Source organism: Onychomys torridus, chromosome 23 (genome assembly GCF_903995425.1).
Source record: "Onychomys torridus chromosome 23, mOncTor1.1, whole genome shotgun sequence".
Lineage (NCBI taxonomy): Eukaryota > Metazoa > Chordata > Mammalia > Rodentia > Cricetidae > Onychomys > Onychomys torridus.
Genome location: NC_050465.1, coordinates 43,563,635 through 43,684,842, shown reverse-complemented (window position 1 = coordinate 43,684,842; position 121,208 = coordinate 43,563,635). Strand labels below are relative to the sequence as shown.

Below are 121,208 nucleotides of genomic sequence, written 5' to 3'. Positions count from 1 at the left end.
TAACCAATGAGCGGTCTCCTTAGCCCCTTACTTGATTTTATAAGGACAATAAAAGGCCTTTGGCTAGATATGTATGTCACTTTTATTTTAATTTGTATTAAAATGTTTAAAACACACAAAAAAACACGAAATAGCAAACATCTGTTATTTTCTGTCACTCAGAACTGAGCACGCGTGCCTCCTTTCTCATCCTTTCTTATCCGGTGGAATCATGGGGCGGGGGGGGGGGGGGGGGGGGGGAGGTGGGGGGAATGGTGGCCAGCAAGCTTTGTGCTCCCTTGTAATCTTCTATTCCCTACTTACTATTCTCCCAGTTCCCTCTTGACTCCCAGTAATTTATCTAAGTTGAAGCCATACTTTTTAAATGACTGGGACTTTGACTATTGACTGATAAGTTACCTAGTGACTTATCATCTCATAACTTGGGAGGCAGAGGCAGGAGGATCAGGCATTCAGAGCCACTCGTGGCTGGCTATATGAAATTTTGTCTAAAAAAACAAAGACATAGGCTAATAAATATCTTTCTTTAGATTTAAAGAACCCAGGATGTCTGGTACTCTTCATATAACATCAGAATCTTACCCTTTTTTTGTTTTATTTATGAATTTTTATTTGTATTTACTTTTTATTTTTTTACTATGTACACAATGTTCTGCCTGCACACCAGGAGAGGGCGCCAGATCTCACTATAGATGGTTCTGAGCCACCATGTGGTTGCTGGGAATTCAACACAGGGGGGTGGGTAGGGGGGTGGGGGGGGGGGTGACCTGGGGTGTGGTTAATACACGGTGACACTCCGCTGGAGAAAACTGATTTTCCCTTTCTCGGCAGGTATCAATTACACATAGCTTCTTGGTTAGGTGGGACTTTGTGTCCACATCCCCTTCTCAGTGCCGGGATTTTGTGTGTTTTGAGCCTATGCGGTTCCTGTGCATATTGCCAAAGCCTTTGTGAATTCACATGTGTCTCAGTCCTATTGCGTTTTAAAGATTTCCTTGGAGTTACCCACTACCTTCGTCTCTTACAGGCTTCTGTCTCCTCCATAGATCCCTGAGCCTTGATGGGAGGGATGTGATGAAGACATCCCATTTAGAGCTGAGGGCGACACAATTTCTCTCTCTCCATACTGTCCTGTTGTGGTTCTCTGTATTAATTCCCATCTATTGCAAAAAGAAGCTTCTCTGACGAGGCTTGAGTGAGGTACTGGTCTATGGGCAATAACTCATTAGGAGTCATTTTGTTACTTTGTTCTTTTAGTAGAATAACAGTAGTAGATTTTTTTCCCCAGGGTTCCTGACCTGTCCGGTCTCAGGTCCTTGGCCACTTTAGCAATGCCATGTGTGGGATCTCTCACATGGAGCGGGCCTCCAATCCAATCAAAAAGTGGTTGGTCCCTCCTCTAACATTTATGCTGCGATTGTACCAGTATATATTGCAGGCAGGTCACTGTTGTAGGTCATGGGATAGTAAGGCCAACATTATTTAGGATCTTGTGTCTTAGCAGTTTGGTCCCATTCCTAAATCTTAAATGCCCCACACTAAAATAAAATAAAATAAATCCGCTTATTTCCTAAAAAAAAAAGCAATTTGGGGGCAAGAAAATGGCTTGCTGTCAAGCCTAACCACCTCAGCGCTGCCCATGGAATGTGGTAGAGGGGGACAGAGAAGGAAAGAGAAGTTGTCTTCCGATCATCAGGGCATGTGTGCCCCCACACATAAAGGTAATAAAAAAAAAAACTAAAAGTAAGCCTTTAACCTTTAAACCCTATTGTAAATTGCACCAGAAACCATGTGACTTGAGGGCTGGGCCAGACCTCCCAGATAGTGAACCTTTTCCCCTGCCCCCAAAGACCTAAGATGGATTCCTAGAACCTTTGTAAAGGTGAAAAGAACCCACTCCATCAAGGTAGCCTCTGACCTTCACACACGTGCCATGCCATACGCACACCAGTGCATACGTGGAACACACAAATAAGAAGTAAAAATGTAAAGTATGTAACTTAGAAAGGAAAAGGATGTAGATCCACAGAAAGACAGTAAGGCGTGACTGCCTCACTCTTTCCATGAGCATCTGTCTCTACTCACCTCTGTTCTTACAATTATGGCAAAATGTATTTTAACCTCAGCCTCCCAAATAGCTGGGGTTCTAGGCCTGTGCCCACCAGATCCAGCTCAAAATTTTAATACACTCATTCACTCATACATATTATTATTTTTCTTAGTTTCAAGGTTTGTTTCTCATCCTTACGAAGTTCTTACAAACCATACTTGGATAACGAACATTTAACAGAGTATTTATGTCCTGTTTTCTATAGGAGAGAAAGCTCTGAAGACAAAAATGTTGTGCCCAGAACTTCTGAATAATATAAAGAGTCCCCCTGCCCCCACAAAAAAATCTAGTGACATACCGTCCCCAAATTCATCTTATGAACCCCATCAAGATTTTACCACATCATACTTAGTCTGAGAGTGACTCCATCTTGTTATAAATACACCTTTCTTCTACCATAAAGTCACAGACTCAAAGTTCTATAGAAACTTAGCTATTCCCCCATATTCTTTTTTTTTTTTTTTTTTTTTTTTTAAATATGGAATGCAGCCAGGTAGAGGTGGCACACGCTTTTAATCCTAGCACTTAGGAGACAGAGCCAGGCAGATCTCTGTGAGTTCAAGGCCAGCCTGGTCTACAGAGTGAGATCCAGGACAGGCACCAAAACTACACAGAGAAACCCTGTCTCAACCCCCCCCCCAAAATGGAGCAATTCACGAATTTGTGTGTCATCCTTGTGCAGGTCCCTGCTAACCTTCTCTGTATCGTTCCAATTTTTATATGTGCTGCCGAAGCGAACACTTCCTCCTTATTCTTAATGTAGAGTTGTGTACTGTTAAGATTTCATCGTATTTTCCTGTTGCTCTATATCTTCTCTCTTTTTTATTTTTGAGACAGAGTCTCACTATGTAGCCCTGGCTGGCCCAGAACTCACAGTGAGTGATCCATCTGCCTCCCCCTCTTCAAGTGCTGGGACTAAAGGTATGTATGCACCGTGAACCATCACACCTGGTTTGCTCTCTCCCTCCCTCCCTCCCTCCCTCCCTCCCTCCCTCCCTCCCTTCCTCTCTCTCTCTCTGAATGAATGTATATATAATTTTTATTTTGCTGTAAATGTGTGTCTGTGTGTGTGCACACATGTATGTGGCTACCCGAGGAGGCCACGTCAGACCCCATGGAACTAGAGTTACAGCTGTTTGTGACACGTCTGGTGTGGTGTGGCTGCTGGGAACCAAACTCAGGTCCTCTAGAAAAGCAGCAAGTGGTCTTAACTTTGGAACCACCTTTCCAGCCCCAGCCTTCTATTTTCTAAGAGATTAAAAAATCCTTTCGATAATTTTTAAAATTTCCAGCTCATCACAGAAATGTTACATTCTGACTTTAGGGTTTCCTCCAAGAAATTTCCAAGGCAGTTGACATAAAATAAGGACATTACCCAATACAATGTTGAAATTCTGCCTACTCTCACTGGTGAAAGCACATTTGATGGGAAGGTTGTCCACACCAGGAGCTATCACAAGCCTGGAGGGGTTAAACTTTCTCGCTTTCACAACTGAATCCTAGTTCTCTGAGAAGGGCAAACAGGTGTCTTTTCCAACAAAGGACCATTTATCTACAAGGCCCTTAAGTTCAGGGTCGAGGGAGAGAACAAACACGGGGTCAAAGTCATCCTCACAGTGTCTCGAGGACAAACCCAGCAGCCCCCTGCTGAGTCACGTCCAAGCTTGTGCAGATGTGACCAGGAATGATAAAACTGAACGTCAGCCAATTAGAAATACACTAATGTAACTGCTGCTTGCTTAGCCAATTATGTAGCTGACCCTGAAACTCCCCTTAGCTGTGCTTAAAATGAGCCTGCACAGCCCTCTCGGGTCGTCGCCATTTCGCACAGGTGAAGGACCCCCTCATGCCTGCGGGTATGATAAACGTTCTTTATCCTGTTTGAGTCTGGGGTCTTCCTTCAGCATTTCCTCAGACCCTACAAGCCTGCTCAAGAATGGTACCACTAACTAGATAAGTAGGACAAATTTCACAAGCCAGCGTGGAGCCAGATCTTTCTAGGACGGAATGAGCTTAAAAATCAGTTCCTAAAACATTTTTCAACTTTTGTAGTCAACTTTTCTCCTTATCCCACAAACATACATTATCTTTACTCCAATGTTTGTTTTTTTTTTGTTTTGTTTGTTTGGTTTTTTTTTTTTTCCAATGTGGTCAGTCAGCTCCAAAAAAGGCGGTGTCCGGGAGCTTGCCTGGGGCTGTCTTCTGTTTTCGTAGAAGCCTGGTCTCCTAATGCAATTGTTCCCAGTATTGCACTTTGAGGTTTTCTGGCTGAAGTACCCAGATCTCATCCATTTACTCCATGACATCCAAAAATGCTTTCAGTGATTCTGATGCTGCCAAAAAAAAAAAAAAAAAAAAAAACCTGACTATGAATGCGTATTAGGAAGCCCCATGGCGTCCAGGAAACAGACAATGGAGCTGTGTCTTAGGGTTACCATCGCTGCGATGAAACATGATCAAAAGCAACTTTGGGAAGAAAGGGTATGTTTGGCTTGGATGTCCCGAATCACAGATTGCTGAGGGAAGCCAAGGCAGGAACTCTTCCCCACCCCCACCCCACAGACAGGATTTCTCTATGTAGCTTTGCGCCTTTCCTGAAATTCACTTGGTAGCCAGCCTGGCAACCATCTTTTACTAAGGTTATAAAAATCTGTTCAGATTAACAAAAGCTAACTTAGAGATTTACACCTAGGTACTTATGTCTTTTTTGTTGCTGTTTTTTTGAGACAGGATTTCTCCATGTAGTTTTGGTGCCTGTCCTGGATCTCGCTTTGTAGCCCAGGCTGGCCTCAAACTCTCAGAGATGCACCTGGCTCGGCCTCCCAAGTGCTGGGATTAAAGGCGTGCACCACCACCGCCTAGCTGGAGGAACTCAAACTGGGCGGGAATTTAGAGGCTGATACAGAGGCGGCGAAGGGGTGCTGCTTACTGGCTTGCTCAGCCTGCTTTCTTTTAGAATCCAGGACCACCATCCCAGGGATGGCTCCACCCACAATGGGCTGGACCCTCCCCCATCGATCACTAATTAAGAAAATGCCCTACAGGCCTGCCTACCGCCTGATTTTAGGGAGTCAATTTCTCAATTTTAGGGAGTCAATTTCTCAATTTTCTTCCATTTCTTATTGTGAATTCAGCACCTAGGACAGTGTCTGACCAACAGAGGTTCTCCTTATCTGTTGGGTAACACCGCCTCATCTAAAAACATAGTCTTACTGCTGAAGACGTCTATTGTTTCTTTACCTGGATATTCAGTGTAAGGGTTTCTAGCATACATCTTCCACTTATGTGGAGGTTTGAGTCAACTGAGACTCTTCATAGTCTGGACTCACCATTCCCAAGGCATCTGTCCTTCCCAGTGTTCAGCCATCGAATGAGAAAAGTGTGAAGGAAGTACACCTGCATCTTGAAAGTTGTGTCTTAAGAATGATACAATACACCTCCACATGCATCTCCCCAGTGAAAACTACCCATTCAGTCACAGGACAGCCATAGGCGAGAAGAACTTTGTCTCCAGCTTGGTAGCTAGCTACTGCTCAAAACCATTCCACAGTATGGAAAGTGAACAATACCAGTGAGCAGTTAGCTCTCTCTGCCACAGTGCTTAAACACTTACTGTATGTGTATGAATGGATGAAGAAGGTCTCTGGGACTGCCTAGTTCTTTAGAAATGTAACAGCAGGCAAATCTCAGGGGATGGAGCTTGAATACAGCCCACCCAATCACTGATGGCTCTGTTGATACTTATGCTACAGCAAGCTGGAGGACCAGGTAGCAGTGTGTCCTCTGTCGGCTGGGCCATCGGAAGCCAAAAACAATATTTAGCAGAGTCAGAATCTTTGCACAGAGGTCCTGAGAGGCCACTGCATGATCCCGTGAAGGTGACGCCTAAGTTGCAACAGAGACCCAGGATACTAGAGGTAAGAGTCATGAGCTGTCCACCCAAGAAAGCCTCGCACATGAAGTGGAGCCAGTGAGAGAAAGAGAGACTCTGTGTTACAACGGCAACAGTGAAGGGTCGGAGTTACCTAAGCCCTTTGGAACAGAGATGCATCCATTCCATTCTAAGTCTCAGCTGCCAGATGTGACACCACAGGGTGTCTGCTCTGCCAGGTTCGGGTTTTCTTTGATCTGATCTTTCCTTGCTACATCCCCTTTCTTACTTTTCAAAATGTGAGTGTATACTCTGTGTGTGTTGGTAGTACACACTTTGGTTTTTGATTTTACAGAGTGTCTTAGAATAGACCCGGAAATTTTGAGTTTTAAACGGTGTTAGGATTTTGTGTTGGGGATCTCCAGCTCCGGGCCCCATTCCATACCCCGCCCTCAGTGGGCCAAGCCCCGGCGCCCTGGAGCTGCCCTCCCCAGACCCCACCGAGAGAAAGCTCCACCCATGGAGGTCTGGCCCATAGACTCCCCCCCCCCCCAAGGTTTCCCCTTGTGGCTTCTCCTCTTTCCAGGGGCAACCTGGGAAGGTTTTGCTCAGATTAAACCTGGATTTATTCACTCACTCTGATCTGACTTCTTGCATGGGCGGAGTTAGTTACCACTGGGGGATTTTTACTTATCTCTTTGGAAGTTGGACAAGATGCATTTTGCAACAAGAAATGGCTGCAAGTGTCAGGGTAAAAGGTGAAATGTTGCAGTTTGGATGTGAAATGTCACCATAGGCTCATGTATTTGAAGACTTGCGATTCAGCTGGTAGCCTGGTGGGAAGGTTGTTTCTCATGAGGAGATGGAGTCTTGCTGTGGAAAGTGTTATCACTGGAAGCAAGCTCTGAGGCTTTACAGCTCGGCCCCATTTCCTGTTCACCCTTTGCTTCCTCAGTGTGAGTGAATTATGACCAGCAAGCCTCTCTCTCCTTCTCTATCTATGGCCGTGTCTTCCTTACCGTGGTCAGCTGTGTCCCACTGGAACTGCAGCCAGATGAAACCCATTCTCCCTGAAGTTGCTTTTGACAGGGTGTTTATATCACAGCAACAGAAAAGTACCCAACACCCTCCTACCAGATAACTAAAATCCAGATCTGCAAAGTCTATTAAACAATCCTCGGATATTGGGTATCAGGCAATGGGGGGGCAGTGACCTTGACAGAGGTCCATAACCACCCTAGCTTGCTGTCTGCAAAGAGTTTCTAGGTCATCTCAAGGAGGAAGAACAGAAATAAGTCTGAGTGTCTTCCTCCTTGGAAGAGACAAACAAAGTCCAGGGAGGCCAAGGTAGCTAGAGTTTGCAGGGCAAAGTACCAGAGGGGACAGTACTGTAAAACAGATAATGCTAGGAATCTGCAAGTCACCCCCACACGCTCAGCCGAGTGCCGATCAGTGCCTATGACGAAGAGAAGAACCACATGCTGGGAGAGAGGCACCAGTTTTCAAAGCTCACACAGGGACAGGAATAGTTTAAGTCTGTGCCAAACAGAATAAAAAATCCTAACATTCATGGACCTCTTCAAAGCAGGGAAACATTAGCCCCAGATGGAAGTGGATTCTGGCCCTTATAGCAAAGCCTAAACATATGAAAGATCATATAAGAGACTTAGCTGCATTTAAGAATAAAGCTAAACAAAGTTATAGAAATAAAAAAAAAATACAGCACATAAGGTAAATTTACAATGGCAAGTGTTTAACTTAAAATTATGAAAGTATAAAGAATAGGTAAGGAAAATATGAGCCATAATGAAGAATGCAACCAACCAATAGAATTAGGCTCAGAAATCCACAGACAATAAAATTAGTATATAGAAATGTTAAAAACAGATGGTCAAAGGGGGCTCCTTAGGGATGTGGAGGAAGGTAATACAGAGAGAGGTGGATAGAGAGTAAAGGGGAATTGCAAAATACAAGTGGGCTAGGGACCTGGGAAGGAGGGAGGTAAATACAGGAGAAAGAGGGAGATGGGTAAAATAACAAGAGGAATATCTGAAAAAGAAACAAGGACTTAAACTATTGACTAAAAAATTAGAATGCGTGTAATTCAGTATATAAATATACATAGTCTTAACAAACTTTTTTCATCTGAGCTGGTAATGCTCCCTCCAAGAGCCAAAGACCACCTAACAAAAAACCCATTACCAGATATGAGAAGCCCTCTTTTGAGTTGTTGGCCAAGACTGTCTAAGAGATTTCCCTAAGCATAACAGCCTTCTCCTGTTGTCACAGGTTGCTCCCGAGAGGTGGAAGGTAAGTCCCTATTGCCAAAGACATTATGCCCTTTTGAAACAGGGCCCAGAGAACCTTGAGTTGAAACTGCCCTGAATGCCCCCCCCCAGGACTAGTTTCATGGTATCAGAGGTGCTATGCAAGCTTCTGAATGGAGGAAACCCACAGTCCTGCCCAGCTATTATGAACCACATCAGTGACCAGCATGGCACAATAACCCTGTAGGTTCAGTAATGGAGCACATACCTCCATGGAAAACAACAGCTCTCTAACTGAACTTAAGATATGCTCAACAAAAGGGATGCCATGCCTGGTAATGGAAACCTAGCTAACTAGTCAGAGCTAGTGAAATCACTGTTATTGGAGGAGAAATTACAACCACTAATTTACTAACCCAATGTAAACCCTAACAACAATCTATAAACATTCTCTTCACACCCACAAATAAGTGTAGTCTTCACCCTCATCTGTTGCAAGCCACAAGAATATATTATAGAGATTTAGCTGTATCCAATAAAACTATACCTAGAAAGGTCAAGGAATTTTTCTAGAGGGAAGCCATTTATCAGGGAATATTTGGTGTTATTCGGCTTTTAATATATCAGATGTCTTCTGCTATAAATTTCTTGTGTGCTCATATACTACTAGGCCATATGGCAAACAGTATAAGCTTCTCAGACCTACTGGTGATCTACTGGGTAACACCTCTACAGAGCCTAGGAGACAGTCAGACTGTAGATGTATAGCTTTGTTTCTTGTGCAAATGAAGCTCAGACCATCCCTTGCCTTCAGGCCTAGTGGTATTCCAGAGCTATTGACTCAAGACAAAAGAGTTTTCTGCATAACCAGGTTCAGTAAAGACTGGAGCAGAATTCCTGGTCTGGTCAGAGAGAAGAGAGGAAGGCAGGGTTGGGGATTTAGCTCAGTGGTAAGAGTGCTTGCCTAGCAAGCGCAAGGCCCTGGGTTCCATCCTCAGCTCCAAAAAAAAAGAAAGAAAGAAAGAAAAAGAAAAAAAAGAAAAGAAAAGAAAAAAAATAGAGAGAGAGAAAGGAAGGCAAAGTTTCTGTAAATGGTAAGGCAGACTGGCTCCGGCCAAGGAGTGAGGAGCCAGGAAAAGTTTTGCAGACTGTAGGTGGACTGGAATCAGGTCAGGAGAGGAGAAGAGGAAGGAAAGATGGAGGACGAAGGAACAGAGGATGGAGATGAGATGAAGAGCTTAAGAGCTTAGTTATTACTAGGGCTATGAGAGGACAGAAAAAGAAGGAACAGAGAGGAACTGAGTGTCAGAATGGAGATGAAGCTGTGTAGATAGGAGTCTGTTATAGAGAAATAAAGTAAATGTGCAAAAAAGCATGGTGTATATAGATTCTTTTCCCTCAGATAACCCCATGCCGGACATAGCATCTTCCCCAGGACTCTGGGAAGGATTTTCTCAGGGCAGGCCCATGGAAAAATTCCAGTACTCATCAAGGAAACTTCTCTTTGCAACAGATAGAGACTAATATAGAAAACCACAACCAATCAAAATGCAGTTGCGGTTCAGTCCCAGTGGTAGATACATCTACAAAATACTCATGCACCTAAGGCTCAAGGGACACTGTGGGAGAAGAGGTGGGAAGATTGTAAGACTCAGGGGGTCAGGGAGCTTGCTGTGAATTGTGCCTCCTAGTAACATCTGAAGCTGCACACATAAAATCTCACCAACATGACTGCCCAAACAGGAGCTGAACCAAGATGGCACCAAAGAACGTGTCAAACTGGACAGGGAAAAGCAGGACTTGTCCAGCTGGACAGAGAGGCAACTGAGTAAAGCTGAGAGCCAACCTCGGTAAGTTGACTTCTGATCTCCATGTACACACCATGCCACACAACACTACCCCTATGTACACAACATATATTTGCATACATACACATACAATAGATAGATACATAGATGATAGATAGATAGATAGATAGATAGATAGAGATGATAGATCAATAGATGATAGATGATAGGTAGGTAGATAGATAGATTGATAGATAGATAGATGATAGATGTAATTTAAAAAGGAAAATTAAAGGTGGAGAGCAATAGAGGAGGACTCATGCATGACATCAACCTCTGTCTCCAATTTTATACACAGACATGTGCACGCATACCCATGCATACATCATACACACAATAAAGTAAAATAAAATTCTAGATGTAATTACTGTGCTTGAGATGAAAATGCATTGCATGAACTTAACAGCAGATTGGAAATTGAGGAAGAAAATATGAGTGAACCTGAATAGAGACCATTCAAAATGAAACTAGAGAGAAAGAGACAGAAGATCAAAATAAACAGAACACCAGAAAAGGGGCAACACAATGTTACTAGACTAATGTCTGTACAAGTAAAGTTCCTGGAGGAGGGCATGAAGGGACAAAATAAATACTTGAATAATAATGTTTGAAAGGGTATGAATCAGCTGAAAACTGTAAACCCATAGATCAAAGAAACTCAATGATTGCCCAGCACAAAAAAGCCATAAATGGAGGAACACCAAAAAACATGGTGGTCAACTGCTTAATGACGCTGACATGTTGAGCAGATTAAGCACATTAATAATAACCTCTGAGTCACCCATGATGTGCCCCGGAAAGAAAGCAATGCCCTTCTTCTTGGAGTCATTTAACCAAGAGTGAGCCCCGATTTGAGTTCTCTGCCTCGATTTCCCCGTGTCTTCTCTCCTTCCCTGTCTGTCTGCTGTATAAGTCCAAATCTGTGCCAGCCTGAATGCTGACTTGTTGATCTGTCCTTGCGTCTGTCTACGGAAATGTGTCTGTGTGTATGTCTGTCCCTAACAAAGGGTTTGGCTCTCTCTTTTATTGACCAGCACAGATATCATCACATGGGGGAAGGAATGAGAGATACTTTATAGAAATCTTTAACAGAATTTTATAAGGGATGAAGTCACTGGTTCCAACTGACCCAGATAACAAGCCGTATTACAAATATCATTGTTTATCAAGCAATGTACATGGACTGCTTTCGTCATTTATGGTGGATATTAATTTATAAGGCCACTCCCAGCCTATTTGTTGTTTTCAGCAGATGGTAGAATAACACACATGCAAACATTATGCATTACTCTTGGATCAGAGGCATGGAAGAGTAGATAAGATTACAGGTATGCATTAACTTAGGTTGTAAATGTTGATTACATGGGAAATCCAAGACAAGCAAGGTTGCTTATTACATTGTTCTCTCTCAAAAGCAGGTTAAGCAAACAGGCTGAGCACATAGTAGGATGTGGGGCGTTCACCCACCAACCCCATAGCTCCCCAGAGTTTTCTTGAGTGTGAGCAGCAGGAATATTAGATAGAAGGATTTATAGTGCAGAGACAAACAGATAGAAAATAAAAGACAGCCACGAGAGAGCCTGGAACCTATTCCAATGGGCCCTGACTGTCTCTGCCCCAGGGTATTTATAGAGACACCAAGGGGTGGAGCAAAAGGCCTCCTCCCCCAGCAAAGCCAAGTGCAGACCATCTCAGACACCTGCACTCAGGCCCGTGGGCCTAATCATCCTCTATGTGGACCTGCTGGGTAAAGAACCTGAAAAGGGGCTCCCACAGTAGGACAGCAGCCTTAAGTCTTACCCGACCTCAAGGTGTATTTTTAACTTTAGCTGTGAGTTCCAGAAAATGTTCCAGTCTCTTAGAATGCAGGAGACATTTTTTTATCACAATGTATTGCCACAATATGTCCCTGGACAAGACTGACCTATCAATCAGTCTTGGAATTTTCCCTTTGGCCAAAGCCTGACTGAACTAAAGACACAACAGCCCTGGAACTTTGCCAACACACCAAGTTTCTCGTCCACACCACTACGGACTCTTTAAGACAACCTTTGACACCGACACCTGGCTTCCAGCAATAGGCCACAGCCTCTGTCACCAGCCGCCCTCCGATGGCCCGCTATTGGCTGTTCGGGCTTGTTTTCTTTGCCTGCCCGGCACTGTGATGGATCTCTTGAATTCTAATCCATGCTTACATCCTTGCACAACCTGCTTTGCACAATCCGTTTGGACAGGATTTTCTGGCTTTGGCTCTCAGCACTTTCTCTTGACACGATTTGACAAGAACCCTTTGTCCCAGATCTCCATACTTATTTACAACAGACTTAACCATTCACCTTTCCTACTAGCTTTCCTGTGAAAAATTTCCAGAAGTGACTTAAAAATTCTGACTGTGTATCCGCATTCTAAACAAGGCCTCGGTCCACTTGACTGCCCTGCTGGGTTCACCAAGCTGAGAATTTCAGTTGCACTTTCTTTTATAAACTAGAAGCCTGAATTGAAATACAGATTCTCTCACATCAAATACGACTTATGAGCATTAAGTATGTATGCTTGCTACCCCAGTCCACATGGAGCAGGAACAAATAGTAACAGGGCATTTTTGTGCAAGCTGAATAAAGTATTTTGGGGTGCCTTTTGTGGTCTTTGAATGTATTCTTCTAGTGTCAGTAAAAACAATCCTCCCACACACTCTGGTTTATGACCATATAACCCTTTATTAAAATCACTCAGATATATGCCAGCTACCCACCATGGTCACACATCAGTAGAAAGTCTCGGCATCATGGCCTATATGCAAAACCCAGAACTAAACCACTGCCTTGCTGCCTTAGTAGTCGCAAAGGAAGGGCCAGTCCAAGAGATCCTAGAACAGAATCTTCCTCTTATTTGGTGGGCTTCACTATCCAGGGTGAGTGAGAAGGAAGGGGTTAGAAATTAACATGAGCCAAGCGGTGGTGGCACACACCTTTAATCCCAGCACTCAGGAGGCAGAGGCAGGCGGATCTCTGAGTTCGAGGCCAGCCTGGTCTACAGAGAGAGTTCCAGGACAGCAAAGACTAAACAGAGAAACTCTGTCTTGAAAAACAAAAACAAAACAAAACAAACAAACAAACAAACAAAAAAGAAAAGAAATGAAACTCTCTGGCCTGTGCCTCAAGGAGTTGACAATCTAGAGGTGAGAGAACAGTGAAGCACAGCAAAATGGGAGCAACCATAAATCAAGTCCAAGTATCTCAATAGGGGTGAGAAGAGGTGGGGCTTTAACATTTATGGCAGGAATCGGGTCCCACTAAAGTGAAGAGGGGTTGGGGAGGTAGCCTGGGATTTCAGCCAGTCCCCGGATGTTGCGCATTGGCCCCCTGTGGTGCTGTAGTTCCGTCTCTATGGTTTCTGGCTTAGCAAGCCAATGTCTCACTCACTATCTCTTGTAGCCTATGGAGGCCTCAGGCCCTTGAGCAAAGACAATTCTGCCAGAAAATTTGCATGACCAGGGCATCTCTACCCCATTGCTAGTCAGCCATGTGTGCACATGGCTAATTGGCTTTAGTGTGTTTTAGAGTTATGCTTTCTTATTCTGACCACTAATAGATTGACCTGCAAAGATAATGGAACGGGGAAAGAATGGTATCAAAAAAAGGAGAGGGAATCAATGCATTATTGGGGTATTAACAATTGTTTGACCAGATGGAGTTTTTAAAACCAGAAGTGGTAGCCCAGGCCTATAATCTCACCAACTGGGAGGCCAAGGAAGGAAGACGGTGAGTAGTGAGTTCAAATTCAGTCTCAGCTACTCAATGAGCTGGTGTATGAAAAAAATAAAGATTGATGTGAATGGGATGGAAAGGAAACATTATATTTTTTAAAAAAGATTTTATTAGTATACAAGCTAGAAGAGAGCACCAGATCTCATTACAAGTGGTTGTGAGCCACCATGTGGTTGCTGGGAATTGAACTCAGGACCTCTGAAAGCTGAAAGAGCAGCCAGTGCTCTTAACTGCTGAGCCATCTCTCCAGCATCAGGAGTTTGGGGTCACCCTTGGCTACAGAGTGAGTTTGAGGCCAGCTAGGCTACATGAGACCGTGTCTCAGTCCTCTGCCTCTCACTCTCCCCACAAACAACCGAACCTCAGAGCCCAGTTCAGACCTCGAGCCTGTCATCCTAAAACTTGGGCAGTTGAGACAATGGAGCTTGAGACAAGCCTGGACTCTGTTTCACAGGAAGGAGGAAAGAGAAGAGAGAAGGAAGAAGAAAGAAAAAGAAGAATGGGGGGGAAGAAGAGAAGCATGGTGAAAAGTGGGGAGGGGAAGGGGGGAGGGGAGAGGAAAGGGGAGGGGAAGAGGAAAGGGGAGGGGAAGAGGAAAGGGGGAGGGGAAGAGGAAGAATCATCAAATTTCCCCGAGTCAAACCACAATTTCAGATTCATGTTCCTGGAAAAGACTGGTTGATAAAATATACTTTGTGTGGAAATAATTTCTCTGAGGCTCACTAGGTAGCGCAAATCCCACCAATAGCATCAGAAGAAAAAGAGAGAGTAACAGCCTTGTGCTGGAATGCAAATGTCCAGAGAAGAGAGATATGCATGCTCATTGACCTGTCCCAAGCGCAGTGAATGATGCTGGCACATGTGAAGTGCTCAATAAATATCTGTGACGTGAATGAGCGAAGTTCAAGGAAACTGTGCTGAAATGTTCGTGTCTGTTCTAGTTGGGATTCCGGGAGTCTCCTTGATTCTGAGGTTGGAAGAAGTTGGGCACATATGTCCCACTGTTTGCATCTCAGTTTCCGTTTCTGAGCATCTGGACAACTCCAAAAACAACAGGGCTGGCAAGGTAGTTAGAGGCACTTTCTGCAAATCCTGAGTTCCTTTTCCAGGACTCCTGGGAGAAATGACCCTCAAAAATGAGCTCCACACAATTTTGTCTCTCTCTCTCTCTCACACACACACACACACCTACTACTACCACTACCACCTCCAACAAAGAACAGCATGTTAAAAGAGAAATTTTTATTACCTGCAAATGCTGTGGATGGAGTCATTGGCTGGAATTAGCATAAACTGTTCCAGACCCATGATGGCCAGTGGTTTTTAGCATTAATGAGCAGGGGGGAGTCATATCATGGGTCAATGTGTAGGCCTGGCTCAGTTGTAATGTCCTTGCCATTGGATTGCCGGGCAGTGGTGGCACATGTCTTTAATCCCAGCACTTGGGAGGCAGAGGCAAGGAGATCTCTGAGTTCAAAGCCAGCCTGGTCTATAGAGTGAGTTACAGGATAGCCAGTCTATACCTACACAAAGAAACCCTGCCTCAAAACAAACAAAAAGAAAGGTAAAGAAATGCTCCCTGACTCTGCAATCTACTCCCAAGACATCACCATAGGCCCTTTGTGATCTTATGTATAGCCACAAATCAGTGAATTCTCCATTATTAGATACGGGAGTTGCAAATTTTTTCTCACTGAAATTATGTAGTGTTTAGGGGTTACATTTCAGTTTCTGATGGTGTCTCGTCTGATTACACTACCCAGTTTTAAGCGTTTACATCCTGTCCGGGCCCTCATGCTGCGGTGTTTGGTTACTATCCCATGGTGTCTCGGGTCCAGGTGACACACCGCCTGTGACCCCGAATCTTCTTTAGCAAGGTGGCTTCATCTGTAGTGACAGAGGCACTATTTTTAGGACTGTATTGCTATGGTTACTGTGAACCACGGAGTTGGCCTTCAGGATTATGTCCCTGAACAGTTAGCATTTGCCATGGAAATTTTGAAACAAGATAATTCGAAATTTAAATATATATGTATATATTTAGTACAAGAACTGTAATCATACAAAACATTTGATCGAGCATGTGATTCAATTAGATACATAACTAAAAGTTTTTTAACCTCCTTGTTACTCTAAAAAAGGAAAAATGCCTGAGTAGTATATTTTAAAAAAGGACATTTAAAAAGATGTTTGATTGATTATCAAATCAGCAGAAAACATCAGGTGCTTTTCTTGTTTCCAAATTCAGCTGCAACTGAGTAATTAAATATAAAGTCATGCAGACAGTGGTGGCATCTGCCTTTAATGCCAGCACTGGGGAAGCAGAGGCAGGTGGATCTCTGTGAGTTCGAGGTCAGCCTGGTCTATAGAGTGAGTTCCAGGACAGACAGGACTGTTACACAGAGAAACCCTGTCTCAAAAAAACCAAAAATAAATAGAAAGTCATGACACATTTATAGTAACTATTAAACCCTTTCTTTATTAACTTACATAATAAATTATACTGCTTGTATAACTTGGAAAGGCCTAAATACAGAGTATTTTCTTTTAGACATAATTTGTCTTGAGGAGCTGGGTTTGGCCTATGACTAAGAATTATTCCTTCAGGTTTTTTTTTTTTTTTTTTTTTTTTTTTTTTTTTTTTTTTAAGACAGGATTTCTCTATATAACAGCTCTGGCTCTCCTGGAACTCACTCTGTAGACCAGGCTGGCCTCTGCCTCCCAAGTGCTGGGATTAAAGGTGTGTGCCACCACAGCCTGGCCTTCCTTCAGTTTCAAAATAAAGCATGGCAACATAAGATATTTCAAAGGACACAGGACCCGATTTACATCTTAAGGGTACATAATGCTCTTATTTTGCAATGTGCACTCCCAGAAACAGAAGTCTTTAGTAACAGCTGTAATTCTTTCCAGTTAGTTTTGTAACTTGTGGGAAATTTCAAAAGAATTACTTCATTCTGTTGCATGTGAGCTTAAACAGAAACACATACAGGTCTTGAAATACGGGATTTCTTTCTTTTTCTTTCTTTCTTTCTTTCTTTCTTTCTTTCTTTCTTTCTTTCTTTCTTTCTTTCTTTCTTTCTTTCTTTCTTTCTTTCTTTCTTTCTCTTTCTTCCTTTCTTTTTTTTTCCACTAGTAAGGCCCTGTTTAACATTGCTCATACATAGCAAAGGTAATTCACTCTAATAGAGTCTAAAGCATTAACAATCCTTAAATGAGTTCATATTTTATAAGTTAATGTTATCAAACACATAAATGTAGAAATGGAAGGCAAGATATAGATGAAGTGTGGTTTTAAAGGCCTTTATAATTATGCTAATTCTGTGCTGCTGTTAGCAAAGTTACCAAATCAGTACACTCCTGGGACAAGGTTCCCTGTACTGACAGCTGCTCCAAGTCCATATTTCTGTCTTCTTGATACTTTGGAGGGGAGGAAATGGTTTTCCCGTGATGAGACTTCACACACAATGCTGCTGACAGAGTCTATAGTTGTGGTATTTTCGTTTGCTTTTTCTTATGTTGTTGGTATTAGCTTCAGTCAGTGGTTTCTTTGTGAAATTCTCTTTAAGCTGCTCAGGTACTTAAGGAAGGTTAGTTATTTAAAACTTGTGGATTATAAATTCCACAAGCCTAGCACACACAAAGTGCAGCCTGTAGCAATTTTCTGAATGACCTTTGTATTCTTTGGAGGTTAGAACACCTCTCCCTCAAGAGGTCTTTCTAAATTCTGTGTAATTACTTTTATCCAGTTTGTGAGAGAATACCCCATTTTTTTGTTTATTAAATCTCAGTCTGGTGGCACAGGGTTGTAATCCCAGGTACTTGGGAGACTGTGGCAGAAGACCATAAGACCAGCCCAGGTTACAGGAGTTCAAGGCCAGCCTAGACAACCTACTGAGGCTCTATCTTAAAATAAAAAAGAGAATGAGGCACTGGGCTCAATCCCCAGTGCTGAAAAGGAAATCAGCCAGATTTAATTCATCAGCAATAAACATGAAGATAAGCCAGGCGGTGGTGGCACACCTCTTTAATACCAGCCCTAAGTAGGCAGAGGCAGGTGGATCTCTGTGAGTTCGAGGCCAGCCTGGTCTACAGAGTGAGATCCAGAACAGGCACCAAAACTACACAAAGAAACCCTCTCCTGAAAAACCAAAACAAACCAAAACAAAAAAACATGAAGATAAGTATGATTAGAAGTTCAAGTGCTTTCTCCTTCCATTTCAGTGTGTGGCCTTCTTTGTCCTGTAACCGTAATAGACAATGTAGCATGGTGTGTCTATGGGCTCTCAAGTCAGACCTGCATTCAAAATCTAACTTCACACTTACTAGCCAAATTGCTTTGGGTTCTGTTACTTCCATTCTATGGACTTGTCCCACATACAAAGTAGGTCTAATAACATATTATCATGCCTGGTGCTTATTTATGAGGCTAGGTTCATGTAATTAGCAATACTTGAATGTTCTTTAATTGTTATTTGAGAAACAAAAACCACATGAAATGCATACTAGTTTACATAATGGCCACATATAGGACAACAGGAGTTGGAATGCTTTGTAGGTACTAGGGAATTAAAGTAATAAATTCCAAATTCAGGAAACAGAAGAAAAATTTCAATCTTTACTTTCAGCAAAAATTATAGTAGATTAAAAAAAGAAGTTATAAAAATGACAAAAAAAAAAAAATGGCTGGGCAGTGGTGGCACACGCCTTTGATCCCAGCACTTGGGAGGCAGAGGCAGACAGATCTCTGTGAGTTCGAGGCCAGCCTGGTCTAGAGAGCGAGTTCCAGGACAGGCAGAGAAACCCTGTCTCAAACCCCCTCTTAAAAAACGTTGTCATTTTTACTTTCAGTCCTCCACTGTCTTTTTGTAAGACAGATCATCGCCAGGCTGGGTGGGTGAGGGTAGGTGAGTGTTGGTCAGGGGCAAAGCCCTAGGTCCAATCCTCAGCATTACTAAAAACCAGAACTGCAGACGTTCATGGAAGGAGATGACCCAAATGACTTTGTATCTATTTCAAATGTTTGCACTTTGGGGTAATTGTGCATTCACTTCCTGGGTTAGGTAGAGGAAATCAAAGACAATCTTGCTGGGTGTGATGGCATCTTCCTGTGATCTCAGTACTCAGGAAGCAGGGGCAGGAAGGTGGCCAAAAGTACAAGACCTTAATCAAACCATAACTAAACAAAATGAACAAAGAAAGCAGGGTCAGTTTAATCAGAACTACCAAATTGATTGTCTTAAAGATGTGTATAGAAAGCCGGGCGGTGGTGGCGCACGCCTGTAATCCCAGCACTTGGGAGGCAGAGGCAGGTGGAGATTCTGTGAGTTTGAGGCCAGCCTGGGCTACAGAGCTAGTCCAGGACAGGCTCCAAAGCTACAGAGAAATCCTGTCTCGGAAAAACGAAGAAAAAAAAAAAAAAGATGTGTATAAAATGTCTTTATTGTTGAAACTCTCTAGGCCTGCTAGTGACATCCTCCCTTCTCCCCTTCTTCCCTCCCTCCCCCTCTCTCTCTGTCTCATATTGCTCATGTGTGTCTTGCCCCTCCTGCCCACCCCTACACATCTGTCTCACATGCAGTTCTCAAACTGTGGTATTGATTATCTCATTTTTCTTTGGTTACTTTTTACATTCCCTAGACGTCTGTGCTGGTTAGATTTATCAACCTGACATAAACTATCATCTTCTGAGAAGAGGGAGCCTCAGCTAAAGAGTTGCCTCCATCAGATTGGCCTTTGGGTGGGCCTGTGGTACATTTTCTTGGTTGATGATTAATGTGGGTGGGCATAGTCACTGTGGATGGTGCCACCCTGGGCTGGTGGTCCTTGGTTGTATAAGAAAGCAAGCCGAGCTAGCCATGGGGAGTAAACCATGTTCTCCATGGCTTCTGCTTCAGTTCCTGGCTCCTTCCTTGAGTTCCCGACCTGATTTCCCTCAGTGATGAACTGTTATCTGAAACTAGAAGATGAAATAAACCCTTTCCTGCCCAAGTTTTTTTGGTCAATGTTTTATCACAGCCACAAAGAAGCTAACTAAAACTGCTTCTTCTTCTTCTTTTTTTTTTTTTTTTTTTGGCATTTTAATTGTGCTGCCAGTTTCCAAATAACAGGCAGTTTTTCAGAGGTTAATTATTAGTCTAATTTCTATGTAGTGTGAGAGTATATATTGTATGATTTCAGCTTTGGCTTTTTGTTTGTTTTCGCAGAGCCGCATGTGACTCCAATCATCTTTACTGAGCCTGGTTTCATGGCCTGGAATCTAATCAGTTATGGTAAACGTCCCTCATACTCTGGGAATGTGTGCTCTGCTTCTGTTCCAGGGTTCTATAAATATTACATCAAGCTGGGCGCTAGTGTTGCTCAAGACTCTGTAGCCCTGTTTTCTGCTTGTTCTATCAGTTACATCAGTTACGGAAAAGGGAGTGTCAGCAGCTGCCACTGAGGCTCTCTTCCCTTCAGCCTGGTTCATTGGCTTCAGCCCCTTTGAAGCTCGGCATAGGTATTTAAGATTATATAGGGACCAGTACCTTTGAAGGCAGTCTTCCTTCCTTCCTTCCTTCCTTCCTTCCTTCCTTCCTTCCTTCCTTCCTTCCTTCCTTCCTCCCTCCCTCCCTCCCTCCCTCCCTCCCTCCCTCCCTCCCTCTCTCTCTCTCTCTCTCTCTCTCTCTCTCTCTCTCTCTCTCTCTCTTTCTTCCAGACAGGGTCTCACTGCATTCCCAAGGCTGGCTTCCAACTCTCTCTATCCCTGCTTCTGCCTCTCAAGTGGTTAGAACTACGGGAACACAGCACTGTGCTCAACTTGTCTTGTGTGTGTGTATGCACACCTGTGTGTTGATGTATGTACCTGCACATGTACACTCGGAGGCCAGAGGTTGGGTGTCTCCCACTATCACTGTACCTTATTTATTTACTTTTTTGAGACAGGGTCTCTCACTGAAGCTGGAGCTTACTGTTTGGATGTGACTGGCTGACCAGCAAGGCCCCAGGATCCATCCCATGCCCCAGCACTGCGTAAGGAACATGCACAACCGTGCCTGTTTTTTCTTGGGTGCTGGATATCCAAACTCAGGTCCTCAAGCTTGTGCAGCAATTTCGTCATCACCCCAGTCCAGAATTTATCTTTTAATTGGCATGTTTTAAACTTTGGACCAATTCCAGCACTGGGGAGGCAGAAGCAGGTAGATCTCTGTGAGTCAGAGGCGAGCCTAGATTACAGTGAGTCCTTGTCTTAATCAATTAACTTTGGACCACATACTCTCAGTGTGATTATCAAGGAGTTAATCATCTTATTTCTAGGGACCACAGTGTTTGTTTCTTTCCCTTTATTCTCTACACTGTATTTTTCTTTCTAATGTAATTTTTAAATTAAATTATAAATTTAAGTGATAAAACATCAACATTATATAAATTTATGGGTGTTATGCAATGTTTTGATACATTTGCATTGTGTAATGTTTAGACATTACACATTTTCATCAAGTAAAATAACAGTTCATTATTTAATCTCAAATTGTGACATATTCATCATGTAAAATGATTCACTCATTAACATTCACATAATACAGTGCAAATTTATATTTCTTGTGTTATAATTATTTTTTATCAAGGATACGATGATCAAATTCAACCCATGATAGCAGATTATATTGATAATTAGAATATTAAATCAACAAATGTATTTTTCTTTTTGTTTTTCAAGACAGGGTTTCTCTGTGTAGTTTTGGTACCTGTCCTGGATCTCACTCTGTAGACCAGGCTGGCCTCAAACTCATAGAGATCCGCCTGGCTCTGCCTCCCGAGTGCTGGGATTAAAGCGCCACCACCGCTTGGCTAACAAATGTATTTTTTAAAGTAAATCCAATCTATTGTTCTTCAAAAGCTGTTTAAAGTAGGCCAGAGACAGACTGGATCCTGGATCCTTGCTGGCCAGTCAGTCAAGCTCAAACATTACAGAGACATGGGCTTCAAAGACAAAAGCTGCTTTCTTGAAAATAATCATTGCTGTTAGCTGTCCTAATCAATATGCAGTGGGCTGAATGTTCGGGTCCCCCTAAAAATAGGTTGACACTTAATTCCACTGTGATGGTATTTGTTAAGTCTCAAACCCTGGGAAAATGGGAGAGAATAGTCAGAGGCAGGGGCATCTGGTCATGTCCACTCTGGACTCTCCCAGGTGTCCCTGCCTCTGGCTATACCTCCCTTGTATCTACAATAAACTTTCTTCTCCATCATACCTAGATGCAGTCATGTCCGAATTTCCTTTTTATTTCTTTTTTTCATTCATCTGGTGCCAAAACCTGGGACCAGTCATGTCTTTTCTTTTTAATTTTTTTTTTTTCATTCAGTATTTAGAGGCAGAGGCCTTTGGGAGATTAGCTTATGAGGGCAGAGATGTCGTGAATAGAATTAGTTCCTTATTAAGAAAGGGCCAGAGTGAACACATTACCCCCAACCCTCAGTACAAGAATCCACCTTCTATAAACAAGAAAACCAGCCATCACCAACAAAGTGACTGGGCTAGCAATTAACTGCAGTTCCTTTCTTTCTTTCTTTTTAATGATTATTTTATCTTCATTGGTGTTTTTGCTTGCATGTGTCTGTGTGAGGGTGTCAGATCCCCTGGAACTGGAGTTACAGTTGTGAGCTGCCATGTGGGTGCTGGGAATTGAACTCAGGTCCCCTGAAGAGCAGCCAGTGCTCTTAACTGCTGAGCATCTCCCCAGCCCCCTCAAGTGCAGTGTCTAATGATTCTATTTTACCATTTGAATTTCATTGGAAATTTTGCCTCAGTTAGGATTGCTCATTCTGACTTTAATTAGCTTGAGTACTCAAGAAAATAATGTATCTTCTCAATAAACTGTTTTAAATCTTTTTTTTTTTTTAACATTTTTTTTTAAATGTTTGGGTGTTTTGCTGGCATGTATGTCTGTGTACCATGTGCATGCCTGGTGCCCACAGAGGCCAGAAGAGGGTGTTGAGCCTCCTGTAATCTGGAGACATCATATGGGTGCTGGGACTCAAACCCAGGACCTCTGGAAGAGCAGACAAAGATCTTAACTGCTGAGCCATCTCTCCAGCCTCTTTTATTGTTGTTGTTGTTTTTCAAGACAGCTCTGGCTGTCCTGGAACTCACTTTATAGATCAGTTTGGTCTTGAACTCAGATCCACCTGCCTCTGTCTCCTAAGTGCTGGAATTAAAGGCATGTGCTACCACTGTCCAGCTCTTTCCAGGCTCTTAATCTTAACTAGTGACTTAGAATGTTAAAGATTTAACATGGGGAAAATGTCCAATTTATTAAAAAGTATCAAGGTTTTTCCTCAACATGGCAACAGTGAGGATTAAGAAAATAGGATTAATAAAGAAAAATGAACATGATGCATAGGGATTATCAAGCAGAAAGTGGATGGAGGTATGTCCCTCTAAACAGCAAGACCAACTCCAATTTGAACCTGGAGGCAGATAGCTGAGGAAGAAGAGAGAGGTCCTACCCGAACTGGACCCTACATGCTACGAGATGGACCTGCCAAGCAAGATGTGGCCACTGTTATCCAATCACTTTGTTTGGATTTGAGGCCTGCTCCAAAGGAGGGAATTCAGGCTTGGGACTGTAAGCCAGTCCATGGCTCAGGAGGTCACAGGCCCCAGGAGAGAACCTACTACCACTGTTTTTCTAAAGGGTCACTTGGTCGAACTGCCTTTTAAATATCTATGCTTAACCCACAGAGACAGCTGACCAGTGCTAGTTGGAGCTCACTGACTCTGGACTGACAGCTCAGGAACCTGCATGGGACCGAACTAGGCCTGCTGAATGTGGGTGACAGCTATGTGACTTGATCTGTTTGTGGGGTCCCTGGCAGCAGGACCAGGACTTATCCCAGGTGCATGAACTGGCTTCTTGGAGCCCGTTCCCTGTGGTGGGATACCTTGCTCAGCCTTGATACAATGGGGAGGGGCTAGGCTCTCCTTCAACTTGGTATGCCAGACTTTGTTGACTACCATGGGAGGCCTTACCCACTCTGAGGAGTGGATGGGGGTAGAGTGGGAGGGAGGGGGAACTGGGGTTGGTATGTAAAATGGAAAAAAAATTAATAAATATTTTTAAAAAAAGAAAAGTTATGCCCTAATAATGCTAAAAAAATATTTATGCTTGTACTCATAGATTATCTTTCCTCTCAACCCTCGCCAGAGCTTTCTTTGTGGCCAGCAGTAACCAATATAAAGACTACTAATTGGTCAAAATGCTGAGAATAAATAACCATTGAGTGCTCAGGCCAGAACGGGAGGGACATCTCTATCAAACACTCGACAGACAGACAGACAGACACTCAGGGAATATCACAGACAGGGGACAGAAGGAATGTCGGAATAGGACAGGAAAGAGTGCCATGAAACGCTGTCTTCTGGACGTGACATGACTGATGCATTGTGGTTACCTACAAGACTCAGGCAGCCACCATTCCATCATGGATGCTGGAGGCCTGTGAGGCTCTAACTATAGCCACCGATGGCTTACTTGGGGAGAGAGTCATGTTTCTTTGTGGGGGGGGGGGGGGGGGGGGAGAGGAGTGGTGTTATGTGCTGCTGGAAAATTATTGAAGCTCCAGTAGACAACTCCACATCTATGCACATACACGCTAACTGGAGTCAAGTCATTAAAAAAAGCCCTCTTAGAACACACCCATTTCTTAGTTAGATTTATAGTAGCTGCCTGTTACACGCAGAATACACTGCTGCTGGTACCTCCAACACCCACCATTCCAAACATATCTAATATATATATAATGTATATGTGTGTATGTGTGTGCACATATTTATTTATTTTTTGAGACAGCATCACTATGTAGCTTAAGCTGGCTTTGAATTCATGATCCTTCCTCTTCAGCTTTCCAAGTGCTGGGATTATAGGTACATACAGTAAATTTTTCTTTCTAATTTTATTTAAGAGTTACAAAACAAAACAAAGTTTTTCCTTACTTTATTAAACCATTCTTTCAAGGACAATCATATATATAGTCAAGGATGCTAGTGTGAGGAAATCTTAGGTTTATGAGAGACATCACACGGTAATTCCAGGTGCTGTCTTCAGTGATGCTTCTTATCATCATTTGGAGAGGCCAGGAAATACTCAGCCCCTAGAGCTACCACAAATGCAGCAAATCCCCATTTGAACCCTTTGAATAACACGCTCATGAAGGAGACATTTTCTGCAAAGCCACCCATGTATCTCCAAGCCTCATTGCTGGAAAAGAGAAGAAAATTATAATCACATGCAATTCTCATTAATTCACTGAGCCAAATATATTTGATTTTCTTCTTTCTTAAATACTGAAATGCTACATTAGTATCTTTTGTTCTTGTAGTTTTGTTTTTTTGAGACAGGGTCTCATTATGTAGCCTGGCTGTCCTGGAACTCACTTTAGACCAAGCTGGCCTCACAGTGATCTCCCTGCCTCTGTGTCCCAAGTGCTGGGATTAAAGGTGTGAGCCACTGATTCCAGCATTGTTTTCTTTGTCTGGTTTCAGAAACAGGGCTCTCTCTATGGGCCAAGTGGGCCTCCAACTTGTGGCAATACTCCTGCTTCAGCCTCCTGAGCGCTAAGGCTTGAACCACCACACCTGGTTCAGAGCAAGAGTATTTAATACTAGGTCACAGTAGGAATATTTCTGTGGCAGAGGACAATTAAGAATGTGTGACCACATTTCAAATATAAACTATAAAGATGTGCCCTGTTCAGAGCTGACTGCTATCTACCTTACGGTAGTGTCGTGGGTATGAAGCATGCTAGCGTACAGTTCAGAGCTGACTGCTATCCACCTTGCGTTAGTGCTGTGGGTATGAGGCATGCTAGCGTACAGTGCATTTTAGCACAGAGGGATGCCCCCTGATGTGAGTACTGCTCTCCAAGAGGCTGCAGCTTTCCTTGTTACACAGCCCGAGCTTCAGAAGATGGCCCTCCTGCTCTGGTTCCTTCTGACTATGCTGAACAGAGAGGGAGACAGAAAGCTGTGCTATAGGGACAAATGTCTTCTTGCATAGATAATCTAAATTAGTGGGGGAAAAATCACTTTATAGGGGGAAAAGAAGAGTAACTCAAAAAAATGCCTCTAGTGCCTCACTAGAAAATATGGAAACAGATCAAGCTAGTTTAGAAGACAAAACCACACAAAGATGTTAGAAGTAGCTCTGGCTGTGGAGCTCTGGAACTCTGGAACTGGACCAGGCTGGCCTGGAACTCACAGCTCACAGCCATCAGCATGCCTGTGTCTCCTGAGTGCTGGGATTAAAGACGTGTGCCACCATACTGGGTCTGTTGCGCATTCTGAACAAAATTTTAGGAAATTAAAACCAGTAATGTACAAACAAAAAGTAATTTATCATAAAGAAATAGCAAGATTGGTTTAGTATTTGGAAATCAGTACAAGTAACTCACCACATTAACGGGGGGAAAAAAAAAAAGCTATCACCAACCCCTCAGTAGATCAGATCACCCAACGCTAATAACAAGCACGGGGTGCTGGCAAGTCGTTCCAGTCCAGCTAAGGAGGATGAACCAGAACAAGCTGGGACGATATGGCAAGACTGATTTTAAAAAAGAAAGGAAACGTGGGAGTGACAGCAGCATATACCTATAAGCCCAGAAGCTGAAAGACACAAGATTACTGTTCAGGATCTGCCTGAGCTACTTAGTGAGACCTGGGGGCAAAACCACTGGGGGGGGGGTAAAGAAGACTCTTCGGTTTCTTTTTCCATGTTACCTCTCAGAATAATGCAATAAAAGAGTAACGTTGACAGTCTGAGAAAGACAAAGTGAGGCTGTCTCTGTAGACAAAATGATCACTATTCAACAGGGGTTTCCCTGTGGAGCTTTGCGCCTTTCCTGGAACTTACTTGGTAGCCCAGGCTGGCCTCGAACTCACAGAGATCCACCTGCCTCTGCCTCCTGAGGGCTGGGATTAAAGGCGTGCGCCACCACTGCCCAGCTCAATGAAAAATTTAAAGCACATACAAAAAGATTTATTAGGGCAAAAATTTAGCTAAATAATGAATGGAATATAAAGTCAGTATGTGAAAATTAATTACAATCTTAATTGTCAACAACACAGCTAGAAATTGAGATTTAAAATACAACTTGATAGTATCAGAAATATGAATAAATTCAACAAAATGTTCAAGATATGTATAAAATTCAAGAAAATAATGCTTAAAAGTTCAAAAAGTAATAAATCACATGTGTTCTAAAAGACTCATTTTTTTTTTTTTTTTTTTGAGCTGAGGATCGAACCCAGGGCTAAACCCCCAACCCCAAGACTCATTATTATAAAGGCATAAATTATCTCCAAACTGATGTGAGTTCAATGAAACATGGAAAAGGTTCACATTGAACATTTTTGTGAAATAGTGAATTAGGTCCCAATTAAAATCCAAGTTGGCTATTTGTAGAAACTGATGAGCACATACTAAAATTTATAGGAAAAAAAAAATGACCCAGAATAGCTAAACCAATGAAAGGTAATTGGAGATCTTATACTATCCTATTAAAGATTGTGGTATTGGACCTAAGTGCAGACACACAGAACAGAGAGACGAGACAGAGTCCAGAAATAGACCACATAGATATGGTCTATTGATTTTTGACATATTTATCAAAGTAATTCAACTGGGAATAATCTTTTAATAAATGGTCTGAACCAACTGGATATCCACAGATAATATTTGCCTTCCCTTCTTTCTTCAAATGAAACAAAGACTAACTCAGGGTGCTAGAGAGAGAGCCCCTTAGTGAAGGGGAGCTGCACTTCAAGAGGACCCAGGCTGGATTCACAGCACTCACAAGGAGTCTGTAACCCTTGTCTCAGGACCCAGCACCCTCATCTGATCTCTCCAGGCAAGACACACATATTGTGGAATATTATTTATGATGTGTTACAGTTGATTATACTGTGGAACGTTTCTTTTTTTCTTTTTCAAGACAAGGTTTCTCTGTGGAGCTTTGCGCCTTTCCTAGAACTCACTCTGTAGCCCAGGCTGGCCTCGAACTCATAGAGATCCACTTGCCTCTGCCTCCCAAGTGCTGGGATTAAAGGCGTGCGCCACCACTGCCCAGCTGAAACATTTCTTTTAATGATGCAAAATTTGTGTTGCATTCCATTATGTTGCATTTGTTTAACTCTGTGAAGCTGTGTTACTTTGCCTGTCTTAACCCCGATGGTCTAATAAAGAGCTGAACGGCCAATATCGAGGCAGGAGAGAGAAATAGGCGGGGCTGGCAGGCAGAAAGGATAGATAGGAGAAATCAGAAGAAGGATCAAGAACAAGGAGAGGAGGATGCTGGGGCCAGCCACCCAGCCACCCAGCCAGACACGGAGTAAGAGTTAAAGTGAGATACACAGAAGTAGAAAAGGAAAAAGCCCAGAGGCTAAAGGTAGACGGGATAATGTAAGTCACGGAGAGCTGGCTACAAACAAGCCAAGCTAAGGCCCAGCATTCATAAGAAATAATAAGTTTCCATGTGTATTATTTATTTGGGAGTTGGGTGGTGGGCCCCCCAAAAAAGTATAGGGCCAAAAAAGTAAAATAACAGCCAATCACACACATGTGGTGCACAGACATACATGCAGGCAAAATACCCATACATATAAAGGTAAATGAATTTTTTTTTTTGTAAATGAAAAAAATTAACTCAAAGTGATTCACCATACCTCAGTTCAGGAAAACTTTAAGTGGAGTGTGATGATACATGCCTGCAAACCCAGTACTTAGGAGACTAAGACAGGACAACCAAGAGTCTGAGCCTGGTGTGGGTTATATACTTAACTGCTTGAAAAGGATTAACAAAATCTTCTAGAAAATATAGGATAAAATCCTAGATGACATGCAAAAGTAATAGTGGCAAAAGGACAAAATACTTAACTGGGAATTTACTGAAATATAAAACACTAGGGAAATGAAAAGATGGGTTATATACTGACGTATACTCTGGGAAAACATTATAAAGAACTGTTACAACTCACAACAAGAGGTCAAAAGACCTGAGGATACGTTGCACCAAAAACCAGATACACACACAAAATAATTTACATGACCATCAGCGTTCATGGAAGGGAGTGATGATGCCACACCAAAGCTCTGCTGACGGATTTACCAGAAGGGCTTCGTCTCTTTGACAGTTTTTTAAGATTGGCTCTTATGTAGTTCAGGCTGGCCTCAATGTGATATATAATAGCTGAGGATGGCCTTATAATTCCAATCCTCCTGCATCCCCTTTCAAAGGCTGAGAGTACAGGCATGCACAACCATGCCTGGGGTTAGAAGGGCTGAAGTTAAAAACTGAAAACACTAAGTACTGATGAGACCATTAAGCAACTGAAATTCTCATCCACTGATGCTAGGAATGGGAAGCAGTACCACCACTTTAGGAAATGGTTTGCAGTTTTATAAAGAGACCCATACATTTATGAGATAACCCAGAAATCCCACTCTTAGGTGTTTATCCAAGAGAAATGAAAATAAATGTCCAGACAGATTTGTGAACAGCTGTAGCAACTTTACTCAAAAAAAGAACCAAGAGCTGGAAATAATTTTAATAACTACTGTAGAAAACAAAACATGTGGCTCACACCTTTAGTCCCCGCACTTGGGAAGCAGAGGCAGGCAGATATCTGAGTTTGAGGCCAGCCTGGGCTACACAGAGAAACCCTGTCTCAAAAAACCAAAATCAACTAACAAACCAAACAAAAACAAGTGTAAAAAGTATTATGTTGGGCTGCAAAAGATAGGCTTTCTAGAATGGGTTTTATCTCTTGGTACTTAAAAAACAAAGCCAATAGAAGAGAAAACTCAGCTCTCGCTTCTCCCGGAAATCAACAACTTTAAAAGAAAGGCTAGGATGAAGGACACACCCCCAGGATGCTAACGTAGCACGTATTAGTAAGGAAAAACTAGAGACAGAAGCAGAGCAGGAGTTGTCAGGAGCCAGGACTTGGCAGCAGCTGCAAAAGGCACAAAGTTTCTGGGCTATCAGAAATATTCTGCATGATTTCAGTAGTGATTCCATAATTGCCCATTTATAAAAACTAGCAAAATTATAATGAGTTAACTTTAAAATGGGTGAATTGTACTGGACACAAATAAAGCTAAGAAGCTGTTTTTCACTGGGCGGTGGTGGCACGCACCTTTGATCCCAGCACTGGAGAAGCAGAGGCAGGTGAATCTCTGTGAGTTCAAGGCCAGCCTGGTCTACAGAATTCTAGGATAGCCAAGGCTACAGAAACCCTTTCTTGAAAAACAAAAAGCCATTTTTCAGTATATGAAATGGAACAAGATACTAACTCTCTAAACTCATAAACCACTAGATTCGGGCCAGCGAGATGCCTCAGCCGGTAAAGGTACTGGCTGTGAAGACAACATGCATTTTACCCCCAGGACTCACATGGTGGAAGAAGAGGCTTCCCTTGAATTGTCTCTATCTGCACGCTTGCACCATGGCAGAATCATGCCAGCCTCCCTGTCACAGTATACACAGAAATAAAAGTAGCTTCAAAACAAGATGTTTCTAGACTCATCTTACCGAGCCCACGGATCCCTGAGCCCTCGTGCAGCAAGCTTCTTCTGGACTGTTTCTAATGGTGTCCCTTCTATTTTCCACTGTCTGTAATCTGGCAGTACCAATTTATCATGACCATGACCATGACCATGTCCATGTCCGTGATCGTGTCCATGCCCAGCTGCCATGTCTATAGGAAAAAAGTAAAAGAAGAGAGACAGAGGTTGTAGATATCCAAGAGCCAAATCTGATGTTTACATTTCAAGTTCAAGAAATGTTCTGAAAAAAGATAAAATACCTGAAAATTCTGAGTAGAAAGCTTTTATAAAAGTATACTGTTATCACTTGGGAAGAAGAGGCAGGTGGAGCTCTGTGAGTTCCGGGCCAACCAGGGCTACATAGTGAGACCTTGTCTCAAAAAAACAAACCACCAAAAAAAGTATACTATTACATAATTAGTGTATGCTCACAGTTAGGAAATACAGATATACAAAATATGGAAATGAAAACAGTGAGTAATCCCACCACTCAGATATCCGCTTACTACTTATTGTAACAGTAACACTTACTGAGCCTTTATGTGCCAGGTACATGAAACTTTATAGGTATTAACTGTACTGCTTCCTAAACAACTTTGAATTTAAATAAAAAATACAGATTTTTTTTCCTAGACCTGGTGGCTCACAAGTTTAATCCCAGAGGCAGAGGCAAGCAGATCTCTGAGTTCTTCTAGGATAGCCTGGTCTACATAGTGAATTTCAGAACAGCCAGGACTATGTAGAGAGACTCTGTCTCACAAAACAAACAAATGGAAAAAAAAAAAAAACAAAACCAAAAAACAACAACCAAATCAAAACAGAATAAAAAACAAGCAAACCACTTTTTATAGATGAAGACAATGAGACTTTAAGCAGTAACTTCCTGAAGATAAGAAGACAGTCAATGCTGTAATTAGCATTTCAAGGTTGCATGTTAGTCTCAGAAGCCTTCTCCTAAAAATACCTAGATAACTCCTCCCTACCTTTCGTCTGTTTTTCAAGATAGGGTTTCTCTGGATAGCTCTGGCTGTCCTGGAACTCAGTCCCAGAGATCCTCCTGCCTCTGCCTCTGGAGTGCGTGGATTACTGTTATTTCAAAATAGCCATAAGTCAAACAATAAAATCTCAAATGTTTGATGGGAGAGTTTAAAATGATCATTTTTGAACCACTAATAGCTATAAAAGAGAATCACTTCATCTTTCTGGACTTCCATTTCTTCACATAACAAGGATTAAAAACAAACAAAAAAAACCAACCTTGCAATACTGAAAAATGCAGAGAACACACCGTAGCGTGCCTTCCATTTTCACATCCAAGTGGTAAGCTACGACTGAGCACAATTGTTCTGAAAAACCTGGCATGACCCAGAAATAGAACATTTGCTGGGTCTGGTGGCACATGCCTTTAAACGTTGCGATGGGGAGTGTGTGTGTGTGGGGGTGGATCTCTGAGTTCGAGGCCAGCCTGGTCTACAGAGCAAGTTCCAGGACAGCCAGGGCTACACAGGGCTACACAAAGAAATCCTGTCTCTAGGGTTCCTCTAAAAAATTCAAATACCTACAGCCACCAGTTCCTCTCTTGGATCTGTGTCCTCTTGTTAGGTAGCCACTAACATTTAGAAAGTGGCTATGCAGCTAAGGAACTAGGAATTTTAATTAATTTAAATTTCAAAGTAAATTCTTCTTTAAAAGATGTGTGTGTGTGTGTGTGTGTGTGTGTGTGTGTGTGTGTGTGTGTGTGTGACATGCATGGGAGCAAGGCCAGAGAGTTTTGAGTTCCCTGGAGCTGAAGTAATAAAATGGTGATTGTGAGCTGTCTGGTGTGGGTGCTAAGAACTGAACTCAGGTCCTCTAGAAGAGTAGCAAATATCAAAGCAAATTCTAAAATCAATTATAAGAAAATACTAAAGTGTCTTTGGAATTATCTGCGTGTATGAATATATTTTTCAACCTTATAAAACTTATAAAATACAAACACAGACCCAGTATTTATATTTATGACAATACACATGTATATACTATATATAAAGTACAAAAAAATTTAAGACAGTATGAAATGTAGAATAGTTCATTAATGATAGAGTGTGTGCGCGCATAAATATGTATGTATCCCCTGCAAGACAGGGTTTCTTTGTGTAGCCCTGGCTGTTCCAGAACTTGATCTGTAGACCAGGCTGGTGTTGAACTCAGAGATCCATCTGCCTCTGCCTCCTAAGTGCTAGCACTAAAGGCATGTGCTACACGTACTACCATGCTTGGCTTCCCAGTACATCTTTAAATGAGGATATGTTCAATATATTAGATGATATTGTTTTTACTTTTGGTATCAGCTAGAAAATTTACTATAATGGGGCTTCCATTATATTTCTATTGGACATCATTACTTGAAAGAAATTTCTGTATGTATATGACAAGGAATATGTTTTATCAGACTTTTTTTTCTGAATGAAACACATAATTTTATCACTGGGGTAGGCGCCACCCCATCTTACAAGAACACTGTTTCATTTATTTGAGACAGTCTTACCTAATTCAGTCTGACCTCAAACTTGGTAGGTAGTCAAGGATGACTTTGAACTCTCAATCCTTCTCTCTCTCTCTCCCCCAAGTGCTAGGAGCACAAGCCCAGTTCCTATTTTTAAAAGAATCTTTATTTAAAGCCTTATTTATTTGTGTGTGTATGTGCCCACATAAAGGTCGGAGGACAACTTAAAGAAACTCATACGACGGGGAAAATGAGTTATACTGCATTGGGGACTCAACGACAGAAAATTACTTCACTTCTAGAACTACTCATTTAAGAACAGTAAAGAAATAAATTCAACAAAGAACGAACATATAATTATAGAGAATGTAAACGCTCTCTGCTCATGTCAGAAGTCAACTTATTAGTTAGACGATGATCAACCTCCGCTAAAGGTGGCTTGTTCTACCACAGGAAGTGTTGACTTACTTTTTCCCTAAGGAATGTTACTTCCACTACATGTAATTTTACAGTTTACCAGGGGCTTTCGAGTATATCACTCCGATTTTCCTCACTCAAAATCTGAGGTGACCATAGAAACATAAGAAACATAAGAAAACAAAGGCAAATGAAATGCTATTACTTTAGGACCCCAATCCTCAACCCTAGGAATATGCAATAGGACATGATTTTGTGAGGCATCCGTTGGAATCTTTCTAGTTTAAGTATTGTCGGATCGGGGGCTGGTCTTTATCCAAATACAACCCCCAAAGCCAGGAGGCGAGGAGGCAGTTGCATGTGGTAGCAGCGGCGGCGGGGGATGGGGGTGAGGGGGCATCTCTGGGATTTAACCACTTCTGCAGCTCTCAAGGCATCCTCCATCCGCCTCCGCTCAGCTTGGCGGCGGCGCTCCCCTCCTCCCGGTCTGAGCTGCTCCCTCTCCGCACACTCCCTTCTGCACTTCCCTGAATACAGTCTAGATTATTCCTAACCCAGAGGTCTCCCACCAAACTCCCTAAATTACCTGACAGCAATCTGACCTCTCAGGACACTCAATGTTCAACCTTCCAGCTGGAGCCAACCGGAAACGGACGTTGTCTCCTCGAGTTCCTTACGGCAGGAAAGCGGAGGAGATCTTAAGCGTTCCGGTCCGGGCGCAAGGCTCCCAGCCAAGGTAGACACGACCTGAGGGAGACTGGAAGTTGGTATTGTTTCCCACGCTTTTGCAGCCGGAAGCCGACTGAGCTAGGAGGCGCTGAGGAGAAGGGTAGGGAAGCGGTGTTTTTCCTTGCTCCCCGGCGGAATCTTTAGGTGGCGCACCGAGGGGGCGGGCCAAGGCCTCGGCGCAGCCAATGAGAGCGGCTGTTATTAAGCGCGTGGGCCCACTCAATGAGAGGGCTGGTTGTTATGCTGCAGTTGGCAGGCTGCTGCGGGAGGCGGTGGCGGTAGGAAGAAGCCTGAAGCTGCGGGGTGACAGGTAGGCGGCGGTGCCGTCTTCGGGGGGGCCGTGCACAGTGCCGGGGGAAGAGGGTTTTCTTCTCCGGCTGCGGACGCGGTAGCCGGGAGCTGACGAAGGTGCGCTGGCGAGGCGGCAGCCGGACGGCTGGCGGATCCCGAGCCCTGCAGACCTGGTAGCAAGCTCGCGAGGGTCGTGAGCCGAAGGCGGCTGCCGAGGCGGGTTGGGGCTGAGTGTTGTGGGGCGACTTGGGGGCCTAGCAAGGGCGTGGGGGTGTCGGGGGCGCGGGCTGAGGCGGGAGCAAGGCACAGGTCGTGACGGCTGAAGGAATCTCTTGCAGGAAGCCTCGGGCCAGAGAAGGGCACCTGAGTGAAATCCTAGGGCTTGCTCTCAGGGCCGTTTCCTGGGATGGGGAGCGGTACGGAGAATTAAAGATAGGTATTGGTGGTCAGGTCTAGAAACTAGTGGCTGTACATTATGTAACCCTTGGCGATGATCGTCCCAAACAACTCCACCGACCCTCGTGGAAAAGAGGAGCTCTTGCTGCCCGTTGACACCTCTGAACACTTTCTTGTTATTGTTGTCTTCAGGGTGTTCTCTTCCCAGGCAGGCAGGCTCTGTAGGAGGAGGACGACGGCATGAAGGCAAGAGTAGTCACGAAGCGCTCATCCCAAATAAGGACTTGGGTTGAGAAAGGACACGACGTTAGCTTGAGATGATCGCCTTGTAGTACACGAATTTGCTGCTTTGCAGCGCAAAACTGATAGAATGTTTAACCTCCAGACAAGTGGAGAGAGCCTGATAAATCTATAGAGGAAGGTAAATGCAAACTAGAAGAGGAACGGTAAATTAGTTGGTAGACAACTTGCCCCCAATGTTTGGGTGCTAAGGACTGCGAAAATAAGATGGGAGTCTAAACAAAGGATTGTCATCTTTTAAGTGATTTGCTTTGTTAAGTCTGAGAAGCTAGTTGTGAGTTGTTTCTTGGATGTAAAAAATAAGGTCTTTGAATGTCTTAGACTTAGATAAAAATGTATTTGCAATTTAGAGAGTATTTTGTTTTGAGAAGTCTTTTAAATTCGCGGTTTGAATGGTAAAATACAGTACCAAGAGAAACAAACTCCTGTTGGCGTGTATTGTGGAAAGGCATTTGCTTTTGTAACTCAGTGGAAAACTAACCTTAAAAGATTGGAAAATATTTTAAAAAGCAGCACTATAAATTACTGACATGTAAGCTGCTTGAGATGCTGCCTTCAAGTTAGAAGATGAGGATAAATGTAGTATCAGGAAGTGTCTTTCTGGGCTTGTTTTTGAACTACATGTCAGGAAAACTTTCTAAGATCTGATTTTTTTTCCCTGCTTTTGGTCATTTATGTTAGTACATATAAAATGAGAATTTTGGTTTTTTTTTTTCTCTCAGAATATCATTTGAAAGGAAATGGTTAGTTAGAATTTGTTTTGAAATGTCCAGTGCACTGAGGTATTTGTTAGTGCTTTAAGTAAAATTTAAAAATATTTGTGTTTCATTCCTTGTCTTTTGTCTTTTTACAAGAATAATGCTATCTTAGTCACAGAGAATACTCATTTTTTTTGCTTTAGGTGAAATGCTTTAATGCTTTACATACCTGGAAACAAATCTTTGCCTTTAGATAGGTTGATTTAAGAGAGAGTGTGTGTTTCTGTGTGTTTCTCTTATGTAACCAGCCTACTCTAGCTATCTTAGAGAACTAATGGCTGATTTTCAGTGGCCAGTAGGTGTCATTGTAGAATGCCAGAAATCGAACAGGCAGTAGGGAATTACCAAATAGTGTAAGAAACACTATCCCAAATTATCATCTAATAGTGTCGGGATGATTATTTATAAATCATAAGAGAATGTGATTTCTGTGTCGGAGCTGTTTGTAATTTGAAACATTGGTTGTAAGGAAATATTGCTTGCTTCAAAATGGATCTTGAAAGTTTTGTTTTTTAATATAACTCTTAAGTTGTCTTTTTTTTTTTTTTTTTTTTTTTTTTTTGCCAATCTCACTATGTAGACCAGGCAGGCCTTAAACTCACAAGTATCCACCCACCTCTGCCTCCTAAGTACGGGGGTTAAGGCCTGTGCCACCACAGCCAGTCCCCAAAGCTGTCTTAATAGGCAGTATGGACTTGTTCCATTGCTGTTAGGAAACAGCTTTGACGTCTTATTGTCAAATACAGTGTAGTATATTAAGTTCTAGAATGAGTCTCATCCTGACTAAGCTTTATTATAGAAAAACACAGTACTACATAATTAAAAACTAAAATGATAAAACATGGGCAGAAGCCTCAACCAAGTTGTATTGTCGGCTACACCAAGCAGTATTTTGCCGTTCTTTTAACGACAGAGCAACATAATTTTTGTGTGCCTTTGTTTCCTTTCCCAACCCCAGAATAGTTTCCTTTTACATTTTTACCTGGTTAGACCATGTACTTTTTCCCATTACAGGAACTGAATACTTCTCAGTGTCTAAAATGTAATATAGTGGATTCTGGCACAGAAATCTGTGAAGATAGTTTACACCTACTGTTTATACAGTTCTCTGCTGCCACAGCCTTCTGATGAACTTGCCCCTTATCTAGCTCTGTTTCTTATGCATGCTGTTAATATAGTACTTTCAAAAAGGGATCTCCAGGACCCACATGAATGCCAGACGGGTGTTGGTGGCCAGTCCATAATCCCAGCACTTAGGAGGCAGAGGCGGAATCACCAGTGCAAGCTGGCTATTGGACTAATCAGACTGGTAAGCTTTGGGTTCAGCTGAGCATGCCTCGGTGTATATAAGGTGGAGAATGGATGAGGAAGACAGTGGTATCAACCTCTGGCCTTCATGTGCATACTCATCTGCCCATGTGTGCACCCACACACAGCAGCCACACACCACATACATACACACAGTACACACAAAAGACTCCGACCTACTTTGAGAATTCTCTGTGAAGATAAAGGCATCTCAAAAATAGTCCAGAAGGTTTTTTTAGTTTTTAAAAAAGGGGACACACGCATACATTTTATCTATGCTTCCCTTTAGAATCTTGGTATAAAGGAGGTAGATGCATTTTGCAAGGAAAAAGAAATCCCTGAATGATTTGGTTTATATCTGGCCTTCACTTTAGAATCTTTGCTCCAGTTCCGCTTCTGTCACTTGGTGGTATGAGCCAGTAACAGGCGCTTTAGCTGAATGAACCAGCTGCCAAATCTCCCAGTAGTTTAGAGCTCAATAAACTGTTTTCATTTAATGTCACAGCTAGGGCAGCTTTTCCAGCCAAAGATAAAGATGTGCTGACTGGTTTGGTTTAAATTAGTTTTTACTTGGCACTTAACTGTTTTCCATAAGTCAAGCAATATTCGTCCACAAATTAGCCCTATACTAATTCATTTGCACAGATAGTTACTCATTTTGTTTTCCTCGTATCAGAAAGCCATAGTGTCCTTGAATTAAATTAAAATTGGGAAATAAGTTTAGCCTGGTGGGGTGGCAGTGCACAACTTTAATTCAGGCACTTGGGAGGCAACAGCAGGAGGATTGAGTTCAAGGCCAGCCTGGGCTACACAGAGAAACCCTGTCTCAAAAAAAAAAAAATTTAATTAATTAATTTAATTTAATTAAAAAAAGAATTGCACGTTTACTTGATTAAACAGTTTTCAGTGGAACTTTGGTATAATTATGTAGATTGATATATGAGCAGTATTCACTCAATAATATGTAGCAAACTTAGAATTGCAAATCTTTTGACCTTAACATGGGTCAAGTTTAGAAATTCATGGACTTTAGAACTAATGTTTCGAGATTTGGCTGTTTGGAGACAAGTGTGACAAGAAGTAAATGGGAAGGAGTGTAAATCCAGATATGTGATATATAAAGTGGTGTCATTTAAGTATTCACAAAATTATAATAATTTTTAGGTTTGAGGATTAGCTGCTAGAATATGGTAAAGAGCACAAACATTGACTGGTAAAGATGGGTCACCGAATAGTCATTTTGTTATAGAGTAACTGTAGACTTCAGAAAATTTAAGTAAGTTAATTCATTGTCCATCACATGACTCTCCCCTCCCCCCCTTTTGAGACAGGTATTACTGTGTGGCTCTGGCTGGGTGTGATGAATTCATAAATATCCTCCCCTTTCCAGAGTGCTGGGATCACGGGTGGCACTAACCACACCTAGCTGTATTTTCTCTTTTATCATCTTTTTAATGTACCAAAGCTAGAATCCTGATGTTATCTTTTTGTTGTTTGCTTTTCTGGGTTATTTTGAGATAGGGATTCACTAGTAGTCCAAGCTGGGTTTGCCTTTGCCTTCCGAATGGTGGAATTATAAGCGTGCTTCATACTTGGTTTTGTAATGTTTCCTTTAACATTTTATTAATAAGACTGGAAGTGTAGCTCTGTCGGGTAGAATGTTTGGCTAGGTTCAGTCCCTAGTTACTTCATAAACCAGACATAGGAGCATACACCTGTGACCCAAGAGTTTAGCTGCAGCAGGTCTGAGGTCATCTCATCCTAGGCTACATGAGACCTCGTCTCAAAATCAATCAAGAAACAAAACATTCCAGATTTTATTTATATATCTCTTCCTTAAGTCATCCTTGGGTCTTTGAAAAATAATTAGTCTGTGTGTGCACACATGCTTTTGGCAGGGATGTGTGTGTGGTCAGAGGACAGCTTTGAAGTTCTCTCCCCAGGGGTTCTAGGGGACCAAACTCAGGCTTACATGACAAGCACTTTCTACCCTCTGAGACATCTCGGAGATATCCTTGGTTGGTTCTGTTGGCTTCTTTGATTTTATCATTTACTTAGTTTTGAGTCAGGATCTCATGTTCTGAACACTGGCCTTGAACTCCTGGTCTTGCCTCAATTTCTCAAGTGCTGGGATTACAGCTATGTGCCGTCAAACCCAGCTATTTTATCTTTTTAAAAAAGTATTTCTTTAGCTGGGCAGTGGTGGCACATGCCTTTAATCCCAGCACTTGAGGGACAGAGGCAAGGAGATCTCTGTGAGATCAAGGCCCACCTGGTCTTTAGAGAGAGTTCCAGGACAGACAGGGCTACACAGAGAAACCCTGTCTTCTTGTGTAGCAGGAATCTTAAAAGTTCTTACTAATAAAAACAAACCTGAGGCCAGTTATTGGGGTGAAAGCTGGAAGATCAGAGAAACAGAACAAGCCACTGCTACCTCGCCTCACCAGTTCCTCAGCTGATCCTGTTTCCTCAGACTGGAAGCTTCTGTGTCCTCATCCAGAATGAATCTCAGCTGAACTGTTGCCTCAAAAGCCTGGAAGCTTAACCAGCCAACATTTGGCTTCTAGTTTCTGGTCTTCACCTTATATATCTTTCTCTTTCTGCCATCACTCCCTGGGATTAAAGGCATGTGTCACCATGCCTGGCTGTTTCTAATGTGGCATTGAACTTACAGAGATCCAACGGGATTTCTGCCCCTGGAATGCTAGGATTAAAGGTGTGAGTGCCACCATTTTCTAGCCTCTGTATCTAGTGGCTGTCTGTTCTCTGAGCCCAGATAAATTTATTAGGGTGCACAGTATTTTGGGGAACACAATACCACCACATCCTTGTCTTAAAAAAAAGCACTTTGTTTATTTTGTGTATATTTGTATGTGTGGCTCACATGTGTGGAGGTCAGAGCCACTTTTGGGGAGTTGGTCCTCTCTTTTTACCATATGGGTTCTGAGGATAGAGCTTAGCTGGTCAGACTTAGTGCTTAGCACCTTTACCCACCAAACCATCCCATCTGCCTCATTTTGATTTTTTTTGTTGTTGTTGTTGTGGTTTTTTTTTTTGTTTGTTTGTTTGTTTTGTTTTTTTTTTCAAGACAGGGTTTCTCTGTGTAGCTTTGGAGCCTTTCCTGGAACTCACTCTGTAGCCCAGGCAGGCCTTGAACTCAAGAGATCTGCCTGCCTCTGCCCCCCCCCCAACCCCCAGTGCTGGGACTAATGGTGTGCACCACCACCGCCTGGCTTCATTTTGGTTTTTTAATCGGCACATAGTTATATATACTTATGGGGTACTGTGTGATGTTTTAGTATATACATATATACTACATGCATACATTATGTAACATTCAAATCGAGGTGACCTTTCTCCTCCAGTATTTGTCTTTTGTATATATGTGGTGAGAACATTGAACATCCTAGCTTCTTTGAAATATAGATGACTGCGGTTATCTGCACTCACCTCACTATGAACAGCATCAGAATTGTAACTGACATTTTCCTGTCCCTCCCTTGTAATTCCCCAACCTCTTGTAACCACTGCTTTACTCTCTGTTTCCATGAAGTCCAGTTTTTAAGATTCTGTGTAAGAGTGAGATGGTGTGATATTTGTCTTTCTGGAACTAACATTTAACATAATGTACTGCAGGTTCATCCATGTTGTCACTGATGACAAGATTTCATCCTTTAACCCAGTAATACTCTACTATATGTAGGACACATTTTCTTTATTCATTCAGCAGCTGGTAGACATTTAAGCTGGTGTGCTGGTGTCTCAATACTGATTTCTCCCCCTTTGGATCTATACCCAGTACTGGACTTACCGGATTGTCAGCTGGTCTTTTATTAAAGACAATGAAACTTTGCACATTTTTATTTTATAATGTTGTATTATGTAATCCTTTGTGTAGGTCTGTGGGTTAAGCCACAGAGGGACCAGGTTGTTTTCCATTTTCTTTAAGAATAAGAAACAGCCCAGAGGCGAGGGATGTAGTTTGGTAGTAGAATATTAGCATGGCTGCAAGGCCCTGGGCCAGTGTGAACAGTGGCCAAAAGAAAATCCAGAAACAACATCATCACTGTAAGGATTTATGAAAAGCTTCGCTAAGCCACGAGATAAGAATTTGAAGACGTTGGGCTGTCAAGATGGCTCAGTGGATGAAGGCTGTCTCCTGCAAGCCTGTGGTTCTGAGCTCAGTCCCCAAAACCCACATCGGGGTGGAAAGAGACTCAGTTCCTGAAAGTTGTTCTCTTATCTCCACACACACTCCATACACATACCACACACAAAAATAAATAATTGTAAAAATAGTTTAAAGTTTAAAATACAAGTGCAAAGACATTAAAGGGAAAGTATGAAGGATTTGTTCAAGATTTCTATGAATTAGAAAAATGGGATAATGAGAATCAGCCTTAACTCTTGCTATATCAGCATTTCTTCAAGTTTAAATCTGAGTCAGTTTTTCTCTTTTTAAAGAAGTAGTACAACTTTTGAACAGCTTTTTAAATTTTTACAGTTTATTTTATGTTTATGGGTGCCTATCTGGGTACTGTGTGCGTGCATGTGATGTCCATGGTGGCCAGCAGGGGGCGTCAGATCCCCTGGAACTGGTGAGAGTTGTGAGTGGCCATGTGAGTGGGGGATCCAACACAACTAGTGTTCCTAACTGCTAAGCCATCTCTCCAGCCCCTTTTCAATAACAAGTTTTATTTCCCTGATTCTGATTGTCGTGCAGTTCTGTTTCTCTGGAAACAGTTTTGTGAGCTATGTTACTTTTCTGTGCTGTAACCTGCAGTACTGTGGTGTGACAGCTGTCCTCGGTGTACTGGACTCCCCACCCACCCGCTTAGCTGAACTGAAACTGTGCTGTGCCCTCAGAGGGGGGAGGCTCTTCAGTCTCACGTCCTCCTTGCCTCCCAGACAGCAGAAACATCTGACGCTCGATCTGCATTACACTGAGACTCCTCTAAAGTGGGGAGGTGTCGAGCACCACTGCTTTGTTGTTAAAGTCATTGTCTTCCTTACCAGTTGGGAATTGCATTTTGGTAGCTAAAAACAGATAAATAACCTCCGCTTAGCCAGAGGTGGTGGCTCACACCTTTAATCCGAGTGCTCGGGAGGCAGAGGCAGGCGGATCTCTGAGTTGGAGGACAAGCAGCCAGGGATACACAGGGAAATCCTATCTCAAAAAAACCAAAAAAAAAAAAAACAAAAGTTTGCTTTATTTAAATTCTTAAAAATCAGAAATGGACAGTGTAGGAACGATGCACCTCAGGCTTGTCAGGGACTCAGGCTCCTTTGTTTTTCTTTGTCCTTTTGTCCCTGTTCAGTATGTGTCTTCCATTCGCAAGGTCACCTAGTGATACTAGCTGACCAGTTCTAGGCAGAAGAAAGAAAAACAAAGTGCACACATTCATTTTTCAGAAACAGCTTTAGAAACCCTATGCAGAACTTCTTTGATTTTTTTTTTAAATTTTTTGTTTTGTTTTGTTTATTTTGAGACAGGGTTTCTCTGTGTTGCTTTGGAGCCTGTCCTGGAACTCACTCTGTAGACCAGGCTGACCTCAAACTCACGGAGATCTGCCTGCCTCTGCCTCCAGAGTGCTGGGATTACAGGTGTGCGCCACCACCATCTGGCACTTTGATTTTTAACAAGTGGAACTCAGTCTTTTGTTACACACAATTGCAAATGAAGTTTAAAGGTGGCACACACCTGTAATCCCAGCACTTGGGAGGCAGAGCCAGGAGGATCTCTGTGAGTTCGAGGCCAGCCTGGTCTACAGAGCAAGATCCAGGGAAGGCACAAAGCTACACAGAGAAACCCTGTCTCGTGGGAGTGCGGGGGGGATGGCTTTCATCGAGTATATAGACTAGATCTGTGGGCTCAGGGATAGGGCACCATGTGTGTATAAACTAGTAATCTTTTTCATGCTTGCTGCTTTTCCTCTTTACTGTGTCGTTGACTGCCCAGCCATTGCTGTGATTCACTTAATAAGAATAAACCACTCTTTACTGTGTCATTGACTGCCCAGCCATTGCTGTGAAGCTATTCACTTAGTAAGAGTAAACTACTCTTTACTGTGTCGTTGACTGCCCAGCCATTGCTGTGATTCACTTAATAAGAATAAACCACTCTTTACTGTGTCGTTGACTGCCCAGCCATTGCTGTGATTCACTTAATAAGAATAAACCACTCTTTACTGTGTCGTTGACTGCCCAGCCATTGCTGTGAAGCTATTCACTTAGTAAGAATAAACTATTAACTGTATACTTGATCTGAAGACCTAGAAATGCAAACCCAACAGAAAACTCGCTCTGCTCTAGAGAAGTTGTAGTTTAATAATAGGACTTATACACAAGTTTCTGACATGACAAAGTATTAAGTTTTAGGTCTACTGGGAATAGCTACCACTATGCCTTTGTGTACCACATCAGTTTTTACAAGGTGTAAGAAGGAGAGGAGGAGGTGATCTTTTTGGAGGGGCATTATTGAATGGAAAGAAATGAACTTTTTCATGTTCTAAGGTAGAGGAAGAAGGCTGTTCCTCAACCCAGGGAAGAAGGGGTCCTAAGAGTCACTCTCTTTTATTTTATGTGCCTCCAACATTTGTCCTCTGATTTGATGTCTGCTCACCAACTGATCCTAGATGTTACCTTTCTCAAGAGTGCATACTGGTACACCACCTAATATAAGCATTCTCTGTTTCAAGAGACTCATCTTTATCAGTGTTATCCAGAAAAACAACCACCAATAGAGGATGCTGTGTGCGATTCATTATGAAATTGATTAGAAACTGGCTCATATGACTAACTTAACCAGTCTCAAGAAACTGCAAGAGAAGTTGGTAAGCAGCTCAACAGAGTTAATGTAGTTCCTTGCAGTGTCCAAATGCCTATAAGCCGAGATGAAGTGATTTTACACCAAAATTATCTGGCTTGAGACCCAGAAAGGGCAGAAGTTTGACCCCCAAAACAAGAAAATACTGATGTCCTAGAGGAAAGGCATATTTGGGCAGGAAGAACACTCTTACACGGGGAAGGTTTAGCACTTTTGTTCTATTTGGGCCTTCAACTGATTGTGTGAAACCCACCCCCAGTAAAGGAAATCTGTCTCTCTTGGTCTACAGGTAGATAACTGTCGTCCACAGTAACCTTAAAGAAACAACTAGGGGTTGGGGATTTAGCTGAGTGGTAGAGTGCTTGTCTAGGAAGCACAAGGCCCTGGGTTCGATCCTCAGCTCAAAAAAGGAAAAAAAAAAAAGAAACAATTAGGGTAATGTTGGTCTAACTATATGGGTAAATGAGAATAGAAATACTCTTATCCAGGACAGGACACAAATGTACCATGAAACAGTAATGAACACAAATGATATTTTAATGTCTCTAATAACTATTAACTCAACAGTGAAAATACCTGTGATTTCTGTAGTAGTTTTTGTTTGTTTGTTTGTTTTGTTTTGTTTTTTTGGTTTTTCAAGACAAGGTTTCTCTGTAGCTTTGGAGCCTGTCCTGGACTAGCTCTGTAGACCAGGCTGGCCTCGAACTCACAGAGATCCACCTGCCTCTGCCTCCCAAGTGCTGGGATTACAGGTGTGTGCCACCACCGCCTGGCGTTGTAGAATATTGTAAGGTGTGTCACTTTTGTTCATGTTGCATTGTTGAACTCTGTGAAGCTGTGTTACTGTGACTGTGTGAAAAACCTTATGGTCTAATAAAGAACTGGCTAATAGCGAGGCAGGAGAGAGGATAGGCAGGGCTGGCAGGCAGAGAGAATATATAGAAGGAGAAATCTAGGAGAAGAAAAAGAAGTAGCCAGAGAAGGAGGAGGACTCCAGGGGCCAGCCACCCAGCTACACAACCAGACACAGAGTAAGATTTACAGAAGTAAGAAAACGGGAAAAGCAAGAGGGAAGAGGTAGATGGGATAATTTGAAGTTAAGGAAAGCTACCTAGAAACAATTCAAGCTAAGGCCAGGCATTTATAATTAAGAATAAGCCTCCATGAGTAATTAATTTATTTGGGAACTGGGTGGTGGGCCCCCAAGAGAGCCGAAGAGTAAAACGAACAACATATTTCTATTAAGTATCCAAATCACAGAAAATTTTGTGCTCCCATGTACATTCATAATATAATAGGAATATAAGTCTTAGTTGCACATTGATCAAAGAATTAGAACTTTGTTCTTTTTGAGGTATTATGGATTCTCTTCACAGCCCTGGACCCCAGGTTGACAGTTGTTGGGGTGGGAGTGGAAGGCTGCATGGATAGAGGGAGCTTGGTAAGGGGGTTTTCACTGGAGCGTTGAAAGAAGAGTAGGGTAGCCAGCTCATAGTGGAAGGCATTCCCAAGAGCAGAAGAGCTGGGTACTACCATTCCCAGCTTGCCTTGGGCTCCTTTGAAAACTGGCAGCCCTCTGGGTTCTTTGGAAAATGTGAGGAAGCAGCACACTAACATGACTTGTGTTGTTTCTAGAATCTAAGCTGGCCTGTCAGGGAGCTTCTGTTCTGTTCTTTCGTTATCGTAACAGGGTGCCTGGCAAGAACCCGTGAAGGAAGGAGGGTTGTTTGGCTCAGTTTAAGGTAGAGCAGAGCTGCAGGTTCGAGGCCAGCCTAGGCTAGAGAGTGAAAGACCCTGTCTAGTGAGGAAAAACAGTCCTTAGAGTCTATATTGACAAAGTTGACTCACTATCTACTAATTATGTGACCTTGGGAAATGACTTAGTTTCTCAGTGCCTGTTTCCTCATCTGTGAAATCGGGATAATAACAGTTACAGAGGATTACTGTATATAGGTAGATTATGTAAAATGTCTGAAATAACACCAGTATGTTGGCTAGTTTCATGTCTGCTTGACATAAGATAGAGTCACTGGGGAGAAGGGAGGCTCAGTTGAGAAAATGCCTCCAGAAAATTGGGCTGTAAGCAAGCTTGTAGGGCATTTTCTTAATTAGTGATTGGTGTAGGAGGGCCTGGCCCACGTGGGTGGGACCACTCTTGGACAGGTGGTCCTGGGTGTTCAAAGCAGGCTGAGTAAGCCATGCGGAGCATGTCAGTAAGCAGCACTCTTCCATACCCCTGCATCAGCTCCTGCCTCCAGGTTCCTGCCCTGACTTCCTTCAGCGATGAACTAGACATGGAAGCCAAACAAACCCTTTCCCCTCAAGTTGCTTTGATCATGGTGTTTCATCACAGCAACAGTAACCCTAACTGGGACAGCCAGTACAGTATATGCTATAAAGTACTAGCTAGTAAAAATAAGCCCTCAAATAATGTATAAGTCTTAAAGGAGAAAATTTAGGCTGAGTATATATAAAACCTTAGAGGTTAGAGAGATAGCTCAGGGGTTGAGAGCACTGACTCTTCTTCCAAAGGACCTGGGTTCAATTCCCAGCACCCACATGGCAGCTCATTAGAGTCTGTAACTCCAGTTCCAGGGGACTCTGACTTTCTTCTGGTCTCTGCTGGCCCTGCACACATGTGCTTCACAGGCATACATGCACACAAAATGCTCATATACTTACAAAAGAAAAATAATAAATCTAAAACCTTAGAATAGGGAAGAAATTCATTAAATATACTGTAAGAGGATGGTCTGATTAGTTCTTTTCTTAATTTGTTGTTATAAACTTTTTCTTTTCCGAGACAAGGTTTCTCTGTGTAGTTTGGAGCCTGTCCTGTATCTCACTCTGTAGACCAGGCTGGCCTTGAACTCACAGAGATCCGCCTATCTCTGCCTCAGTGTTGGGATTAAAGGTGTGCGCCACCACTGCCCAGCAAGGTGGTAAATTTTATATGTGTATTATGCTACAATAAAAATGGAGGGGAAACACAAAAAGGAAAATGTCAATTAGCTTATATATCCTTACCTTAAGAAAGCTTGTTTTGAATTGTGTCTGTTAACTAGGTATGGGTGGGTTAAAATTTTTAGAGTTTAAAATGCGGTCAAATCCAGAGACTACCTTTTCTCATTCTGTTCTTTGAATATCAGCTTCTTTAAATGTTTATTGTTCAAAGGTTTATTCTAAGTTCAGCATATTTTCTTGGCATTTATTTTTACACCTTGGTGATTAATTGTGTCTATATTACATAAACATACTATATACCTAGCATGTTTATATAGGTCTTTCTGAATGGAATATCACCTTCTAGACTCTTGGAAATTTGTGTGGACATCTCATCTCTAGGACACCCCCCCCCCTTTTTGAACTAGGGTCTCTTGTAGCTGAGAATGACGTTGAACTGATCTTAGTGCTGGGCTTGTAGGCATGGGGCACCACACCCAGCTCATTCTCCAGCTTTTCTTGTTAATGTTTTTTGTTTCCCAAATGTTTGTTTCATTTGTTTTCCCAGGACTTCAGGGAACCCTGATATTGGCTAAACTCCAGGTCAGTGCCAAGCAATGATAGCTTTGTAGGTGGGATCTTCCAGGACATTACATCCTCTGGGAATGAAGCCTTGAAGGCACTTTAGCCCTGGGTGTCCTTCAGTGGCTGCCCCCTGTGATTTTCACTGTGATTGTAGGCTGTTCTCAGAGCTGTTGTGGAGCACAGGAATAGGGCAGATTGAAACTCTACAAAGCTCTCTGTTCTTTCACCCCCTACCTCCCAACCTCCCATGTGTAGGGGATATGGATGTGATGCATGTGTGCATAGCATGTCTGATTCATGAGGCTGCTGGTCCTCACCTTCCCCTTGTCTGAAGCAGAGTCTCGTGTTGAGTTTCTGCCTCAGGCCCTTGAGCTTCCTGGGGTTTCCCTGTCCCCACCACCCATCTCCCTGTAGGAATGTTGAAATTATAAACACACTGCTGTAGCTGTAAGTTTTCCTGTGTCCCACCTGGTCCCAAAGCCGCTCAGACCCAAATAAACATACAGAGGCTTCTATTAACTACAAACTGTATGGCCATGGCCTGTAGCTCAAGCTTCTTGCTAGCTAGCTCTTATAACTAAACTCAGCCCATTTCTATTAATTTATGTTGCCACATGTTCCGTGGCTTTACCTATGTGCCATTACATGCTGCTCCCTGGATGGGTGGCGTGGCATGGCGTCTCCCCTGCCTCTCCTTTCTCCTTTCACTGTCTCCCTTGGGTTTTCCCGCCTGGCTCCATCCTGCCCTGCCGTAGGCCAAACGGCTTTATTTATCAACCAATCAGAGCAGCACATATTCACAGCCTGCAGAGAGACATCCCAGCACGCTGCCGTCTCCTCTGCTTGCGGTCTGGAGATCCCGACTCGGAACCCTGCCTTGCGTGGCCAGTGCTTTATCCGCTCAGCATCTCCACAGCTGCTTTCCTCGAATATACACTTCCCAGTTTGCTTTACGCTTCTGATTCATTTCCAGAGTGGTGAAAGCCTTGAGTCTGACGGTGTTTCTAAGGCTTCTTCTTGCTCTTATGGAGGACAGGGTTTCTGAAGCCGTTGCTCTGTAGTTTCTACTGCCATCACCTATGATGCAGTCATTGGAGAGCTCAGTGGGAACCCGTGAGATGTCCAGGTTGCTGTGTTCTGGAGCAGGGGACTGGGCAGGGATGTGTACATAGTGAGGAGGGCTGTCACCCTTGGAGAGCCATTTGCATAGCACCCACTTTCTCTTGTGTTTGCGTGATGACAGGTCTTATCTGTTTCCTGGCAGTCTTGGTGGGGGCTTTTCCATCTTCTCCCCACCAGTTTCTTTGCTCTGCCAGTCTCAGCCTTTGAGTCAAGTTTTTGTGAATCTTGTTCTGCCCGATTTTCTTGCATCAGTGCGTGCCACTTACATAACTTTCCCTTTCCTTCCTTGTCTATGAAACGACTATTACTGTGTCCAGACATTGTGGATACAGTGGGGAATAAATACTTTCTCCCACATGTGTCTAGGGCTTATACTCTAGTGGGACAAAAGAGGTGGTAGATAGCTTGTTTGGTTTTGCAGTGCTGAAGGTGGAACTCGGGGCCTTGTACATGTCCATGTCTACCCCGACTACAGCTCTCCTATGGCCAAGACCTGAATAACCAACAAAACAGCGTCAGCAGCCAGCCCCAGACAGAGCAAGAATGGGATTGCCACGCTGAAGTCCGAGACAGCCTGTGTCACTGAAGCAGGGAGAGAGCCACGAAGGGCAAGACGGGGATTGCTAAAATCCCGTAGCTTGACATCACTGCTGTCCAGGGCATCTTTGAGCAGTAAGGATTTTTGCTGGTCACTGTTTTCATTATCTTTTTCTTTAGTAGGCTGACCTGCCAGCAGGTAGGGTTGCTAGGCTGATTTATAATGTTGGCTTAATTGTGTACAGTTGTTTTTAAACTAAGCATTGCTTGCTAGTTCCTAACATTCAGTGTCTCTCAGAATGTCTTGCTAATTAGCTGTTTTGGAAATTATCAAGTAATGGGAAGCTTTTAGTTGCTTTCATGAATCATTTTTATCCTTGCCTTTAATCCCAGCACTCGGGAGGCAGAGCCAGGCGGATCTCTGTGAGTTCGAGGCCAGCCTGGGCTACAGAGAGAGATCCAGGAAAGGTGCAAAGCTACACAGAGAAACCCTGTCTCGAAAAACCAAAAAAAAAAGAAAAAAAATTACCTGCTTTCCTATGTATAGTTTGAGGCAGAAGAAATTAGGAATACTACATAAGAATCAGTAATGACGAAAAAGTGTATCTTTTCTTTTCTTTCTATTGGACTTCCAGCCAGAGTTGGCCCAGAACTCCCATGTAATTGAAGATGACCTTGAACTTGTGATCTTCTTGCTTCCGTCTCCCAGTGTGGGGATTGCAGTTGTGCACCACCATACTTGGTTGCTGTAGAGACCTGTGCATGCTAGGCAAGCACTCTACCGAATGAGCTGTGTTCCCAGCCAAAAATAGACTTTCTGAAGATTCGCTAGTCCTTTTTGTTATATCCTGGTTATCTTAGTGTGGTTGGTATTAATTATAGATAATGGAAGAAAAGTTACCTGCATGTGGGTAAGTCTTGTAGCCATATTCCCTTAGTCTTTCTTGCGTAGCTGGCCAAGTGTCAGGACAAAATTGGTGGATGGAAAAGTAGTCCACTGTTGCTGATTCCTTGTCTGGGGGATACACTTTGCATAACCTTGCTGGTCTCATCGGCTTAATCAGATTAACTGGAATTACCAAATATATACAAGAGTTTGCATTGGGTCCCCCACTTGATAAAGTGCAGGTTATTTGAATTCTGCTTCCATCTTGACTAATTTTATGTTGCTCTGTTTTATGTTAATTTTTTCCTGGAAACTCTATTGTTCTGATATAATGTTTTTTTCTTCTCATATATTACAGTTTTTCATATATTGTTTTGATTTAGCACATTTTAAAAAAAACATTTAGCCAGAGCCAGGCAGTGGTGGCGCACACCTTTAGTCCCAGCAGTGAGGCTGGGGCAGGCTGATCCCTGTGAGTTCAAGGCCAGCCTGGTCTACAAAGCGAGTTCCAAGACAGCCAAAGACAGTTCCAAGAACTGTTGTTACACAGAGAACCCCTGTCTTAAAACACCTCCTCCCCCCAAAAAAGATATTTCTCCAGGTATAGTGGTGCATGCCTTTAATTCCCAGCACTGGAAGGCAGAAGCAGAGGCAGGCAGAGCTCTGAGTTCCCTGTATTCCTTTCCACCATTTATAGCTCCATACTTAGGGAGGAAGGACCCTATATTCTTTAATCAATCTTTAATCTGATTGGTGGCATTTTGTGAGTTCTCTAATTGTGTGACACTTCTTTTTCTGGATTCTGGTAGTTTCCTAACATGCACAAAGTACTAATTCATTTTCTAGTGGCCATTAGAGACGAGGATGGTGCCAGGTTGCCCTCCTTACGTTAAAGCCTGAATATTTAGGGAGGAAGGCGATTGTTCTTCACCAACAGTGTCCAGTATTGAGAGACCTAAGTTTCATATTGGCACATATCTTTGATCCCAGCACTGGGGAAGCAGAGGGAGATAGATCTCTATGAGTTTGAGGCTAGCCTGGTCTACAGATGAGTTCCCGGCCTGCCAGAGTTATGTAGTGAGACCCTTTCTCAAATAAAAGTTTCAAGGAAGAAGTAAACGTTTGCCTGTCACTATCCTGTTGACAAAGGGAAGGCCATTTCCTAGACTTTGATTTTCTTTTCCTTCTGTATGTGGATGCATGTATACAGGTGCAGCATATGCACATGCATGACCGGGTGTGTAGAGGCCAGAGGTCAGTGTTGAGTATCTTCTTCAGTGGTTCTCCATCTTATTATTCTTTAATAGACTATCTTTTAAAATAAACTTTATATTAAAAAATCTTGCAAATAAAATAAATATTACACCCTAAAATTAAGGAGACCCAAAGTCTATGCAACTCAGTGAAATTCTTCTATACAGTTAGAATAGGCATTTGAATGGAATCTGTGGAGCTTCACACTAGATTTTAAACTTTCAGATTTGAAAATATATTTTATGTACTTATCTACAATCAAAAAATAATTAGAACTAGAGAAAACGATGAGCTTTATTTCCTCTTCCATAACTTGTTGTTTTTGTTTTTTTTTTTTCTTTGAGACAGAGTTTCTCTGTGTAGCTTTGTGCCTTTCCTGGAACTCACTCAGTAGACCAGGCTGGCCTCGAACTCACAGAGATCCGCCTGGCTCTGCCTCCTGAGTGCTGGGATCAAAGGCGTGTGCCACCACCGCCTGGCCCTCTTCCATAACTTGTGTCTTTGATAACTGAATCCCCCATCAGTCCCTCCATATTGTCTAATATTGAGCCTTTCTTGACTCTTCTTTATGTCATGCTGCATCCACATGTACATATGTTTACACACATAAATATATTGTTGGCTGGATCCCTCATATGAGAAAGAACATGCAAGTTTTTTTCTTTTTGATATTGTGTGGCCTTGCTTAATATTATATATTTTAAGTCTGTCCACTTGTCTGCAATTTTGTTTTGTTTTGTTTTGTTTTTTGAGACAGGGTTTCTCTGTGTAGTTTTGGTGCCTGTCCTGGATATCGCTCTGTAGCCCAGGCTGGCCTCAAACTCAACAGAGATCTACCTGGCTCTGCCTCCTGAGTGCTGGGATTAAAGGTGTGTGCCACCGCCACCTGGCTTGTCTGCAAATTTTTAAAGCTTTCATTTTTCTTTAGAGCTGAATAGTACGCATATATTTTCTCCCAAATTTCCGTTATCTGTTCATTTGCTGATGGGTAAATAGGTTAGTTCCAATTCTTTGCTAAAGCGAATGAACCAGCAATGAACTTGGAGGTGCGACTGTCTCTATGGGAGGGTATGTCATTCTCTGGGTACATGCTGAGGAGTGAAATAGCTGGGTCATATGGTAGTTCTATTTTTAATTTTTTGAGAAATATGCAAACTGATTTCCACAAAGGCTATGTTAATTTGTGCCCCCATTGACAGTGAGTACATGTCAAATTTGTTGATGACAGACAGCCATTCTAACTGGGGTAAGATGGTATCTCAAAGTAGTTTTAATTTGCATTTCCCTGATGGTGAGGGATTTTGAATACTTTAAAAAAATAGTTATTGGTCATTTGTATTTCCTAAAACAAAACAAAACAAAAACCATCTATTCAGATACTTTACCCATTTGTTGATTGATAGTTTTCTTTCCATAGTTCTTGATTTCTGCAATTCTTTGTAAGTTCTGAATATCGGCCCCCTGTCTGCAGTGTGGCTGGTAAAGGTTTTCCCACTGGTGGGCTGTCTGTGTGCTCTGCTGACTGTGTCCTTGGTGTACAGAGACGGATTCTCATGTAATCAGTCCCATTTGGGCTGAGCCCTGTGCTGCGTGTTCTATTTGAAAGTCCTTTCTAGCTGACCCAGTGTCTTGACAGGTATCCCCATGTTTTCTTCAAACGTTTTCAGGGTTTCTGGTCTTAAGGGCTTTGGCCCATTTTGAATTGATTTTTTTGTACAAGATGAAAGACACAAATTTAATTTCGTCTTCTGTAGGTGGAAATCCAATTTTATCAGCACCATTTGTTGAACAAGTTCTTCTTTCCAAAGCATGTTTTACTTCCTTTGTCAAAAGATGAACTTGGGTTAGCTTTGCATCTTACCTGCAGGTCCTCTAGTCTCGGTCTGCCTGTGGTGCTCTGTCAGCACCGGGCTGTCGTTATCACGTAGCTAGCTCTACAGGATACTTGGAGGCTGGGTTTATAATACCCTAGTAATACTCTTGGTTCCACAGGGATTCTGGTGTTTTAACTAAACCTGTGAAATATGGCACAGAAATTTTGGTAGATATTTCATTGATTCTATAAATTAAGTCTATAAACATTTTCAGAATATTACTTCTGCTATCCCAGGGAAATGGTCTCCATGAGCTGAGCTGTTTTTTTGCCGGCAGATTTGATATAGTCCAGTGGCTGTTGTCAGAGCTTTTGGTTTATTTATAAGATGTTTGCCCAGGTTGGGCATGATGGTGCATATCCATAATCTCAGGGCTTGGGAGGCTGAAGCAAGAAAGATTGCATAGTGAGACTGTCTCAACACCACTGCCCCCAACACAGATCTGTATTCCACTTGGAATTTTCTTCTTTTTAAACTTTTAATTAGAGGCAGGAGTGGGGAAGATGTTGGTGTACACACGTGTGTAGAGGTCTGAGGACAGCTTTTGGGAGTCAGTTCTCTCCTTTTACCATGAGGTTTCAGGGATCAAACCCAGGTTCTCAAACTTGGCAGCAAGTGCCCTGGCCCAGTGAATCATCTTGCTGGTCCTGGAATTTACTTCTGTCAATAGTGTAAGGTTGAGGGTCACAGTACATTATTTTCCATAGAGATCCCTAACATCTTTTTAAGACTCTTCCTTTCCAATTGCATCGCAGTATTATCTTTGTTGTGAACCAGTTAACATGACTGTTCCGGAATCTATTTTCCATTTGTTATTTATTTAGTTTAGGAGTGGGGATGGATGGGTAGGTGCATGCATGCTGTGGTGAGGCTGCAGAGGCCCAAAGGAAACTCTCGTGGGAGAAAGGATACATCACTACAGTATGATTCAGAGTCAGTAGTGTTTGTAAGGAAAAGACTTAATTGTATAGATTTTTTTTTCAGGTGAATCTCCAGCAATTTAAATAGCCGGCCCAACATCTTAAAGATAATTAATGGGATACTTGAAGCTAAAATTTGAGACTTTGTTTCTCCATAATAATGTTTTTTTTTTTTCTTGGATATGATAAAGGTATACAAGTGTGCTAGTGATTACAGAATGTTTTAGGGTTAGGTGAACTACAGTGAGTAAGTAAATGTGCTTACTACACAAATGTACTACAAAAAGTACTTGCAGACACACAAAAATGAAGAACTGTTTTATGAGTGTGCCATTTAAAACATTTTGTGTGTATGTTGTTGAGAATATTCTCTTACTATTTGAATTTTCTATTTTTATTTTTTATAGAGTTGGAAAATATTTAACTCAACAAATGAATTCCACACTTGAACTCTGCCGTACTCCTGTGCCACCTCCTCCTTTAGAAAACTGATCTTAAGACAGGTAAAATTATGACCTTAACTTTTTAAAAGATGAAGAATACATTTCCCATATGATTAAACATGTTAAGAATTTTTGGTAATCTTTGGTGAGCAGCTTTATTTATTCTACAGTTTTACCTGAAATGATCACATCTTACTACCTTTGAATTCAAAAATTGAATTATTTGCATTTAACAAATGTATTATCTGAATTTCACTTCTGTTTAGTTAATTTATTCAGCACAATTTTGCTGTCAGGTACATCTGGATCATTGTTGTCCAAAGCAACTTTTATAACCGTGGCTAGATTTGGAAGAGAAGAGAGAGCCCAAATACTCATACTATTGTGCTTCGACCCGTGATCCTGCACACATCTCAACAATTCCCAGGAAGGCAGTTGGTTAGAATTCAGAAATGGCTGACAGGGATGTGTCAGTGTAAGCCTCATATTGACAAGGTTCAAAATTGGGACAAGGAACAAGAAGACTTGCAGAGATAGTGCTCATGCTGCATGGAGTCTAACCACCAGATCCATCTGGTGGAAAGCTGGTGCGGTTTATGATGTCTCCAGAATGGCTGTAGGCAAGGGGGCTCAATGCCACCAGCCTTATAGCCATCCAGTGAGAATGGAGTTGGTACAGACATAGGTCTGCCATCACAGAACCTAGCCATCCCATGGTGCAGACTTGAGTGTGACTGTTGTTGGGGGTAGACTCACAGTTCCGAATTTGCCTGGTTGTGTCTGTGTTCCTTTACCACCTCCCCACCATGTGAGGAATAATGAACTTGGTTGGGAAGGTGTCATCAGTTGGTTTTGTGTCTCTGTGAATCCACATGAGGAGAGCAGGATAGCCAGCGTTAGAGAAAACACTGGTTTTTGGAGAACACGACAGATTGCCTTATGAAGTAAAGTCAGCAAAGACAGTAAAGCTGTGCAAGGGATTTCGATCCTACAGCTGCCCACCTCTCTCTCTCTCTCTCTCTCTCTCTCTCTCTCTCTCTCTCTCTCTCTCTCTCTCAGAAATCAGACCATGGCCCCTTACAGCTGACAGGCCCCTGCTGTGAGGTCTAGAACACACAGGTCTTGGGGAACAGAGGAGGTGATGAGTAAGCTTAGCCCTCCCTCTTGAAGCTACAAGGTAAATTTATCCAGTACCTGGACCATTACCACATAGGCTGTGCCAGACTAAATCATACTAAAACTTATGATCGTCCCAAAAAGCCTAGACAAGGCAGGAAATCCTGTTGTTCAGGAGATTTTTCTGAAGGACATCTTTCTCTTTCAGCTCCCTACACATACACACCCCACCCTGTCCCACCCCACATGTTATCAGCTCTCTTCCTTCTGTACTCTAATCTGACTTGCTTAATGAAGCTCCTCTCTAGGACTTGTAAAAACAGCATACATTAATGTATCTGCTGGCAGGGTGGGGTGTGTCCGCATCGTGTGTTGATGTGGAAGTCATAGTACAGCCTTTGGGAGACAGTCCTCTCCCCTCCACCTGTGGGTTTTAGATCGAACGCAGGACATCAGGCCTGGCAGCAGAGGCTTTGACCACTGAGCCATCTCTGTGGCCCTCCCTGCAGGTTTTGAAAGGAAGCCCCCTCTTCTTCCAAGGCCCTGCCGTTTGTCTCTGATATGACGCTCCATCTCTCCTAATTAAACTCTTACGTTAAGGACTGATCATGAAGCTGGGTGGTGGTGGCACATGCCTTTAATCCCAGTGCTTGGGAGGCAGAGGCAAGCGGATCTAATTAAATAAAATACAATATCTTATTTTTAATACATAACTAAATATGTAGGACTACCCTCAATTGCAATCACTTAATAGTTGACCATATATTTGTTTCCAGGCTTTTAAAAAAATAAACTTTAATTGGATTATAATTTACAGACTTACTCAGTTTGATTTTGCTAGTTAGACATTTTTCCATCTTAAAAAACTTAGGAATCTGTTTTATTTTGCATAGTGCATATATTGCTGTTAGTTTGCCAACTATATGACCCTTGCTTTTTCTAGATTTGATGTGTATATTTTGTTACCGAGTTTGTTCTGTCGTGTATAACTTGCTCTGTGTATTTGCCTTTGATAATGTAATTTGATTTCACCTGGCCGCTTCGTTTTTCAGCTTTTTGTTTTGTTGATACAGGGTCTTGCCATGTAGCCCAGGCCTGCCTTAGAATTCACTACATAGCCCAAGTTGACCTCCACTTCACAATCCTCCTGCCTCCGACTCTTTGGTACTGAGAATATGGCTATATTTAAGGACACCTTCTTGCCGCTCTGAAGTAGGGAAAATGTGAACACATGAAGACAATGGGTTCCTGATAAATCATTAAAAATCGGGTTTGTTTTGAACAGTTTTCATTGCCCTCCAAACTGAGCGGAAGCCTCTATCTAAAATACAGACTAGACGAGTTTCTTGGTTAGTGAGATGGACACGTTCTGTCCCTTTGGTGGTCTCTGTAGGGAATGCTGTCTTCAGGTTCATTTCTGAAAAAATTATGTCTTAGGTGAAAGAAGAAGACGGAAGGAAGATGCTGGGGTCAGAGCGGGCTGTCGTGGAAGAATGGCTGTCAGAATTCAAGGTCCGTGTGCAGTCTAATGGCGGTGATGGCTCTCCACAGACAGGCTCTCAAGTGCTGCAGGGTGCGGAGTGGGGCAACGCTCCTCGGCGTGTGCCGCTTGCAAGTGGAGCTAGTATGAGTAGGGCCAGAGGAGTTCCAGGGGGTGAAAGGAATCGTTTGGAGGGACTGTGTCCAGTCATAGTAATAAAAGTCAGATGGTCTTGAGTGAAAGCTATATCATGGATGCTTATGAAATGTGTTTGTAAAAGCGTAAGTGCACGAACTGAAAGGCAGCCTGCTCTCTTTCGGGCCAGACAACTTGAAAGAGCCCCACTTCTGTGAAGTCTACTATGATGTGCAACTTGGAGTCATTTCTGTGGCTCAGCAATTACTTGTAGGTAATCGCTTAATTCTATTAATTACTTTAAGTTTTCTTATGTGACTCTTATTTGACTCCAGTAGCACTCATGTAAAGGAAACCGTCTTCTAAACGTTAAACTCACTGTGCTGTCCGTTGGCTTCTCTTAGGCGTTACCTGACACTCAGATCACCAGTTATGCAGCAACTTTACACCGGAAAAAAGCGCTTGTTCCCGCACTCTATAAAGTTATCCAGGACTCCAACAACGAGGTAGGGAAGCGTTAGAGAGTGTGTTCTAGCTGGTAAGAAGGAAGCTGTGCTGCAGTCACACCGTGTGAGTGTGTGTTCTGTCTCCCCGTGACTGGAAGGCTGCTGTCCTCTGCACTCGGGTCGTTGCTTTGCCTCCCCACCCCGTCTTCCTACCTGGGAAGAGGCTTGGGTCTGTTTGCTGATGGAGGTGGTGTGCCTTGAGCCTCAGCTGCAGTCACCTCATCTCAGTGGAGTCTTTGTTTAACGTTTCTTTTTTCTTTGTGTTCTGGAATGTTCCTTCTCTGGAAAACCAATTTTAACAGTATACTGGGTCAGCCTTCTTTATTTAATATCGTTTATTCTTACTTCTTAATACTGCAGAGATGTTTATAAGCAGCACCCTCATCAGTTGTAAACTGATAACACAATTATTGCTGTTTATTGTTTACCTGAAAATTATCAGAGGAAGTGCTTTTAAAGATCTAAATAGCAAAGATCAATAAACTTAGAATAACAGTTCACTGTTATTCACTCTGTGATAGAAGATAGAAAAATACAGCACCTGAATCTATATGTTAGCTTAGGCCAGATACACAGTATTTTTGCATTGACACAGTCGTGCAATTATAGTTTAGTCCACTGGATTCATGTATGCTTTAACATGAAATGAAAGGAACACACAGGAAAGTAGCTTCTTATCTTCCCAGATACAGCCTCCAAGAGTGTCTCTGCTGTGCACTGCAGCGAGCTGAAGAAGTAACCGCCAGGTAACCGTCTCCTAACCAGCAGCCTAACTGAAAGTGCGTCTTGATTGTCTTCCCACTAAAAGCTTGCATATTGACCTCTTCTTCCTGTCTCCTCTGTTTGGATTGGCTCCTAGACTTGCATCTGCTGTTCTTCCTAGCAGCAGCTGCAAGATTCACTGCTGCTTTTTCTCCTGCGATGTGTTGCTGAATTATTAAAACTTCAGACATGGGCTGTGTGTGTAAGTGTGTAGATAGGTATACACACTCATACACACATATCTATAGTCAGGAGTATTTGAAATTTTCTAAGTAATAAATGTGTTTATACCCTACCCTTAATCTTGCACTGTCCTAACATTTAAGCTTTGCTTATTAAAAATTATTTGTCTTATACTTTTCTCTTTAGATTGTAAGCTCTTCATGGGCAGTGGTCATATATTCTATAATTGTTACTTCTAGAATGCAACATTTTATCCATATGTAATGAATATTTAATAAATATGTGCTTGGGATATGGCTCAGGAGTTAAGTGTAAATAAATAAGCAAGTAAATATTGATTAGAAAATTATTTTACAGGCTGGAGAGATGCCTCAGAGGTTAAGAGCACAGGCAGCTCTTCCAGAGGTCCTGAGTTCAGTTCCCAGCAATCACATGATAGCTCTCAACCATCTGTAATGAGATCTGGTGCCCTCTTCTGGCATGCAGAAATATATGCAGATAGAACACAATTTATGTAATAAATAAATAAATCTTAAAAAAAAAAGAAAAAATTATTTTACAAAAAGGTTCTAGTACTGAAGATTTAGTACTCAAAAGATATGGAAAAACAAGACATTTTTAAAAATTATTCAGACATTGTATATTATCATGCTTTATAATAATACATGAGACAAAGTCATGGTTAAAAATGAAATTGGTAGCTTGAGAAATTCAGGTTCAAGATTTAGCATTCATTGTCATTATGAAGTTGCAAGGGCAGGTCTGGGTTCCATCCTTACTGTTGTCAGATCAGAAGCTTTTAATTCAGACGTTTGAAAGCCCAGGACGATGCATTCTGTAGACCCTCAGAATAGTTGTTAATTCAGACGTTTGAAAGCCCAGGACTATGCATTCTGTAGACCCTCAGAATAGTTGTTAATTCAGACGTTTGAAAGCCCAGGACTATGCATTCTGTAGACCCTCAGAACTGTTGTGCACAGTAGTCACAGATGGGCAGATTATTATATTCCGAGGCATCATCTGATGTTCTTCCAAGATGTTATTTCAGAAATTGGCCACATGCTTTATTTAATATGAATTGAACTTAGGACAGTCTTAATATCAGTTTTGCTTTAAAGACATAAAAATCCTTGATATGAATTTGCAGGGTTTAATTTTGCATGTTGTGGCTACCTTTGTTACAACCAACAATATTATTTTGTTCTTTTCCATTTAACAGACCCCCTAGTCACCAGTGGTTCTTCCAGTTTGAGTCCTCCACTCCGTTAAGTCCCCTCTGTTTGTTTTATATTTTCTTTGACTTCATATTCTGTCTTCCCACTTTTCTGAGATGGGTGTGCAAATGTCTGACTGTTCTCTTGTCCCTGCTTCCCATCTCCTGTAAGTGTGCAGGGTTAGGATGGGTGAGGACTGAGATCTGAATCCAGGTCTTGAGGCCTGCTGAGCTGTACCTGCTCTATACACCTCTTTAAAAACAAAACAAAACAAGAAACACCTTCTTAGACTTTACCTTTTATTATCTACCTCATGTCTCTTCCCAATCACAGGTGGGCTTATAATTATTTTATTGCTTATTGTCTGACTTATTGTCTCCATTTCTCCACCTCACGTTATTTCTCCTACTCAATTAGCCTTCAGTTTTTGTTAGTTCACTCAAAATGCTCTCAAGTGTTTTCATCAGATAGTATGTCTCAGTAATTATCATGTCAATACAGTATTGGCTTAATTTAGGAAAGGTGTCAACTATTCCTAAATTGTTTTAAAGCCAAAGATGATGATTGTTAGCACTTTTGATGTGGATGATAATACTGGTTGTTTTTGTTGGCTTGTTTTGGTTTTTTGTTTGTTTTTGGTTTTTGTTTTTTGTTTTTTGAGACAGGGTTTCTTTGTATAGCCCTGGCTGTCCTGGAACTCACTCTGTAGACTAGGCTAGCCTTGAACTCACAGAGATCCACCTGCCTCTGCCTCCCAAGTGCTGGGATTAAAGGTGCCCCCACACACACACACACCGCCTGACTACATAGTACCTTTTAGTGGAGTTGTTTATAGTTTGTTTGAGACAAGGTCTCATGAGGTTGTGTACCTGAGAAGACCTTTGAACTTTGATCCTCCTCCTCTGTCTGCCAAGTGCTAGGATTACAAGTGTGTGCCACCATTTCTGGTTTCCATTAAGAACTTAAGAAATATTAGCATGATACAAATGCTTGGAATTAAAGAGTATTTTGATTTTGAGGTTTTTGGTTGGTTGGTTGGTTTTGGACAGCTCTAGCTGTCCTAGAACACGATTTGTAGACCAGGATGGTCTCAAACTCATAGAAATCCTCCTGCCTCTGCCTTCTGAGTGCTGGGATTAAAGGCATGCATCACCACCACTTCCAGAATTGAAGGTTTTAATAGACAGCAATGGCAGGTTTTTAAATGATCTCATTTTGTAGCTGTATTTGATTAAAAGCAACTGGATTACCAGTAAGTACCATGTTTAAAAATAAGAGTCAACCTAGGCAATGGTGGTGCCTGCCTTTAATCCCAGCACTCGGGAGGCAGGCCGGTGAATCTGTGAGTTTAAGACCAGCCTGGTCTACAAAGCAAGTTCCAGGACAGCCAGGGCTACACAGAGAAACCCTGTCTCAGGGGTGGGGTGGAAGGGTGTGGGGGGGTCTTAGTTTCTCATCAGTGTTGGTATAGAGTTAAAAGTCAGCCAGGTGTATACAGTCTATAGTTAGTAGGAGCGGAACCATTTTAAATCAGCAGTAGGTGGAGCTGCTCATTTTATTCAGTTTTTAACATCATGAGGTCTCTCAAGTCATTTAATGTGGTAATACAAGAACAATTAGCCAATTAAGCATTGAAAAACATATTTTTATATATATATATCCCTTTTCCCTTTCACAATTGTGTGTTTGGTCCTAAGGCCCGGGGAGTCTGTTTATCTCCCCCTCCCCCGTGCTATGCTGTGTTCAACTTTTATGTGGATGCTGGGCATCTGAGCCCAAGTCCTCGTGCTTGTATGACAGGAGCTTTGCCCACTGAGCCATCTTCCTAGCCCCAAACCTTTTAAATAAATATAATTAGTGAGGTCTTAAATCTGGTTCTACTTCCCTTGTATGTATTTAAAATATTATATTTGCTAGAATTTTGGATGCCCATATGTGTTTTATAAAATTTCTTCATCTAATAAGTGGTATATAATTTAAGTCATAACTTTACTTGAAATTTGAAGTTACTTTATTTTACTTTATTTTATTTATTTGTTTGTTTGTTTGTTTTTTGAAGCTGAGGACTGAACCCATGGCTTTGCGCTTGCTAGGCAAACGCTCTACCACTGAGCTAAATCCCCAACCTGAAGTTATTTTAATCAAGAAGAAAATTCTTGAAATGGAAGATGGGCTAGTGAGATGACTCAGTAGATAAAGGCACTTGCTACGACCTAAGTTGGTTCCCTAGAACTCACACGATAGAAGGAAAGAGCTAGATCCACAAAGTTGTTCTGACTTCCATACATGTACCATGGCGTTCAAGTACCCACACATACATTCATACTTACATCAATGTAAAAAAAAGAGAGCCTAGAAGGTCTCAGTAAGGACAGGAAACTCATCAAATATAAATATAGTTCACTGACAAACAGACTACTTATCTAGTAAATTTAGTAGCATAGTACATCAAAAAGTATAGTAATAGTATTTGGTGCTAAAATATGTAGAGTTAGAGGTTTGGTCAGTTTAATATATAGTCTATTAAGGCTCTGTTGAGTCAGCTCATATATGGAGGAACAAATTTTAAGAGGAATTTATTTTTAAATATTGTAAAGGTACATTGCCTTTTTAAGAAGTACAGTCACAGCTCAAGCATTCACACTGCTCTGTTCCCTTTCAGCTCCTGGAGCCTGTCTGCCATCAGCTGTTTGAGCTCTACCGTAGCTCTGAAGTCCGGCTGAAGAGGTTCACACTGCAGTTCTTGCCTGAGCTGATGTGGGTGTACTTGCGACTCACCGTTAGCAGAGACAGGCAGAGTAATGGCTGCATCGAGGCGCTTCTCCTAGGCATTTATAATTTGGTGAGTTGAAAGTGGTAGTGTGGGAAATTTAGAATATTTTTAAAATTCTCTGAAATATTTGAAGATTGTTTAGAGAAATGTCTATTGAATAATTTTTTTGAGTTGATTATAAACATTCGTAACAAGTTTTTTAATAAAATTGTTGAAGATGTAATTGATAACATCGTTAACTCAGATGGCTTACTACAAAGCATTCTTTGGAGCCAGTGTTTATAAATCCCTTTTATAAGAAACAAATTGGATACTGAAATGAGCTACCTGCTTTTAGGGCAACTTCTCTACTTCAGAAGTCATATTCATAGATGACTAATAATGCAAAGTGTGTATAGAAAAGGATGTGAGAAATGAAAATATTAGCCAAAGTTACTACACTTTCCTGAGGAAATAGTATCTGAAAAGGTATACTTTTGATCCCTTTGGATTAGGAATAGGAGAGATTTTAGGAAAAAGTCATTGTTTTAGGGTGTCTTTTGCTGTGATAAAACACCATGACCAAAGGCAACTTGGGAAGCAAAGGATTTATTTCACCTCACAGAATGTTTATAGTCCGTCATCTGGGGAAGTCGAGGCAGGAACGAATGAAGCAGCCATGGGGGGGGCTGCTTACTGGCTTGCTCCTCAGGGCTTGCTCAGCCTGCTTCCTTACTCATGTAAGGCCCAAGGGTGGTACCACCAAGGGTGGGCTGGGCGGTCCCTCTCACATCAATCACTGATCAGGAAAATCCAGTTGTGCCCATGCAGATGAAAAGCTCAGAATATACATACGAGCTGAGAGAGATGCTTTCATCTTAGCTCCGGTGTTGTTGGGCTTTGGTTTCTGTCACTTTGTTTTTCTCCCTGTGTAACTTAGGTGACCTCAGACATAGTATGTAGTGGAGGCTGGCCTTGAACTCTTACTTGATCTTAGAACAAAAGGCCTCCTTCTTCATTCTTTTTTTTTTTTTTTTTAAATTTTTCGAGACAGGGTTTCTCTGTGTAGCCCTGGCTGCCCTGGAACTCACTCTATAGACCAGGCTAGCCTCAAACCCATAGAGAACTGCCTGCCTCTGCCTCCTGAGTGCTGGAATTCTTGCCTTAGCCTCATAAAGACTAGGATTACAAGCAAGCACCACTGTGCCAGCTAGAAACCTTTTCTGTTTTTTGGAGACAGGTTGTAAGTTGCAACTCTGGGGGAAAGGTGTCCTGACTGCTTGGGGGAGTCTGCGATACCTGGAGTTGGGAGTGCAGTGGGGAATGGTCTCCCGGCAGGATACAGCAATCCTGCTCCTCTCCTGGAGAGCTTCGCTCAGCCCCCACTTAAGGGGGCTTCCCAGCAGAGCTCTGCTGCTTCTCCAGCCAAGATGTTACTTCTGCTTCACTCTACCAACAGGGAACCCCTGCAGAAATGTAACAATCTCCTCCTGCTCTGGCAAAGCGCCTTGCTCAGTCCCGGTAAGGGATGTCTCTGCAAGGTTTTTTCTGCTCAGTCCCGGTAAGGGACAACTTAGCAAGATTCTTCTCTGTGCTGGTGAATGAAGATCTTCACACCCAAGACTCCTTTGAGAAAGAGATTTATTTGGGAAGGAGGAGTCTGGGAGAGTGGCTGCCTCTACCAGGGTGGAGAGAACAGCCCACAACTGACCAGGAAGGGTGGTTTATATAGGGTTTCTTAGGAGTGTAATTTCTCCAGGGAGAAGATTTTCTGTCCAGGGATTAGTTAGGTTTTTCTGCTCAGCGATTGGTTAGTTTCATTGGTCAGGAGCGGAGATGGCCCTGATTTCAGAGCTAAACTGTTTCTTTCACTGGCCTTTCTTACCTTTTTGGCTCTAAGGCCAGGGTGTATTTCTTTCACTGGCTCTGATTCTAGGGACAGAGTGTTTCTTTGGCACTGGTTTCAAAGTCAGGGTATGTTTCTATGGTTCTAGGTTCAGGAATAAAGTGTTTCTTTCACTGGCTCGGGTCCCAGATATAGGCTGTGTTTCTTTGACCTGTTCTGGGATCCCGGGTCAGGGTGGGTTTCTTTAGCTGTCCCCTTTTTCCCTACAAGGGTCTCATTATATAGCCCTGGCTAGTCTGGAGCTTAGTATAGAGATGAGACTGGCCTTGAACTCACAAAAATCTCCCTTCTTTCTCTTCCTCCTGAGTGCTGGAATTAAAGTGTGTACTACCATATCCAGCAAGAAAATCTTTTTAGTGTGAAGAGTTCTTTAATAGGCATTCACATGGAAAGTAAATGAGAGTTTTGAGGATTATATTACATACTAACAGGATAGATGTAGTGGTGGTGCAAATTTCATAATTTCATTTTTCTTAACAGTTGAATGGTATTTCATTGGATAAATGTACCCCGTTTTCATTATCCAATCCTTAATTGGTTGGCATCTAGGCTGTTTCCAGTTTATGGATATTATGAGTAGAGAGCAGCAGTGAACATGGATGAGCAGGTGTCTCCGTAGTAAGGTATAGAATCCTTTGTATATATGCCCAAGAGTGGTGTGGTTAGATCTTGTGGTAGATCTGTTTTTAAATGAGACCTCATAAAACTTAAAAGTTTTAGGAAGGCTAACCTGGTTGTTTTTGAGACAGGGTCTCATTGTGTGGCTCTCACTGGCCTTGAATTGACTATGTAGACCAGGATGGTCTCAACCTCACAGGGATCCACCTGCCTTGGTCAAGTGCTGGAGTTCAAAGGGTATGCTACCATGTCCAGGTGTTTGGGATTTTTTTGTTGTTGTTTTGTTTAGGGTTTGTTTTTATTTTGTTTTTTGAGACAGGATCTCTGTCTGGTCTGGCTTCAGACTTTTTGTGTCTGAATCTGACCTGTTCTCTGAACCTCATTCCTTTACCACCCGAATACTAGGTTTACAGGTTTGCAGCAATGTAGCTAGCTCCTTAATCTCTGACCCTCTATTGTAGTAGGGTCCAGTGAGAGCGATTGTCTATTGGATTTCATGGCAGTTGCATGTTACTTAGAACAAGCAGAGGGCAGTGAGCTGAGATGTAAAGCAGTTTACTGTTTGTGCTGGAGCCTGGAGACGAGAGATGCCTCACACTAGAGGAAGGATGGTCTGTTTGCTCCTGCCTCTGCCCCCCAGTGTGCGCCACCACTGCCCAGATTTCTTGTTTTCAGAAAAACACTTGAAAAAAACTTGTAGCCAAGTGTGGTAGCACATGTTTTGAATCCCAGCACTTGGGAGGTAGAGGCAGGCAGATTTTTGTGAGTTCAAGGCCAGCCTGCTGATCTACAAACCAAGCTTGAGGACAGCTAGGGCTACCGAGAAACCCTGTCTCTCAAAAATCTTTTTCTTTTTTTTTAAATCCTGGCATGATTGGACATGGACAGCCTGGGAATTGAACTTGGGTCCTCTAGAACATCAGTCAGTGCTTTTAACCGCTAAGCCATCTCTCTCTGTTTAAAAAAATCTTTTAAAATTACAAAAAACTAGCCAGGCGGTGGTGGCGCACGCCTGTAATCCCAGCTCTCGGGAGGCAGAGGCAGGTGGATCTCTGTGAGTTCAAGGCCAGCCTGGTCTACAGAGTGAGTTCCAGGACAGGCACCAAAGCTACAGAGAAACCCTGTCTCAAAAAACAAACAAACAAAAAAATTACAAAAAGCTGTATATGGTGACTCATATCTTTAATCCCAGCTTTAGGAGTCTAAGGCAAGATTTTCAGTTCCAGGCCAGCTTGAACTATATAACAAGTCAGGCTGCAGTAGTACATGAGACCCTTTCTCAGAAAAAAAAAAGAAAGAAAGAAAGAAACAATGAGAGAGAGGGAGGGAGAGAGAGAGAGAGGGAGAGGGAGAGGGAGAGAGAGAAACCAGGTATAGTAGCACACATTTCTGATCCTACCACTCAGTAAACCGAAGTGCAGATTTGAAGCCAGCCAGGACTACATATTGCATCCCAGGACACCCTGTGCTACTGAGTGAAAACTTGTCTCAAACAAGAACACAAAAGAATTTTCTTACAGTTCAGTGGAAATTATCTAAATATATCTATTTCTTAAACAGTTATACTAATATTGTCCATATGTGACTTATTACAGTCTGGTAGTTTATTGCTGAGGGATTATCAATTTCTTGTAATCAAGATTCGTTCTTCAAATGTTCTCACGATAAAATGGTAACTGCAGTACTGGATATTTGAGTAAGTCTGTGCATGTGCTCATTTCACAGTGTAAACGTATCAGAACTTCAAGTACACTAGAAGTACATGTAAATTCTGTCAGTTACGTCTTGGGAAAGCTAGCAGACAAGTCATTCGTGTTACAATGTGCTCATGTCACTAAGTGTGGGTCCCCTGTCAGTAAGTGTGGGTCCCCTGTCAGTAAGTGTGGGTCCAGTGTCAGTAAGTGTGGGTCCCATGTGAGTAAGTGTGGGTCCCCTGTCAGTAAGTGTGGGTCCTGTGTCAGTAAGTGTGGGTCCCATGTGAGTAAGTGTGGGTCCCCTGTCAGTAAGTGTGGGTCCCATGTGAGTAAGTGTGGGTCCCCTGTCAGTAAGTGTGGGTCCAGTGTCAGTAAGTGTGGGTGGGTCCCCTGTCAGTAAGTGTAGGTCCCATGTGAGTAAGTGTGGGTCCCGTGTGAGTAAGTGTGGGTCCCGTGTGAGTAAGTGTGGGTCCCCTGTCAGTAAGTGTGGGTCCCGTGTCAGTAAGTGTGGGTCTCTTGGTTTGAGTTGTGCTTTGCTCAGCCATGTTCCTGCTCAAAGATCTGATCAGTATTTGCCCTCCAGATCTAATCACTTTTTCTCTTCCTGGTCTCTGTACATCTGATGTTGCCTTTGCTGTCATGTTGGATTTGATGTGGTGTGATTCATGCTCGGTATCTCTGGGTAACAGCTCTGCTGTATGTATCAGTTTGCTAATAAATCTGAAAGGGTAGGTTACAGTAATAGCATCTCTATGTACTATTGTTTCTCAAACTCACTAGTATGTTCTATTAGTTAAGGAAGTGCTTATTATGTATGTTGCTATAGACTTAGTGTTACATTGTTTCTGTTCATTTTTTACTGTAGGAAATTGCTGATAAAGATGGAAACAATAAAGTGCTGTCTTTCACTATCCCTTCCTTATCCAAGCCTTCAATATACCATGAAGTAAGTAACGTGGGGAATATTGAATGTTTCACATTATGTTGAGAAAAAGATAAAAATTTATCTTCTGTCAGAGGTAAATATGACGAGTACTTTTTTGTTTTGTTTCTGTTTTGGAAACATGACCTCTGTAGCCTAGGCAGGCCCCAAACTCACCAGGTGGTCAAGGATGACCTTACACTCCTAAACCTGCTTCTATCTTTTGAGTGAAATGACTATACCACCATGCAAGGGTCCTAATACATAGTCTTCTCTTTTTGGTTGTGAGCTGAGCCAGCTCAGTGGTTAAGAACACTGACTGTTCCTCTGGAGGACCCATGTTCAATTCCTAGCACCCACATGGTAGGTCACAACCACCTGTAAGCCCAGTTCCAGGTTCTCTGACACTCTCTTCTGGCCTCCAAGGGCACCAGACATGCATCTAATACACAGACCTACACACAGACAAAACATTCATGCACATTTAATGAAAGGAGGGAAGGTAAGTATTGGGCCTGCAGATGACTTGGCAGATAGAGGTACCAGCCAGCAACCCTGACAACCTGGTTTTAGTCCTGGGACTGGTAAAACGGAAAGAGAGAACTGACTCCCACAGATTGTCCTCAGACGTCCATATGTGCACACACTCACATTAGATAAATTAACTGATTGAAATAGTAATTTTTTAAATTTATTTTTATTTTGTGTGTGTTGGTATTTTGCTGGCATGTATGTCTGTGTGAGGGTGTCAGATCTTAGAGTTACAGACAGTTGTGAGCTGCTACAGACAGTTGTGAGCTGCCATGTGGTTTTGGGGAATTGAACTCAGGTCCTTTGGAAGAGCAGCCAGTGCTTTTAACCACTGAGCCATCTCTCCAGCTGTTGTGGTGTACATTTTTTAGAGTGGATATTATGTGTGGTGTCAGATTTGTGTCAAGGGAGTTAATATTTAATGGATAATTTCCCTCTAGTTCTTGTTTATTCATATATTTTTCACTCATTGGTATTATTTTCAACTTTATTTTCCTTTGAGGTTGGGGGCGGGTTTCCAAGACAGGATTTCCTGGCTGTCCTGGAACTCGCTCTGTAGACCAGGCTGGCCTTGAACTCACAGAGATCTGCCTTCCTCTTCCTCCTTAGTGCTGGGATTGAAGGTGTGTGCCACCACCACCACCTGGCTCATTTTCAACTTATTGTTTGCTGATTATCTTTGTTAGATTGTGTAACTGGAAGTTTCTCGGTCCTGCCCAGCCCCTTGGTCCCGTAGCCGTTTATAAAATAATCACTCAGAGGCTTATATTAATTACAAACTGTATGGCCTATGGCTTCAACTTCTTGCTAGCTAGCTTTTATACCTTAAATTAACCCATTTCTATTAATCTATATGTTGCCATGTGGCCGTGGCATTATTGGTCTGCTGGTATCTTGTTGCTCCTTTGGCAGCGGGCTGCTGACTCTGCCCTCTCTGGATCTCTGCTCTGATTTCCCACTTGGCTGTAAGCTTTCTTTGCCATAGGCCAAAACAGCTTTATTTATTATCCAATAGGACCCACACATAGTCACAACATACAGAAAGATATCCCATAGCAAGATTGAATCATTTTTATTATTCTTAAGGAAAGTAATTACTCAGAAGGATGTTGATGCTCCATTATTCTTCAGTATAAAAGAGTCTAATTGCACATTCTAGCTGTTAGTAACATATTTGTTTTGCTTATGTTTATTCTGTTGAAGAATATGAGCACACTCATGATTATTTAGGTAAATGTTGCTGTTGAGCTGAGCTCTCTTTGGTAAAACCTAGTAAGAAAATGTATCATAAATCAAATTTACTGTCTTTAGTGGCCTTTGGTGTGTCAGATTATGAGCATTTAAAAAGTTTTTCCTAAAAATTATATTCCATTTTCAACACACATTATCCTGTTTTGTGGCTCAATGAAGCTATTAATTTTTTAAATTAATTCCTCTGAGACTTTGTTTTTTGTTAGAAATAGTATATCTCCTATTCAACCAGTATTTATTTTAACAAAGAATATTTCTGAGTAATAGATTTTAATCAAGTTATTTGTATTATATTATGAAATAAAATGATAGTAGTGATATTAATAAGTGGTTACTCTAACATGAAAACATGAAATCAATTACATAAATATTAAAGAGGTTTTTATCATAGTCTTCAATACTGTTTATTTTATATAAGTAGTTATATTATGTGTTCTGGAATATAAACAAATGTAAATGTATTTCTTTCAAAACTAAATGTTTTTGCAGCTTTTCTTTTTCCTAAATACAGAGTAACTCCATTATATTTCAAATTTTATGTGTCTTCACATAATTTCCAAAAGAAAGCATAAAATATCATTGAACAGAGAAAAGCTACATTTTATTTAAACAATTAAAAACAATTTAATACAGATTTTTACTTCATTTTGGAGACATTATTTCATACTATATCTTATTTTTTGTAGCCCTCAACAATTGGATCCATGGCTTTAACAGAAGGGGCATTATGTCAGCATGATCTCATCAGGGTTGTTTACAGTGATCTTCATCCTCAGAGAGAAACATTCACTGCACAAAACCGGTAATGATCAAAACTACATAGTGGGGGCTGGAGGGATGGCTCAGGATAACTGCTGGCTCTTTTTCCAGAGGACCTGCGTTCAAGTCCCAGTACCCACATGGTGGCTCACAACCATCTGCAACTCTGGTTTCAGGGTAGCTAACACCCTCTCTTGCTTCCAAGGGCACCAGGCATGCATGTGGTATGCATACATACATGTGGGCAAAACATCTAAAGTAATTTAAAAAAAAAAAAAAAAAAAACTACACAGTAACAATGGTGAATTTATGCCTAATAGCTAAGTATAATTAACTTCATTTCAAGCTTGATATGAGCAGAGTCCAAAAATTAAATACGTCATTTTGGTGGAATCCATTATAATACAGGTTAAGCATCCTTATCTGAAAATCACAAATCTGAAATGTTCCAAAGTCTAAAATCTTGTGGGCACCAGCAAGATGGTGCAGGTAGACCGTCCTCACAGTCTGTGTGACTAGGACACAGGTAACATGCACGTGCACTGAAATACTATGTGAAATCGCCTTCAGTCTATGTGTGTGTGTGGTACATGTGAAACATAAATGAATTTCTGGTATAGACTTGGGCCTTACCTCCAAAGAAGGCGCACATTACAAAATCTGGAACACTGCAAAACCTGAAACATTTGTGGTCCTTGGCACTTTGAACAAGAACTACTCAAAAGGCTTTTTTGTGAACTTCATATATCAATACCATATCTACACCACTCCCCCTCCCTCTCCAGCTGTTTCCGTGTCCCCCCAAATTCATGATCACTTATTACTGTCCTATGTCTATACATATGTATACATGTACTGTATGCACATGTATCTACTGAGTCTGTTTGCTTGCATATACATGTATCCAGGGCTGACCTCTTGGGATTGGACAAGTTATTGAGGAGCTCGTCCATGGCGAAAATTGGTTCTTCCCACACAGTAGCCATTGACCAGCTCTTCACCTGGGGCGGGAGAGCAGGCTGCCAGCACCCTGTGGTGTCACTGTATCTCATCTGCAGTCAAATTCTTCCTCTTCCCTCCGTACTATGAACGGCTTCTGCTGCTTGTGGGCAATTTTCTGCTTATGGGGCAGTTCAGCAAACTCTTATTAAATAAACAAGGTTAGTAACCAATCAAATATATGTCACAGGGCTGGAGAGATGGCTCAGCAGTTAAGAGCACCCACGGCAGCTCACAACCATGTGTTCCTACAGTTTTAGGGCATTAAAGCCCTCTTCTGGTGTCGTCAGACAGCGGTCATGCTCGTGGTATACAGACGCCCAACAAGCAAAATGCCCATAGCATAAGATAATAGATAATAAAAGCTTCTCATTGTCCTTACTGGCAGCTAATCTCACGTCCATCTTCTGATCTTAGTGGGTATGAGAGTGATGGCATTGGATGTTATGGGAGTCTTTTGTTGTATATAATTTTTACTGTGAAATATCTTACCAATACATGTAGCTTTTACCTCCAAACTAAATATGTATTACGTCCACACAGTTCATTAATAAAAATTGCTGTCTCCCATCCCTCCTCCCTTCCATTTTCCCTTTTCAAGATGTAATGACTTTTAAACCATGGTTCTCAAGCAGGGTATCCACCTTCTACATAAACCATTCAGCAGTCAATATGGAAGATGTGTTTTATTGCTATAGCTGGAGGAAGGGAGGAGGGCTCTGTGTATCTGGTGGATACAGGTTAGGAATGCTGTCCAGCGTCTTGCAGTTTCTTTGGGGCCTTAGAAGCCCTGGAACTGGAGCTGCAGGTGGTTGTGAGCCGCCACATGGGTGCTGGGAACCAAACTGGCAAGACTAGCTGGTACTCTTACTGAGCCGGCTCTCCAGCCCCTTGATGTCATTGGTTTTGAGGTTTGGGGTTAGTTTGTTTTGGTTGGTTGGTTATTTTGGTTTTGGGGGTGGGGTGGGGTTCATTATTTTGTGGAGACAGAATCTTACTATGTAGCTGTGACTGGACTGGAACTCACTGTGTAGACCAGGATGGCTTCAAACACACAGAGATGGGACTGCCTCTGCCCTCCAGTGCTGAGATTGAAGATGCGCTCCACTACACCGTGCATCCTTAAATTCTTTTTTGTTTTGTTTTGTTTTGTTTTTGAGACAGGCTCTTTCTACATAGCCCTGGCTGTCCTGGATCTCGCTCTGTAGACCAGGCTGGCCTTGAGCTTACAGAGATCCGCCTGCCTCTGCCTCCTGAGTGCTGGGGTTAAAGGCATGTGCACCATGCCCACCCTTAATTTGTTTTTAAGAAGAAAATATTGATGACAGCAAAGGGCTATGGTTCCTAATAAGAAGGAAGCAAACTACTGAGGAGGATTCTACAGTAACCTGATTAAGATGAAAAAAACCATGACGATTTACATTAAGGCGTTGTTATAACCATTTAGTAAGTAAATAAGTTACTGTGGTTTCAGATAGAAATAAGTAATTGTGGTCTTTTTTGTTATTTTTCTAGGTTTGAAGTTTTGAGTTTTCTCCTGCTGTGCTATAATTCCGCTATTGTGTATATGCCTGCCTCATCTTACCAGTCTCTTTGTCGGATGGGCTCCAGGTGAGAAGAGTAGTCATTATTGCTCATAGTCACAGCGCTGCTGGGAAGGATCGTGTATGTCAGGCTGCTCAACTTCTGGTATGGTAGCAAATAAAATTCATGGAACTTCCTGTAGGAATGAACATTATTTTAAGGGACTGGAGAGATGGCTCAGCAGGTAAGAGCACAGGACCAGTTCACTTCCCATTATCTCCACAGAGGCCTACAATATCGTTATCCAGTTCCAGATGGTCCAGTGCTCTGTTTAGGACTCTGGTACTGCCCTCACATAATTAATTGTACATACACACATGCAGACAAAACACTTATAAAATAAATCATTAAAGATTGTAAAAAGAAGATTATTTTAACATTAAACAGAATATTTTCTAGCTGAACAAGGAGCTGGTTGAGACCACTAAGTTTAGGATCACTTATCAATATACCAGATTGCCCCCTAGATGCATTGTTTTTATAAATCATGTTAAAAGTTTTGAAATGTTTTCTGGATAGTGGTGATGCAGGTTTTTTAATCCCAGCACTCATGAGGCAGAGGCAGGTGGAACTCTGTGAGTTCAAGGCCAGCCTGGTTTACCAAGTGAGTTCCAGGACAGCCAGGGCTGTTACACAAAGAAACCTTGTCTTGCAAAAGGAAAAAAAAAATTTAATAATAGACCTGTATATGGGAAAAACCTTAAGAATGTGAAACTTTTCCTTATACATTTTTATTTACTTAAAACATTGCCTCATGTAGTGCAAGTTGACCTTGAACTCCTGACCTTTCAGCCTCCATCCCCATTGTAAACTCTTGTCTGTATTGGAAAAGATTGATATTGTACCATTTATCTGTGTGATGGTAAAGGAATATTCAGTGTCTGCTTTAGATTAGTCTTTATTACCTCAGAATTTCTAAGAAGTTCGGCTTAACTGAATTCTACTGTCGAAAAAATTTAGGTAATATAAATTGGTTCAGTGTCACAGAATTCAGTTCTGAGCTTATACTTTCCAAGTGACTTTTGACTTAGAAAACGGAGTCTAGAATTAAATCATATACAAGCCTAGCCAGGCAGTGGTGGCACATGCCTTTAGTCCTAGCTCTAGGGAGACAGAGATAGGTGGGTCTGAGGCCAGTCTGGACCTCAGTGAGTTCCAGGACAGCCAGGGATACACAGAGAAACCCTGTCTTGGGGGATGGGAGGGAAGGATCATATTCAATCCCTCCCTTTAGCTACATAACAAATTCTTGGGCCAGCAAGAGGCTCAAATAGGTGAACCAGTGTGCTGAGAAACCCTTAAAATATGAGTTCAGTCTCCGAAACTCAAAACTACAAGGCTATGCAGGAAAGCTCTTGTAGAGGTGCTGTGGCAGAAATAACAGGGGGAGAAAAGAGCTGAGTTCCCAGACATTGTCTTCTGACCCCACAAACGTGTTGGGAGATATACATGCACACAACATTTGTTGTTTTTGTTTTGTTTCTCGAGACGGTTTCTCTGTGTAGCTCTGGCTGTCCTGGAACTCGCTCTGTAGACCAGGCTGGCCTCAAATTCACAGAGATCCATCTGCCTCTGCCTCCCAAGTGCTGGGATTAAAGGAGTGCTCCATCACCACCACCACCCAGCACAAAACAATCCTTAAAAAGAAAAATAAGTTTCCACAATTTTAACTGCTCATAACATCATACATTTATTATTTCATAGTTTTTATGAGGCAGGAATGTAAGCATGGCTTGCCTCTGCTTGAGGTCTTTTTTTCTTTTGAAGACAAGGTTCTCACTGTGTGGTTCTGGCCTGGAAAGAACTCCCCATGTAGACTAGACTAGTCTCCAACTCACTAAGATCTGCCTAACTCTGCCTTCTGAGTGCTGAAATTAAAGGCATGTGGTACCTACCACCCCTGGCATCTTAGAGGTTTTTTAAGACTCTAAAAAGACATAAAGAACTGTGTTCTTACAAGACTTTGTCAGAGTTCTGTTCCTATAGTTGTAGGATTATAGGTTTCTTTATGTAGTTGATGGTCTGCTGAAATCGGTCCTCACTTTCATGCCACATGGGCAGCTTATGACATCATAGCTTGCTTCTTCAAAGCCAGAATAAATTGAGAGTATCCAGTATGACCTGTTACTTTTGGAATAGTTACACATAATGTACAAATAGTGTACACATGGTGGGGAATCCTTTCACGTTGCTACATTGTGTTGGATAGAAACAAGTCACATGTTCCACCCTTAGTGGGTAAAGGAGACGACATATCATAAATACCAGAAAGGAAAGTTCATAGGGATCAGGAATCTGTCTTTGAGGAATGCTCAGGGTCACATGCTGTTCTGATTATAACAAAACTCACTAGTTTGAGTAATTGGCCAAAGTCTAATCTAAATTTCCAGAATTTTGAATTTACAGATAGATTATCTTAAAATTTAGTATATTATTTTATCCCACTTACAATGTTAGTGGTAAACGAGGTTCTTACCTCTAATGTAGATTCTGTGTCCCCTGAAGAACTTTTTTTTTAGAGCTGAGGATCGAACCCAGGGCCTTACGCTTGCTAGGCAAGCGCTCTACCACTGAGCTAAATCCCCAACCCCATAGAAATGGTTTAATTTGTTTGTTTTTGTTTGTTTGTTTTTCGAGACAGGGTTTCTCTGTATAGCTTTGCGAACTTTTATTGATTGATTGATTGATTGATTGATTGATTGATTAATTGGTGTTTTGAGACAGGGTTTCTCTATAATTTTGGAACCTATCCTGGAACTCGATCTGTAGACCTGGCTGACCTCAATCTCAGAGATCCACCTGCCTCTTCCTCCCAAGTGCTAAGATTAAAGGCACGCACCATACCCCGGCCTCCCCTGGAGAACTTTTAAAAACTTTGTTCTGAACCTTGTACTTATTTTTAATAGATATTCATGTTTTTTCATCTTTCTTAGTAGTTGCAAGTGATTATTTCTAGTGTATAACTATTGATATGATGAAATCATTGGGTTATTTTAAACATATAAAAGATATATACCACAGTAATATGATACCTATTATTGTCCATTAGGGGATACATGAGCAAGCTTCACCCTTAATAGTCTGGTTTCTGTTTTAGTGATAAACTTCTTTGTAGGTGAGGCTGGACTGTGATTTGTTGTGTGGCCCAGGCTGGCTTTCTTTCTGTCTCTTGAGTGCCGGGATTAGGGTGGGGCATGTGCCGATGATTTCATCCATGTAATGCTATTTTCAACTTGTAGTGTTTTATTGCTTCATTATATTCTATATGTGTATAGTTTTTAGTTGATTGAGACTATAATAAGGCACTAAATTTTTCCTTCCGAACTTGCTATTATAATTAACCTAAAACTTGATATTAATGTTATAACTCTATAACCATATTTTAAGATACAGCTTTTGGAAGCATCTCAGTGAAACAGAAGGCAGTTGTTTATGATCTTTTGGCTAACAGTGGCGTCAAAGGTCCTTGTTGTCACTGCCTGCAGAGGGGATAGCATATTCTATTCGGCGTCATAACCACTCTTACACCTCTTGTGCATCCTAAGATCCCCAAAAGAGGACCAGAAGTCCATTTGTCATCAGACTGATATGTTAAAATTAAATATAATTGACAAGAACACACTGATATATAAGCAGTATGCAGAAAAGATTCAAAGGCAAGCTTGGTTATGGGAATAATAATCCCAGTCTTTAATCCTAGCACTCGAATGACAGAGGCTAGAGAGAGCTCCAGGCCACCCAGGGTTAGGTTACATAGTGAGACCCTGTCTCCAAAGGAAAGAAAGAGAGAAAATAAAGTTCATGCCGCCCAGGAGCTACCAGAAGTCCTTGGTCTGCAGTGCCGAGGAGCAGAGGTGTTGCTGATGTGTGGACCACAGATCTTGCTGTTTGAGTTTGCCCATGGTGGTTCCACTGTGGAAGGAACAGCCCCACTGGCCATGAGAGCCACCAATCCCAGCGCCGCACTACACAGTAAAGAAAATGAGGATCCTAATTGTGCACATTGAATTCTGCTTAAGGAAAACATCAGATAAATAATTTTGGCCTTATGAACAACAGTATTTTGCGATGTCTGTTTAAAAATTATGTACTATCTAGTAATTCTCCACTACAATTTAAGATGGATAAAAACTGTGTATTTATATGTTTGAGAGAGAGAGAAGGGATAAAAGGATGTCTGTGAAAGAGGTTGTTAGCTATTTGGGGAAACTTGTTACTGTTTATGTAGTCTACTAGAATACATGCTTTCTGAATAAAGGTGTGCTTTAAAAAAATTAAAAAGGAAACATTTTCTACCTGCTCACAACTCTGGCTTTTAGCAGGCATCAGTAGCTGAGGGATGGATGTCTCATTAAATGTAAGATTAGCCAGCCAGGAAGTCACACATTAACTACTGTGTTTTCCTAGGGTTTGTGTGAGTGGGTTTCCACGGCAACATGAGAAACAGTGGAAAGAAATCTGTGGTCGAATAGTATTAGATCCTGAATTTATGGTGCAACTTCTCACAGGAGTTTACTATGCCATGTAAGTAGGAAGAAGACAGAGTCTTCTGCATGTGGGAGCATTGTATATTCTATTTCTTCTTTATCATAGAATCTTTTGTTCCATGATAAACCTGTTACCTGGTTTTTCTAATACAGTATCTAGTCAGTACTTTTAAAATAGCCAGTTAATAACATGACTAATCATAAAATTAGATCCATCTTAGAAATGTTTAGATTTTTCTGTACAGAAACTGTATTCTTTCTACATAGTTCACTACCATGATTATCACGTATACTTTAAATAAATTACTTCGAATATCAACACATGGTAAAAACCTATTTGTATAAAGAAACATCTGTAAACTACTTTAAACAGAGAGTTGTAATCTTCATTTTGTTATAACCAAAGCTAGGATAATTCAACAGTGAAATAATAAATTGGAAGTATAAGTTTTGCTTTACGACTAAAGTAGTAGAACTTGGAACCGTTTTCTTTTAAGTGCTGCAGATGAGAGATCTCTATTAAAAGTACTAAATAATCCACCCCCCAGGTATAATGGACAGTGGGACCTTGGCCAGGAAGTACTTGATGACATCATTTATAGAGCTCAGCTAGAACTCTTTTCTCAGCCACTCTTGGTAAGTTACTTTTTTATACTTTTTTTTTCCCTGAGGAATAGAGGTTTATTTAGGTCCTAGTTCTGGATGTGTGTTGATTCTTCTTAAAGCATATACATGGTCAAAATGTTATCATGGGGCAGAGAACAGGGGAGGTATTGAGATAAATTGAAAAATGAAATGTTTTGAAATCCTTAAGAAATGAGAAAACCAAGTTGAGCATAGTAGTTTACACTGGCAATACCATGGAACCAAGGGATTGCCACAGGGTTGAGGCAGTCCTCGGCTACCTAGTAAGTTCCTGGCTATTCTATATAGTAAAGCTCTGTTAAAGAGAGGACAACCACATAAGTTTTACTCAGCCGTATCGAAAAAGAAAGTCTATTTAAGTTTATGTGAAATCATTTTGTTGTTATAATCAAAACCTAGAACAGTTTAGAAATGAAGCAGTCACTGAAGGAGACTTTTTCCACATAAACATGTAAATTCTAAATTATTACCTTTATATAAAAATGTTATAGAGCTGGGTGTTGGTGGCTCACGCCTTTAATTCCAGCACTCAGTAGGCAGAGGCAGGTGGATCTCTTCCAGGCCAGCCTGATCTACAGAGTGAGTTCCAGAACAGGCACCAAAACTACACAGAGAAATCCTGTCTCAAAATAGATAGATAGATAGATAGATAGACAGACAGACAGATAGACAGACAGACAGACAGATAATAAATATTTTTTAAAATTGAAAAAAAGGAGGCTGGAGAGATGGCTCAGTGGTTAAGAGCACTGGTGGCTCTTCCAGAGGTCCTGAGTTCAACTCCCAGCAACCACATGGTGGCTCACAACCATCTGTAATGAGATCTGGTGCCCTCTTCTGGTGTGCAGGCAGAATGCTTTCTACATGATAAATAAATAAATAAATCTTTTTTTTTTAGAGAATAAAATTAATATGCAATACACAAAAGAAGAATATTCTCTTTTGGCATAAGAAAGCCCCTATTATAATCTCACTCTGTTTTAAAGATTCCTTGAAGTTCGAGGCCAGCCTGGTCTACAGAGCAAGAGCCAGGACAGGCACCAAAGCTACACAGAGAAACAAACAAACAAAACCCAAAACCTCCCATGCTTCCCTGTGTGTAGGGACTTGTGAGCCAACTCCAGATAAAGGCACTTGTCACCAAGCCTGAGAGACCGAGTTCAATCTCAGAATCCACTTGGAAGAAGGAGAGAACTGACACACACACACACACACACACACAAATAAATAAGAGTAAAAAAAAATCAAATACAGATGTTGGGCCAGCAATATGGCCCAGTGGATAAATGCTTTTGCCATGCAAACTTCGACTTGAATTCTGTCCCCAGAACCTACAGAGAGGTGGAAGGCAAACACTGACTCTGTAGGATTGACCTCTGACCTCCCCATGGACATAATGGCAGCTCCTCCTCCACACATTATGCATGCATTTACATGCACAGTAACAAAGTTGAAAGGACACATGAGCATACAGTAGGGAAGATGAAGGCATTCTTTATGCTTTGGTGATGACATGGTTCTAGCTATCCCTTTGCAGAAGCAGTGTAGTAATGAGTGCTCATTTTCTTAGATTCTTTAACCCACATGTGGTTAGTATATCTGGAAACCAGTACCTTAAAAGAGTATTAGAAAGGGCTTGAGAGGTGGCTCAGTGACCCAGAGAACCTGGGTTTGATTCCTAGCACTCACATGGGGGCTCACAACCATCTGGAACTCCAGTTCCAGGAGATGTGATACCCTCTTCTGGCTTTTTTGAGCACCAGACATGCATGTGGTACACACACACACACACACACACACACACACACACACACACACACGTATGCCGACAAAACACCCATATACATAAATTAAAATTGAAAGTACTAGAAATGCAACATTACAGTTACTTTTATTTTTTTATTTTTGGGTTTTTGATTTTTGAGACAGGGTTTTTCTGTCTAACAGCCCTGACTGTTCTGGAACTTGCTCTACAGAGCAAGTTGACCTTGAACACAGAGAACTACCTGCTTCTGCCTCCTGGGTGCTGGGATTAAAGGCGTTTGCTGGTGCCCCCACCACCCGGCCTACAGCGTTACTTTTAATTGTAAAGAAATAAAAGTGTTCCCATAACAGAGAAGAGTTGAAGTCTGTGTTTCCTGGATGAAATCGTGTATTTGGGGACTTACGTTAAAGAAGAGGTAGTAACAGGTTAAATGGGAAAGTGTGTCCGCATTTCAAACCCACATGTGAAAGAGAAAACAAAGTACTGGTAGTCACAGGTAACCTGGCTGTCCACGGCCTCTCTCCTTCCCCTCCGCCCTTCCTGTGTGTCCCAGTCTGGCTCTGAATGTAAATCCTGTCTTGGACTCCACGTGCTGGCATTACAGGGCCACCAGGCCCGACTTGCTGTGATTTTTTTTTTTTTTTTACTAGCTATTAAAAGCTTTCCAAGGTGGTTTTGTGATACTTAAAATGTTAATGCATTTCTACTTGGGATAGTTTTTAAAGCTATTTTATTTATTTATGGCATTTTTAATTTTAAGCCCAAATTCACTGATGTGTAGCACTTTTCTCATATCTAAAGCTATGTGTAAAACAAAATGGAGAAAGAAGCGTCCACTATATTGCTAATAAAGACTTAGTTTAGAGACTTAACCTTATATACATAATAAATTTTTATTTGAAAAGCCTGCTGAAAAGAATATAGAATATTGAAAATAAATATTTCTGACACATTCGTGCTTTTATATTATATAACTTTATATGTTACAAAGTGTACATGTTCAAAACTATAGAAACATGCATTATAGAAGAGGTAAAGATTCTATATTGGTTGTAAATTTGTAAGACTTACATTATCATTTTAGGTTGCCAATGCCATGAAAAACTCGTTACCATTTGATGCACCTGATTCTTCACAAGAAGGCCAGAAAGTGCTGAAAGTGGAGGTCACTCCCACAGTGCCCAGGATCTCTAGGACTGCAATTACAACAGCTTCAATCCGTCGTCACCGATGGAGACGAGAAGGTCAGTACAGAAGCCCGTGTTCACTCACGGACGCAGACAGCCTATCGCTGTTTGTACAGAATGTACTAGCGCTGGGTAGTAATTAATGTTCTGTGTGTTCAAGTAAAATATTTTCACTTCAAAGTCGGTACTAGAAATGTGATAATGCTTAGTTATATTGATGTAAAAATATGTCTGTGAAGTAGGGAATTGTTAGACTGTTCGGTTAGTGTTAAAAGATAATATAAGACCTAGTTAAATTTTGTTTTTTGTTTTGTTTTGTATTTTGAGCTAGTAATAAAAATAGGAGAAAATGTTGCTTTAAGCCTGTTAACTGGAACAATGGTACATGAATGAGCACTGTGGGAGAAAACTATATGACTGGTCAAACTAACAGTATAATACAAGCTATCCATAAAAGAATTGCTTCTAATTTTTGCATTTTTATATCTGCTTTTCCTTTTTTTCTAAGAACTGAACCCAGCAATATTTTATAGATGCATTACTTAATAGTCAAGCTGTCTTGCTTAAGAGACGTTGTCATTTTTAATGACCCCTATTCTTCTGTCCTATCCATTTGCAAACCTCACATTGTTCATCTGCTGCCTTATGTGTGTGCAAGCTGTGCGCACACATGTAACTATAGAGATAGTGTTTGTGTTAATATCATATCCATATATACATTCTCTTATCTGCCTGGGTCAGAATGCTCAGAAAAGAACAGAGCAGCACAAAAGTACTAAAATGTTATATGTTGAATCCCAGATGGCTTTGACTTCTCAAACGAGGCTGACTCGAGTATTCCTGGCTCCCCGATCCAACACGGCTCCACTGACCTAGGGATCAAACGTGTGCAAGAGGGGGAGGTGCGCAGGACCCCTGAGCATGGCTCGCCGGAGCCCACCTCGGCAGCAGCCACAACAGAGGGTAGGACAGAGATGAGGAGGCAGAAGTCAGTGAGGCAGTTGCTGGAGGAGGATCCTGCCTCTCTGTCCCCGAGCAGAACACCTTTCCACTCTAGTGTGTGTCTCCACAACCCCTGGGTGTGCTAGCTCCTCTTTGCAAAGCAACCCTCCTCCCCATATGCCTAGCACCAGGTTAGGTACAATCTTCAGTTGCCCTTTGTGCTGGCCTGGAGTCTGCATCCCTGTGTCTTCAAACAGCAGCTTGGCATGGCTACTAACAAGGCAGGGCCTGGATGAAAAGACCTGCAGATGCTTGGAGTTTGTCATTACTGAGCATGTTTATTCTAACCCTAGGGAAAATGCACCCAGTGGCCATTAATGTGTACACATGACGATTGATTCTGTAAAAGTCTGTGAAGAGAATTTTAAAAGACAAGTACATTTATCAAACTGAAGTGGAGCTGGCATTTCCCTGTTTTCCTAGGGCGTCCTCTTAACAAGTATTTCCTGTCTCTGACAGAATGCTGGTATTAACTAGCTTCTCAACAGTTGGATTAAGTTGCCTAATAAATTACTGACATCCTTTCTCCATAAATGTGCTATCCTGAAACATTCTACACTTCACAGTTTTTTATAAATAGTGGTCACAGCTCCCAGATGGAAGTGAAATGTGTTGTTTACAGGTCATGTACAGAGAAGATCCTTGTTTCTACAATGTCGGTTTTTGCAAATAACAACCCTGTGCCCCATCGCTACTCGTAAAAGAACACCTCTCTGACAGGAAAATATTTGCTGCTGCTGTGTATGAAATGGCATATGAGTTAGTGGAAGAGAGAACTGTAGCCAGATGGTTTCATTATTATAAAACCTTATACTAATAAACCTATAAGTCGTTTTTAAAGAGATCAGCTATTTACTTATTTTAAAGTCCAAACACACATAAAATATTTACCTTCTACCCTAAGGAAGTATCTTTCTTTTCGATGTATTAGAAATTTGAGCATGCTCAGTAAGAATCTAAATGTACCCTCAGTTCCTAACCCATTTGCCTAAATTGTCTTTACTTCATTTAACAGTATTGCATGTGCATGACCTAATGACCCCAAAGTTGGTCCTGTTTTAGAGAACCCTCTTGATATGGCTGTGGAAGATGTGGCCCTCCCTCTTTGTCTTTTTGTATCTCTTTATCTTACCCCAGCAATTAGATGTATCTTGTCTAAATGCAAAAAAAAAAAAAAAAAAAAAAAAAATTGAGAAAACAAGTGGATTTGGAACCTAGAGTGGATCCAAACTAAGCAGCAATCTATTTCTCATTGTTGATGACTAAATGAACCATGTGATATTTGTGTATAACTTTTGTTAGGATGTTGAGAGTATTTGTGCTGAAAATAATGTCATGTTAGCAGTTGATGACATTTTTGCAAGTCTGACACTAAGCTGAAGCATCACTTCTAATTCATCAGGCGTGTACTTTGAAAAAGGAGCCAAAATAGTAATTCCTTTTTAACATCTTTTTAACTCTATTAAGCCCCTGATCTTGTTAATCTTTTAGTTTGGGGGAGTTTGCAGGGGTATATAGCCCAAGGAAAGCGAATACATTTCCTAACATGTTTGAAGCTGGTTGGTGTGGTGCTGCACGCCTTTGATCCTACCACTCAGGAGACAGTCAATCTTTGTGAGCTCAAGACCAGCCCACACCACACAGAGAGACCTTGTCTCCAAAAGGGAGAAATATAAGTTTATCTCTTAACCTAGATTAATTGTGGTTTTAAAAGTAAGTATTGGTAGATGCAAAATTTATGGGAAACGAGCCATGAACAAAAAGGTCAGTGAAATCCTTCTCAGTCCTGTCTTCTTGGATTCATGGATGTTGTCACCTACAGAAAAACTACAAAGGGAAAGATGTTTTGAGACTCAATTGCATTTTTATCTCCTGGGAGTTTTCTGTTGGTGATGGTTTTGGTTTTCAAGACAGGGTTTCTCTGTGTAGCCCTGGCTATCCTGGAACTTGCTCTGTAGCCCAGGCTGGCCTCCTCAGAGATCCACCTGCCACCACCTCCTGAGTGCTGGGACTAAAGGTGTACACCACCACACCTGGCTTCCTTTGAGGGTTTTTAAGACAGAGAAAAGGAAATTGATTAAAATTTACGAGAATTTTAGTAATTCCCTACAATGCTGAAGCCTTTATATTACATATATAGCGTTTTTGTTTTTTTTTTAAATAAAACATGTTTGTAGCAATGATGTTTTTATAATAAAAATGTGTTTAGTAGGACAGGCAAAATAGTTCAGTTGTTAAAGGTGCTTGCCCTGCAAGCCTGGAGATCTGAGTGGGATCTGTAGAATGTAAAGGTGAATGGAGAAAACCAGATCCACAGAATTGTCCTCTGACCGCCTCACACATACCCACACATGGACACTGACACACAAACAGTAATACCAAGATGTTTTAAAATTAATTTATCATGTTTAAATTCAAGGTTTTAAGATAGTGCCTGTGATTTATGGATAATCAATGTCCCATCAAACTGAAATGACATTTCTAGTGTATAAATAGCAGGAGATTCTCTTGCATGGTGGCTTTTTATGTTATCATCCCTCTTCTAGCATACTGCTTGGGCATCAGATCGGCATGTGCAAAGTTCAGAGCCAACACTAAGTCTCTCAGTCTCCTGTCCTAACTATTAGATAAACCAATCCAGTTTCACGTTCATAGCTTTGAATATTTGGAATTCTTTATACTACTTGTAAGTCAATTATTAAGAAAGGTAATGTGAATTGGATCTAAAATGTTCATTTTTGAGGCACCTGATGCTCAGTTCTTTTGAAGGGATTGAGAGAAGTGGTGTCAGTTGCTTTTTTTTTTTTTTTTTTTTTTTAAGTAAATGTTTTTCCACATGGCTTTGCATGGTGATTAAACATCAATTTGCTGTAGATATTTATATTTATACTTATATACATATATGTAACAAGTTGCCTTTTGCTTTAAGGATCGCCTAATTTGATTCTTTTTTAAATGTAAAATAACTAATCCATGTGAAGAAATGCAGCTAAAAATATTTTTATTTTTCCAGGTACTATGTTAAGTAAAAGATTATGTTTGAATATGTACATTTTGCTTAGGTAACCTGTATCTGAAATTAGTATTTAGATTGTTCTTTAACAGTTTACCTTAACTATCATGTTAATATCAGTTTTATAGATTCATACTTTCTTTCAGTCTGGGAAATATATGTTCAGTTTTTGAAAGAAGAAAACATTAATTGTGAGACTGTTTGATCATACTTTTCAGTAAGAGAATTGGGCTGTATGGAAACTACATCCTCATTATATTCTATATGATTCTCCTCTCACAAAACCCAAGATGAAGATTCTTTCCCTAAGTGCAGTGACTGGGAGATGTGATGCAGCATTGCAGTGCTCTGTGAACGTGACAGCTCCCACTGTCCTGTCAAGAATGTAAACTATGAGGGAGGTGGTGGCATACGCCTTAAAGCACTCGAGAGGTAGAGCCAGGTGCATCTCTCTGAGTTCAAGAACTAGTTCCAGGACAGCCAAGGCCATTAAACAGTGAAACCCTGCCTTGGAAAAATGAAACAAGAAAAAAAGAATGTAAACTGTTAAGAAATACAAAATACAGACAGTAGAAATATCCCTGCTAGTTCCCTTTGCCACCTCACAATCAGTATATTCTTTTTACTGATTGGCCAAGGAAATACGGAAATCAATTTGCGGGGTATGTCCATAAGACAAAATGTGAGTGTGAAGTTAACTACAGCAATGTAGTTTTTTAGTTGAGTTGGCAAATTTAGTAGGTAATAAAAAGGAACATATTAAGAAGCTATATAAATGCAATTAGCTGCCAAATAGATAATGCATTTTTATTTTAATTTAAAGGGTTTGGCATATAGGCCTAAATGACTTGGTACAATTCTGGGTAACTGAAATTAAAGAGAATTCCTTTTGTACAGCATGTGTTGTATGATGGGTTAAAGAAAAAGTGAAGAATTTTGTTTTCAAACATGTAGATACAGTAACTTCAAATGGATGGCAGTGTGTTTTTAAAGTGTTACATTTTTATATTTTAGTTTTCTATGCCTAGATGTTGATAGTTTACTAGTTAATGTTTGTGGATAGTTTTACAAAATCAGGACCACTAAAGCCAGATGAAAACAATGAGTAGTGTGTTAAAATCCTGTGTAGAAGTTTAGTCCCTAAATTAAAGTGCTCAGGTCATTCATTACAAATCTATAGAGATTAGGTCAGTGTTATTCACAGCTGCTTTTTACTTAATTTAGCTGTTGCTGAGTCTGTCTGATTTACTTTTTAGGTGCTGAGGGTCTAAATGGAGAAGAGTCTTTAAACATGAACGATGCAGACGAAGGCTTTTCCTCAGGGGCTTCTCTCAGCAGCCAACCACCTGGGACCAAACCGTCCTCCTCTTCTCAGAGGGGAAGTTTACGGAAAGTCGCGACTGGGCGGTCCGCCAAAGATAAAGAAACAGCATCTGCCATCAAATCCAGTGAGAGCCCGCGAGATGCAGTAGTTCGCACGCAGTTTGGACAACCAGCCGATCTCAGCATAGATTCAGTCGAGCTGACGCCGATGAGGAAACACCTGAGCCTGCCTGCTGGCCAGGTGGTGCCAAAAACCAATAGTTTAAGTCTCATCCGGACAGCCAGCGCTTCCTCCAGCAAGTCCTTTGACTATGTGAACGGCAGTCAAGCAAGTACCAGCATTGGGGGTGGCACTGAGGGAGTCACTAATCTAGCAGCTACAAATACTAATCGATATTCAACTATCAGTCTACAAGAAGACCGGCTAGGTCATGCTGGAGAAGGAAAAGAGCTCCTCAGCCCAGGAGCCCCCTTAACCAAGCAGTCTCGATCCCCGAGTTTCAATATGCAGCTAATATCCCAGGTGTAGTTTTGATTCCCCCTCATTCTGCTTACCTTTTAGACTGAACATTTCATTGTCAAGACACTTCATCCCACGTTGTGAAAAAAATGTCACTGTAATCAGATCTGGTAGCTTAGGGATCTTCCTACTGTGTTTTGTATGAAACAGCAATAAGGTTTTCTTTTTCCTTGAACCTCTCTCCACTTATTCCTTGTAAATGTGTTTGTGAAGCAGTGTAAAATGTTTGCCTTTTCCACGCCTTCCTTTCCCCTTGGGTAATGTGCAATCCATCGTAGGCTGATCGGTCCCATTTCAACACTGTGAGACTGAGGCTATGTTAGAGGAAATGGTGTATATGATCCCTATGAAGTGATTCTTTGGCTTTTGTTTAAAAAACGGGTTTGTTCACATAATCTATGGAACTATGAAGATAACTGGATCATAGTTTTTCTCTCTTAACCAGGAGTGCCTCAGAGATTCTGCTATGACTTTGGACTTCTCTGAGTCTGTGCAATTTTATATTCTTGAGAAGCATGGGGGAAGGTGGTAGACTACTGCAATTTTTCATTAAAATGAGGCTAGCTGCACCCCCTTTCCTTTATCCCAAGGACATAGATGTTTAATTATTGAGGCATTTAAATTAACTTGTGACCACCTCCATTGGAGGCGGGGGCTCTAAGTTGATTGTGTAATTGATAATGCACTTTCTCAATGGCTCTCTAGTCATTAACAACATGTCTTCCCTCTTCCCACAAGGACTTAAGGACATTTCTGCCCTTAAAGTTTGAACTAGCAAATCAGAGACTCCAAGGGGCATGTTCTATTTCCTAGGAACGATTGACACTTTGGTGCTGGGGTTATGTGGGGGGAAGGGTGTTCTTTGTCTGGTTTGTGTGAGATTGTATGTGAGGTGACGTTATAATTGTTTCCTTTTTTCCTTTGTGAGTTGATAAGGACTGAAGTAGAAGCCGTACGTCTTCAGGTAAAGAGAGGGATTCCTCAGTCCACTTTCTGTGATGTCAGACTAGTGGAGAAACCCTTTCAGCTGCTTCCTAGATGTACCTAGATTCAGTCAGATATTGGATAAAGATACCTAAAGTCCTGAGATCATATACTCCGAGGAAATACATCAGGGACAGATAATTGGTTGAAAACACTGATGCTTCAATGTGACACATTTTTATAGAACATTTCTACCAGAGGGTACTGACTTGATTTCTCCACAAGGACCACACTGCCTTTGTGTTTAATGCAATTTGTGAATCTTCTGATTATCTGCGAAGTTTCTCATTTTTATAAAACTTTGAAATCATGCCAGTAAGCTAGATGTTGAATGTATGGAAGTAGCATTTGGTAACTGCTAAGAGGCTACAAAAATACACTATTGGTTTAAATTTTTTGGTTGTGATTGGGTTGGATAAGACTTTCTTATAATCTCTTCTGGGTCTCAGGCTTTGTTTGAAAAAGAAGGGAATACATTGGGATTTTGAAAATCAGTATTGTGACTTCAACCGCTATCCATCTAAAGACATCAGTTACACATGCCCTTGTATAGGTAGACATTTTATGTATTATTGTGAAAGAAAAATATACTGCCTTTATTGAAAGCAAGTGTTCTCTTAATTGACAAAATTGTGTTCTCTCTATTTACAGTAGAATTTGATAAATTAACCAGGAAAATGCCTCTCATTTTTTTCACACATAAACCACCACCACTTTTGGAAGAGTTGTTTGTCTATGTGTCTGTTTGTTTAGGGGGCCTTGTGTTAGACTCATCCTTGATTGGATTTGGTGGTCTATAAAATTTTCAGCTCCCAGCAAATGGAAAACTAGAACCTCAGCTATTAGCCACATCATTGCCAAAATTTGGAGTAAAGCTAAAAGCTGGTACATGATTTATTGATTTTTATAATATGCATATCTTGTAATTATCACACACACACACATTTTAGTCCTGTTTCTACTAATTTAACCAAGTGATATAAAGTAAACTATAAAACATTGTAAAACAGTGAAAACTAGTGAAGTAAACTGATTTTCTAACACACTGAACAGCAGGTTTCTGGTGCATAAGGGAGGGTATCAGTGACTGTGCAGCTAAACATACCTGCTTTAGTAAAAGGCTAATGGGCTCAAGGGCACACATATTGGCGTCTAAGGCAAGCATTTTAGTTAAAGCTATTCACAAAAGAATACCAAACAATGTGAAGTTATTGCATAAACTGTAGTAGATACAGGAAAATGTTATAACTGTAAAGTCGGTTTTAAGGTATTTTCCAGAGCCAGGTATAGTGGCACACACCTTTAATCCCAGCACTCTGGGAGGCAGAGGCAAATGGAGTACAAGGCCAGCCTGGTCTACAGAGTGAGATCCAGGACAGCTAAGGCTACACAGAGAAACGCTGTCTTGAAAAACCAGAAGAAAATAAAAAGTTCTTTTCATCTTAAGAGGCTTTCATTTATTGGTATGTATAGATTTTGTATATACATCCTGATTAATATTTCACAACCCTGTAAAATTTGAATCCTATTCTTTGGGCTGTGATTCAGTCTCAATAAAGGAATCCTTCATTTATACTTTATAGCCATGGTCTTAGAAAAAAATTCCTTTATAACATAATAGTTCAAATGAAATGAGTTAAACTGTCCAATTTTCTAAGAATCATTCTAACCACTGTGTGTTACCAGCACTTCATTTAAAATGGTTTTTGTTCAGTTATACAGCACCTGTTACAAGTGTAAGCCAGAAATGTCCATTCTTTATCCGTTAACAACTTCCCTTTAATACTCCTCAGCTTTCATAAAGCTTCATCCCACCAACAGAAAAAGGGGAAAGTGTTTGTTTTATATCATTTTAAAAAATGATTGGTGCCATCTGAGCTAGGTCAAATTAAGGAATGCAGCATGTGAAGGTTTAGGAGTTCTTGTATGTGACTTTAAATTAATGTTACTAATAAGAAAACTAAAATGTAAAGTTAAAAGTCAATTTAGAAGTAAGGTTTTTAAATATGAAAATATATTAAGAAGCTGGGGGCGTTGGGATTTAGCTCAGTGGTAGAGCGCTTGCTTAGCCAGCACATGGCCCTGGGTTCGATCCTCAGCTCCCCCCCCCCCAAAAAAAAAGAGTAAGAAGCCAGGGAGGCAACAGTTGTCCTTTGAAGTCTTAATTCCTTTGCTGTTCTGTGCCTGTGTATTGCAGATCGGAATTTCTGTGCTAGGAGAAACCCTAGAGATAATTTAGCTACTCTCTCTCCTGTACACATACTTTCATCCTCAGGAAACTGCGGCTCAAAGAGCTTGTGAAATAAAGTCCATAACTAAGAAGCAGAGCCATAATCGAACCTTGTCCCTAGTCAAATGCATATCCATACCCCACTGCTTTCTGTTACCTATACTTTGGTAGATATGTTTATAACACTTTTCCATTTCTGCAGTTTCTCTATGTTTCTGGTCTAGTAGTTGGTGAACACATTAAGAAAAGTATTAATTCCAGAAAAAAAAATGCACGATACTAAATACTGATGGGGATGTGTTCAAATGTAGGGATCTGTGTAGCACATTATTCTTTTCTAATTTATGCCTTATGAATTCTCTTCCACATAACGGTTATATGCTGCCATGTTATTTGTATTTGTGGGGGTTTGTTTAAATGTAAAAATAAACCCAATGAAATTACTTTAATCAGTGTTTTAACTATTTGAAAGTGATTTTTGAATCAGCCAGTTTTCAGTCACCAAAGGTACAATATGGAGAATTGCAAAGTAAAGGTAAAATAAATTCAATTCCATTCATTATTAAGCTAGAGAGAGACTGTTCCTTACTGTGTTTAGAGCAGATAAAAGCAATATTTTATATATGATTAAAAAGGGTTTATAGTGTGTATGAAGCTTATGATTCCATGAACAGTGACCTGTCATTTATAACACATATACCATATGAAAACGACTCAAAGTCTCATAATCTCAGCTGTGTAAGCTCAGAGTCTCCAACCTGTAGTCTAAATTCCTGTAGTCTCAATTGTTAGAATTACTTACCAGACACCAGGCTACTGAGAAGAACTTCTTTAGAATGCTTTTGTTTGCACTGTTTTTGTGAGTACTTTACTGCAATGGTGTGGTTTTCCTACCTCATTTTATGAGGTTTCTTTGGGTCCGTTTTTGAGTACTTCAGTTTCGACAATCAGCTGTCTCATTTAATTCACTGCATGTTCATTTATAAATGAAAATACTAGTTTCTGTCTTTATGGGTAGGGTAGCATCCTGTAAAACACTGGTAAGGAGGAACACTCTATTTCTGAACTTGGATTACATTATAAAGGTTTTTTTTTTTAAACCAAAAAAGCTTAATATTAATAAAATCATGAGTCATCAGGTTGGTACAATTTCCATGCTAATGTGGTGAGATAGATTTTAGTATTGTTTATGCTGTGTGGATCTACTGGATAGATCACCCTGGTACTGAACACATAGGAACTGCTATTCCTGTGGGAGGCACAGCCTGCCTCCTTGTCCACGTAGGTGCGTTTTGTCTAATCCCCACCACATAACCACAAGATTTTGTTCTTTTCTTCCTCCAGTATTTTTGTAATATTAGACATTCATCCTATGAGAAATATATACAGGGCCAAGTATTCAGGATAGTATTTCACAGAAATCCAGGATGACGAGAAATAACTGGCAGCGTAGTGCAGAAATGAGAGTTTCTATGTTTTGCTTCTGGACTTTGAGAAGATGGCATAATGTTTACAGACTAAGGCATATTCGTGTGTCTGATATTATACTACTACATTTAATATGGTTTTACCAAAAAGGTAGAATTAAATGTATCTTAAGGGTATAAATGAGTCTTTTTAACAATTGTGTACTGGAGGTAGGGCTCATAGGTCTTCTTATTTACAAAGAGAAATGAACCTGATCGGAGGATCTATCCCATCTACAGAGTTGCCATGTGGCTTGCTGTGTTTGAGTGTAACCGTTCTGTACTAGTCATACCAGCAGATATTTTCACATCTTCATCAATCACAAAATCTACCAAAGAAAACGTTACTGACCAAAATCATTTTTAAAGCATCTGTTAAGGAATGTAGCCCCTTTAATGCTTTCTAACCCCAAAGGAAACAAATAACACATTATTTGAACTGGAAAACACAAATACAGAAAATAGATAGACAAGATTCTACTTTGTTCTCACATAAGTAAGATGTCAGTGCTCCAATAAATACTAATTAAAGAATAAGTCTTAATTTTATTCCTTATGACAAGTTGTCATTATAATTAAGGATCTGGCTTATCAGTGTTGAATATACAGGGGGAAACTCCTTAGATTGGTATATTATATATTATGGGTTGTTTAGATAAAATTATAAGGAAAATTATTGAATGGTACTCCTCAATGGGCAGTGGCATTTAGTTCTAGTATAATATTAGCTAAACTGACGGTCTGGTTAGTTTACATTGATTTATGTGCATGTCCACTCTTACTGTTTTTTGTCTTTGCTTTAAAAACATGATTGGACTAAAGGAAGCTAAAATATACCCTTCTAAAATATGCAGGCCAAAAAGATCTAAAGGGTTCAATGTGTTTAATGACTTCTTAAATCAAACTGCTATTCCAAACATGTTCTTTTATTTTTTTTAATACTGCATTATAGTTAATAAATGTTGGACTGAGCATGGTGGTGCATGCCTTTAATCCCAGCATTTGGAGGCAGAGGCAGGCAGATCTCTGTGAGTTCAAGGCCAGCCTGGTCTACATAATGAGTTCCAGAATAGCCAGAGCTACATAATGAGACCCTATCTCAAAAAACTAACAAGAGTGTATTGCTTTTTGGAAGAGAAGATTGGCTTTCAAATAATGACTGATAATAGTTTGGATTTTCTTAAAATTATATTATCTAAATAGAATGCAAAATATGTTCCATGTGATGTTAAAAATATTTGAAGTCTGTCCTGTGTTTTACATTGGATCATTTTGGTTCTTCTAAAAATTAGGCAGCCTTTATTAAATTCTGTTTAAAATTGGTGAAAAGAAACTGTTTTAGCAGTGCAAGGATTTGACTGCCTTGGTTTTATGTCATGTGACTTCTGTAACAGGCAAACAGAATATCCCACTTTTCATTATTTGTTTCATAATAGGATATGTTAGGCCAGTTTGTTGTTGTTTTTAACCAGCACCAATTTATAGCTCGGCATAAACTCCCAAGTATTGAGGGGATTCTGCTGGTGAAATTCTGGACAGGCATGTAAAAAGTATGATCTTTATTGACAAATGTCCTTTTCACTTAGGACTAGTGGGAAAAAAAAATTTCCAGAGCTGAAGAAAAAAATAAACCGCACATTTAATTAACATCATATGTATTGGTGCATGTGAGCCATTATCTTGTCCCATTGAATGGATTAATGCTGTTGATTGTTGAAATGTGAAATGTAGTCACTGTTGAAATTGTAAATATCTGCCAGAGATGAAAAACTATTTTAAGTTATTGTAAATAAAGATGTATAAAATTCAGTATCAGTCTGCAATGCAGAAACACGACATCTCAGATGTTAAATATTGTGTCTCTTGAGGGATGTGTCATTTCTCCTTTGATGTATCTAGCCACATTAAGAATGTAAATTTTCTTTTGTACAGTATAAAAATACAGCTTTATTTGGCTTTTAACTGGATTTCCCTGAGTTGATTTTATCTTACCTTAGTTTTATACTTTCACAGTTCTTTTCATTGTATTTTAAATGCCATTTTACTTATGTGTGTCTGAATTTGTCTTATTTTATTTGAGACAGGGTCTCACTGTGTAGCCCTGGCTGGCTTAGAACTTGAGGCTGGCATGTAACTCAGAGACTTGCCTGCCTCTGCCTCCCAAGTGCTGGGATTAAAGCCATACACATCACACCTGCCTAGGTATATCTGAATTTTTAATACATATCTTATTAAAGTAAGGCAGTACATTAAAATTATATAACACCGGGAAAGAACACAAAGACAAGAATCCTGGTGTGGTGGCACACACCTATAATCCCAGCACTTGGAGGCTGAGGCAGGAGGACTGCTGTCAGGTCAGCCTGGGCTACAGAATGAGAAAGTGTATTTCAGAACAAGAAGCTTTATCTGGTAAAGATGTTTGCCTCCAAGCCTGATGACCCCGGTATAACCACCGGAACTTGCGTGGGCAAAGAACCATCTCCAGCAAGTTCTATTCTGCTCCACACACACACACCACTGTAAATAAGTGTACTTCTTACAATGTAAAAAGCAGAAGAGAAATTAGTTCATAAAACATATAGGATGGCTATGCATTTCTGTATTCTAATTGGAAGGATACAACTTTAATACTAAAACAGCCAAATGTAAGGAGAGCAGAGCTTTAAGACTGAACAAATTAGCCAGGCAGTGGTGGCTCACACCTTTAATCCCAGCAGAGGTGGGCAGATTTCTATGAGTTCGAGGCCAGCATGGTCTACAGAGAAAGTTCCAGGACAGCTAGCGTGGTTACACAGAGAAACCCTGTCTCGAAAAACAAACAAGCAAACAAAATGAAATTAGTTTCTTGTTGAGATGAACCAACTGTATTGATAGGAAACCTCAGAATTTTACCTTGTCTGTCTCATGTACCCCAACCTGCTAACTGTGCTCACCCCCGTTTTTAAGTGCATTTGTAGGGGGCAGGGTTCACATGTGTGTGCAGAGGCCAGAAGAAAACCTTGGGTGTCACCCTCAAGAATGGCAGCCTCTTTGAAAGTGTCAGTGACTTGGTGCTCAGCAGTCAGAACTAGACTGACTGGCCAGGAAGTCCCAGAGGTCCTCCTCTCTGCCTCCACACCACTGGGACAGCGTGTGTGCTGAAAGATCAGGGTGATTTTGAGTTTGAGGCTAGCCTGGGCTACAAATAATAAAGCCATACTTGGGCATTTTTATGTGAGTTCTGGGGTCTTCATGCTTGACTCGGCCACTGTCCACTGCCTAAAAGGATGCTGAGAGGAGGTTGGGGGCTTGGGAACCCCCTCCCTGGCAATCATTAATTGCCAGGGAGGGGAGCCTTGCCGAGCCTCTCACCCCTTCATTACAGAATGTTGAGTTTAGTCTTGTGTAGATGGCCGCAGCTGTGAGTTCAAGAGTCTAGTGGCCATGCCATGACCAAAGAAAGCATCCCACAAGTCTCCACTCTTTCCTCCGCCTGCTAGGTATACTTTCTGCCCCACTCTACTGCAGTGTTCCCTGAGCCTGGAGGGGAATGTCTAGATACCCATTTAGGGCTGATTATTTAACAGTCATTTATATGATCTGGTTGACCAGTGTGAGTCACGGTAATAACTATCGCCCACTGCAAGGAGAAGCTGCTTTGAGCAAAGCTTACAACAGCACTCATCTCTCAGCATGAACAGAAATACTTAGAAGGCAATTTGACAGCTACTATTTAACTGGATAAGAAGATCCTCCTCCATAAAGCCCTGCAGCCTCTCCAGCCACAAGCTTTTCACCAGGTCAGGTTGTACCCATTTTGAGAAACCCAAGGAGCTGGTTTCCAATGCAAGGACATAAGGGTTTTTTTATTGTCAGGTTCAAACCTGGGCCACCACCAGGCAGATGGAGGGAAATGTGGCCTTGTAAGGATTCAGGCATCAGCCTGGGACGGCCAAAGCGGGCGGGCCCTCTGTGTGTCTCCCTTTTCCCTTTCCACTCTCTTCCCCCTGTGCAGTTTCTCTGTTTCAATCTCTCTTCTCCTCTCCTCTCCTCTCCTCTCCTCTCCTCCCTCTCCTCTCCTCTCCTCCCCTCCCCTCCCCTCCCCTCCCCTCCCCTCTCCTCCCCTCCCCTCCCCTCTCCTCTCTCCTCTAATAAAGCTCTAAAAGGTAAACTACAGCTTGAGACTTTTCTCCAGCACTCCCCTGTGTCAGCACGGGCCACAAGTGCCGGCCAGCCACCAGAAGCACCTGGGCCCAGGGATAGAGAGTTTTTATAGGGAAAAACCTCAAGCTGGGAATTACATGCTTTGGCAATTTGGGATTGGGTAGAAGGGATATGGGGCAACGTGATTTTGAAACTACTGGTCTAGACTTTGGGTGCGAAACCATATTTGAAACTATTGGGTTGGACTTTTTGGTGTGGAACCATAACTTGCTGAGCAGGATTATCTGGACTGCTGAGCAGGATTATCTGGATATCTTCAAGGGCCATAACCTGCAGACAGGATGTCTGCAGGAGCATACTGCCCTGTATCTGGTCCAGTTGTCATGGCCCTTTCCTGGATCTGGGTACAGGAGGTGGTCTAAGAGGGTGGCCCTCCCCTAAGATGGAGTCTATATTGCCTTCACAGTCAGTGAAGATGTGAGTTCCCTCCCATGGTCGGAAAGTGGTTGGCTTCCTCCACAGCAGTCATGCTGCTGTTTGTGCCAGTAGCCACATCTTGTGTGCCGAGGCAGGAGGGGAGCGTGCTGGGGTCCGTAACTGAGCGAGACTGCTGGTGGCAGTTCACCCCAGCAGCCTGCACAGCACCTTCCAGGCCTAGAGAAGCGGGCTGGCGGGGGAGAGGAGGCTTCCAGCTATGTCCCACATTCATTTCTCTGTCCTGTAACCAAAATACTTTCTCCAACAAGATCCTGTCCTCTAGTTTTGTAACAAAGCAGTGTTGTTTGGGGGGGCGGGGGGCGGGAATAAAAGGAGTTTTCAGAGGCCAGCAAATTGGTATGTGGCTTTTCATATTTGCAAGGGCAAAAATGGAGTTTTTCGAGACAGGGTTTCTCTGTGTAGCTTTGCGCCTTTCCTGGATCTCGCTCTGTGGACCAGGCTGGCCTCGAACTCACAGAGATCCGCTTGCCTCTGCCTCCCGAGTGCTGGGACTAAAGGCGTGCGCCACCGCCGCCGGTTCTTCGTGGCTCGTGCCTCATGACCTTTTCACACGATAACCAGTGCCACTTATCCCTTTGTCCCAGTGTCTGGGAATTAGACACCTTCCTACCTATTTTCATTCTTCCCGGAAAGCTTCAGCTCTTACGTTTGACTTCAATCAATTCAGGAAGTAGGTTTCAGTTTAAAAATGTCTTCCTTGGGCTGGAGAGATGGCTCAGAGGTTAAGAGCACTGACTGCTCTTCCAGAGGTCCTGAGTTCAAGTCCCAGCAACCACATGGTGGCTCACAACCACCTGTAATGAGATCTGGCGCCCTCTTCTGGCCTGAAGGGATATGTACACTTCATACATAATAAAATAATAATAATAGCTGTCCCTGATTCCTCCTGGTCTTTTAATTAGATACTCCTGTTCTCCAGTGAGTCGGGCGGTGGTGGTGCATGCCTTTAATCCCAGCACTCCGGAGGTGGAGTTCGAGGCCAGTCTGGGCTACTGAGTGAGTTCTAGGAAAGACGCAAAGCTACACAGAGAAACCCTGTCTCGAAAAACCAAAAACTAAGGTGATGTTGATATATGATAGCAAACCAGCCACAAGTTGTGAGCCCTCTTGTCACAAAGCCCAGTGAAATGATAGAAAAATTGGAAGTTTGTGCTCTTTAGGACCGCACTGCCACCACGCTCCCTAAACAACCGTTTTCTAACCTGTGTGTTTGTTGATACTCATGGGCAAGAGGACTTGAGGCTGCATGTCCCTGGCCTCAGAGATCATCTCTGGGCCCACACAGGTCCCCTGTCAGTGCTAGCTCTTGGCTTCTGCTCTCAAGGACCCCCTAAACCTCCACCAGTACCATCTTCCCAGGCTGCAAGCTTCCAGGGCGTCCTTAGCAGAGAACATTCCCCAGTGGAACATGCATCAGCAGTTCTGTCCAAACAACTGTTTCCAGCTTGCTGAGATGTCTCTTTAACTTTTATATTAGCATGACATAAAAAATGTTTGCATGGGTGGTGGTGGTGGTGGTGGTGGTGGTGGTGCATGCCGTTAATCCCAACACACAGCGAAGGCAGGAGGATCCCTGAGTCCAAGGCCAGCCTGGTCTACAGAGTGAGTTTCAGGACAGCCTGGGTTACACTGTGAAACCCTGTCTTGAAAAAAAAACAAAAAAGTTTGTGTGAATAAACCGAACATATTTGAAAGACAAATCTTGTGCAGACATCCTGCTCACAGAAGCCAAAATAAGCAGTTAGGTAACCATTTTACAAAAGTTACAGTCCTGGGAAAAGGCAAAAGGGCTTCAGTGGTCAGCATTTCCTGGACTAGTTTAACAGGCTTAACTTCCTGGGACTATCTTAATAAACTCAAGTTGGTGACCGCCATGGTTGCTTTGGCCAAAATGGAGTCACTTTAGCTGCTACGATCTAATTGCCGAGCACCTTACAGCTCATAGGCCAGTGTTCTCCGTAGTTATCACTCTAGTTGCCTTTTCTCAATATTGTCTGGTCAGTATCTTCTCATTCAATTATCCGAGAACAGAGGGATCTTTTATCTACCTGAGTATTGTATCCTTACTGCTGGGTACTAAGTGTACTGTGGGAAGTGAGTCCAAATGACATAATCCTGTTAGTAAACAAATACTGCTATGTATCCCGGCCAGGTTCATTCCTTTCCCTCATTTTCTCTGTATAACCCACCTTTTCCACCTCGTCTCTTCATTCCATTAGTTGTATGATCCTCTCTCCACACTCATGCCCTGGCTCCTCCATCCCGCAAACCTGAGATCCCTTTGCATCAAATGAGCCAAACTGTGTGGTGTTTTTTTGTGTTTTTTGTTTGTTTGTTTGTTTGTTTGTGCCTCTTCCTGGAACTCACTTTGTAGACCAGGCTGGCCTTGAACTCACAGAGATCCGCCTGCCTCTGCCTCCTGAGTGCTGGGATTAAAGGCGTGTGCCACCACCGCCCAGCTCTGTGTGGTGTTCTTTAAACGAATCCATTTAAACGAATCTTTTTCCTCGGGGTGGCTAGGCTAACGACATTAAGATTGCACACACACACACACACACACACACACACACACACACACACTAGGCTAACGACATTAAGATTGCACACACACACACCCACCCACCCACCCACCCACCCACCACACACCACACACCACACACCACACACACACTTTTCCTCTCTCGCCAGATCCCTTCCCCCGGAAACGGAAACGGAAGAGAAGAGGAAAGCCCCGGAACCCAGTATTTGGGGAATCTGTTTTCCGGCGGAGCGCGGACCCCTGGCTCGTGTCAACGGGCCTGCGGGGCTGTCGCTCTTGCCGACTCGGCTCCTTATTGGTCTCGTAGGGCCCCGCCCCCGGGGGGCGGGGCGAGAGGTCGGTTGCGCTGCTCGTATCTCCAGGCCGCGCTGGGCTCCGGCGTCCGGCGTCGGAGCTCCCCGGAGAAGTCAGCCTCCTTCTGCGGTTCCCGGGGGCGGTCTCTGGCGGCGGGCAGGTCCTGCCTAGCCCGGCGTGGGGCGTTCGCGGCCGTGCTCTTTCCCGCCAGCCCTGGACTGGTGAGGTGAGTCCGGGTGCGTCGGTGCTGCAGCCCCGGCTCGCTGCGCGCTTCCCCGGGCCCCCCGGCAGGGCCGGCCGGCTCGCGCACCGCGGCGGGAGAAGGGGAGACCGCAGACCGCAGCCCCTCGGGAGCCTCACCCGTGAGAGGCGCTGCCTGCGACAGCCACGCGCGTCGATCTGTCCTGGGGCGAGATCTCCTGCCTGCAGCACGCCTGGCGCCCCGGCTAACCCGACCCGCTAGTTGGAAAGAGAATTATCCGGACCCGTAACGAAAGGAGCCTAGCGCTCTGGCGGAGGAGAGGGAACTGTGTGAGCGCTGTGGCCCCAAGGGGTCGCGGGCGGGATCGCACGACTGCTGAAGTCTGTGCTGTCATCCCCGCTGGGTGCCCACGCTCCGCAGTCGCCTTGGGGCAGTGCTGGGTTGTAAAATGTGTTTCCTCCCGGAGGGAAGCGCATTGCTGCTAACACTTGTTGCTGCTGTATGGCCTTGTTGACTAGGGAGAGAGAACTGGCCCTTCAACCCCACAGATGCTCATTGGGAGTATCTATTTCATCGGTTGCTTGTGGGTGGGTGTGGTTAGGGCATCGGGTGTTTGTGGATGTCGGTGCATATGTGCCGGTAGTATGTGGAGGGCCGAGGTTAATTTTAGATGGCGCTCTCGATTGCTTTTTATGTTTACTGAAGCTAGGTCTCACTGAAACCCGCGCCTTACTGGTTTGGCTAGTCCAGGTAGCCAGCTTGCCTCAGGGATCCCTATTCTCTGCCTCCCCAGTTCTGAGAGCCCCTCAACTTTTAAATGGCTACAAGGACCTCAACTCCCATTCTGACACTTGTGGGACAAGTGCTGTATCCACCAAGCCATCTTCTCAGCTCCCCATATTTATATTTTGTGTGTTTGTTAGATAGTGTTTTTCTCAGGAATTGTTGGAGAGGAGTCTTGGTAGAGATTTCATTTGGTGTGATTCTGTTTGTACTGCATAAAATATCTTAAACTTAAAATTGGATATGTTGCCGTGCCGTAGTGGTGCACGCCTTTAATCCCAGCACTCGGGAGGCAGAGGCAGGCGGATCTCTGTGAGTTCGAGACCAGCCTCCCTACAGAGGGAGATCCAGGACAGGCACCAAAACAACATAAAGAAACCCTGTCTCGAAAAAACAAATAAAAACCCAAAAACAAAACCGGATATGTTGTATACATAAATGCATTTAGATGCAAACAAGGCTGAGTCGGGCTACTTAGGACAGGCATATCCAGCGTTTTTGACATTTTGATAGGATGTTGCTGCTTCCACAAAGTTCATGGGTAAGAACTTCATAATTCAGTTACAAAAAAAAAAAAAAAAGCCAAAAGAACTTATAATGTTTAAGTTTAGAATTTTGTGTTGGGCTGCGTTCATGGCACTCGCCTTGACCACATGGGGCAGCTCACCTAGTAGGTGATGAAATTACTAGATCTGGGTCTGGTGGCTGTGATCCCACTGCTCTTGAAGCTGAGGCAGTCGAATCATGAGTTCAAAGCCAGCTGGTATTATAAAGTGAGACCATCACAGAAAGTAAATTAAGGGACTAGGGCTGTAGCATGATTGACGGAGTGCTTGGCTTAGCATGCTAGAAGCCCTTGCACCATAAACATATATGGATGTGGTGTATCCATAGCACTGTGTAAGCCAGGCATGGTGGCTACGCACCTAGCACTTGGGAAGCAGAATCAGAAGTTCAAGGTTCTCTTTGGTTGGAGGCCAGTCTGGGATTCATGAGATCATTGCTTCTGTCTGTCTGTCTGTCTGTCTGTCTGTCTCTCTCTCTCTCTCTCTCACACACACACACACACACACACACACAGAGTAAAAATAAAATGCAGTAGGTATTAGAGAGATGGCTCATTTGGTAAAGTGCCTGCCTTGCAAACCTGAGGACCCGAGTTCAATCCCTAGAACCCACATTAACAGCAGCAACAACAAAAACCCCAAAAGATTTGATGCAATCCTAGATGTTGGGGAGGCAGAGACAGTCCTGGGGCTTGCTGGCCAACCAGCCTACTCTACCAGCTCTAGGCTAAAAAGATCCTGTCTCAACAATAAGATCAATGACTCCTGAGGACTATGACATCAGAGGTTGTCTTCTGATCTCCACACGTATACATACACAATAGATACCACAAGGGAATTGCCTGTGATAATATTTAGTTACCTAGAATGTTTTTATAAGTCTTGAAAATTCACTCCCAAGAATTCTTTAGCTTTGCTAATGAAAATTATGTACCAGGTTACATTATGTTCTGTGTTACCCCACCAGTACCCTTTCCTCTCACTGCCCTGAAGTTCAGAGCCAAATGTTCTGTTTTATGATGACATGTTATGAATAGTTTTCAGAGAGCAGAGCAAGCAGTTAGGGTAAGATTTTTATTCAGTGGCAAGAAATGTTTTGCAAGGTAAATGAAAAAGGAACAAACGATATAATCAAGTGATCAGGAATTGAGGAGTCAGTCAAAACTGATTTCTAGTTGTGTGAATTTGAACAAATCATTTAATATTTAGCTGACCTCTTATTTATAAAGTAGAGCAATTGCACACATACACAAAAATGTACTTGATTCTTAGTTTCTGGTGTATCTAAAGGTACTGATACAGTAGCTTACATATAGTCCCTGCAAACAAAGCAAAACAAAAAGCCCTTTTCATTCAAGTATAAATTACTAGTTTCTTCAAACAGATACTTCATAGATGCACTACACATTTTGTTTAATATCCTTGGATTCTCTAGAAAGCAGCATTATGACTATAAAATGACCCAAGAAGGACATGCTTTACTAGATGTGGCTCTGACTACATGGATGAAATATTTGTTGTTTCTCCCTACAAAGTATAGCCTCTTAGTGCTCTGCAGGTGAAATCAGAATAACTGTAAAGAGCTGGGCTTGGTGGCACTTGCTTATGATTCCATCACTTGAGAGGTAGAGCGGGAGAATGTTGAGTTCAAGGCTAGCCTTGGCTACATAACATGCCCCTGTCTCACAACAACAGGAAACAAAGTACTGAGAACTGTATGGAGCTCATAGTTAGGCTCAGCTTTCTCCTCTGACCTTCCTCTTGCCAGTCTAATGTCTCCCTCAGTCTTGGTGTCTTCAGCCTGTGACTATTTTGTCCTCTTTATGCTATTGTAGCAGCTTTAGTTTCTTGGGGACAGTTATCTATACACCGTGTTGTTACACTGCTTGACTTCGGGGTGGGGTTACACTGTTGCTTTCCTCTACCTACTAGCTAATCTCAACTGACTTCTAGTTGCAGGTGACTGAAGTTCCAAGCTGCAGAATGCATAGCACCCTACAAGGTAAAAGAAAAGGCTGCTCAATTGTGCTGGTCATTAAACAGAATTTTGCAACATTTAGCTATCTGTGGAATAAAGTTGTGAGAGATAGTCATTAGTTTTTGTTATTGTTCTTGTGTGTTGGTTTGTTTCTTGCCAGAAGAAAATGCAGAAATGGATTTATGAAAGCATGTTCTAGTTTGGTTTCCTGTTGCATGGTAAAGACTATGACCAAAAGCAATTTGGGAAGGAAGGGACCTGGCTTCCATGTCCCAATCACAAGCCATCATTGAAGGACATTGTAGGCTGGTGTTTCCTTCTCAGTCCCAGCCACCAATCCCAAAGAACTGACACAGAGGCTTAATATTACTTATAAATGCTCTGCTAATAGCTCAGGCTTGTTACTAGCTAACTCTTCCATTCAAATTAACCCATAATTCTTATATGTGATTTGCTATGTGGCTCATGGCTTGTTACTGCATTTTCTACACATTCCCTCAGCCTCCTCTGCATTGTTTCCCCCGACAGTTTGGCTTTCCCGCCTAACTTTATCCTGTTCAGCTATTAGTCAGTCAACTTGTTTATTAAACCAATCACAGCAACAGATCTTCACAGTGTATAAAAGGATTATTCCACAGCAGGACATACTAATAGAATAGTGCATAGTATGTCCCTACCTTTAAAAATATTAAGTAAATATATGTATTCATTTCATAAATGTTTATTTGGTATGAATTCTTCGTCACATTGACTTACTACTTTTGTTTAGGTTGGCCATGATGAACACACTGCAATTAAAGGAAGCTAAGGTCCTGGATGTTCAGTTTGTGGGAGATGATGATGTTCTCAATCACATTTTTGATAGAGAAGGAGGTATGTGTGGTTGTACAGTTGAAGAGATGCTTATGGATCACATCTTCATTGTTGTTTTTCAAAACAGGGTTTCTCTGTGTAGCTCTGGCTGTCTTGGGACTTGTTCTTTAGACCAGTTTGGCCTTGAACTCACAGAGATACACCTGCTTCTGCCTCCTGAGTGCTGGGATTAAAGGCATGAACCACCGCTGCCTGACAAATTATATATATATATATTTTTTTTTTTTTTTGGTTTTTCGAGACAGGGTTTCTCTAGAGCCTGTCCTGGATTAGCTCTGCAGACCAGGCTGGCCTTGAACTCACAGAGATCTGCCTGCCTCTGCCTCCCGAGTGCTGGGATTAAAGGCGTGCGCCACCACCACCTGGTGTGTCTATGTGTTTAACATGTATATATATATGTATTTGTTTTCCTTTTTTTCAATATTTTATTTTGGTTTTTTAAAGTAATTTTTTATTTTTATTTTATGTGCGTTGGTGTTTCACCTGCATGTACATCTGCGTGAGGGTGTCAGATCTTGGAGTTATATAGGCAGTGGTGAGCTGCCATGTGGGTTCTGGAAATTGAACTGTGACCTCTGGAAGAGCAGTCAGAGCTCCTAACCACTGAGCCATCTCTCCAGCCCTATATTTTTTTCTTAATGTTTGGGTTTTTGGCCTGCCTGTATACCACATGTGTGCCTGGTGCTCACAGAGGCCAGAACAACACATTGGACACCCTAAGGCTAAAATTGCAGACAGTTGTAAGGTGCCATGTGGGTGCTGGGAACTGAACCCAGATCTCCACTAGAGCAGCAAGTACTCTTAGAGCACACCTTAGAGATGCTGAGCCATCTCTCCATCCTCTGACTTAGTACTTTTTTTTGTTTCTTTGTTTTTTGAGACAGGGCTTCTCTGTATCCACTGCCCGGCTCTGACTTGGTACTTTTAATGAAAATGAAAGCATTGTCTTCCCCGCAGCTTTATGTACTGATTGTGCATTTGTGTAGTTTGTCTGCTGACATGTAACATGTGCATGGTGGTCAGAGGACAACTCTCTGGACAGGGTTCTCTTCCCCTGTGCGTTCAGGCTGACATGGTGAACAGTTTATCTGCAGAACCATCTGGATGGCTCTGAAGTAATATTTAGAAAGAATTCATGCCAGCTGGTGGTGGCACACGCTTTTAATCCCAGCATCCTGTGGGAGGCAGAGTCAGGCAGATCTCTCTGAGTTCAAGGCCAGCCTGGTCTACAGAGAGAGTTCCAGAACAACCAGATCTGTGAAACCCTGTCTCAAATAAATAAATACATAAATAAATAAAAATTCATACTTCATATTTTGTATATTTTTTATAGGAACTAAATTAAAGAAGGAGAAAGCTCAGCTTTTAGTCAATCCACAGAAAATAATAAAGAAGCCAGAACGTGAATTGGAGAAGAGTGACCAGGAAGTCTTAAAGGATCAGAACTATGTGGAAGTTTTGGGAAGAAATATCCAAGGTATTCAATGGGGGTTACATACACTCAGCTCTCGGCTAGCAGCATGTACTGCTTTTCAGTATGCACAAAAATAACCTGGTATGCTAGAAAGTGGAATACTATAATTGTGTGTCAAGTCCAAAAGCATTCCCTTCAAGCTGTTTGTTTTTTTTTTTTTTTTTTTTTTTTTTTTTTTTTTTTTTTTTTGTGGAGCTGAGGATCAAACACATAGCCTTGCGCTTGCTAGGCAAGCACTCTACCACTGAGCTAAATCCCCAACCCCCCTTTTGCTGCATTTTTTAAGGTTTAATTTTTTTAATTATATGCACATGAATGCAAGTGTCCTTGGAGGCCAGAAGAGGGCATCAGCTGGGGTTACGGGTGGGTGAGAGCCTCCCAAAGAAGAGAACTAACCAGTTCTTAGTCTGTGACCCTCTCCAACTCAGCCTCCTGAGTAGTGGGATTATAGCATGTGTCATCACGCCACATACAGGCACATCGTTGTTTTTAGAGGAGAAAAGATTTTAGCTCCCTGATCCAGAGGATTCAGTCCATGGTTGGTCTGTGCGGTAATCTTTGGCAGAGCATCATGCAGGTTGGTAGCTTGTGCAGAGAAGAGCTGCTTGCTTCATGAAGACAGGAAGCAGAGGATTGTTACATGATAAATCAGGTCACTTGATAGTGTTACTTCGATCCTCTCTTTCAAAATAGAAGGCAGATTCAATTCAAGGAAGTAGTGATCTCACCTAGGCATACTCACAATGTTGTTCTTGTTTTGGTTTTGTTTTGTTTTGTTTTGTTTTGAGATGAGGGTCTCTCTATATAGCCCTGGCTGTCCTGGAACTCACTCTGTAGGCCAGGCTGGCCTCAAACTCACAGAGTTCCTCCTGCCTCTGCCTCCTGGGTACTGGGATTAAAGGCGTGTGCTACCAGCTCCTGTAAGCAATTTTTGAGTGGCTGAGGTGGGAAGAGTTCAAGTTCAAAACTAGCCTAGATAAGATAGCAAGTGTATCTCCCAATAAATAGTCAAAAAGTCGTGGGGAAATGGGTCTCCTAGTTTCCCTTATGTGTAGTAGAAAATTTTAGGGTGTGTTACTTTTGTTTATGTTGTATTTGTTTAACTCTATGAAGCTGTGTTACTGTGCCCGTGTAAAACACCTGATGGTCTAATAAAGAATTGACCAATAGCAAGGCAGGAGAAAGGACAGGTGGGGCTGACAGGCAGAGAGAATATATAGAAGGAGAAATCTGGGAGGAGAGATCTAAGAGCTAGAGCCAGAGAAGGACTCCAGCAGTCAGCTACACAGCAAGCCATGGACTAAGAGTAAGATTTACACCGGGTGGTGGCACTCGCCTTTAATCCCAGCACTCGGGAGGCAGAGCCAGGCGGATCTCTGTGAGTTCCAGAATAGGCTCCAAAACTACACAGAGAAACCCTGTCTCAAAAAAACCCCCCAAAAAAAAACAAAAAAGAAAAAAGAGTAAGACTTACAGAAGTAAGAGAACGGGAAAAGCCCAAAGGCAAAAGATAGACGGGTTAATTTAAGGAAAGCTGGCTAGAAACTAAGCAAAGCCAAGGCCAGGCATTCATAAGTAAGAATAAGCCTCTGGGAGTGGTTTATTTGGGAACTGGGTGGTGGCCCCCCAACAACACTTATGTCATCTCTGTGTGTCTTTTCTTATTTATTGTGCTTATCACTCTCACACTTCGTATGTATGGGCCAGGTGACTACTCCAGGTCACTGTCTTGCTTCAGAAATGATAATGCTTCTTATAGTCTTGTACCCAGTGTTAAATGACCTGGTGGCTTAGTTTCCCTGGTCTAAATTCTCTGTAGTCCAGGGGGGCCTTGAACTTGGAATCCTCCTGTCTTGGTCTTCTGAGTAGCTGGGATTATAGGCCTGGAATACCAGCTCTATTCTGGATTTTCAAGAATGAATCCAAATTTAGTTCAGCTCAAAGAGCCACACTGCCCCTCAGGTGTAGCGAATATTTAGAGACTCCTAAGTGTTCTTGACTAGGCAGTTGACACTTTTAGGATGTATTCTGTGTAGAATTTTGACGGCTTCTGTTAGGGGTAGAGAACAAGAACAAGATATAATGAGATACTAGATATCATTTATGTACAAACTGAAAAAAGACAAGAGCGCAGACTTGCTTTCTTGGTTTAATTAAGTTTTTTCCATGTAAGAGCACTTCCAGCAGGTAATGATATTTATAATGTGATTCTTTGAAGGGCCACAGGGTTTTGTAATACTGAGTTTTCCCCCACACCTTCCCTTGTTAATGCCTATCTAGCTAGACTGGTGGCATGGAGTTTTTAATCCCAGCCACTGAGGAGCCTGAGCCAGGAGGCCTGCTGCCCTGCATGAGTTCAGGGCCAACCTGGCTTGGGTAGTGAGACCCATCTGAAAAAGTTCAAAAGATCCAAGAGCCTACTAGCTCAGTAATAGAGCACTGGTATAGCATGCTTGAGACTTCAGAGAACATGGAACCATTTCCTGTGTGCCTTCTGTTTGTCATGTGCACATATAAATTTACATGATAAAGATTTAGTATTTTTTTAATTGGATTCTTATATATGTACATACACCTATGTGAGTGTAGATGCCCATAGAAGCCAGAACTGTTGGGTCCCTCTGGAAGCTGGCCTTACAGGATGTTGTGAGCAGCCCCACTTGGGTCCTCTGCAAAAGCAGTACACAATCTTAACCATTGGGCCATCTCTCAGCCTCCTAATTTTTTAGTTATATTTATTTGTGTGTGTGTAAGTATGTGTTTGTTGGGTTGTGTGTGTGAAGGGTAGTGTTGGATTTTCTTCCACAACCACTGCCTACCTCATTCATTCACTCATTCATTTATTTTTCAGCCAGGGTATTTCATTGCCCATGCTAGTTTTGAATTCACTACATAGCTGAAGATGATCTTGAACTTTTTTTTCTTTTTAATCATTTAACTTTATTTTATGTGCATTGGTGTGAAGGTGTCAGATCCCCTGGAACTGGAGTTGCAGACAGTTATGAGCTGCATGTGGGTGCTGGGAATTGAACCCAGGTCCTCTGGAATAGCAGCCAGTGCTCTTAACCACTGAGCCATCTCTCTAGCCCCAGCCTTGAACTTCTGACCCTCCTTTCGTCGCCTGTTTCTACCGTGCCTGGCTGCATGCATTCTTCCTGACAAAACCCAAGGCTTTGTATATTCCTGGCAAACAGTTTTATTAACTGAGCTGCATTCCAACCATCCTCACTTTTTTTTTTTTTTTTTTTTCTGGAGCTGAGGATCGAACCCAGGGCCTTGCACTTGCTGGGCAAGCACTCTACCACTGAGCTAAATCCCCAACCCCCCATCCTCACTTTTTTAAGGCAGGGTCTCTTATAAACCAGGAGCTTACTGGTTATGGCCATATGGTTATATGGTTAGAATGACTGGCCAGCAGGCCCCAGGGCTCCCCGTATATCCACCTCCCCAGCACTGGGATCACAGGTGCAATACCTGACTTCTTACATGTATGCTGGGAATCTGAATTCAGGTCCCCACGCTTGCATAGCAGACAGCTTACTGACTGTACCATCTCCCCAGCCCTTATTGAATATTCTTTTCTGACTGCAGAGACCATGTCATCATATGTGTACAATACCTGTTCCCTGTTGTTGGACAAGTGGATATTTTGGGCTTTTGCTATATTTTCATGCAAAATCTTTAGATACATTTATTATTTCTTTTGGAAACTTGGTCAAAGAAGATATTGTTCTAACATACCCAGGTGGAATCAACTTTTTTTTTTTTTATTAATATTTTGACATAATAACATAAGGTCTTGTATATTCTGGGGAGGTGCTTTTTCATTGATCTAAACCCCAGTCTCCTATTTTATTTTATTTTCTCTCCTGTACCTCTTGCCAGAAAGGGTCTTACCATATAGCCCCCACTTACCTAGAACCACTCTAAAAGATCCGCCTGCCTCTGGCTCTCAAGTTCTGGGATTAAAGGCGTGTGCCACCACTACCTGGCAAAAAAAGAAACACCAAACATTTTTTAAGGTTACATTTCATGTATTTATTTTGCGTGTGTTCAGATGTGGAGGTCAGAGAGCACTTGGGAACTGAATCTGTCCTTCCCACGTGGGTCCCAGTGATCAGTGTCAGGTTGCCATACTTCACGGCACATGCCGTTGCCCTCTGAACCATCTCACTGGCCTACCTTTAAGAACACGGGGGCCTTTAACCAAGGATCCTTTCTTTTCCTCCATTGATATTTTGAGACTTGGTGTTGTATAGCCTAGGCTGGTTTTGAATTGCTGACCATCCTGGCTCCTCCCCAGTGCTAGAATTGCTGTCATATACCACCACATCCGGCTCCAACACAGGAAAGACAAAAGCCTGCTGAGTGAGAGCATTTGCTGCAGTTAGCTTCCAGGGGCTTCTGCATTAGAAGTGTGGTACCCAGTGTCTGATAGAAGTTAAGTCACCTGAGGAGTGCTGTGTCAAGACACACAGCATGGACTGAACAGTGCGGTACTTACCGTGAGAATGAACTGGTTATAAAAAAGTGAACATGTCCCTGGATTGCCCTGTGACTTTCCATGTGACACTGTCTAGGGAGCTCTGACGGAGGAGCTCATGCTAGCTCTGTGTCCAGGAAAATGGACATCTTTTATTCATAAATTCCTTCCCTGGGATTTCAAGACAGGGTTTCTCTGTGTAGTTTTGGTGCCTTTCCTGGATCTTGCTTTGGAGACCAGGCTGGCCTTGAACTCACAGAGATATCCCTGGCTCTGCCTCCTGAGTGCTGGGATTAAAGGCATGCGCCATGGATCTTATTTATTTTATTTTTTGAGTTTTTTTTTTCTGTGTGTTTGTGTCTGTGTGTCTGTGGGCCTGCAGAGGGCATTGGATCTGCTGTGGATACCTGATGCAGGTGTTGGGAACCAAGCTCCGGATCCTCCAGAAGAGGAGGAAGCAGTCTTTGTGTGTGTGTGTGTGTGTGTGTGTGTGTGTGTGTGTGTGGTTTTTTTTGAGACAGGGTTTCTCTGTGTAGCTTTGCGCCTTTTCTGGAACTCACTCTATAACCCAGGCTGGCCTCAAACTCACAGAAATACACCTGGCTCTGCCTCCCGTGTGCTGGGATTAAAGGCATGCGCCACCACCGCCCGGCTTGGAGGAAGCATTCTTAACCACTGACCTGTCTTCAACTCCCGGGGGTTTTGTTTTACTAGGTTAACGGAAAACTAGTAAAGATAACCTTACACATGTTATTAGTCCTTTTACAACTCAGTTTTTACCTACTTGGTTTAATTTTCATAGTCTATTAATCTCTCCAGTCTGGAGGAAAATCATTGTATCTATAAATAGCATGTTTCTTGTGTTAATGTTTAAATAAGCAAGATTAGTTGGTTTTTCTTGTGTATATGAAAATATTGTGTATATAAATATGTTGGTAAACTTTTATGAAAGGTATGAGGGGTATAACTTAGATTTTTCGCTATTTAAAATTTTATATTTTTTCTTAACCTTTTTGCTTTTTCCTCAATGTGTATTACATTTTCTTTTTCAGAATCCTTGAAAAATGGCTCTTCTGTAGATGGTGGGAATAAAGTTTATTCTTTTCAACAAAGAAAACACTCTGAAGAGATGGCTAAATTAGGTATGTTACTTTTCTGTTTCCTATAAGTCATTGTAGACACATTCTCATGATTATCACCTTATTTTCCCTAAAACAATGATGAAATAATAAATGGTCTTTATAATTTAGAGAACGAGACATTTCTTCAAAGAATGGTGTGATTAGCTGGTATGACATCATGCACCTTTAACTCCAGCACTTTGGACTAGGAGTATCACAAGTTTGAAGGCATCCTGAACTGCTCTTACTTAAAAAGAAAGTCATTTATATAATAATGATAAAAGTTATTGTGACCAAGTACTGTATGCCAGGATCAGTGCAGTGCTCAGAATATACATCTATCTGCCTGTCTGTTTAGAGGAGCCTGTGATGTGTATTAAACTCGCAGACACGTGGCAGAGCCAGGTTTAGACTTCAGAGCTTGTGCCGTTCTATTCCTGTCCAGTGTCCGTGGAGTTGTGTATAAGCTACAGTGGTCGCTCAGTGTAGAAAGGCATTCTTTGGGGTGGAATCATGGAAGGTGGCCAGGCCAGCTTTTGAAGAATCAGTGGAAATTTGTGAAGAATTCAGGAGGAAAGGGACACTGAATTTAAAAAAAAAGTGATCAGGGGCCTGGAGAGATGGCTCAGCCGTTAAGAGTGTTAGCAGTTCTTCCAGAGGTCCTGAGTTCAATCCCAGCACCCACATGGTAGCCCACAGCCATCTGTAATGGGACCTGATGCCCTCTTCAGCATCCAGGTATATATGCAGTTAGAGTACCATATACATAAAGGAAACAAATTAAAAAAAAAAAAAAAGACCTATTTACATTTCTGCAAATCACCGGGTATGAATGGAGCATGAACTGGAGAATAGAATCTATGAAGATGTTTTAGAGGAGAGAGGGGGGAAGGCCTGTATATCAAACAAGGGTGTATGTATTTCATTTTTGGATAGGTTGTGAAGTCACTGAATGGTCTTTCTTTTTAATAGCTTCATTTATTTGTGTGTTGATGGCTGTGCATGTATGCGCACATGAGGACCGCAGCATGTGTGTATGAGTTCAAGGACAACCTGTGGGAGTTGATACTTTCTTGCATCATAGGTCCTATAATCAACTCGGGTCATCAGGCTTGGTGGCAAGTGCCTTTACACACTGAGCCATCTCTCCAGCCCCGTCAAGGGCGCTTTTAAGGAAGGACTTTCCCCGAGCAGATTTGTCGCTGAGAAAGTGCTTGTTGTCCTGTGGACTGGCTGTTCCTGGAGTACACATAGGTGTGCCAGAGTGAAAGCGAGAAGCTCCGAGGACCTAGAGTCAGAAAAGAATGGGTTCCAGAATAACCCTGTAGTTTCTGGAGCTGCATTTTGATAGGCAGAAGTGCTGTGGACTAGAATGGAGAGTGTAGACGGAAGGATGCAGGGGAAGGGAAGTGTCCCGGCCACTGTGCTTTGTAAAGGTTTTTGTACATGCTGAAATTAAGGCAGCCAGGAAGGATTCCCCCCGTCGTGTATCGGATATTGTCTTGTTCTTTTCCCTCTTGAATTCTTTATTAACCAAGTGTATTAGTGCATCCTTGTAGCCCTAGCACTAACTACACTAGTTACTCTAGTAACTAGTACACTAGTTAGAGGCAGGAGGATCAGAAGTCAGGACTATTCTCAGCTACAAAGTAGCTTTGAACCCAGTCTGGGCTAAGCAAGGACCTGTCTCCAAAAAACCAACAAAAGGTATTTTACTGCCCTTTTTGATGTTTCCTTTGCATTCAATAGTTCTGTACTATTGGGTAGAGAGCTGGATCTCTGCAGTAACTGCTGTCTACTACAAAAAGAAGCTTGTCTGGCCAAAGTCAAAGGAAGTCTTAAAAAACAAGACCGTGAAAAGCAAACAAACTATAACAGCAGCAAACACCTAGTGATTTGCATAGAGCAGGAAATTAAGAAAAGGAAGTCGAACTTGTGGAGCATCTTAGCTACATTTCAAAATCAGAAGATAAAAATTCTAACACTAAGTAAGGGCATATAGGCCAGTCAAATGACCTAAATTTAAATGCAGATACTTTCTCCACTTAAAGAATAAAAGAAATAGGCTAGACAGTGTCTCAGTAGTTAAGAGCAGGTACTGCCTTTGCAGAGGACCCAGGTTTGGTTCTTAGCACCCTCATCAGGTGGCTCACAACCACCTGTAACTCCAGCTGTGGGGTGTCTGATGCCCCAGCTGCTGTGGGCATCTGCACTTGCATATTAACACATGCACAATTAAAAACGATAAAGATAAATCTTAGAACAAAAGAAGTAAGATAAACCTGTTTCCTCACATAGGCTCATTTTCCACATGCTTGTCACAGTGAGAGTGTAAGCATCGTTGAAATACAGATTCGATCGATGTTTTATTTAAAATGTCACCTAAAAGCCAACTATTTCATTTGGTCCTTCACCAAAGAAGCAACCATCTGCCCAACACCATATTATATTTTATGAATCATTCATGTTTTAAATACAAGAGCACCAACCACTCTTCATGGAAAATTTAAAATTTTAACTACATACAGTTTTCACTTTTAGATCCCAACTTCTTGCCCTGCATCTGCTCAGGAGGTTGTGGCTACAATATATATAAGAAAAGGAAGGCAGCCAGGCATAGTGCACACTTTTAGTTCTAGTACTGAGGAGGCAGGGCCAGGTGAGATCCAGGACAGGCACCAAAACAACACAGAGAAACCCTGTCTGGAAAACAAAACAAAACAAAAAAAACCAAAATAACAACAACAACAACAAAAAGCAGTACTTTTTTTCTTTCATGTTGGTTTTGTTTTGGGTTTTTGTTTGTTTGTTTGTTTGTTTTGTTTTTGTTTTTTTGAGACAGGGTTTCCTCTGTGTAACAGCCCTGGCTGGCCTGGAAGTCACAAAGATCCACCTGCCTCTGACTCCCGAGTGCTGGGACTAAAGGCGTGTGCCACAACTGCCCGGCTATCAGTACTCTTAATATGGGTAGACTTATTTGTCCTTCTGATGAAAGTAATGTGCAGGTTTTGTTTTAAAGAGCTCATGTGAGTGACAGCTACTTCCCTCTGAACCTGATGTTCAACAAAGGTGCTTTCCCCCTTGATTGCAGCTCTAGAACTAGCAAAAAAGCCAAGAAAAGTTGTTCCGCTTGACTCAAAGAATGTTTCTGAAATTACGAAAAACACTCAAAAAAGCAAAGGTAAGACACCATCACATTTCTTTGAAGAACTTTCATAGTTGCATCAACATGGTCTGTGCTGCTTTTTTTTTTAATCAGTGAATTTTCATATATGTTTTTCTACTCTGAAAATCCACTCAACAGAATGTAATTTTAAAAATCCCATCTGCTTTAACGTGTCTATATTTATCAGCCAATACAGCATCAATATCAGATGCAAAAAGTCATCTGTGCATCTGACCTGGTGATAATCAACAGGCAGCTAAAAACAATCATTGGTCTGAGCTAGCCAGTGTCTCATGGAAGATTTGGCTTTGGCACATACTATGAAATAAGGCTTTTAGAGTTTGGAAGTGAGTGGCTTGTTATTTTTGAATGACCCATTCCAACCAAGATAAGCAGTACACTTTCTAATCAAAATGGAAAAGGCTCAGGTCTTCGTTTGTTTTCCTACTAGAACGCTACAGAATGTTTTCACTGGTAGGGATGTCATAGGATTCTTAGTGATCGTTAGCCTGTGGTTAAATGAGGAATTAGTAAAATACGGTGGCCTTTGTATAAAAAATACAACTTTGCTTTCAACAAAACTGGGTCATGGCCAGGCGGTGGTGGCGGCGGCGGCGCACGCCTGTAATCCCAGCACTCGGGAGGCAGAGGCAGGTGGATCTCTGTGAGTTCGAGGCCAGCCTGGTCTACAGAGCTAGTCCAGGACAGGCTCCAAAGCTACAGAGAAACCCTGTCTCGAAAAAAACCTAGGTCATGATCTAAAAAGAGATTTGTACTAAATGTGACTTTCATTTCATTTAGGGCATTCTACTTCCGAGAAAGTTCACCTGGAGGTAAGCAATTGAGGAAACAGGGAGACCAAGCAAGACATGATGAACAGTAGCTTTTTGTCTCTTAGTTTCAACTGAGCACTGTAGTTGAAGGACATTTGCCGGTTGTATACCAGACTATGAAGAATCTGAGTTTCAGAAAAATCAAATGACTTGTTGAGTTCATCTCACTTGGAATAAAACTGGAAAGCTAGCCCAGGTTTCCCTGACATAGCTGCTGTGTGTTCTTTCTGCTGTAACACAGCTGTCCTGGGTGTTTTAACTTAGGAGAACTGGTCTAGGAATTTTATGAGTTTGGTTTTGTGTTTATATATAATGTGCTCTTATTTCTTGGAGGACTGGTCCATTAAATCCATTATTATATACTTTTATAATGTATATTTGAAATCTTTGTTGGCTTATTCACAGCAGGATAGTTGAAAGGAATCCATAGTTTTTGTCTCCTTTGTGTTTTAGTGATTTTTTTCTTTCTTTCTTTTTTGTTTGTTTTTGTTTTGTTTTGTTTTGAAGACAGAGTTTCTCTGTGTAGCCCTAAATGTCCTGGAATTCGCCCTATAGATCAGGCTGGCTTCAAACTCAGGGATCCACCTGCCTCTGCCTCCCAAGTGCTGAGATTAAAGGGGTGCGCCACCACTGCTTGACATTTTGTTTTTTTTTCACTGTGCCTTGTCAAGTGATGGTGCATCGGTGTGGGTAAGCCTCAGTGGCACTTGTACCCAGCCTGTAATGACTATAGAACTAGACATGCCTGGCTTAGGTAAAGGGGCTCATTCAGTAAGAAGTGAATAGAGACGTTCAAGCCCAGGGTTATGGCCTGGACAGCACAGCCCTGTGTAGACAAATGGTTAGATGTGCCGGAGCCACCGTTAACTTTTTTTTTAAAAAAAATAAATCTTAAAGACATCTTATTGTGAAACAGATGTCTCTCTTTCTCTTTTTTTTTTTTAAATTTTTTTTGTTTGTTTTTTAAGATTTATTTATTTATTATGTATACAGAAGAGGGCGCCGGATCTCATTACAGATGGTTGTGAGTCACCATGTGGGTGCTGGGACTTGAACTCAGGACCTCCAGAAGAGCAGTCGGTGCTTTTAACCTCTGAGCCATCTCTCCAGCCCGCTACCATTAACTTTAATAATGCTTTTCTCATTGTGTTACATCATTATAAAAGGAAAAATTGGACCAGTGAGATGGCTCTACAGGTAAAGGCACCTTATACCGAGCCTGATTGATGACCTAAGTTCTGTCTCAGAACTACACGATCAAAGGAGAGAAGCACCACCCCCAACCCCACCCCCCATATTTTCTAACCTTCACATACATACAGAGACATACATTCCTGTCTGTCCACCGCCCTCAGTAAATAACTAATGTGGTTTTTCTTTCATTTTAAAAAAGAAAAACAAAACTTTTTACAGCTGAGCAGTGGTGGCACACTTCTTTAATCCTAGCACTTGGAAGGCAGAGGCAGGCCTTTGTGAGTTCGAGGCCAGCCTGGTCAACAGAATGAGTTCCAGGACAGCCTGGACTGTTACACAGAAAAATCCTGTCTCAAACAAACAAACCAACCTTTTTCTATGATTTAAGCAAGATTAGAGCTACATTACTGCATTCTGATGATGTCTTATGAGCTGGAGACACTGGATAGCACTACTTCTTACTAGATACAATAGATACAGTGTTCTGAGGAGTGCACTCGAATATCACCCTGAGGGAGTTCGCCGCGTTAGTGTCTCGAGGATGGCAGTCCTGAATACAGAAGGGTGTTTTATACCACCAGAGTGTATACCACCAGATTTTATACCACCAGATTTTATACCACCAGAGTTTATACCACCAGAGTTTATACCACCAGAGTTCATACCACCAGAGTTCATACCACCTGAGTTTTCCTATGTTCTGTGTACGCAAACATGCTGCACCTTTTTAAAAAGGAAAAAGAAACTTTTAAAATGTAAATATTTATTATCAGCACACCTGGAAAGTGAACTGTATTTATTATTATGCCTGACTTGAAACTGTCGGCTGGAGTTTTGTTTGGACTGAAATGCCTACATGACAGCACCTGTAGCAGAAAGGACTGTAGACTCTCGCTTGTGTGTATCCCTGTGGATGTGCTCTATGTTTGTCAGTTCTGTTTTACAAAATGGGGAAGTGTCTAGAATTTGTGCTCAGTAGGCATCTCTCTCTTTTTGATAGGATGAAAGCCCTCTGGTTAGGTTTTTATGAAATTTCTGTTGACTGAGGAGAGGGGATAAACAAGCTGTTTGTCTTAGGGAGTAATGGTTTATGTCAGCAGACTAGAAAAAGTGATTTGTAGAAATTTCCTATAACCAACAGGGAATACTGAGTCGTGTTTTGAGGGGTATATTCGAATTTTTCAAACTTATTTTGATATGGGTGTTATAAGTTCTCAGACTTGATAATTTAGCCATATAGATGTAGATTACTTCAATTCTCAATCTTAAAATAACTTTAGTAGGATGGACCTGCACAAATAAAAGGATGGACCTGCACAAGAAAAAAAAATGAAATAGCTGTTAAAAGCACTTAACTGCTCTTACTAAAGACCCAGATTTGTTCCCAGCACCTACAGGGTGGATAATTGCTTGTAACTCCAGTTCCTGGGCTATCTATCTGATGATCTGATGACTTCTTCAGCCTCCTGCACATACCTACATGTATGGTGCACATCCATATACACCCAGGCACACATACACATAAAATAAATACATACTTTTTATAAATAAAGTAGAAGGGAAGGAGCACCTGATATTACCAGAAACTTTGGAGTTCCTTTGTTGGGTGCCATGTTACAGCTAGCACTCAGGGTGAATGCCTATCCAAGAGGGCTGTCGGGCTGTCGGGCTGTCTGTATAAGAGAGCTTTGTAATCTACTTGTCACTTGGGTTTAAGCCCCTGTAATCTAGAGAACACAGAAAATGAAAACAAGTAAGAGAATTTGAAAAGTGTCTCAGTCACTGTTCTATTATTGAGAAGACACCATGACCAAGGCGACTCTTATAAAGAAAGCATTTAACTGGGGGCTTGCTTACGGTTTCAGATGCTTTATTGTGAACATGGCAGGGAACATGGCAGTAGGCTCAGAGCTACATCCTCATCACAAGCAGAGAGGAGACTGGGCTTGGCATGGGCTTTTGAAATGTCAAAGCCACTTTCTCAAACAAGGCCACACCTCCTGATCCTAGGATCAGAGTCCTACCCCCTGGTGACCAGGCATTCAAATGTAGGAGCCTTTGGGGCCATTCAGGCCATGCAAAGGAGAGGGTACCAGACTTTGTTTTAGCCTGCTTGTGTCACAGTGACTGAAAAGTGAGTGTAGGAACAAGGGTTCCCAGGGCATGATGGGGCAGAGCAAAGGAGTGTTTTAGACAGAAGGCAGGTTTTGTGGCTCTGCCCTGCAGAACCCGCCTCCTCTCCAGCCCCCTTGGCTTCCTGCCAGTGGTGCCTTGTCCAGCCCCAGAACTTGTGTATTTCTTTTTTCATTTCAGCAAATTCATTTGTTCTTGTCTTGTAGTGCTAGGAACTACTGACTCATCTAGCTCAACATATTTCTCTTCTTTAGTATTTTTTACTTCTGGGATTGGTTATATTATAATATTAATTATTCATATTACTTACTGTGCTTTTTAAATTTTAAACAGAACAGTAACAAAACTGAATTTCTGTCAACACCACCTCGTAGTCTAAGAAAAAGAATAATTGGTATGTATTTCTTTTTATGTGAAGTTTTGTTGTTTGTTTGATTTTTGAGACAAGATCTCATGTAGCCCTGGCTAGCTTCATACTCACTATATAGACTTGCCTGGCCTTGAACTCCTCATCATCCAACCTCTACCTGTAATCTCACAATGTTGAGATTACAAGCATGCCTAACAACATGAAGTTTTTTATAAAAACTAACTAAATCAGAGACAATGGTGGTAAAGTATACAAGTTCTGTGTATCAACTGCTTGGTTTTCCAGTCTTTGGATGACCACTTACTGGTTCTTCTCTTTGTCTTCAACTTCATTTATATACTAGGTGTAATGTCAGGAGTTGTAACAACAGACAGTTGTAAGCCACCTGATGTGGGTGCTGGGAATCGAACTCAGATCCTCCAGAAGAGCAGTATGTGCTCTTAACTACTGAGTCATCTCTGCAGCCCCTAAACATAATTCTAAATTTACTGTGGAATGTAAAGCTAGTGATATCTTTAGTTGGGGAGTATAAAATGAGCTCTTGTTTCTGGGAGGGTGGGGGGAGTGATAGTGGTCTGTAAAAGGGTAGAATTTGTGAATCAGCTGTGGGGTGGAGCGGTGTGCATTATAAACATTTCTACACTAATAATTGAAGACCGTTAACTCACAGCATAAAGTATCCACAGATACAAGTTTCATGGTTGGTACAGCAGCTCAGCAGTATCATTAATTGACGGCCTTCCTTCTTTCAGTCTTCACTTTGCCACTGAGTTTTCATCTTGAGCTTGACCTTCATGTTCAGAATAGTTTCCGTGGCATAAGTGGGAAATGTCCTCCCTGTGCGAGGGAATCCTTCTTAGAAGCTTCAGCCAACTTCCCCAGTCTTGGTGTCCAAGTGGTACATAGCCAACGGAGGTGCAAGGCTGGGAAGGAACGCGGGTTTTGGCAGAGGGAAAAGATGGTGATCATAACTTCTTACTATATAGTGGGCACATGACCTCACTGTCCAGGAAATGGAGTTAGTTCTGTTAGCAAGAGAAAATATTGAGTATAACTGACATTATTGGTTGTTTCAGATGTATTTAACTGACATTATTAGTTGCTTTAGATGTATTTCAGGTGCTGGAGAGATGGTTCACCGTATAAAGCACTTGCTTTATAAGCACAAGAATGAGAGTTCTAATCCCCAGAACCCATAGAGAAACAGGTGGACGGGGAACCCGTCTATTATTCCAGCATGGGTAGCTAAGACAATCCCCAGAGCAAGCTGCAAGCTCTGGGTTCAGCAGGAGAGCCTGCCCAATATATAAGGTGAGGGAGTAATCAAGACTCTTAGATCAACTGCAGGCCTCCATGATACATGCATAGATGGGCACCTACACAAATACATACCACCCCCACACATACACACAGGAGTATTCATTACATGCACACAAATAGTTCCTTCCAATATAATTTTCCAGTAGATTAGTTAGGCATGTTTACCCTCATCTGGTAAGTGGAGAAAGTAGTGCTTAGAGAATCTATATAATTAGCTGTGAAATCATGAGCAAGTAATGACAAAACTGTAATTAAAAATTTCTTATTTTGGGGGCCAGAGAGATGGCTCAGTGGTTAAGAGCTCTGGGTTCAATTCCCAGCAACCACACGGCAATTCACAACTGTCTGTAACTCCAGTTCCAGGAGACTGGACACCTATGTCAAAACACCAATGTACATAAAATAAAAATAAATAAATTAAGAAAAAAATCTTTCCTTCAAAGCCCACATTCTGGATTGTCCTCAAATAGCTCTTCTTGGACCCATCAGTTTTCCCATTGCTTTATTCTTCTTCAGTGCCGACATCTCATGATGACAGTGAAAGTGGGTACTCTGCTTCCGACTCAGAGCGGGAGGAAGAGGAGGACACTAGTGAGCTTGGGCTCCCTCGGAAGAGTCGGGTCCAGAGTGGAGGACCTGCAGCGCCTGTCTCCAGAGGGACCCCAGCTAAGAAAATGAAAAGAGACAAAGCAGTGAGTGAGGAGCCGTGGGCCTGAGGAGAACTGTCTGGGATGCCTTCTGGTGGGCTGCCGGAGCGGACAGGGCTGCGCAGAGATCGGCCCTTGTTTTCTCAGCGTCTCTATATCTTCGTAGCTTTACACCCTGAATTGTTATTCATGATCAGTACTACAGAGATGCGCTAACGGTAACATCCCAGTTCAGTTGTCTGAAAACTGACCTAAACAGTGATTGGACTCTGCTGAGAAACTTCTCAGTACTTCCTTTTCATAGTTTTGTTTTTGTGGTAGTGATGGTTGGTGGTAGGGACCCGACTGCTGATCCATGCCGAGTTATTTGCAAGAGTGGTGTGAGCCCAGGCTGGCCTCGAGTGTAGTCAGTCCTCCTGCCTCACCTCCTGATCTGTGCTCCGTCACTTTCTGCTTCACGCTGCTTCTGCAGTAGGCTCATTGTCCTGCTGCTGTCTGTGAGGATTCAGGACAGTTTAGGAACCAGACTGTATCAGTAGTCGTCCACTTCTCTGCCACCCCAGAGGTTAATCCTGCCTCCAATCAGAAAAGTAGGTATTGATCCATTTTACTGAAGTGACAAGTCTTTTGTTTTCACCTTGGTATTGGTTCTTTTTTTCCCCGTGATACTTCATCAGCACTAAGTAACTAGAGGAACAACTGAGATTATCTGAGGAGAAGCAGAGGTCTTGATTAGGAATAATCTCCTTTTGAACATAAAAGTCAAATTCTATATTGTAATTTAGGAATCATTTGGTTGAAACAGAATAATTCCTTTTGTTTGTTTGTTCTTAGCTTTACCCATGAATTCCCACACATAGCTGTTTCTGTCTTTGGACTTTCCTTTTCAGTTCTGGGGCTTACTCATGATCAGTAACGTAACATACATAGGTCTCTATTACGTAGCTCTGCCTGTCCTGTATGTAGATTGGGCTGACTTTGAATTCAGAGATCCCCCTGCCTCTGCCTCCCAGGTGCTGGTATTAAAGGCATGCA

At 41.9% G+C, this 121,208-nt stretch overlaps 3 protein-coding genes and 1 pseudogene across 12 annotated transcripts in view; 2 read left to right on the top strand and 2 right to left on the bottom strand.

The window, feature by feature from the left end:
* Window positions 1-2,750: 2,750 nt before the first annotated feature.
* LOC118573540 lies at window positions 2,751-2,851 on the bottom strand (annotated as a pseudogene).
* A 21,970-nt stretch (window positions 2,852-24,821) lies between these two features.
* On the bottom strand, window positions 24,822-34,170 carry Ndufb3 (NADH:ubiquinone oxidoreductase subunit B3). The gene is made up of 3 exons (XM_036173275.1): window positions 33,934-34,170; window positions 30,432-30,597; window positions 24,822-25,102 (listed from the first exon to the last, which is right to left on the bottom strand). The coding sequence occupies exons 2-3, from the start codon at window positions 30,593-30,595 to the stop codon at window positions 24,946-24,948; spliced, it is 321 nt and encodes a 106-aa protein (XP_036029168.1). The 5' UTR covers window positions 30,596-30,597; window positions 33,934-34,170; the 3' UTR covers window positions 24,822-24,945.
* A 143-nt stretch (window positions 34,171-34,313) lies between these two features.
* Window positions 34,314-88,581, top strand: Fam126b (family with sequence similarity 126 member B). Of its 7 annotated transcripts, none has more exons than XM_036173224.1 (13): window positions 34,314-34,386; window positions 54,484-54,579; window positions 57,073-57,147; window positions 57,655-57,756; window positions 62,578-62,757; window positions 67,751-67,831; window positions 70,276-70,391; window positions 72,863-72,958; window positions 77,339-77,455; window positions 77,967-78,054; window positions 80,913-81,072; window positions 81,817-81,978; window positions 86,287-88,581. In XM_036173224.1, exons 3-13 carry the CDS (start codon window positions 57,097-57,099, stop codon window positions 86,880-86,882), a joined length of 1,749 nt encoding a protein of 582 aa, XP_036029117.1. In that variant the 5' UTR covers window positions 34,314-34,386; window positions 54,484-54,579; window positions 57,073-57,096; the 3' UTR covers window positions 86,883-88,581. The 7 variants fall into 7 exon arrangements, with proteins under 7 accessions (XP_036029117.1, XP_036029122.1, XP_036029121.1 ...); XM_036173228.1 differs by lacking the exon at window positions 34,314-34,386 and adding an exon at window positions 34,420-34,484; XM_036173227.1 differs by lacking the exon at window positions 34,314-34,386 and adding an exon at window positions 34,501-34,540.
* Window positions 88,582-99,058: 10,477 nt separating this feature from the next.
* The window catches only part of Orc2 (origin recognition complex subunit 2), a 39,839-nt gene continuing 17,689 nt past the window's right edge, over window positions 99,059-121,208 (top strand). Inside the window, exons 1-9 of one of the 4 annotated variants that reach the window (XM_036173281.1) lie at window positions 99,059-99,256; window positions 102,541-102,583; window positions 103,329-103,432; window positions 104,766-104,909; window positions 110,442-110,531; window positions 113,602-113,691; window positions 114,478-114,509; window positions 118,170-118,230; window positions 120,043-120,218. In XM_036173281.1, coding sequence (XP_036029174.1) covers window positions 103,336-103,432; window positions 104,766-104,909; window positions 110,442-110,531; window positions 113,602-113,691; window positions 114,478-114,509; window positions 118,170-118,230; window positions 120,043-120,218 — 690 coding nt within the window. In that variant the 5' untranslated portion in view covers window positions 99,059-99,256; window positions 102,541-102,583; window positions 103,329-103,335. Of the gene's footprint in view, window positions 99,257-102,534; window positions 102,584-103,328; window positions 103,433-104,765; window positions 104,910-110,441; window positions 110,532-113,601; window positions 113,692-114,477; window positions 114,510-118,169; window positions 118,231-120,042; window positions 120,219-121,208 lie in introns of all 4 variants that reach the window. The other 3 variants (XM_036173280.1, XM_036173282.1, XM_036173283.1) reach the window with 3 other exon arrangements.

Bases quoted from the DNA above. Each gene is read 5' to 3' on its own strand.
- Ndufb3 (XM_036173275.1), bottom strand. From the start codon at position 30,595: ATGGCAGCTGGGCATGGACACGATCACGGACATGGACATGGTCATGGT. The intron at 25,103-30,431 runs GTAAGATGAGTC...TCTCTTTTCCAG, and splicing joins CTCAGGGATCCGTGGGCTCG to CAATGAGGCTTGGAGATACA.
- Fam126b (XM_036173224.1), top strand. From the start codon at position 57,097: ATGCTGGGGTCAGAGCGGGCTGTCGTGGAAGAATGGCTGTCAGAATTC. The intron at 70,392-72,862 runs GTAATGATCAAA...TTATTTTTCTAG, and splicing joins ACATTCACTGCACAAAACCG to GTTTGAAGTTTTGAGTTTTC. The intron at 77,456-77,966 runs GTAAGTAGGAAG...TCCACCCCCCAG, and splicing joins ACAGGAGTTTACTATGCCAT to GTATAATGGACAGTGGGACC.